At 32.5% G+C, this 144179-nt stretch overlaps 2 protein-coding genes and 4 pseudogenes across 2 annotated transcripts; all 6 read left to right on the top strand.

The window, feature by feature from the left end:
• The first annotated feature begins 7111 nt into the window (after window positions 1-7111).
• Window positions 7112-8882, top strand: LOC149558545 (seed lectin-like). Its single transcript, XM_089830905.1, has 2 exons — window positions 7112-7259; window positions 8167-8882. Exons 1-2 carry the CDS (start codon window positions 7112-7114, stop codon window positions 8880-8882), a joined length of 864 nt encoding a protein of 287 aa, XP_089687031.1.
• Window positions 8883-54051: 45169 nt separating this feature from the next.
• Window positions 54052-54564, top strand: LOC149558544 (seed lectin-like). Its single transcript, XM_089830904.1, has one exon. It carries the CDS (start codon window positions 54052-54054, stop codon window positions 54562-54564), a length of 513 nt encoding a protein of 170 aa, XP_089687030.1.
• Window positions 54565-54628: 64 nt separating this feature from the next.
• LOC149558543 (uncharacterized) lies at window positions 54629-73145 on the top strand (annotated as a pseudogene).
• An 85-nt stretch (window positions 73146-73230) lies between these two features.
• Window positions 73231-91750, top strand: LOC149558542 (receptor like protein kinase S.3-like; annotated as a pseudogene).
• A 6902-nt stretch (window positions 91751-98652) lies between these two features.
• On the top strand, window positions 98653-100342 carry LOC149558541 (L-type lectin-domain containing receptor kinase IX.1-like; annotated as a pseudogene).
• A 5038-nt stretch (window positions 100343-105380) lies between these two features.
• On the top strand, window positions 105381-119435 carry LOC149558540 (L-type lectin-domain containing receptor kinase IX.1-like; annotated as a pseudogene).
• The last annotated feature ends 24744 nt before the right edge of the window (window positions 119436-144179 follow it).

Genomic DNA, 144179 nt, shown 5'->3' with positions numbered 1-144179 from the left:
TTTTTGCAAAATGTTAGATTCTTTACAACAAAATGTGCTCCCATTGTAGAAGCCTCTTGGCTTAATTAATGCCTCTTAGAGAAAACAAACTAATGAGGCATTAAAATTCTATACGAAAAAATGGATGTCTATGATATTCGGCATTTGTGGACCATGACTATTTGCTTCAAAAAAGACTGAACTCGTGGAATGTCACAGCAAGAACCCCTGAGAGTTTCAACCTGTTCGATGTTTTTTCGTTCGTAATGGCCAAAGGCATTCCATGATAAATTTTGTAGCGGATGACATCGAAAATATTTCTCTTGCACACTCTTCATATCTCAACCAAGACCTTGATGGAACTTGTGTGTCGTCGAGGTTTCATCATGACTAACAATTTCCTAGGTCTTATCGATAACAAAACAATAATGAAATTTAACGCAACACAAAGAGGCCTATGTGTTCGTTGGTATGTCAAAATGTAATCACCTGACCAACTGCATTAAGAAATGCTCAACTTCTATGTGTTTTCTAGGGAATGCCGAATCATAAAATCAGTAAGTAAAATAGAGACAACAAACTAACGAGGAATTTAATGTTTTATAAAAATGACTCGACTTATATACTAAACACCATCTTCTGTACCATGCCTGTCTGCCTTCAAAAAGATTGAAATGTAATATCAAACAAGAAGCCCATGAATTTCAACGTCAATTTTTTACTTTGTTAGAATATCCATGAGGATTTCCACTAAGAATGCCATATCGCTTGATATCAAAAATACTTTCCCATCTGGTGTCCCAAGATTACAGTTTGGCAAGATGAGTGGAATATTAGTTGGGAGGGTATAAAGATATTTAGTCAAATGTTGCGAAGTGAGCAATATCAGGTGAAATTTTATATTATATCATATAAGGACGAGGTGCTTAGTATTATATGTGTATCATATGTGTTTTAAATGTTAAAAGAGTAAACAAGATTAGCATTAAAATATCAAGAGCACCATATTGGTCTAGAGCATTTTCTCTTCCATGCGAGATATCCAAATACAAATAACAAAGAATGATTGTCACTGTATCACACCTTTTAAGTTGTATGACGAATTCTAGATGGTGCACTCCACATTGGATGGATAATGTTAAACTCCATGATGTTCCAACTAGCTAGTGAATCCTCCATCGGTCATTGCATATACCTATGCACTTAATCAATTCTTCTAATACATTCATCCTTACTCTATCATTACAAATCTAAAATCTTTCTCTAGCTCACAAATATGATATAGTGCAATATATTTGAAAAGATGAGAAATTTTTTAATGGACAAATCACAATATATATAAACTTGCCTGCCACCAAAAAAAATACCCTATACATCACCGAACCTATAGACACTGAGACAAACAATAACAGAAAAAAGAGTTTAAATAAATGGAAAACTACAACATCGTGTAACAATTATCCTGATGGTTGATTTCCTCGTCATGCCCTCTTGACTCCACATGTCATATACAGGCTTGTTTCTCTTCGCAAGAGTGCACATATACTTATAGGTCAAGCATGTTAAATACTCCTATTGTCTGAGACTATAAAGCTTAACACATAGAAAATAATATTTATTTAGAATATGTGTAATTCTAGTTTCTATGATATTACAATTTCCATCAGAGGTCCTACCGATTCCATTTTTCCTTCCTCATTAATACAACTAAATTGGTATGCCCTTCAGCTTCCATTAACATTTACAAGAACCATGTGAACTTGAACAACACTATAGCCATGATTGTTGTCAAATCTTACCTCATTTTACATGTTATCACAAGTACCTACAAGTAAGATTTCATCCAATTTAAAGTTCAATGTTGTATGCATTATCTTCAATTCCATTCCTAGACTTCTTAAGATGTCCTATGATGCACCTGCATCATGAACTTCATTAATCATTTCTACATTCGATGTTTTTTCCATGCTTAATGTCCAATATTTGTTATAATTTGAATCATTTTGCTAAGATGGGAGATCTAATTTTGTAAAGATGTAGGCTCCATCAAGATCAACAAAAGCTTTTAAAGTAATAGCATAGAAGAAACTAAAGAAAAGAAATGAATTCTTGTAAGTAAAAGGATCCTAGCAACCTGTGCAAAGGAGAAGAAAATACATGTCAATTGAATTACAAGAACGTAATCATTGATAATGAGGAAAATTTTTCCATAGAAAGTCAAATTATGATATTGCTAAGAGGGTTTTACAATATAATCATTTTTTAATAAAGAAGGCAAATTTTAAATTCTAGAAAAACTGAGAAAGATGTAAGTTAGAAGCCTTTCCTTGTAGATGATCATATTATGATTTATGATGAATCCATAAAGGCTAGATTTCTTTTCTTCTCTTAATATATATCAATAGAGAAATCTAGAAACCCCTTGGATCCATGTATTTGGGGTCCCATTATAGGAAAAAATAGGAGATAGAATAGTAGCCCATATGGTTGCTCCATATGCTAGAAAAACCATGCTCTTTCATAGGAAACTCATGTCCAAAGGTTTCAAAAGAATGTGCAAAACATTTAATGTTCTTTTACATTAAAAAAATGCATTTTATTGTCCTAAAACAACTTAATAGGTCATTGCTGATATGTACTTATGTTCTTTTTGCTTATTTGTATGACAGTTAAACATAGTAGGCTGATTGTATGTTATCATTGGCTGGCCCATCTTGTCCATAGTTAGAGAAGCTTATTTTATTGTTGTGAATCCACTGCGTGTTGTGTAGGGGGAATGATAGCAAAACCAAGTAGAGAGAAAGATCGATTTTATATGATGCTATTAGTCAAATATCTATTTTAAAAATTGGCATAGATATGTTATTTTATAAGTTTGGACATCTTAAAGTGACAGAAAAAATTCTGAAGATGAGGTAGAAAAGACATCAATTGCTAAGAAAGATTTGGAGAATGAGCATAGAATGCTTGGATCAATGTATTGTCCAAAAGAGCATGACACAAGAGATTTCAACAGAGAATACCTAGACCAACACATTGTCCACAAAGTTATGATAGAAGAAAGTTCAATGGAAGACTCTCTAAAAGAAAATAGAATCAAACACTCATTTCACAAATAGCAAGCTTGGATTAGGAATTAAATTATGATCCAACAATTCATATTTTCTAAACTTGGAGTACAAATACATTGAAAAAAAAATAGCATGATAGCCTTCGTATGCTTAGCATAACCTATACAGTCAACTAAGAGAAACTAAAAAAGTTGACTTTAACACTCAAACCATCTAAAATCAATCCTTATTGTTTTGTAACTATATATAATTATTGATGACTATTTCTTTTGTAAATTTTTGGTTGTATTAAATCAAGCTATGGAAATTACTTCCTTGAATTTCATGCGTGTTTGAGTTTTAGCTAATATGATGGCTTTGTTTATTTGGATATCCATGTTTAAAGCTTGGTTGCAGAAAAATTCTGCAATAGCATGTTTGCACCATTTGTTGGAAGGTCAACTACTGAATTTTAAAAGCCTTACCTCTACATACTAGATAGACATCTGTATGCTAGACAATAGTCTGTCTTGGTTAGTTAAGCATGGTGAGCTTGTATTTTACTATAGATTGTAGCATTTGATCAACAAAACATTTATGCATTTTACTTATATCCCATTCACATTTCGTGTCATAATCATTATTGAAAGCAAGAATACCATATTGTTCAAGCCAATGGTAAGACAAACTCTTGACACAAAGTTTGGTCATTACTTGACTTGGCTTTAATATGTTGAGGGGAAGCACATGGTACAAGTGGTTGCAAGAAGAACCTCTTATAGAATTATCGCATGAATAAAGTATGAGACAAATCTCAAACCACATTGTGTGGTTCTTTGACCTTTTCTCTTATTTTCATAACTAGTGGTTAGTCTAAGTAAACTTTGTGTAGATCATTTACAAGGTCTAAGTAAACTTTGTGTAGATCATTTAGGGAGGACCTTGACTTGCCATCATTTTTTATGCAAATAAGTTTAAATTTTCTTTCCACTTAATTTTTTTTAAGAATATAGTAAAAACTAATGAGTCCTTAATCTTCCAACATTTGTTTCAGTGAGTCTATTCTTTTCTCATATATTTCTATTTAAATAGAGTAATTCAATTTTCACCATGGAGGTTCTCATTACATGGGAGACCATCATTCCTTAACGAGAGATGTGATAAATATTCCTCATGGCATTCCCAATCAAAGAGAAATAGCACTGACCCAAGCTTATTCTGATCTATCTAGAAAAAATAGTGTCTAAGTATCACATTCCTTCCATCACACCCCATTAACCCCGTCAACCAACTTTCAAAGTTATGTCAAGCCTTAGTGCCCAAGAATGTCTCCTCTTCTAGCTCAATAATCTATGCCCAATTTTAACTTAAATAGCTCAATGCTCTCTTGGAGCTATTTGGAATTTGGTAGATTCATGGTAGTGAGCTCTCCAATGAAAAGACTTCCATATGCTAGGGCCATAAAATATCTTCTCAAGACTACTGCTCACCCAAGCACTATATTTTTTTAGGTATAAAGTTTAAACTGCGTGAATGCTTTTAGTCATGAATCACTATCTCTATCTCAAGTGGGTATATACATTATTGAGACTTTCCTTAAATTATACAAGCCGGTTATCCCTAAAATGACCATAAATGTCTGTAGAGGCTAGGGGATATGGATGCTATTAGAACTACATATAAAATTGATAGGCAGGATCCTAGCTTAGATGTTGCTAGTGAAACAATTGTAGTTTCATCCCTAGTGTTCTGTAGCATGAACCCTTCCTATTCCAAGAGGCTCATTTATGCTTCCATCATGGTAAATTTTTATTAGCTTCATGAATGCAAGCTATATTATATTCTATTTTTTTTTGTTGAGGAGCTCATCAACCTTCCTATTCTAGATTTTTTTATTTCACTGAAAAGCATAGATGATCTTATAGTAACTCGCTTAAGTCTACAATCTCTCCGTTCTATTGCTCTTCTTATGAGTTAGAGGTAAAATTAAATAAATGTGGTATGTTTTTAGATTATACTACAACAAAAGATTAGTTGAATTGATCTTCTTGGGTGATCTCTTAGGACGAACTATTGTGGAGCTGGGTGGATATATAAAGTAATAAAAAGTGTAAACTATTTGATTTACATTCAAGAAAATGGCTAGAGTTTTTGAGCTCATGAATTAGACAATATACATGGGTGGTTCAATAAACATGTTGGAATCAGAATGATTTTATTAAGGTACACAAACTTGAAGTTGTGGGTGTTAATATATTTCAAGTTTTCATTATGGATTTTTTTTGTTCTATATTATTTAAACTAAAGCTATCTAAGTAGATGCTTTACTACAAATTGTTTTCATGGATTGACTACAATTGGGTATACATTATTTTGTGTGGGAATTCCTTAATGGGAAAGTGCAGTCTCTTTATGACCATAATTATCACATGCTAATAACTATATCTATGTACTATTCCTGGAACATCAACTTCTAGAACTAAATACACACTAGGTTGGATAAAAATTACTTTATTTGACTGAATGGATTCTACTGTTGTGATAGAAATCCAAAAACCTAAAACTAGTGTTTATAGCTTGTCAAAACTATTCAGATGCATCCTCCTTCGAATGGGAATGACAATGCTCGACTTAAACCAACAAGTATTCGGTATAAACTGCTCTTACTTTGAAGGTCTTGTGCATCCAGTGAGATTTTATGCAACTTGCAACGAAAAAATTATATTATATTGGCTATTTTCTTCCTACACCCTTACTGCACCCTTCTTCGCTATTTTCTTCCTCTTCACATCTCCCTATCATTGCTCCACAACCCCACTTCTCTTTCTTGTTCACAATAGCCTACCTAATTTCCAATGCACTCCCCTATTTTATTACACTCAATTTGGCTTGTTTTTAAGTTCTTTAAAAATTTCTTCCATCATCTTCCCTATGAAAATTCAACTTCTACTTGATGTGTATTTTTGTGTTTAGAATTTGAGTTTAATGGTCTTCTTGGGCAACAATCTAAAATTGATTCAATAAATTAGTTACTTTTAAAGGCTTTCAGTCTTGGCATATGTGGTGATGAAAAATACTTGTCATGCCTGTGTTTACTTCCACATTAGGTGTACGTGTGTACAAGGTCAATTGTAGCTAAAATCTTTCTCTGTTGTTGTATGTGCATACCCATTTCCAAAGCCTCAAGTCAGCACATGTTGAGAACATACTTGTAAAGGTATTTTAATTAGAGTTTAGTTCTTTTAAAACTATCAAAAGCTTTAGCCTTTTAAGCATTATTTGAAACCATGTATTAAAGTTTATAATTAAAACAAGTTTAAGTTCCATGTAATTTGTTTCAACATCTATGTGATGAGCATGCAATCTTGAGTGCAAGATGTAAAGCTACCAAAGCCAATCACCATCTATCCACATGCAAGTCTCAAGTCATCATCAATAATCCTACTCATTGAATCAGTCTGCCTTGCTCCCTTCTTGTATCTCTTATTTGTAAAACCTTAGAGTATTATTTTTCCTTATTTTAAAAGGTGCTAGCTCAATGGATGAGCCCCTGCATTACAAGCAAGGGATGGTGGTTCAAATCCATCATGCCTTAACATGAATTAATTAATTACATTGCAATATATATATATATATATATATATATATATATATATATATATATATATATATATAGAACTTATTATTTTCATACCATCTTTTTTCTAACTATTTTCAAGAAGAAAATAAGCGAGATTGAAGACGTTTCTATAAGGAAAAAATTAAAATCATCTCTAAGACACAATAATAGTGTTGTTCCTTATTGTCTTTCTAAGACAATAGTCTAAGACACTCACTTAAAGACAATACTTAAGACAATACACAACTTTCTTTTTGTCTCCATTTACAACAATTTACTCAAAAATTATCTCCAATATTATCTTAAAACCCCCCTTCATGTTGTAGTGATCACCCAATGTCCTAATCTTTAAAAAAAAAGATTCATCTTCCATTTTGATCAAAAGAGAGGGACCTCAGCTCCTTTAAGTGCTCTTGTTTTCTAGGAAATTCTGGATCATAATATTAGAGAAAACAAATTGACGATGTTATACGGGAAATTGGACGTTTATGATATCAGCATTTCGTGGGCCATGCCTATTCTCCTTGAAAAAACTAAACTTGCGGAACGTTGCAACACGAACCGCCGAGAATTTCAACCTATTCGATGTGTTTCTTTAGTAATGCCCAAAGGCATTCCACAACAAATTCATGATATGTCAATGTCATCGAAGACCTCGATGCGTTTCGTCGAAGTTTCATCATGACTAGCAATTTCCTAGGGCTTATCCGTCACAAATTAATAATGAACTTTAACGCAACACGGAGAGGCCTATTTGTTCATTGGTAGGACAAAATGGAATCATCCTACCAACTGCAAGAAATGCTTAACTTCTATGTGTTTTCTAGGAAATGCTGAATAATAAAATCAGTTAGTTATCTTGAGAGAACAAACTAATGAGGCTTTTAACATTTTGTAGAAACAACTCGACTTATATGCTATCCACCATCTTGTGCACCATGCCCGCCTTCCTTCATAAAGACTAAAATGGAATATCAAACGAGAAGCCCATGTTTTTCACAATTAGTTTATACTTCGTCAGAATATCCACAAGGATTTCCACCAAGAATTATACGTTTCTTGATATCAAAAAGAGTTTTCTTGGGCTCTGATCCCTATGTCCACGAAGAGCTCGATGAAACCTGCGAGCCATCGAAGGTCCATCCTGACTAACGAATCAGCAGGTCCTAATCCTGTAAGATAATAATGAAGAGAGAGGCCTATGTGTTCGTTCCTATCTTAAAATGGAATCGGTTGAACAATTGCAATAGCCTTCTTCCTATGAAAGGCACTACAATATATAATTGCTAACAAATTACCCTTAGAGACCCTCTAAATCAAATATTAGGATGGCTAAATTCACTCACCCTACATGGGCCTTCCTTTTCTTAAACTGTGTTGCTCTTTTCCTATTATCGTCGCATCTAGGAAACTTTGCTTTTACCTTCCCTCCTCTAATAGGTATAGAAAGGCAAAATGATGCCACATATCATTAGAGTAATCAAGGAGCCCTGCAGCTTACATGAAATGAAGCATCAGGGAACCTTAAGAACAGTTCCGGCTGGGCGTATTATACTGACCGTATTCTGCTATGGAATAGGTCTACTGGGGCTCTGGCCAATTTTTCAACTTACTTTCAATTCAATATTGATCTGAACAACGAAATATACGATAATCATGGAGATGGACTTGCGCTCTTCATGGCACCATTCGAACTGGAACCACCAGAGGACGCTTATGGTGGATCTCTTGGCTTGTTTAATGAGGAAAGCTTTAAACAATCATCTTATCAGATGGTTGCTGTGGAGTTTGATACATACAACAATGATTGGGATCCTGACAACAATCATCTTGGGATTGACGTCAATAGCATTTTATTGAAGTTCATTTTTCCGCTCAATACATCCAGTGTATTTAATCGCTCTACACACCAAAATCTCACAAATGCGACATGGGATGCCTGGGTGGATTATGACGGTGTAGAAAAGGTTCCGCACTTCTTTCTCTGGTATAATTCTTCTAAACCCAAAATCCCTCTATTTAACCACACAATAGATCTGAGCAACTGTCTACCAGAGTACATCAAGATTGGCTTCTCGGATGCCACTGGAGAGTACACAGAGATGCACACCGTAAAAGTTTGGAATTTTACTTTTGAATATTCGTGGGGAGTCGGACGTCCTGGTGAATTACTTAGAAATGGCAATGCAAACAGATCTGTGAAAGTTTATTTGATATGCGTGTTCTTCCACTAATAGATTTGGCACTGATTTGCGATGGCTATGTGTCACAATTACGATAGAAATGTGTCGCGATTGTGATAGACATAGATGTCGTAGTTATTTAGTCGCAATTTACGACGTCTACCCTTGCCGTCGCATTTGCGACGCCCATTTGTCGCTCTGCAACCACCTTATTGTCACACCAACCCTGTCACACTTCCTCTTCTTTCCGTTGACATTGCGATGGGGTTTCCATCACATTTGTGATGCCGATCCATCGCTATGGAGCCATATATTTTTGGTTTAACTTCCACAGCCATCGCAATTGCGACTCCAATTGCGACGGGGTTGCCGTCGCATGTACGGCAACCCCATCGCAATGTCTGGGGTTGTCGTCGCAATAGCGACAAAATCCCCAGCAATTGCGACGGGGTTGCTATACATGCAACAGCAACCCCGTCGCAATTGCGACAGATGTGGAAGTTAAACCAAAAAAAAATATTGGCTCGAAACTAATAATTTTTAAAAAATTACTTGACCTTTAAATTACTATCCATAATTTATTGCAACATAAATAAAATAATTAAATACACTTTCTAAACTTTGACATTTTGTTTCTGAAAAATAAGAAATTTTTAAACAAGCATATTACACTAAGATGTTTAAACAAAAATCTAAACCAAAACTTCTCTTTCTGCCTACCAAAGCCATTAAAAAATTGAACTCATCTAACCACAAATCCAAAAAATTGAATGTTGATAAATGATATGATCAAAGAATACATTCTTACAATATAAACAATTAATTTTTTATATTGTAAGAATGTATTCTTTGATCATATACCTTGTCTCGTACATTATCTTGTCTCGTACAATGTATTTTTTATATTGTAAGAATGTATTCTTTGATCAGAAGCATACCTTGTCTTGTACATTATCTGCATCTTCGCATAATAGTTAGAATTGATCAACAAGGCACCCATCCATCATGGAGACACTTAACCTTGATGCTATGTACAAGTGAACTTCGGATAATCACTTGTCTATATCGTCGATGCTAGTGAGCTGCATGATGGACCAATGACTTGATTACTGGTAGCAACCATTATGTGATAATCATCATGATATGCATCGAACTTCATATGTATTGCCATCCACAGATATGCATCCACTCATGATACATACATTGTCATCCACATAAATGCATCCATTTATGATGTTCCATCACATGTATACATATATTCATAACACCCACAACATATATAGACACATCCATCTAGATGTAAATGCATCATTATCATACATCATCCACATCATGTTATCATTGTCACATTATTGCATTCCAATCCACATTTCATTAAGCATCATATAAGTATGCACATATATCTAAAAAAAGGAAAATCATCAGATCTAATACAACAATAACCATATATCATAAGACTAATGAATCACCATACATCATTAGACTAAAGAAAAATATGATCGGCCATCACTTTCGATTCATATATCGGCCTTATAAGTTTACCATAGTACAATAACATACGCTGATAGTATTATCCACCTGGAAATTAGTGATTCATGATTAATAGCATAATTGGCTGGCAATTGTTAGCAATAATCACTTATGATTAGTTCACTGAATAATCATGAATGATTATTGGGTAACAATATAATTAGCAGTTGTTATGAAGGGTGGCATCTTTCCACCCACACAATTTCATAGTTTGATGCACATATATATACATGTCAATCAGCTCTCCAAGAGGAAGTGAAGAATTGACGTTTGATAACTTATATATTCCCTTGTGGAAAGTGCTCGACTTAGGAGCATAGAAGGTTACTACCACAAACACTGGTACAAGTTATTTAACTGTATATCAGAGACAACATCCATTAGAGAAGCATAAACCATATTTTCCATATCAGAGACAGCTTCACAATCTAGAGAATGAGTGCATAAGCCATTCAAAGATATACCAGAGACAGCCTATCTCCGTTCATGAACACCATACCAATGTGTATTTGCAGCATGGATTAAATAGAGAGATCAGAGACAACCCTTCGGGTTATTGAGCATATTTTTACATTGTTATATTTGGCACAGCCTTCGCTTATTTGTATGCTACATTCTATACTGTACAAAAATTCAGCATTTGCATTTGGACTTACCAGGAAGACATTTCATTCTGATCATAATTGTGTATGCCTTTGTATATTTGAATCATTTGCATTATTTACTACTTGTTAATTAAAATTTGATCAATAAAACAATTATTTAAGTAGGAATTATATATTTTTAGTAGTGTCTCATATATACCAAAAAGGGGACATACAAACACCTTGTATCTGGATGGCAGTGCCCGTGAAACAGTAGGTCTTAAGATAGCATCGTTAATTGTTTTAAAAAAAGCTTGTGAAGCTCTCAACTCAGAAATCTTTTTGAAAAAGGATTCTAACTATTCTCCAATCTTAATCAAGATATGTAGCTGATTCTGCAAATGATGTTGGCAAGTCCACCAAATTGCTTCATAGGCTTCTTCATCCTCACCACAATCTTGGCTTATAGACTCTTCCTTTTGGAGGAGATTTACTAGTTCCTCAAAACTGGGAATATGTTTCATGACATTCAATGTTGTCACAAACGCCTTGTATCTGAATGGTAGTGCCTGTAAAACAATAGGCACCAAGATAGCATCATCAACTATTTTACCCAAGGCTTCTAAGGAAGCTCTCGACTATTCTCTTGTAGAGTACAAGAGAATATAGAAACAAAAAATTAACATTTTTGATAAAAGGAGTTGAGAGATATACAAATTGTTTTCAAAACAAAATTTTACAATAATTCATTTTGAGATTTAGGAAAGAATTAAAAATAGCTCCCCACAAATTTAATCATATATGCAGGCTTCTAAGTTTTACATACATGTCTACAAGTAAACTGTTAGAGAAAATATAGGAAACCAATTGACGAAATAAGGGAGAGTAAGATAAAATGTAGCTTACTAATCACCCAGATTAATTCTAGAAGCTTGGCATTTTAGTAGTTCTTGGACTCTTGGGTTTTGTGATGTCTGTTGAGACCATGATCTGTGACTAAGGTTGTCAACCCACCTAGTTTGCTTTGCCTTGTCATCCAATGCCACTTATTCCATGATTCAACAACATAGATAAAGTGAGCCTACATCCTAGATAAGGTCCAAAAGTCCTAGATAGTATGGACCTAGTCCACCTAGTCCAAACTCATCGCCACAATTGACTCTTGCAAGTTCAAGAGGAGATGTAGCCTCTTTTGCTCCAGCAAAAACTCTCTTCAATATTTTTAAGATGTTGAGGCTTTGGTCTCATAGGAAGATGTCAATGCTATTATTTTAAAAAAAAAGAGACTACTCAAACAGAGGCAATAAGGGAGCACAGAGTCACCACTTTATCACCTAAGAAACATTCAATCAATATCACATGATAACATTCATTAACACATGAGATTCATAAACACACAACATTCATCAATATTTTGCATTAACACATAATTCATGAAAATTCATTAGCACATTATTAAACTCATTGAGACATGAAATTCAATCATTATCAATTAAGGTATGTAGATGACAATCATTTCTTCTTCTTTTTTTCTATTTCTTTGTTCTATGTAAGCTCTAAGAGGAGCATCAGTGTCATCATCAATTCCCCCCTCATCAGTTCCTTTCTATGTTCTTGATGATCTCAAATTCATATGATGTTGCAAAGGGGGGTCCTCTGCAATAACAAATAAAATAATTAAATTAAAAATAATTTATTATAATTGTTACAAGTATTTAATTATTTTAAATAACATAACTATGGCGCTCTTTACCTGATCTGACCACATCATTTTGTCTAGACTCAACGTCAACATGCTCATGAACATCGACGCCTCGATCCTCTACAGCTGCTATACAAAATGTTACATTAATCCAAACACCAATTGCAATTACATATAAAAAATTTAATAGCAAATGTATACCTCCACCACTAGGATGCACACCATGCGAACCTTCAGCATTCACAGATTGTGTAGAAGGATAGTCAAGCTGCATTCCAACATCCTACGCATTGTTATCATTGCTTGCTTAACATCAAATAGACTAATTGGTAAAGTATTCAATTTGAAATAAATTTCATTTAGCTTATTTACCTATGACTCAGATGCATCATTATTAAAACCTTCCACACTAATTTCAGGTCATAGTCGTTCAGCCACGACTCTATAGCCTTGTTGGAAGCCAATTCTCTTATCCTCTTCTGTGAGGCATCTCTTGAACTCTGAGCCCTGCATTTTTGCATGGTATGGTAAATTTTACTTGCATTTTTTCATCAACCAATGGAGGGTAGTTAAATATCAAAAGGAAATACAAAAGTTGCAAAAGTTGAGGATCAAGAATACTTACAACTCGTGCTTGAAGTTTCGAAAAACCACCAGAGCCGAGCTTGTGTATCCCGTGCTTTTCTAGTCTTGGCTTTGTTGCCTTTGATGTGTCAGGCAATCTATGAAAAGGTTGAAATATGTTAGATAATATAAATATAGAGGTTAATTAGTACATAATTACATTCTCAATAGTATCACATACCTTGGCGGTGTACTCTCTACTGGTGTAATTGTATTTTTCTTGTTAGCTTTATACTTTCCATCCAAAATCAGAGCCTGCCACTCAGCCTCAAGAACATAGGGCGGACGCTCGTAGCTAGGGTTATCCCATAAATTTTTTCTGTACTGGTCCCTAATATACTACAAACATAAACCAGCTTTTTCAAGGAGCTTGCTTCTCTCGAATGCACGAGGTCCAAAGAGTTGGGTCATGCTCTCTAGAAGATCATCCTTCAATTTTTTGTCTTGTTGATTCCACCTTTTAAGTAAAAAAAACCATGTTAAACTCATAAATGAAGTGAAGCTACCTTTAATATAGTTCAAGAAATGGATGAAAAAGAAAATTGTTCTAGCAATGATATAAAATCAAAATAGTGGTTTGGGGTTTTAGTTAGGATATGATGTTTTACCAGGTATGCATGGTGGACCCGAATATTCACAAACACTCATCACCAAGTTTTTTCCAAAAAACATCATTCCCTACAAAACAATCATGGGATCATTAGTCAATGAAGAGTGATCAAAAACTAAATTACTATTATATCACTATAGAATAATAACTTTAAAGTACCTAGAACTTTGGCTACTTTTAATGGAATACCTTCATCGTTGCTGACGATCAATATGACATCCTTCACCGTTCCCGTGCTAGGAACATAGGAAAATCTAGGGAATGATGTTGCAGCTCCTATTGCAAAAAGTTTCATAAGTTTCATAAGTTCAGATAAATTAACCTGTTTCAGATAAATTATTGCAAAGAGAAATTTGGAGATATTTATTGCAAAGAGAAATGGGTTTCTTACTTTATCTACATCTGTAAGGATCACCCTCTTTTATTATTAGTTGTTCCAACAATCAACATCAACTAACTAATCAAGTCAATTCAAAAGAGACATCAATTCAACCATCTCCTTGCTCGTTGGGCATTAAGGGTTGCCCATATCCTAAAATGCTAAAAGTATCCTTGTACATACCGATAAAGTGGATAGCGATACAAAGATAGTTTAAAGCTCTGATCCCTTTGGTTCTTCATCATTAAATGACTAAATCTATTATTTCAAATTACATCTAAACACGTTATAAATTACAAATAAATTAAAGAAAAGTATAAAAAAACCAACAATTATGCTTACCCTAATCTCAAATGAAAAGAATGGAATCAAATTTGTAAAGGTATTTCACTGTTTGTTTCTGTCTCTGTCGATTGGTGCCCACATTTGTGGCACTGCTCAATTCTGTATTTCTAGCTGTAAGTAATCAAACTCGCCATTTTGTTTTTTAATATATTTTAACAGCAAGTGTTGGACAACATTAGTGACTTTGAAAGGGACTTCATTTCATATATTTTGCGGCAAAGGTGTTGTCTCTTGCCATTGTTTAACTTTACCTCATCTTTGTACCCTTCTGCTAGAGATTGTGCTATTTTACAGCATACTTGTGAGATTGCGCACATGATAGATTGTTTAGCTAACCTATTAAAGAGGCTAAATCTTCAAAGAGAAAATAAATTCTGGGTCCCAGATTCAACTCTAATCTGTTCTGCAGATTCTGTAATACATCCTACCTTTCACCTTAGCATTTACTGCCTAATATCAACAGAACATTTTGTTTACTATTTTGTTTCTAAGTTCTAAAGCTTATTTTTATTTTAAGCTTTCAAACATATCAGTTTCTCCTTTATGATTACATTTTGCTATTTGCAAACCAGGCACAGCTTCTCATTTGTGTTTCTGTTAGGGAATGTCATTTCATTTGTGTTTCTGTTTGGGATAAGTCATTTCATTTTGTTTCTGTTTGGGATAAATCATTTCATTTGCTACATTTTGAATATTTTAAATGTAAAAATGAAAGATATTGCAAATCAATTGTTACTTTATTATACATTGACACCATGTGCATGACAAAAGAGAGAAAAAGAGGGATTTGTGTACCAGTAGATGGTGCAATAGTCGATGCCTGTAAACTGCGTGTTGTCGACTCAGTAGTCGGAAAGAGATTTGTGGTTGTCCTGGATGGAGGCGGTGTCATCATAGGATCTGAAGCTAAAGAATAAAATTGTTAGAGCATGCATAAATATAGAACGCGTGCATAAATTCAGTCTTAATTGCATGTATTGTCAATGATTATGATAATTTCTATCTATATTCAATGGAAAACACAAGTGTGGAATGGAACATGCGATCTACCTGAACCACCTGCAGCACCCTCATCGTGGGAATGGGGCTCGAAATCACACAAAAAACTCTGTAAAGACAACACATCCATATTTTAATTAATGGCATAAAAGAGCATAACATAAACAATATTATTGAACTCTTGTTATAATTAAAAATTTCATTAATACTTACTTTTAAAGTTTCAGAGGTGTGCAACAATTCAGATGCCCTATTTTTTATTTCCTGAGTAGTAGGCTTAATGGTTGCCAAACATATAATTTCTCTGCCAATTTTCTTTAGCAACTTTTTAATCGAACCGATCGGGTCATCGGTCTCTGCTAAATCAATATAAAATGGGTCCTACTCAGGGGTGGACTGCTGAGGGAGTGCAGGTTCCTTTCCCTCCCTCCGACCACTGGCCCTCTGTGACAACAATAGTATTAGTATTATCAAAATTACTCCAAAACAATGAAGAAAACAACAATAAAAAAATAACATTTTGCTTCTATCTAGTTTGCACAATTACAATGAGTTTTACCTGCTCATGTGTAGATGAGCCGGGAACATCACTAGCATCCCCTCCAGGCGGTTGCTCCATATTGTGCCCCTGTGTCAATGATCAAGTATAAAAATGTTAGCCAAAAATTTATTGACTAAATGGTATGTTGGAATCATTGATTAGAAGTTGGTTTAATAGTATGTACCACCCCCATGATAGTAGCCTCGTTTGTATCTATGCGGTTCAAATTGTAATCAATAAGAAGCTCTTCCCCTGCACGTATTTCTTTTATCGCACAGATGAATACACGATTTCCCTCGCATGCCTCAAATATGCAATTAGTTTGCTTTATAGTTGACTCGGGTCATGTACTATTTATAAAACTCGCAATATTCCTGGTTTCTTTTGGCCTTCCATCAATGTATATAGCCACACTTTTACTTTGATTATTGTCTTGCTGCTGTATATAATTTGCCGAGAGGGCATACCTACGCATACTTTTTTTATATTGAACAATATGCATCCAACTTTTGTAATCATAACATGGTCCAACATACTCCATCAATTCAGAAACTTTTTTGTAAGACACCTTTATGCCGTCCATATAAAATAGGCCCAAACCATGTAATGATGATGGTGCTATGCGATATATCCTCTCGTTAACACAAAAATCAGTGTTTATTGGAGGAAGTTCCTTGGGTACCCAATGTTTCTGTAGATGTTGGTACCTCAAGGGCACGTCGATGTCGCCTTCCGTCTCATCATCATAACAACATGACCCCCCTTGAGCAAGGAAAATTTTCATGCGTTTATTGAATTTCCTTCTAGTCCTTTGACCTCTAGTTAATCTCCCTATTCTAGATAAACTGTATGTCTCGCTTTCCTCTTCTATTCCTATATTTCCCTCACTCGAGGAAGACACTTCTGACAAATACCTATTTGCTGCTACCTGAAAATAGGAGAGATCTTAGAAGACATCAATCTTACTATTGATAAGTGTATTAAATAGACTGTCTATAAGGAGTATTGACCCATACCTGTCGATCCATGAGACTATGCGGGATGCTCCTGAAAGGGGTTCAATTTCCTGCAAATGTAATTCAATTATCATGAGTATAATCACATCATAATCATAATCACATCCATCATAAGCATCACATAAAAGTTAAAAAAATTAAAAGGTACACAATATAACACTTAAATCAGGCTCACATTATAGATATTATTCTAGTTACAACTCCCTTTTATAGATATTTAATGAATTCCCTTTTCTAAACTAAACACTTACAAATGCTTTTGACCTGAAAGAAAATAAGGCTCAATACATTCACGCATCAATATGTGTTTTAAATAGTTTTATTTAATTAATTTATATTAATAGTTAATTTAGATTAGCAGTATTCTATTCTATTTCTATTAGCATACATCTAAATTTCATCATCATCATCCTCGTCGTCGTCATCATCATCATCATCATCATCATCCTCCTCATCATCATCATCATCCTCATCGTCATCATCATCATCCTCCTCGTCATCATCATCATCCTCAACATCATCATCGTCGTCATTGTCGTCGTCATCATCAACATCATCATCATCAACATCAACATCATCTTCATCTTCATCATCATCATCAGTAGCAACATCTACATCATCTTCTACTTCTTCGATATCTTCTTCTTCCATCGCATTATACTTTATTGGCCTTCCTCTCGATTCATGTCTAACAAAAAATGACCAACCCGGTTTATGTGGAACCTCTGAGTAAAATACCTGCTCACATTGGCTTGGAAGAACATAGGGCTCATCCCCAACTGGCTCAAATGACCTTGTATTAACCATTGTAAATCCATTATCATGTTCAATAACAGTTCTATCAGGATCATTTGGATTAAGTCGTAGCCTGTAACATTTGACAATGAAAAGTACTAATTTGAAGGAACTAAAATCACAGTCTAGTATATCATCCAAAATGCCATAGTATCAATTTTTAGACTCTCGAGGATGTAAGTCGTTTCTAGATGAAATATTAGTCACTTGAAAGACTGTAGTTATTCTTGAATCACAAGTTTTCTTCATGTCATCCAACACTTTGACGTGAAATTTATGACCATTAAAAAACATAGCCTTGTGGTGTTTAACCTACAATAATATGTGAAACATGTCAAAATTATTGTATCATGAGTTGATAAACATACAGGTGATTAATAAATTTTGTACATACCTGGAAATCTCTTAAACCACATGCTAAATCTATTTCCCTTTGCGTAACATTGGAATCTCCATTACGATGAGCTTCTTTAACCAATGAAGATACAACTTCCCATGTTAATGTCCGACCAGAATGTTGACATCGTTCAATCCATACCGTCATCCAATCAAGATTGTTTGCAATATACAAATGTAGCCATAAATTGTTCAATCTCGACTTCTATTGCGTGCATGATAATCCATAAATTGAGCCAAGCTACTACACCTGAATAATTGTCGCATCCGTGGAATAATGGAGATGTAACGAAGAACCTTTTGAGGCACCTTTTTTGTTAGTCAATCTGTTCGATATCTACTCGTATGACATACAGGACATTGTGTTGCAAATTCATGTTCTTTATAATATATAATATGATCATTGGGACAAACATGTATTGCTTGATACTCCATTCCAATATCTTTCATAATAGTAGATAATTCTCGATATGAGCGAGGTAGAATATTTGATGATGGTAACAGAAACTCGCCTATCAATCTACAGGAAAAAATATAAGTTGTTAATATAAACAATATTAGTGGTACATTATTCACCCTTTGTTAACTATAAAGACATATATGACATACCTTAACATACGTGACATAGTTATGTTGGATAAACCACTCATAACCTTCAAGTTCAACAACAACAGTACAGCAGAGATAAGAGTTGTTTGGGAGTCTTTATATAGGGGCTCGTATGCCTTCTCAAGTAGAGGTACATCGAGGCTATCATCATCATCATCATCAGATATGCTTGTACTAAATGTGTCATGGATCAATGTATTTATACCATCATCTTCAATTGTGTTTTCTAGCGCATGATCGTCATCTTCCATGGGATCATTGTCTTCACCTTGGATATTTGCACCTCCATGTTCCTCCACTTCAAAAGCTATATTCTTCAAATTGTTGTGGTTCATATCATGTACTTCCCTAGGGAGATCAACCTATATAAAATTGATTAACATAAATAAACCATGATCATCAACTCATCATCAAGTGATTTCATATGTATAAAAATTGTTATAATGATATAATGACATTTAATCCAATCACCTTTTATAACATTCAATCAATTGCTCTAGGCAAATTTCTGGATAAGATTATTTGTAAAACTTTGACCAACCGCCTAAAGGTCTTATTTCAAGAGACCTTACAACATTAAGCCACTAAAAAATATGTAATTTTCATACCCAAGCACGCGGCTATATAACTTGTGCAACGGCCTTCTTGCTTGGTTGTAGAAACTCTCCAGCAATCAAATCATACAAGCTACAAGGCCTAACAGCAATTTCAAAACATATAAGCTAAAAGTCTAGTTAAAATATACATTAGATTAAAAAATATGCATTTTTCATACATGAGTGTGCGGCTATATAACTCGTGCAATGGCCTTCTTGCTTAGCTGTAGAAGCTCTCCAGCAATCAAATCATACAAGATACAAGGCCTAAAAACAATTTCAAAACATATAAGCTACAAGGAAAGACATATTATATGACATGGCAAAAGGAACAAAAATTACAAGTGTTAGCAAGACATATTAAATGACATCATAGTACTAGAGAGATCACAATTATATGAGTCTAGATTTTGATTGTAGTCTTTCAAAATTGTGTATGGACTATGGTAGTATACGCATTACATAAAGACCATTGTTATGATAGATTATAACATTTTCATTTCTGTTTTATGCATGTGAAGAGGAGGATATTGCAAATTGGAGCAGTAGGAGGTCCTCCACACTATCTGGTCAAAGATAGATCTATTTGGTGGGGGCTTTCCTATAATGGTAAACCTTTTGCTTTAACACAAAGTTGTTTAGCCAAGGCTTGGAACTTAAAGGGGATCTCGTTGATATAGGACATTATGGATGGTGGGCAGCTAAGGGAGTGGGAGGATATCAAATAACGATTTAACATTCCTGACTCGCAAAAAAAGACATATACCCTTATTAAGAAAGCAATGCTTAGTTGTAAGCCAAAAGAATTGTTAGATGCTAATGGATCCTTAAAGAAGATTAAATGGATTAATGGTAATCTGTTGTCAGAAAGTACTACCAAAAATGTTTATCTCTGTATGAAAAATGACTCCTCTCTCATAGCCAGGGTGTCTCAGTGTTGAGGGAAAATTAAGCCTTTTTCTATTTGGTCTTTTTTCTTTGAATACATGTCAAAAAGTAAAGCAGAGCCAAAAAAAACTTTTTTTCAAGTGGTTGCTCTTATTTAAGAAGTTAGCTCTTGGGAAAGTCCTTTCATCAATTGGTCTTGCTCCTGTGTGTTGTAATATTTGTAATGTTCATGAGTCTTTTGAGTACCTAATTTTTGAATGTTTATATGCACGTAAGATATGGTCTATTTTTTTGGGGTCTCCATGTAAGTAGAACTGTATTAATAGTTTTTCCTAGTCAGAGATCCTTGCTGGATATGTGGATAGATTTGATTCTAAATTCAATAGTTTTTGGTTTGTTCTGACTATTGAGGTGTTATGGATTCTATGGAAGGACAGGAATAAAGAAATCTTTCAAGCCGAGAGGAGTAAGCTTACTGAGTTTAATTTTAAACTCACCCATTTTAATATTATGTCACAAGTATGATTGGTTCTTCAAATCAAAAGATCAGACTTGATGAGGCTAATCTATGAAGGGTGCTCAATGATAAAGAAAGATCAAGTTCAAGCTGCAAACTATGTTTCAGGATTCCAATCCTTCTTGGCTCCAATAGAAATGGACGAATTGAACAAATATATTAGTGAATGTCAGTTGCAAGATGTCCCTCAAACTGAGCTTCCTCAAACAGGTTGGGAAAATATGTATAATCAAGAGGAGGATCAGGTTGATGTTGTTCAATCTGGTTGGGGAGCTAATCAGCAATCTAGTGGAGGTTTAGTCCATAATCATGAAGAGCAGGGACTAGTGTAGCATGATGGTTGGAATACAATGCCCAATCAAGATAATAGACAGAGTGAAGCTGATCAAGTGGCTCACACAGAGGTGTCCAACGCCAAGGATGGATGGGGTCAATTTCAATAGTGAATTTTCAGATTATAAATTTGCTAATATTTGTAATGAAAATGGATTGTAGTCTAAGTATAGCTAGTTAAAAAGAACTGATACTGTCACCCCCTAATTTTGTAATTGTATATATTCAAGGGGGTGTGAAAAGTCCTTTTTTTTTTCTTTTTCTTTTCGGAACTCTGAACTTGTGATGTAGATATTTATTAAACTGTCTTAATAGAAAAAATATATATTATTATTATTGATAAATAGTTAGAATAATAAAATTACTAAAAATAATAATAACTCTAAAAATAAAAATAAAAATAAAAGTGAAAATATATGAACTTCAGGATTGAAAAAATTGATTGGTGAAATTAATAAAAGAGAGATGAAAACAAAGAGGCAAACTTAGATTTTAAATGAAGGTTTTGTATTTAAGAGTAATAAAAGTTTTAAGTCTTCAAATGTCGGCCGTTATTTCTGAGCTACATTATTTCAAGACTAAGATTCGGTTGGCATTCTATTTAATGACTTTTTTGAAAGCCAATTTTTCCAATCGCTGACGAGTGATTATTTTACAGGACGAAAATCGAGCAGACTGTGAAAACCACAAATAAATTATAATATAATTATTCGCCAATAATTGTTTCTGTAAAAATGCTTAATTTTGGCTGAATATATGCTACAAAACTGTATTCCTAAAGGCCATATCACCTGTATTAGAAAAGGCAGTTCAAATTAGAAACCACAAAATTTAACAGCGGATATCTGTTGTTTGATTATTTTTTCCTGACGAAGCTTATCTAGATGAGCAATTTGCAACTAAAAAGTTCAGACCCACAGTGGAAAAGGTGCGATCTTTGTGAAATAGAAGAGGAAACTTGGAAACACACATTCATTCTACATAAAATTTAGATTTCAAACAAAGAAGAAACATTTACTGTAGCATCACATTGCACAAAGAACAAAATCAGGAAATAACTCTGTTAAGAATTTCAAAGAGGGTAATGGCAGTTGCAAAGGAGATAATGAAAAGAGTTGTCTTCTTAGAGAGTATGCACTAAAATGGTTCAACTCATATATCTCTAGGAAGCGCACTTTTAAAGAGGTTGAAGAGGAAGCAAATAACATGCAAAATGCAGAGCAAGATCGCATGAGGAAGAGGGCAAGAAGGGATATAGATGATGGTAGCTCTCACTTTAAAGAGGTTAGCAAGATCTAATGTTCTTTTCTGTAAACATCTTCTAAATGCAATCACCACTAAATGTACTGTTCATATTTATAAAAGAATGAATACTAAATATGTAAGAAATATCTCCTCCATATGAATACCTATTGTACTTCTAAAATTGCTAAAAATTTATAGTGTCCTTTATTCCATGAATATTTTTATTGTGCTTGTAAGCACTACAGAATCTAAGTGGTCGCCCATACAGTTTCCAATTACAGGTGGACGACAGGTGGGCAACACAACATTTTCCCCTCCATGATTGCCTTTGATTCTGGCTATTTGAGATAAAATATTGGTTGTTGACATGATACAATTTGCATCTCAGCTGTTAAAAAGTGGGAGACGCTCTTATATGCCGTTGAGGATGAACCAACAAAGGACAAGCTCTGACTTCCCATTGGGTAATTTTGGTGCATTTCAATCAGCTACTTAACAATTCAATCAAATAAATTATTTATTTATTATATTTAATACATTTAGGCTAAATTCATGGGTGAGAGGTCATAAATTGAAATATTATAGGAAACATGTATGCACGTCTTCTTTGTAACACAGTTAAATAGTTCTTTTGAGAAGTACCGAATATGCTTATATTGTTGTAAGTTTCTATAAATCCATGTACACATTACTTGATATCATAGATTATAAAAGAAGTGTTTTCTTTCTTTCTTTTGATTGCAGTTATCAAGAAACCAATGGAAACAGAGAAGAAGGGAGTTTTGTTGGCATATGAACTTCTAGTGTCGCAATAATCTGGAGTGGCAGCTCGTAAGATATTAGAGCATGTGGAGCAGTTCCAGTCATTTTCTGAAGGAAAATCTTCAACTCATTTAAAATCAAATGATGATTGTCAAATTTCATCAAGATCTCTAGAACCTTTGGCTTTGACAATTAAAGGTAGATCTTCCTCAATATTTTTGGGCATGTATCAAATTTTAAATCTAATTTTATGTGACAGTTTTGTAATTCATTTTTTCAATCCAATTGTAACTGTATTGTAAACTGTTAATAGCTCAATTACAAGCCTATAATCTAAAAACAAAACATCAATTCTAGTAGAGCTCTAAATCAAATACATTAATATATAATAATTCAAATATACCTTCTCACACATTGTTCGAATAGACTCCATTGTTCTCCAATCCTTCAAGACCTTGTACATAATTGTATTGTTTCAGCATTAAATACTAACTTAAAATGACATGAAATAAAAATATTGTTGATTGATGACACAAAGAAGATAGAAAAATAATACTAATCATAATAAACAGACAATGATAACATGCCGGCAATAATACTTAATGTGATTTTTTAAATATCAACACACTAAAAAACCTCCATTTTACATCTGAAAGTATATTTAACAAGCAATAAATTTTCATTTAATTTTTTCCTGCATTTGAACAGTTTATATTTTATTTATTTTCTAATAATTGCTTCTCATTTGTTCCATAGAAAACACAATACCAGTATTAAGTTCAAACAGACTCTCTACATTAAATATTGCAACACCTTCATTTTGTATTAGTCATTGCAACATCTGCCTTGGACCTATTGGAACATCATCTAGTATCACTAATGTTGTTGAAAGTATTCCAATAGTTCCAAAAGAGATGAAATGCTTTCGAATGTGTTTATCAGAGGTATGTAAGGTTAATAATGGACTATGTCCCTAATTTTCCCCCTTTCTCAAATTCAAAAACCCCGTTTTGTCAAATTTGTCCGTTGAGCAAGACCATGACTACACAGGGGTTGCAAAGATCTTGAAGAAATATGACAAGACAACGGGAGGCGTGTTACGATAGCCATTCATCCAGTAGGTTCTGCAACAACCATTCTTCACCACAGAGCTTCTCTCCAATCTCATCAAGAAATGTGAAGAAAAACCCTTGAATTTGAGCAATGTCGCATGCTAGAGAGCATTGCGCATCCATGAAGCATCCAAGGAAGCATTTTTACAAAGCGCGAGCTCACAGAAATCCTCTCAGTGATTCGCACTTTCCTGTCGAAACTGCATTTGGGATCTATATAAATTATTCTTAAGAAATACAGTTGGGTTTTGTATATTTTCTCTGTTGCCTTGTCCACCTAAATTTATCCTATTTTTTCTTGTAGGATGAGGTGTTTTAGGATCAGGAACACAGTCTGTTGTTCTTGAATTTTCATTCTGGTGACTCATTTCCACAAATACAGGTAATGCTTGATTGTACCTATCACTTATTAAAAATCAACTTCATGTCTCCCTTGTGTTTCAAAATGAGATACTTCATCAGATGTTCGTTGACGAGGAATTCTATCCCTATTTTGTAATTCCAATTCTTGTATTAGCAATCCTGCCCTTCTTCTAGCATAATTTAGTCATCGGACTTCATTTTTCCTTCTTCTTTCTTCTTCTCTTTCAGCTGTGTCATTTGTTCTTCTCGTTGTCTACGATACCCTCTCTGGTATTCTCTCTGGTATGCTCTTTGTTGCTCCATTTGGTATTGTCTTCTTTCTTGGTCTGATTGGAAATTCATACTTGATTTATTCATTTCTATGAAATAAATTTGTAACCAAACATTAAAAAAATAGTAGATTTAGTAAATTATTTTTTATAAAATTGGTTTAAAATATCACATTAATTTAATGGCATTGCACTTTAGATAAGATAGATATTTATTCATTTCTAATTAATAGTTTAACAATTCACAAATACATATAGGAGGAACTTTTTTGTGTAGATAAGATCTACAAATATACTAAATACCAAATAGTCTTGTATGTATAATACTAAATTTATTTAAGACAAAGGAAAAATAACATACGTTCATCAAAATTGATAAGTCGAACAGACAAATTAATAAAAAAAATTGATAATGTCAAATAATATGACTCCTAGATTTCATTATAGTGATGCAAAAACATGTGGAATTCAGCAGTGAGGAAAAGGTTATTTTCACGATCAATGTGCTCTTCATCATAGCAGATGTCTTTCATAAATTCAAAGAACCCAAATGATTTCTTCCATGCATCATGAATTTCCTTTGTATATTGTCCCATCTGCAAGATTTGAGAATCTTGGACACCTCGAACATGAAAGCTTGCATTATGAATTTCATTTGTAATTTTTTTACAAGACTCAGAAATGATTGTTTCCAAACTATCCAAATAATAATGAACAATTTCGCTTGATTGCACAAAGTCGTTTGGAAGAAGTGGGCTTGTGATAGTGTTCTCATAATTATTTTGTTAAGCATCCATAGCTAATTTTTTTCTGATATCTATAATGTAAGGATAAAAAATGGTCAGTATCAAAATGACAAGAATTAAGCTATGAATATATAGCAATAAATTGGTATTTGAAAGAGAAGAAGATTTGTTTGATTCTTTCTTATTGACATAATTCTATGCATTTAATTTCTTTTAACAAAAACCTTATATCTTATTAATATTATTTATATAATGTTCTAATCTTTGATTTAAAAATTTAATAGTAAAACCTAACTTCAAATATTAAGTAGAAAATAGATAACATTTCATGAAATATTGTTTTTTATTTTTTCATAGTTTGATAGACGTTAAAATTGAGATTTATAAGTAGAATAAAATTTATAAAAATTAAAAGACATTCTTAAATATAAAATTTAAATTTCCTAATCCATCATTTCATTTAAATGTGTATTAATCTTTCAGACTTAGTTGATAGATCTAATTGAACTTTTCTAATATATTTTAATATAAGGTTGAAATTTATAAATTTGAGAAAATTTGAAAAGAATATTAGAGATTATATCAAGGCCTAGGACCTACTTCTTACATATATCACAACACAAGTTAGAGACCATGTAGTTTCTATTCTAACAAAGCTTTTAAGAATTATTTTTTCATAAATTTTGTTCTTTAAAAATACATAACTAAATGATACCTATAATTTTAAACTTTCTTTTTTTATCAAGCAATCAAAAATTATTTTCCCATAAGTCTATTCTCAAACGATGCATAACAACAATACAATAATATTGATCAATCAATATAACATGAAAAATAGTATAATCTAAAATTTTATATATTAAAAATGATCTATCTATTAAAAAGATTACTACTCATTAATAAAAATTAATGTATCATGCATTATAAATATATAAATTAATTATAATTGTACATGTGTATCTATGTTTATTTACCTAAACTTGGATGTTTGATAAACTATATAATGGATTGGTTTCAAATTAATTTTCTATTTCTTAAAATAACAACTCCTATTTTTATTAAAGATTTTCCTTAAAGTATTAGATTTAAATTGCTTCATGATGTATAATGAGCTTATCTAAATTATTCTACTACTATTTAATATCATGATAGTAGTTGATAAAACCTATAATAGTATAATTAGCTAATCTCAAATCCATCTACTTTTATTTAATATTACAATAATAGTTCATAGGACCTATAGCATATAATTAGTTGATTAAAAATTATTCTACTTTTGTTGAAAATCTTAATAATAGTTTGTAGGAGCTATAATTGATATAAATCTCATCTACTTTTATTTAACATCATGATAATAGTTCACATGACCCATACTATATAATTAGTTGATCTAAAATCTATCTACTACTCTTCAACATGATGACGATAGTTCATAGAATGCAACACTTATATACAGATTTAAAATCTTACAAGATCAAATCTAAAAACAACGTTGAACCCATCTACTACTACATTTTTTATTCTTGTTAAAATATTTTGAAGATTAATTTAACTAAATCATAATTTTATACTAATATATTTGTCGAGAAAAAATTATTTATCTAAATAAATTTTAAAAATTGTAAAACATATAATTATAAAAAATTGCAAACAATTATTATTATTAATCCACATAGTAAATAAATCTAAACAAATTTATAAGGTTTTCTAATATCAATAATTTGAGAGCATGTCTAAATTATAACAATATAAAATGAAAAATAGTATAATCTAAAATTTTATATATTAAAATTGATCTATCTATTAAAAAGATTACTACTCATTAATAAAAATAAAAAATTAAAACATATAATTATAAAAATTGCAAACAATTACCATTATTAATGTTATTTTAAAATAGCTTTGTAATGTTATTTTAATAATAGATAGAGGAATATAATCATTGATTCAAATAATCTAATGAAGAAGTCAGATTAATTAATACTATAATATCTAAATTCTAAAAATCTAATGTTTTGAATGAAGAGAAAGAAATAGAAAGAAATCTGCAATTGAGTAGAATTTCTAATATAACAAAGTTTCTAAGAAAATTTAAGGAAACTATGCAGATTTCAAAATAGGAAAAAACTACACAATAAAAGTTTCTAAAATGGAAGAAATAAAAATCTACAATGTTTCTAATTGAGAAGAATATCTATTCTATCAAAGTTTCTAAGAAAAATTAAGGAAATTATAGAGCTTTGAAAATAAGAAAAAACAACACAATAAAAGTTTCAAAAATAGAAGAAATCAAAACACATAAACATACATACTCAGAATAATGATCCTGTTGCTCAATCCAATGTTGAATAGAAATCATAATATTGATCTTGTTACTTAATCCAATGTTGAATAGAAATCAGAATATCGATCCTGTTGTTCAATACAATGTTGAATAAAAAAGAAAATAGGCTCTTTCCATATATAATGTTGATGTGTGATGGTTCAACTTCAAAGAATTGAAAACATGTAATGCGTAAAAATGGAGCATAAGACAAGACATTTGTTTTTCTTGTCATAACAGATTATTGGCTTTCTTCTTGCTCGAGTGAATGACGAAGAAATATATTTAGAAACGTCTAAATGTGTCTTCACACTGTCAGCAATAAACTGTTATTTGATGATGACCCGACTGGACCTGATGTTTGCAATTACGGACTCGCAGGACGCGTGTTTAGTGTTTGGAAATATTGAAGCGTTCAAACCAAAAATATAGTATGGTTATTGAGGGAATGGGAAGCGTCAGTGTTAAGCATTGCTGGTCAAGTCCGAATGGAATTTCAATAAAGGACGTGGTATAACTGTTCAACTACCTATCATATTTTTTCAATATGTTAGATTGTTTACAACAAAATGTGCTCCCATTGTAGAAGCCTCTCAACTTAATTAACGCCACTTAGAGAAAACAAACTGACGAGGCATTAAAATACTATCCAAAAAAATGGATGTCTATGATATCCGACATTTTTTGACCATGCCTATTTGCCTCGAAAAAGATTGAACTCGTGGAACATCACAACAAGAACCCCCGAGAGTTTCAACCTGTTCGATGTTTTTTCGTTTGTAATGGCCAAAGGAATTCCATGACAAATTTCGTAGTGGATGACATCAAAAATATTTCTCTTGCACACTCTTCATATCTCAACCAAGACCTTGATGGAACCTGCGTGTCATCGAGGTTTTATCATCGGTAACATTTTCCTAGGTCTTATCGGTAAAAAAAATATAATGAAATTTAACGCAACACGAAGAGGCCTATGTGTTTGTTGGTATGTAAAAATGTAATCACCCGACTGACTACATTAAGAAATGCTCAACTTCTATGTGTTTTCTAGGGAATGCCGAATCATAAAATCAGTAAGTAAAATAGAGACAACAAACTAATGAGGAATTTAACATTTTATATAAATGACTCAACTTATATGCTAACCACCATCTTCTGCACCATGCCCGTCTGCCTTCAAAAAGACTAAAATTTAATATCGAACAAGAAGCCCATGAATTTCAACATTAGTTTTCTACTTTGCTAGAATATCCACGAGGATTTTCACTAAGAATGCCATATCGCTTGATATCAAAAAAACTTTCCCATCTGTTGTCCCAAGATTACAATTTGGCAAGATTAGTGGAATATTAGTTGGGAGGGTTTAAAGATATTTAGTCAAATGTTGCGAAGTGAGCAATATCGGGTGAAATTTTATATTATATCATACAAGGACGAGGTGCTTAGTATTATATGTGTATCATATGTGTTTTAAATGTTAAAAGAGTAAACAAGATTAGCATTAAAATATCAAGAGCACCATATTGGTCTAGAGTATTTTCTCTTCCATGCAAGATATCCAAATACAAATAACAAAGAGTGATTGTCACTATATCACACCTTTTAAGCTGTATGACGAATTCTAGATGATGCACACCACATTGGATGGTTAATGTTAAATTCCATGAGGTTCTAGCTAGGTAGTGAATCCTCCATCGGTCGTTGCATATACCTATGCACTTAATAACCTCTTCTAATACATTCATCCTTAATCTATTATTACAAATCCAAAATCTTTCTCTAGCTCACAAATATGATACAGTGCAATACATTTGAAAACATGAGAAATTTTTTAATGGAGAAATCACTATATATATAAAATTTCCTGCCACCAAAAAAAAATACCCTATACATCACCGAACCTGTAGACACTGAGACAGAAAATAATTGAAAAAAGAGTTTAAATATATGGAAAACTACAACATCATGTAACAGTTATCCTAATGGTTGAATAATTTTGGAGTGGCATGAAAGAAATAGCCACCACAAATAGAATAACAAAATCTTCATTTTTCAAATTTAAATAACAGAAACCAATGACTTAAGAATTCTAATCATAGAAAGACCAATGCAATCACCTCTCCTTTATCATAAAATCTAAAGACTGCACTACGAAATGGGGGAAATCATACCAGATTTAAGCTCTACTACAGTAGATATCCTTAACAAACCTAATATTTGTACAACTTAATACACAATCTCAATGTGGAAGTGGGAGAAAACCTTGCACAAATTTATCTACAAAATTGTATTTCAATAATCTGTCAAAAACTCACAAATTTGATGACAAGAAAAATTTACAGATAACCTTTGATAGTGATCCCAAAAGGAAAAACAAATATCAAATCAATTTTCACTTTTGTTTGCAGGGAACTTAAAAACCATCGTAGACTCTAGAATAGATCCAAAAGGTCTACAACAATTCACGAGAAATTTAGGAACAATCTAGAACCATAAATGGAAAGGCATTCACCCACGGCAGTTGTAACTATAGTATTAAATGTCATATTTAAAAATTATTAATTAATCTTACATTGTCCTTGCATTTCAGCTATCTATTTTATCGTTCCTGTCCACTCTAGCCTAGGCAATTAAAAAAAATTACAATGTTTCATGAGTAGTGATTCAACATGAATCCATCGCTCATTAGAATAAATATAATTCTTCGTTTCTGAAATTAATAACTCTGCATATTGTAGGAAAAACTCTTCTACTATCTTTTTGATTGAGGTTTTTGGTGTTTCACTTTTAATTTTTCTTAGTATCCTATTTGGTAACCATGCCACTTTCTTATAGTTTTTCAAACCCATTGAGCTAAATAAAAAATAAAAAAAAATCGATGTAAATTCTCTCAACTCATTAGATTTTTTGTATTTTTGCATGGCTCTAGTAATGATTTACTCTACAAAGAAATCCCTATACATCTTACGCCAAAACTTGCAATCCATCAAGTAGTCTCTTGAAGTGTAAATAAATGCTCATATGATGATAATATTTTTGAAAACAATGCAATATATTTTGTCGCTCATTTTAGCATTTGACAAAATATATACATTCTTAGGTCTTTTCATGGATTTCGATTTGTAATTGCTTAAGATTTGTTTTATACTTATTTTTTTCCTAGTATACAACATCAAAATATTTACAAACATGGCAAATTTTGAGTCTATTATAATTCTATTTTGTGCATTTTGTCAATAAATATTTTCCAACATCAACCGTCTATCAAAATTTTTTTCATGCATGTTGACATTTTCTCAACTCACTCAATGAGTACATTTTTGTTTGTAGATTCATAATTTCTCACATTTTGGGGCGCTATTCTTACAATGGTAAGGGATAAAAGTAGCATTGGGGACCTTAAATTACAAATGGAACAACAAACAAACTAAAAAATGGGTTTCCTCTTGTCTTATATTGCCTCAAAATAAAATAAAAAATAGATTTTCATTTGTCATTAAATGTTTAATTTTTTAAAAATTGTTTATTTGTAAATTATTTCTAATTATTGATAATTTTTGTAATTTGGATAAATAAATGTAGATAATTTTAATAATCCTTATAGGACTTAGATTAGTCTGGTTTAAATTAAATATTTATGTCCTAAGCTGAATTAGTAAAGATATAATAATTGAGCTTGTATGTTTGACAAAGATATAACTCTGTTATTAGCATGGGCTTTTGAGTGTTGTAGCTGGTAGACATCAATGGAGTTTTCCTTTTCTCAACTGATACGTTTTATGAAATCATTGCATATAGAGCATGACACTGGAACTATTATACTGCTACATCCTAAGCTAAAAGAGTAAAGATATAATAATTTAGTCTAAGACATTCAAAGTAAAGGTGTAGGTAGGAGCTTGTATGTTTGACAAAGATATAACTCTGTTATTAGCATGTGCTTCTGAGTGTTGTAGGTGGTAGACATCAATGGAGCTATCCTTTTATTAATTGATATGTTTTATGAAATCATTGCATATAGAGCATAACATTATTGGAACTATTATACTATTGCCAACCTATGAATATGTTTTTGCTACTATTCTTGATTTCCTCTTCATGCCCTCTTGACTCCACATGTCATATACATGCTTGTTTCTCTTCACAAGAGTGCACATATACTTACAAGTCAAGCATGTTAAATACAACAATTTTCTGAGACTGTAAAGCTTAACACATAGAAAATAATATTTATTTACAATATGTGTAATTCTAGTTTCTATGATATTACAATTTCCATCAGAGGTCCTACTGATTCCATTTGTCCTTCCTCATTAATACAACTAAATTGGTATGCCCCTAAGCTTCCATTAACATTTGTAAGAACCATGCGATCTCGAACAACACTATAGCCATGATTGTTGTCAAGTCTTCCCTCATTTTACATGTTATCACAAGTACCTAAAAGTAAAATTTCATCCAATTTAAAGTTCAATGTTGTATGCATTATCTTCAATTCCATTCCTAGACTTCTTAAGATGTCCCTATGATGCACATGCATCATGAACTTCATGAATCATTTCTACATTTGATGTTTTTTCGATGCTTAATGTCCAATTTTTGTTATAATCTGAATCATTGTGCTAAGATGTGAGCTCTAATTTTGTAAAAAAGTAGGCTCCATCAAGATCAACAAAAGCTTTTAAAGTAATAGCATAGAAGAAACTAAAGAAAAGAAATGAATTCTTGTAAGTAAAAGGATCCTAGAAACCTATGCAAAGGAGAAGAAAATACATGTCAATTGAATTACAAGAACTTAATCATTGATAATGAGGACAATTTTTCCATAGAAAGTCAAATTATGATATTGCTAAGAGGGTTTTACAATATAATCATTCGTTAATAAAGAAGGAAAATTTTCAATTCTAGAAAAACTGAGAAAGATTTAAGTTAGAGGCCTTTCCTTATAGATGATCATATTATGATTTATGATGAATCCATAAAGGCTAGATTTCTTTTCTTCTCTTAATATATATCGATAGAGAAATCTAGAAACCCCTTGGATCCATGTATTTGGGGTCCCATTATAGGAAAAAATAGGAGATAGAATAGTAGCGCATATGGTTGCTCCATATGCTAGAAAAACCATGCTCTTTCGTAGGAAACTCTTGTCCAAAGGTTTCAAAAGAATGTGTAAAACATTTAATGATCTTTTACATAAAAAAAAATCATTTTATGGTCCTAAAACAACTTAATAGGTCATTTCTGATATGTACTTATGTTCTTTTTGCTTATTTGTATGACAATTAAACACAGTAGGCTGATTGTATGTTATCATTGGCTAGCCCATCTTGTCCATAGTTAGAGAAGCTTATTTTATTGTTGTGAATCCACTATGTGTTGTGTACGGGAAATGATAGCAAAACCAAGTAGAAAGAAAGATCTACTTTATATTGTGCTATTAGTCAAATATCTATTTTAAAAATTGGCATAGATATGCTATTTTATAAGTTTGGACATCTAAAAGTGACACAAAAAATTTCTGAAGATGAGGTAGAAAATACATCAATTGCTAAGAAAGATTTGGAGAATGAGCATAGAATGCTTGGATCAATGTATTGCCCAAAAAAGCATGACACAAGAGATTTCAACTGAGAATACCTAGACCAACACATTGTCCACAAAGTTATGACACAAGAAAGTTCAATAGAAGACTTTCTAAAAGAAAATGGAATCAAACACTCATTTCCAAAATAGCAAGCTTGGATTAGGAATTAAATTAAGATCCAACAATTTATATTTTCTAAACTTGGAGTACAAATACATTGAAAAAAAATATAGCATGATAGCCTTGGTATGCTTAGCATAACCTATACAGTCAACTAAGAGAAACTGGAAAAATTGACTTTAACACTCAAACCATCTAAAATCAATTCTTATTGTTTTGTAACTATATATAATTATTGATGACTACTTCTTTTGCAAATTTTTGGTTGTATTGAATCAAGCTATGGCAATTACTTCCTTGAATTTCATGTTTTTTTAATTTTTAGCTACTATGATGGCTTTGTTTATTTGGATATCCAAGTTTAAAGCTTGGTTGAAGACAAATTATATAGTAGCATGTTTGCACCATTTGTTGGAAGGTCAACTACTGAATTTTGAAAGCCTTAACTCTACATACTAGATAGACATCTGTATGCTAGACAATAGTCTCCCTTGGTTAGTTAAGCATGGTGAGTTTGTATTTTACTGTAGATTGTAGCATTTGATCAACAAAACATTTATGCATTTTACTTATATCCCATTCACATTTTGTGTCATAATCATTATTGAAAGCATGAATACCATATTGTTCAAGCCAATGGTAAGACAAACTCTTGACACAAAGTTTGGTCATTACATGACTTGGCTTTAATATGTTGAGGGGAAGCACATGGTACAGGTGGTTGCAAGAAGAACCTCTTATAGAATTATCACATGAATAAAGTATGAGACAAATCTCAAACCACATTGTATGGTTCTTTGACCTTTCCTCTTATTTTCATAACTAGTGGTTCGTCAATAAAAAAAGGGGAAATTTGATTTAATGTTTAAATACTAATAGTTGCCAACTAGACTTTACAAGGTCTAAGTAAACTTTGTGTATATCATTTAGGGAGGACCTTGACTTGCCATCATTTCTTATGCAAATAAGTTTAAATTTTCTTTCCACTTAATTTTTTTTTAGAATATAGGAAAAACCAATGAGTCCTTAATCTTCCAATATTTCTTTCAGTGAGTCTATTCTTTTCTCATATATTTATATTTAAACAGAATAATTCAATTTTCACCATGGAGCTTCTCATTACATGGGAGACCATCATTCCTTAAGGAGAGATGTGATAAATATTCCTCATGGCATTCCCAATCAATGAGAAATAGCACTGACCCAAGCTTATTCTGATCTATCTAGAAAAAATAGTGTCTAAGTATCACAATCCTTCCATCACACCCCATTAACCTCGTTAACCAACTTTCAAAGTTATGTCAAGCCTTAGTGCCCAAGAATGTCTCCTCTTCTAGCTCAATAATCTATGCCCAATTTTAACTTAAATAGCTCAATGCTCTCTTGGAGCTATTTGGAATTTGGTAGATTCATGGTAGTGAGCTCTCCAATGAAAAGACTTCCATATGAAAGGGCCATAAAATATCTTCTCAAGACTACTGCTCACCTAAGCACTATATTTGTTTAGGTATAAAGTTTAAACTGTGAGAATTCTTTTAGTCATGAATCACTATCTCTATCTCAAGTGGGTATATACATTATCGAGACTTGCCTTAAATTATGCAAGCCGGTGATCCCTACAATGACCATAAATGTCTGTAGAGGCTAGGGAATATGGATTCTATTAGAACTACATATAAAATTGATAGGCAGGATCCTAGCTTAGATGTTGCTAGAGAAACAACTGTAGTTTCATCCCTAGTGTTCTGCAGCATGAACCATTCCTATTCCAAGAGGCTCATTTGTGCTTCCATCATGGTAAATTTTTAGTAGCTTCATGAATGCAAGCTATATTATATTCTATTTTTTTTGTTGAGGAGCTCATCAACCTTCCTATTCTAGATTTTTTTATTTCACTGAAAAGCGTAGATGATCTTATAGTAACTCACTTAAGTCTACAATCTGTCCATTCTATTGCTCTTCTTATGAGTTAGAGTTAAAAGTAAATAAATGTGGAATGTTTTTAGATTATACTACAACAAAACTTTAGTTGAATTTATTTTCTTGGGTGATCTCTTAGGATGAACTATTGTGGAGCTGGGTGGATATATAAAGTAATAAAAAGTGTAAACTATTTGATTTACATTCAAGAAAATGGCTAGAGTTTTCGAGCTCATGAATTAGACAATATACATGGGTGGTTCAATAAACATGTTGGAATTAGAGTGATTTTATTAAGGTACACAAACTTGAAGTTGTGGGTGTTAATATATTTCAAGGTTTCATTATGGATTTTTTTTGTTCTATATTATTTAAACTAAAGCTATCTAAGTAGATGCTTTACTACAAATTGTTTTCATGGATTGACTACAATTGGGTATACATTATTTTGTGTGGGAATTCCTTAATGGGAAAGTGCAGTCTCTTTATGACCACAATTATCACATGCTAATAACTATATCTATCTACTATGCCTAGAACATCAACTTCTAGAACTAAATACACACTAGGTTGGATAAAAATTACTTTATCCAACTGAATGGATTCTACTGTTGTGATAGAAATCCAAAAACCTAAAACTAGTGTTTATAGCTTGTCAAAAATATTTAGATGCATCCTCCTTTGAATAGGAATGACAATGCTCGACTTAAACCAACAAGTATTCGATATAAACTACTCTTACTTTGAAGGCCTTGTGCATCCAGTGAGATTTTATGCAACTCGCAACAAAAAAATTGTATTATAAGTGCTATTTTCTTCGTACACCCTTAGTGGACTCTTCTTCACTATTTTCTTACTCTTCACATCTCCCTATCATTTCCCCACAACCCCACTTCTCTTTCTTGGTCACAATAGCCTACCTAATTTCCAATGCACTCCCCTATTTTATTACACTCAATTTGGCTTGTTTATAAGTTCTTTAAAATTTTCTTCCATCATCTTCCCTATGAAAATTCAAGTTCTACTTGATGTGTATTTTTGTGTTTAGAATTTGAGTTAAATGGTCTTCTTGGACAACAATCTAAAATTGATTCAATAAATTAGTTACTTTTAAAGGCTTTCAGTCTTGGCATATGTGGTGATGAAAAATACTTGTCATGCCTGTGTTTACTTCCACATTAGGTGTATGTGTGTATGAGGTCGATTGTAGCTAAAATCTTTCTCTGTTTTTGTATGTGCATACCCATTTCCAAAGCCTCATGTTAGCACATGTAGAGAACATACTTGTAAAGGTTTTTAAATTAGAGCTTAGTTTTTTTAAAACTATCAAAAGCTTTAGCCTTTTAAGCAACATTTGAAACCATGTATTAAAGTTTACAATTAAAACAAGTTTAAGTTCCATCTAATTTGTTTCAACATCTATGTGATGAGCATGCAATCTTGAGTGCAAGATGTAAAGCTACCAAACCCTATCACCATCTATCCACATGCAAGTCTCAAGTCATCATCAATATTCCTACTCATTGAATTAGTCTGCCTTGCTCCCTTCTTGTATCTCTTATTTGTAAAACCTTAGACTATTATTTTTCCTTACTTTAAAAGGTGCTAGCTCAATGGATGAGCCCCTGCATTACAAGCAAGGGATGGTGGTTCAAATCCATCATGCCTTAACATGAATTAATTAATTACACTGCAATATATATATATATAGAACTTATTATTTTGATACCGTCTATTCGCTAACTAGTTTCAAGAAGAAAATAAGCGAGATTAAAGACGTTTCTATAAAAAAAATACTAAAATCATCTCTAAGACACAATAATAGTGTTTTTCCTTATTGTCTTTCTAAGACAATAGTCTAAGACACTCACTTAAAGACAATACCTAAGACAATACACAACTTTTTTTTTGTCTCTATTTACAACAATTTACTCAAAAATCATCTCCAATATTATCTTAAAACCCCCCTTCATGTTGTAGTGATCACCCAATGTCCTAATCTTTAAAAAAAAGATTCATCTTCTATTTTGATCAAAAGAGAGGGACCTCAGCTCCTTTAAGTGCTCTTGTTTTCTACGAAATTCTGGATCATAATATTAGAGAAAACAAACTCATGATGTTATACGGAAAATTGGACGTTTATGATATCCAGCATTTTGTGGGCCATGCCTATTCGCCTTGAAAAGACTAAACTTGAGGAACATTGCAACAAGAACAGCTGAGAATTTCAACGTATTCGATGTGTTTCTTTAGTAATGCCCAAAGGCATTCCATAAAAAATTCCATAGCTGATGACATCGAAAATATTTCTCTTGCACGCTCTTCATGATATGTCAACGTCAACGAACACCTCGATGCCTTTCGTCGAAGTTTCATCATGACTAGCAATTTCCTAGGGCTTATCCGTCACAAAACAATAATGAAATTTAACGCAACACGGAGAGGCCTATCTATTCATTGGTAGGCCAAAATGGAATCATCCGACCAACTGCAAGAAATGCTTAACTTCTATGTATTTTCTAGGAAATGCCGAATCATAAAATCAGTTAGTTATCTAGAGAGAACAAACTAACGAGGCATTTAACATTTTGTAGAAACAACTCCACTTATATGCTATCCACCGTCTTGTGCACCATGCCCGCCATCCTTCATAAAGACTAAAATGGAATATCAAATGGAACTATTATGCTGTTGCCAGCCTATGAATATGTTTTTGCTACTATTCTTGATTTCCTCTTCATGCCCTCTCGACTCCACATGTCATATACAGGCTTGTTTCTCTTCACAAGAGTGCACATATACTTACAAGTCAAGCATGTTAAATACTCCTATTGTCTGGGACTATAAAGCTTAACACATAGAAAATAATATTTATTTACAATATGTGTAATTCTAGTTTCTATGATATTACAATTTCCATCAGAGGTCCTACTGATTCCATTTGTCCTTCCTCATTAATACAACTAAATTGGTATGCCCCTAAGCTTCCATTAACATTTGCAAGAACCATGCGATCTTGAACAACACTATAGCCATGATTGTTGTCAAGTCTTCCCTCATTTTACATGTTATCACAAGTACCTACAAGTAAAATTTCATCGAATTTAAAGTTCAATGCTGTATGCATTATCTTCAATTCCATTCCTAGACTTCTTAAGATGTCCCTATGATGCACCTGCATCATGAACTTCATGAATCATTTCTACATTTGATGTTTTTTCCATGTTTAATGTCCAATTTTTGTTATAATTTGAATCATTGTGCTAAGATGGGAGCTCTAATTTTGTAAAAAAGTAGGCTCCATCAAGATCAACAAAAGCTTTTAAAGTAATAGCATAGAAGAAACTAAAGAAAAGAAATGAATTCTTGTAAGTAAAAGGATCCTAGCAACCTATGCAAAGGAGACCAAAATACATGTCAATTGAATTACAAGAACTTAATCATTCATAATGAGGACAATTTTTCCATAGAAAGTCAAAATATGATATTGCTAGGAGGGTTTTACAATATAATCATTTGTTAATAAAGAAGGCAAATTTTAAATTCTAGAAAAACTGAGAAAGATTTAAGTTAGAGGCCTTTCCTTATAGATGATCATATTATGATTTATGATGAATCCATAAAGGCTAGATTTCTTTTCTTCTCTTAATATATATCGATAGAGAAATCTAGAAACCCCTTGGATCCATGTATTTGGGGTCCCATTATAGGAAAAAATAGGAGATAGAATAGTAGCGCATATGGTTGCTCCATATGCTGGAAAAACCATGCTCTTTCGTAGGAAACTCGTGTCCAAAGGTTTCAAAAGAATGTGTAAAACATTTAATGTTCTTTTACATAAAAAAATGCATTTTATGGTCCTAAAACAACTTAAAAGGTCATTTCTGATGTGCACTTATGTTCTTCTTGCTTATTTGTATGACAATTAAACACAGTAGGCTGATTGTATGTTATCATTGGCTGGCCCATCTTGTCCATAGTTAGAGAAGCTTATTTTATTGTTGTGAATCCACTGCATGTTGTGTAGAGGGAATGATAATGTCAAAATTGTTGGTAGGTCAAAATGGAATCATCCAATCAACTGCAAGAGATGCTTAACTTCTATGTGTTTTCTAGGAAATGCCGAATCATAAAATTAGTTAGTTATCTAGAGAGAACAAACTAACGAGGCATTTAACATTTTGTAGAAACAACTCGACTTATATGCTATCCACCGTCTTGTGCACCATGCCCGCCTGCCTTCATAAAGACTGAAATGGAATATAAAACGAGAAGCCCATGTATTTTACAATTAGTTTGTACTTCGTTAGAATATCCACAAGGATTTCCACCAAGAATTATACGTTGCTTGATATCAAAAAGAGTTTTCTTAGGCTCTGATCCCTACGTCCACGAAGAGCTCGATGAAATCTGCGGGCCATCAAAGGTCCATCCCGACTAACCAATCGGCAGGTCCTAATCCTGTAAGATAATAATGAAGAGAGAGGCCTATGTGTTCGTTCCTATCTCGGAATGGAATCGGCTGAACAATTGCAATAGCCTTCTTCCTATGAAAGGCACTACAAAATATAATTGCTAACAAATTACCCTCAGAGACCCTCTAAATCACATATTAGGATGGCTAAATTCACTCACCCTACACGGGCCTTCCTTTTCTTAACCTGTGTTGCTCTTTTCCTATTATCATCGCATGCAGGAAACGTTACTTTTAGCTTCCCTCCTCTAACAGGTATAGAAAGGAAAAATGATGCTACATATCAAGACAGTAATCAAGGAGCCCTGCAGCTTACATGAAATGAAGCATCAGGGAACCTTAAGAACAGTTCCGGCTGGGCATATTATACTGACCGTATTCCGCTATGGAATAGGTCTACTGGGGCTCTGGCCAATTTTTCAACTTACTTTCAATTCATTATTGATCTGAACAACGAAATATACGATAATCATAGAGGTGGACTTGCGCTCTTCATGGCACCATTCGAACTGGAACCACCAGAGGACGCTTATGGTGGATTTCTTGGCTTGTTTAATGAGGAAAGCTTTAAACAATCATCTTATCAGATGGTTGCTGTGGAGTTTGATTTTTTCGTAGTTGATTTTTCCGCTCAATACATCTAGTCTATTCAATCGCTCTACAGACCAAAATCTCACAAACGCTACATGGGATGCCTGGGTGGATTATGACGGTGTAGAAAAGGTTCTGCACTTCTTTCTCTGGTATAATTCTTCTAAACCCAAAATCCCTCTATTTAACCACACAATAGATTTGAGCAACTGTCTGCCAGAGTACATCAAGATTGGCTTCTCGGCTGCCATTGGAGAGTACACAGAGACGCACACAGTAAAAGTTTGGAATTTTACTTCTAAATATTCGTGGGAAGTCGGACCTCCTGGTGAATTACTTAGAAATGGCAATGCAAACAGATTTTCTGTGAAAGTTTATTTGATATGCGTGTTGTTCGTTGTTGTGGTCCTATGTGGCTTCATAGTTGTTCGCTGGTGGCAGTATTTCAGAAAAAGGGGAAGAGAAGGTAAGGCTAGGGAAGAGAGCGATCCAGAGCTAGACGAATGCTGTTCTCATGGCCCCCGAAGCTTTTCCTACGTCGAGCTCAGTGCCGCGACAAGAAATTTCTGCGAGAAAGAAAAGCTTGGACAAGGCGGCTTCGACAGCGTTTACAAAGGAATCCTGCCCGGCACAGGGGACACGCTGGCTGTGAAAAGAATAGCTCAAGGATCGAGACAAGGAAGAAAGGAGTATGTCTCCGAAGTTCAAACAATCAGCAGGTTGAGACACCGTAATCTTGTGCGGCATTTAGGATGGTGCCACGAAAAGCGAGGGTTACTTCTGGTCTACGAGTACTCTCCAAATGGGAATCGGGATAAACACATTTTTGGGGAACAGGAGGATACGCTTGATTGGAGCCGAAGATATAGTATCGCCTGTGACATTGCCTCTGCTCTTGTTTATCTCCACGAAGAGTGGGACCAGCGTGTCGTTCATCGAGACGTGAAGGCAAGCAACGTAATGTTGGATTCTGATTTCAATGCCAAGTTGGGTGATTTTGGTTTGGCGAGACTGATGGAACGTGACTAGGAGGATTCCCATACGACCATTGTGGCGGGCACGCGGGGGTATGTTGCTCTAGAGTGCTACATAATAGGGAAAACCAGTCCAGAAGCTGACGTGTACAGCTTTTGGGCGGTTACACTAGAAATTGCCTGCGGAAGGCGGCTGATTGATCACAGCCTTGAAGAACACAATTGTTTCCCTTTTCTTGTCAACATCTATTGCATACTAGACCTTCTGATGTACGGACCACTTTCATTCGTAGATAGCATTCCTGACAAATATAACACATCTGTGGCATTTTCAAGCTATCCAGTTCTTGTCGAAACTTCATTTGAGATCTATAGAAATTATCCTTAAGAAATACAGTTGGGTTTTGTATATTTTCTCCGTTGCCTTATCCACCTAAATTTATCCTATTTTGGCTTGTAGGATGAGGTGTTTCAGGAACACGCTATATTGTTCTTGAATTTTCATTCTGGTGACTCATTTCCACAAATACAGGTAATGCTTGATTGTACCTCTCACTTGATTCAAAATCAACTTCATGTCTCCCTTTTGTTTCAAAATGAGATACTTCATCGGATGTTCGTTGACGAGTAATTCTATCCCTATTTTGTAATTCCAATTCTTGTATTAGCAATCCTACCCTTCTTCTAGCATAATTTAGTCGTCGGACTTCATTTTTCCTTCTTCTTTCTTCTTCTCTTTCAGCTTGTGTCATTTGTTCTTGTCCTCGTCTACGATACTCTCTCTGGTATTCTCTCTGGTATGCTCTTTGTTGCTCCATTTGGTATTGTCTTCTTTCTTGATCCGATTGGAAATTCATACTTGATTTATAAATTTGTAACCAAACATTAAAAAAATAGTAGATTTAGTAAATTATTTTTTATAAAATTGGTTTAAAATATCACATTAATTTAGTGGCATTGCACTTTAGATAAGATAGATATTTATTCATTTCTAATTAATAGTTTAACAATTCACAAATACATATAGGAGGAACTTTTTTGTGTAGATAAGATCTACAAATATACTAAATACCAAATACTCTTGTATGTATAATACTAAATTTATTTAAGACAAAGGAAAAATAACATACGTTCATGAAAATTGATAAGTCGAAGAAACAAATTAATAAAAAAAAATGATAATGTCAAATAATATGACTCCTAGACTCCATTATAGTGATGCAAAAACATGTGGAATTCATCAGTGAGGAAAAGGTTATTTTCGCCATCCATGTGCTCTTCATCATAGCAGATGTCTTTCATAAATTTAAAGAACCCAAATGATTTCTTCCATGCATCATGAATTTCCTTTGTATATTGTCCCATCTAAAAGATTTGAGAATCTTGGACGCCTCGAACATGAAAGCTCGCATTATGAATTTCATCTGTAATTTTTTTACAAGACTCAGAAATGATTGTTCCCAATCTATCCAAATAAGTTTGAACAATTTGGCTTGATTGCACCAAGTCATTTGGAAGAAGTGAGCTTGTGACAGTGTTCTCAGAATTATTTTGTTGAGCATCCATAGTTAATTTTTTTCTGATATCTATAATGTAAGGATAAAAAATGGTCAGTATCAAAATGACAAGAACTAAGCTATGCATATATAGCAATAAATTGGTATTTGAAAGAGAAGAAGATTTGTTTGATTCTTTCTTATTGACATAATTCTACGCATTTAATTTCTTTTAACAAAAAACTTATATCTTCTTAATATTACTTATATAATTTTCTAATCTTTGATTTAAAAATTTAATAGTAGAACCTAACTTCAAATATTAAGGAGAAAATAGATAACATTTCATGAAATATTGTTTTTTATTTTCTTCATATTTTGATAAATGTTAAAATTGAGATTTATAAGTAGAATAAAATTTATAAAAATTAAAAGACATTCTTAAATATAAAATTTAAATTTCCTGATGCATCATTTCATTTAAATGTGTATTAATCTTTCAAACTTAGTTAATAGATCTAATTGAACTTTTATAATCTATTTTAATATAAGGTTGAAATTTATAAATTTGAGAAAATTTGAACAAAATGTTAGAGATTATATCAAGGCCTAAGACCTACTTCTTACATACATCACAAGACAAGGTAGAGACCATGTAGTTTCTTACCTGCATCATGAACTTCATGAATCATTTCTACATTTGATGTTTTCTCCATGCTTAATGTCCAATTTTTGTTATAATTTGAATCATTGTGCTAAGATGGGAGCTCTAATTTTGTAAAAGTGTAGGCTCCATCAAGATCAACAAAAGCTTTTAAAGTAATAGAATAGAAGAAACTAAAGAAAAGAAATGAATTCTTGTAAATAAAAGGATCCTAGCAACCTGTGCAAAGGAGAAGAAAATACATGTCAATTGAATTACAAGAACGTAATCATTGATAATGAGGACAATTTTTCCATAGAAAGTCAAATTATGATATTGCTAAGAGGGTTTTACAATATAATCATTTGCTAATAAAGAAGGCAAATTTTAAATTCTAGAAAAACTAAGAAAGATGTAAGTTAGAGGCCTTTCCTTGTAGATGATCATATTATGATTTATGATGAATCCATAAAGGCTAGATTTATTTTCTTCTCTTAATATATATCGATAGAGAAATCTAGAAACCCCTTGGATCCATGTATTTGGGGTCCCATTATAGGAAAAAATAGGAAATAGAATAGTAGCCCATATGGTTGCTCCATATGCTGGAAAAACCATGCTCTTTCGTAGGAAACTCGTGTCCAAAGGTTTCGAAAGAATGTGTAAAACATTTAATGTTCTTTTAAATAAAAAAATGCATTTTATGGTCCTAAAACAACTTAAAAGTTCATTTCTAATATGCACTTATGTTCTTCTTGTTTATTTGTATGACAATTAAACACAGTAGGCTGATTGTATGTTATCATTGGCTGGCCCATCTTGTCCATAGTTAGAGAAGCTTATTTTATTGTTGTGAATCCACTGCATGTTGTGTAGGGGGGATGATAACAAAACCAAGTAGAAAGAAAGATCTACTCTATATTATGCTATTAGTCAAATATCTATTTTAAAAATTGGCATAGATATGTTATTTTATAAGTTTGGACATCTTAAAGTCACACAAAAAAATTTGAAGATGAGGTAGAAAAGACATCAATTGCTAAGAAAGATTTGGACAATCAACATAGAATTCTTGGATCAATGTATTGCCCAAAAAAGCATGACACAAGAGATTATATCAAGGCCTAGGACCTACTTCTTACATACATCACAAGACAAGGTAGAGACCATGTAGTTTCTATTCTAACAAAGTTTTTAAGAATTATTTTTTCATAAATTTTGTTCTTTAAAAATACATAGCTAAATAATACCTATAATTTTAAACTTTCTTTTATTATCAAGCAATAAAAAATTATTTTCTCATATGTCTATTCTCAAAAGATGCATAACAACAATACAATAATATTGATCAATCAATATAACATGAAAAATAGTATAATCTAAAATTTTATATATTAAAAATGATCTATCTATTAAAAAGATTACTACTCATTAATAAAAATTAATGTATCGTGCATTATAAATATATAAATTAATTATAATTGTACACGTGTATCTATGTTTATTTATCTAAACTTGGATGTTTGATAAACTATATAATGGATTGGTTTCAAATCAATTTTCTATTTCTTAAAAAAACAACTCCTATTTTTATTAAAGAGTTTCCTTAAAGTATAAGATTTAAATTGCTTGATGATGTATAATGAGCTTATCTAAATTATTCTACTACTATTTAATATCATGATATTAGTTGATAAAACCTATAATAGTACAATTAGCTAATCTCAAATCCATCTACTTTTATTTAGTAGTACAATAATAGTTCATAGGACCTATAGCATATAATTAGTTGATTCAAAATTCTTCTACTTTTGTTGAAAATCTTAATAATAGTTTGTAGGAGCTATAATTGATATAAATATCATCTACTTTTATTTAACATCATGATAATAGTTCACATGACCCATACTATATAATTAGTTGATCTAAAATCTATCTACTACTCTTCAACATGATGATGATAGTTCATAGATTGCAACACTTATATAAAGATTTAAAATCTTACAAGATCAAATCTAAAAACAACGTTGAACCCATCTACTACTACATTTTTTATTCTTGTTAAAATATTTTGAATATTAATTTTACTAAATTATAATTTTATACTAATATATTTCTCGAGAACAAATTATTTATTTAAATAAATTTTAAAAATTGTAAAACATATAATTTGTCATAGATCCTTGATTCTTGATTTTGCCTTCCAATGACTTCCATTAATCATTTTGATTAAGATAGTGTTCCATTCGCATCTTCCATAACTGAAAGTTCTACCCTTAAACCTATCAACCCTTAGCTTACCCTTGTCTTCCATCACTCCCACTCAACCGTGAGACTTTCCTACATAGGATAAGTGAAAAACAACCTAACTTTGATACCACTTGTTAGGATTAAACCTTAGATAGAAATAACAATTACATGCAAATATAACCAATAATAGAAAATAATAGATCACATAGAAAAGAACACAAGACAACAAGATTTAAAGTGGTGCACTCAATCCCTAGGCTATCTCCACCGAATAGAAAGTTTGATATTATTACAATCTAGTGATTACAACTTGATTATAATTTGTAATCCCTTACAACTCAATACTGCCACAAGAACCAATTTTGCATCACCACAATGAAATAATCCCTAACCCTAGGCCCTTTTATACAAGTATTTTTATGCCACTTTAAGGTTACAATATGTCCATCATATGTTAGCCATACATCAACCACAACTTCTGCCACAACCCAATTTGTTTTTTCTAGGTGCTACCCCAAACCCCAAAGAATTTAATAAGTATGTCTATTACTTCCTTGATCATTCACCACAAACTAACAAGATCAACCCTTACAAAGATTACAAAATTTTCCTTTATAGTTCAGGCATAACTAAGATATTTCTAATCAAGTTACTCCACAACAACTATCTTAAATGCTCAGAGAATAATCATAGAGTTCTAGAAAAAATTTGATCTTGACATAGATTCAAATATAATGAAATCTAATATTTTTTCAGAACAAAGTGTTGAGAAGATAGAAAAACACCATTAATTCACTCTAACCAAGTAGATGGATAAAACTAGAGGTGGTGGAGTGTTTTCCTTCATTCACTAGGCATGGCATTCATTGGAGAGTGGTTGGAATCGATTATGAAGATTGGATCATGCAAGAAAACATTTCTTCCTCATAGTTGGCTCGATAAACTAGAACAGTGAATAGGTCAACTGAATCTTGCGACCAAGATGGGCCACGTGGGCCAATAGTCTTATTTATTTTTGCCACCCCACAAATTCTCCACTCATTTGAGCATATCACTTTTAACTAACCGTACCACCCTCAAACTTAACCATGGTAGTCAATGAAAAGTGTCAACCCAATTGCCAATGTTAACTGCAATGGTACCTCCTCCAACCCACAAAGACATGTAACCTGCAGGCACTTCCCTGCAATGTCTAAAGTTTTAGCAATTCCATGATGCAAAAAAGCACTAATCATCGATCTATGAAAGATCAATGATCAATGAATTTTTTTTTCATTACTACGCCTACCCCATTAATACTTTTAGGCCCACAAACTACTCAACATCCACCTTAAGAAAACCTGGCATCCAATTGGCCCCGCTTTTAGTGCTAGCAGCCAACAAAGAAGGACAGAACCACCAATCCATATGTCACAATATCACTTGCTTGCATTGTCAAAAAGTCTAACAAAAGATAGAATGTGGGAAAGTGATTGCCAATAAAAACTTAGCCGTATTCCAACTCATATTAGCATATAATCATGGTAAAAAAGGTGACCTGCAAGAAATGAGACCTATATAGCACATGGTAGCGAGGTACATTCTTGGTTTATGTAAAGGTCATTCACATTGAAGAAGCAGGAAAGTGCCCGCTGTAGATCTGTGCAAGATTTGATGGTGTGCAAAATTGTAGGAGCCCCAAAAGAAAACTAAACAAGATATGAAAATATTAAAAGCCCCCAATTTAATTATTTCATATTTCCATGGTATTCAAATATTTAAAAAGAATGGAAAGTGGTCGTTTATCATTTAAATTCAAATAGGGTGATTTTGGTAGAAAGGCAAATTTGGCCAATAGTTAATTCAAAATTTGGATTCATACTGATAAAAAAGACAAACTAATAATATAGAATTAAAAATTGGGAAGTGTGTGATATCGAGAGCATTGGGGAACACATTTGGCTTGCATAAAAGATTGTTTTAGATAAAGGTAAAAATAGGTTTTGAAGGGGACCTAAAACCCTTAACAAGAAAACAAAAGATAAACCATTAAGTTCCACCAAGTTTTACAAGGACTTGAAACCTACCATTTTAAAAGATTCAAATTCAAATTTTACAAGGACCTAAAATCACAAGATAAAATCAAAAAACAAGACCAAGTTTTAAAAGGACCTAGAACCTAGTTTTAAAATAACAAAACTAGATTAAAAACCTAAAAAATTGACTAGAAACTAGAACAACTACCAAGATAGAGACCAAAAACTAGAAACATAGAAAAACTGCTATTATAGTTCTTTGATCATTTGGACCACCTCTTTTCTAGCCTCCATAGTACTTTGGATGGTATTAACTATAGATCCCACGATGCCCTCAGCTACTTTTTTCTTAGAGCTCTATCTGGTTCATTTACATGGACCACCCAGAGATATGATTTCTTCATTAGTTCTCTTCCCTAAGCTAGCAGCAACTACACAAATGCTAGAAGTAACCTACTCCATATTATTACAACTTTCTTTGATCGATAACTAGAGCTTGTTTTCATATTCCTTTAGTTTGTCTGGTATATTACCAACCTGAATTGCCAACTGGATGGTCTTTATGCAATTAGTTTCTTGGTTCTGCTCCATTGTTGTGACTTTTCTTTTCAAGTTCATTAATTTGTTATACACCTAGGAGTCAGTTTGATGGGAAGAGTCTACCTTTAAGTTTGTAGTATGTAGGAAAGAAAGCCTTGTATCTCTACCAGCATAATCATCATTATCATCCCCCATATCTTCCTTACCCATAGACTCATTCTTCTCATTCCTTATGTCTTCCTTCACATTTTCAGCATTCTTATTAAAGAGTTCCTCCTTTCCCTTCTCCATTACTTCTTCTTCATCCCTCACTCCTAGGGATTGTTCACTCTGATTGGTATCCTCTTCACTAGCATTACTTGACACAGTATTTTTATCATTGCTTTCATCTATCTCCTCCTTACCAGATTCACCCTTGCCACCAAGGTAACCTTCCAAATTCGAGCTAAAATCTCCCACATCTCTGTTCTCCTCCTCATCCACTAACCCCTTCCTCTCCTTTAATATTCCTAGAGTAGGTTTCACTCACAGAGCCCTTCTTTTTCTCAGAAGGAGGGGAAGACACAATAGCCTTGTTCTTACAATAATTCTCAATCAGTAAAATTAATCCTTCATGAAAAATCAACTGGGTTTCTTCTTTTCTATGAGCTTGGAGACTATGGAGCAAAGAAAATCTCAAATAAAAGGGAAATGAGATTCTATCTTTGTGCCTAAAATGGTTTAGAAACACAAAATGAAATTTATGAACATGTTTAGCTCTACCATCCAAGATAAAATACTCACGAATGCATGAAAGCACATCCTGCTAGATAACCTTAATTTGGCCCAGTTTCTAAAAATCACCATTCTTTTCCTCCTCATCCATTTTCAAGAACTTCTTAAATGTTGCATTTGTTTATCCATCTAAGAAGATAGAAATGCAACGTCACATGAAATATTGTATCAAAATGTTACATCTTGTATGTGTTTTGGTGGTATTTTCAAATGGAAAAATATCTGAAATAATTTTTGTTTTAATGTTTGTGCTCTTCACACATTGACGAAGACCTCGACGTGACCTAATTTCCATCAAAGGCCCTTGAAAACTAACAAATCCCACAGTCGAAGACACTGTAAAATAGGCCATCAGCCTATACCTACTCTACTTTTATTTTGCTTCGTTGTTTCATTTATTTTATTCACACATTCAACAAGTGTTAGCTTTAACTTCCCTCCTATGATAGCTATTGAAAGAGAACACGATGTTGAATACAAAGAGAATAATCAAGGAGGCATGCAACAACTATTGGAGATATGAAGCTCAACCATTTTTCATTATTCCCTCCAAGAGACTCTATCTCTTCAATTCTTCTACTGACATTCAAGAGTCTCCCTTGGAGCTCTTTTATATATTGTATTCGCTGTAACTTGTGGGTGTATTTCTAGATTAGATAATATATTCTCCTGCTTAGTGTGGACATAGGCTTTATTGTTTGAACCATAATAAATCTGTGTACTCTACTTTTACATTATCGATTATGCATTTTATTGCTTTTCTAACTTTTACAATTGGTATCAGAGCAAGGTATTGCTATTTAGAATTTAGGGTTGAAATTCTAGGATCTTGGAGGAGGTCAAAGTGTACAAATATATAGGAAAAAGTTTTGGCCTATGGAAGGTGCAGCATTTACAAAGGAATCCTGCCCGGCACCAGGGACGTGCTGGCTGTGAAAAGAATAGCTCAAGGATCGAGACAAGGAAGAAAGGAGTATGTCTCCGAAGTTCAAAAAATTAGCAGGTTGAGACACCATAATCTTGTGCGGCTTTTAGGTTGGTGCCACAAAAAGGGAGAGTTAATTCTTGTCTACGAGTACTTGCCAAATGGGAGTCTGGATAAACACAGTTTTGGGGAAGAGGAGGATAAGCTGGATTGGAGCCGAAGATATAGTATCGCCTGTGACATTGCCTCTACTCTTGTTTATCTCCACGAAGAGTGGGACCAGCGTGTCGTTCATCAAGACGTGAAGGAAAGCAACGTAATGTTGGATTCTGATTTCAATGCCAAGTTGGGTGATTTTGGTTTGGCGAGACTGATGGAACATGAACAGGAGTCTTCCCATACGACCATGGTGGCGGCCATGCGGGGTTATGTTGCTCCAGAGTGCTACATAATAGGTAAAACCAGTCCAGAAGCTGACGTGTACAACTTTGGGGTGGTTACACTAGAAATTGCCTGCGGAAGGCGGCTGATTGATCACAGCCTTAAAGAACACAATTGTTTCCCTTTTCTTGTCAACATCTATTGCATATTGGACCTTCTGATGTACAGACCACTTTCATTTGTAGATAGCATTCCTGACAAATATAACACATCTGTGGCATTTTCAAGCTATCCAGTTGTTGTCAAAATTGCATTTGGGATCTATAGAAATTATCCTTAAGAAATACAGTTGGTTTTTGTATATTTTCTTTGTTGCCTTGTCCACCTAATTTTATCCTATTTTGGCTTGTAGGATGAGGTGTTTCAGGAACACGCTCTGTTGTTCTTGAATTTTCATTCTGGTGACTCATTTCCACAAATACAGGTAATGCTTGATTGTACCTCTCACTTGATTCAAAATCAACTTCATGTCTCCCTTGTGTTTCAAAATGAGATTCTTCATCAGATCTTCGTTGACGAGTAATTCTATCCCTATTTTGTAATTCCAATTCTTGTATTAGAAATCCTACCCTTCTTCTAGCATAATTTAGTTTTCGGACTTCATTTTTCCTTCTTCTTTCTTCTTCTCTTTCAGCTTGTGTCATGTGTTCTTGTCATCGTCTACAATACTCTCTCTGGTATGCTCTTTGTTGCTCCATTTGGTATTGTCTTCTTTCTTGATCCGATTGGAAATTCATACTTGATTTATTCATTTCTATGAAATAAATTTGTAACCAAACATTAAAAAAATAGTAAATTTAGTAAATTATTTTTTATAAAATTGGTTTAAAATATCACATTAATTTAGTGGCATTGCACTTTAGATAAGATAGATATTTATTCATTTCTAATTAATAGTTTAACAATTCACAAATACATATAGGAGGAACTTTTTTGTGTAGATAAGATCTACAAATATACTAAATACCAAATAGTCTTGTATGTATAATACTGAATTTATTTAAGACAAAGGAAAAATAACATACGTTCATCAAAATTGATTAGTCGAACAGACAAATTAATTAAAAAAATTGATAATGTCAAATAATATCACTCCTAGATTTCATTATAGTGATGCAAAACCATGTGGAATTCATCAGTGAGGATAAGGTTATTTTAGCCATGCATGTGCTCTTCATCATAGCAGATGTCTTTCATAAATTCAAAGAACCCAAATGATTTCTTCCATGCGTCATGAATTTCCTTTGTATATTGTCCCATCTAAAAGATTTGAGAATCTTGGACACCTCGAACATGAAAGCTCGCATTATGAATTTCATTTGTAATTTTTTAACAAGACTCAGAAATGATTGTTCCCAATCTATCCAAATAAGTTTGAGCAATTTGTCTTGATTGCACCAAGTCATTTGGAAGAAGTGGGCTTGTGATAGTGTTCTCAGAATTATTTTGTTGAGCATCCATAGTTAATTTTTTCTGATATCTATAATGTAAGGATAAAAAATAGTCAGTATCAAAATGACAAGAATTAAGCTATCCATATATAGCAATAAATTGGTATTTGAAATAGAAGAAGATTTGTTCGATTCTTTCTTATTGACATAATTCTATGCATTTAATTTCTTTTAACAAAAAACTTATATCTTCTTAATATTATTTATATAATGTTCTAATCTTTGATTTAAAAATTTAATAGTAAAACCTAAATTCAAATATTAATGAGAAAATAGATAACATTTGATGAAATATTTTTTTTTATTTTCTTCATATTATGATAGACGTTAAAATTGAGATTTATAAGTAGAATAAAATTTATAAAAATTAAAAGACATTCTTAAATATAAAATTTAAATTTCCTGATGCATCATTTCATTTAAATGTGTGTTAATCTTTCAGACTTAGTTGATAGATCTAATTGAACTTTTCTAATCTATTTTAATATTAAGGTTGAAATTTATAAATTTGACAAAATTTAAACAAAATGTTAGAGATTATATCAAGGCCTAGGACCTACTTCTTACATACATCACAAGACAAGGTAGAGACCATGTAGTTTCTATTCTAACAAAGTTTTTAAGAATTATTTTTTCATAAATTTTGTTCTTTAAAAATACATAACTAAATGATACCTATAATTTTAAACTTTCTTTTATTATCAAGCAATAAAAAATTGTTTTCCCATAAGTCTATTCTCAAAAGATGCATAACAACAATACAATAATATTGATCAATCAATATAACATGAAAAATAGTATAATCTAAAATTTTATATATTAAAAATGATCTATCTATTAAAAAGATTACTACTCATTAATAAAAATTAATGTATCATGCATTATAAATATATAAACTAATTATAATTGTACATGTGTATCTATGTTTATTTATCTAAACTTGGATGTTTGATAAACTATATAATGGATTGGTTTCAAATCAATTTTCTATTTCTTAAAAAAACAACTCCTATTTTTATTAAAGGGTTTCCTTAAAGTATTAGATTTAAATTGCTTCATGATGTATAATGAGCTTATCTAAATTATTCTACTACTATTTAATATCATGATAGTAGTTGATAAAACCTATAATAGTATAATTAGCTAATCTCAAATCCATCTACTTTTATTTAATAGTACAATAATACTTCATAGGACCTATAGCATATAATTAGTTGATTAAAAATTATTCTACTTTTGTTGAAAATATAAATAATAGTTTGTAGGAGCTATAATTGATATAAATCTCATCTACTTTTATTTAACATCATGATAATAGTTCACATGACCCATACTATATAATTAGTTGATCTAAAATCTATCTACTACTCTTCAACATGATGATGATAGTTCATAGAATGCAACACTTATATAAATATTTAAAATCTTACAAGATCGAATCTAAAAACAATGTTGAACCCATCTTGTTAGAAATGGAAAAAGAAATATGGAAATAACCAAAAATCAGGAAAGAATCTAAGTGATTTAATGCATGAAAAGATATTACCATAAGATAGGAGAGAGAAAGCTTCAAGATCCAACACCATGAGACAAGATATTTGGAAAGGGGAAAGCAAAGAAAACCCCTCGTGACATTATGAATGAGGCATGGAAAACCTAAGAAGAGAGAGAGATTTCTTATGGTGGATTTCTTGGCTTGTTTAATGAGGAAAGCTTTAAACAATCATCTTATCAGATGGTTGCTGTGGAGTTTGATACATACAACAATGATTGGGATCTTGATGACAATCATGTTGGGATCAACGTCAATAGCATTTTTTTGAAGTTGATTTTTCTGCTCAATATATCTAGTCTATTCAATCGCTCTACAGACCAAAATCTCACAAACGTGACATGGGACGCTTGGGTGGATTATGACGGTGTAGAAAAGGTTCTGCACTTCTTTCTCTGGTATAATTCTTCTAAACCCAAAATCCCTCTATTTAACCACACAATAGATTTGAGCAACTCTCTACCAGAGTACATCAAGATTGGCTTCTTGGCTGCCATTGGAGAGTACATAGAGACGCACACCGTAAAAGTTTGGAATTTTACATCTAAATATTCGTGGGAAGTCGGACCTCCTGGTGAATTACTTAGAAATGGAAATGCAAACAGATTTTCTGTGAAAGTTTATTTGATATGCGTGTTGTTCGTTGTTGTGGTCCTATGTGGCTTCATAGTTGTTCGCTGGTGGCAGTATTTTTGAAAAAGGGGAAGAGAAGGTAAGGCTAGGGAAAAGAGCGATCCAGAGCTAGACGAATGCTGTTCTCATGGCCCTTGAAGCTTTTCCTACGCCGAGCTCAGTGCCGCGACAAGAAATTTCTGCGAGAAAGAAAAGCTTGGACAAGGCGGCTTCAACAAGCGTTTACAAAGGAATCTTGCCCGACACAGGGGACGCGCTGGCTATGAAAAGAATAGCTCAAGGATCGAGACAAGGAAGAAAGGAGTATGTCTTCGAAGTTCAAACAATTAGCAGGTTGAGACACCGTAATCTTGTGCGGCTTTTAGGTTGGTGCCACAAAAAGGGAGAGTTAATTCTTGTCTATGAGTACTTGCCAAATGGGAGTCTGGATAAACACAGTTTTGGGGAAGAGGAGGATAAGCTGGATTGGAGCTGAAGATATAGTATCGCCTGTGACATTGCCTCTGCTCTTGTTTATCTCCACGAAGAGTGGGACCAGCGTGTCGTTCATCAAGACGTGAAGGCAAGCAACGTAATGTTGGATTCTGATTTCAATGCCAAGTTGGGTGATTTTGGTTTGGCGAGACTGATGGAACGTGAATAGGAGGATTCCCATACAACCATGGTGGCGGGCACGCGGGGGTATGTTGCTCTAGAGTGCTACATAATAGGGAAAACCAGTCCAGAAGCTGATGTGTACAGCTTTTGGCGGTTACACTAGAAATGGCCTGCAGAAGGCGGTCGATTGATCACAGCCTTGAAGAACACAATTGTTTCCCTTTTCTTTCAACATCTATTGCATATTGGACCTTCTGATGTACGAACCACTTTCATTCGTAGATAGCATTCCTGACAAATATAACACATCTGTGTCATTTTCAAGCTATCCAGTTGTTGTCTGAACTTCATTTGGGATCTATTGAAATTATCCTTAAGAAATACAGTTGGGTTTTGTATATTTTCTCTATTTCCTTATCCACCTAAATTTATCCTATTTTGGCTTGTAGGATGAGGTGTTTCAGCAACACGCTCTGTTGTTCTTGAATTTTCATTCTGGTGACTCATTTCCACAAATATAGGTAATGCTTGATTGTACCTCTCACTTGATTCAAAATCAACTTCATGTCTCCCTTGTGTTTCAAAATGAGATACTTCATCAGATGTTTGTTGACGAGTAATTCTATCCCTATTTTGTAATTCCAATTCTTGTATTAGCAATCCTGCCCTTCTTCTAGCATAATTTAGTCGTCGGACTTCATTTTTCCTTCTTCTTTCTTCTTCTCTTTCAGCTTGTGTCATTTGTTCTTGTCGTCGTCTACGATAATCTCTCTGGTATACTCTTTGTTGCTCCATTTGGTATTGTCTTCTTTCTTGATCCGATTGGAAATTCATACTTGATTTATAAATTTGTAACCAAACATTAAAAAAATAGTAGATTTAGTAAATTGTTTTTATAAAATTGGTTTAAAATATCACATTAATTTAGTGGCATTGCACTTTAGATAAGATAGATATTTATTCATTTCTAATTAATAATTTAACAATTCACAAATACATATAGGAGGAACTTTTTTGTGTAGATAAGATCTACAAATATACTAAATACCAAATACTCTTGTATGTATAATACTAAATTTATTTAAGACAAAGGAAAAATAACATACGGTCATCAAAATTGATAAGTTGAAGAAACAAATTAATAAAAAAAAATGATAATGTCAAATAATATGACTCCTAGACTCCATTATAGTGATGCAAAAACATGTGGAATTCATCAGTGAGGAAAAGGTTATTTTCGCCATCCATGTGCTCTTCATCATAGCAGATGTCTTTCATAAATTTAAAGAACCCAAATGATTTCTTCCATGCATCATGAATTTCCTTTGTATATTGTCCCATCTAAAAGATTTGAGAATCTTGGATGCCTCGAACATGAAAGCTCACATTATGAATTTCATCTGTAATTTTTTTACAAGACTCAGAAATGATTGTTCCCAATCTATCCAAATAAGTTTGAACAATTTGGCTTGATTGCACCAAGTCGTTTGGAAGAAGTGAGCTTGTGATAGTGTTCTCAGAATTATTTTGTTGAGCATCCATAGTTAATTTTTTTCTGATATCTATAATGTAAGGATAAAAAATGGTCAGTATCAAAATGACAAGAGTTAAGCTATGCATATATAGCAATAAATTGGTATTTGAAAGAGAAGAAGATTTGTTTGATTCTTTCTTATTGACATAATTCTACGCATTTAATTTCTTTTAACAAAAAACTTATATCTTCTTAATATTACTTATATAATTTTCTAATCTTTGATTTAAAAATTTAATAGTAGAACCTAACTTCAAATATTAAGGAGAAAATAGATAACATTTCATGAAATATTGTTTTTTATTTTCTTCATATTTTGATAAATGTTAAAATTGAGATTTATAAGTAGAATAAAATTTATAAAAATTAAAGACATTCTTAAATATAAAATTTAAATTTCCTGATGCATCATTTCATTTAAATGTGTATTAATCTTTCAGACTTAGTTGATAGATCTAATTGAACTTTTCTAATCTATTTTAATATAAGGTTGAAATTTATAAATTTGAGAAAATTTGAACAAAATGTTAGAGATTATATCAAGGCCTAAGACCTACTTCTTACATACATCACAAGACAAGGTAGAGACCATGTAGTTTCTTACCTGCATCATGAACTTCATGAATCATTTCTACATTTGATGTTTTCTCCATGCTTAATGTCCAATTTTTGTTATAATTTGAATCATTGTGCTAAGATGGGAGCTCTAATTTTGTAAAAGTGTAGGCTCCATCAAGATCAACAAAATCTTTTAAAGTAATAGAATAGAAGAAACTAAAGAAAAGAAATGAATTCTTGTAAATAAAAGGATCCTAGCAACCTGTGCAAAGGAGAAGAAAATACATGTCAATTGAATTACAAGAACGTAATCATTGATAATGAGGAAAAATTTTCCATAGAAAGTCAAATTATGATATTGCTAAGAGGGTTTTACAATATAATCATTTGCTAATAAAGAAGGCAAATTTTAAATTCTAGAAAAACTAAGAAAGATGTAAGTTAGAGGCCTTTCCTTGTAGATGATCATATTATGATTTATGATGAATCCATAAAGGCTAGATTTATTTTCTTCTCTTAATATATATCGATAGAGAAATCTAGAAACCCCTTGGATCCATGTATTTGGGGTCCCATGATAGGAAAAAATAGGAGATAGAATAGTAGCCCATATGGTTGCTCCATATGCTGGAAAAACCATGCTCTTTCGTAGGAAACTCGTGTCCAAAGGTTTCGAAAGAATGTGTAAAACATTTAATGTTCTTTTAAATAAAAAAATGCATTTTATGGTCCTAAAACAACTTAAAAGGTCATTTCTAATATGCACTTATGTTCTTCTTGCTTATTTGTATGACAATTAAACACAGTAGGTTGATTGTATGTTATCATTGGCTGGCCCATCTTGTCCATAGTTAGAGAAGCTTATTTTATTGTTGTGAATCCATTGGATGTTGTGTAGGGGGGATGATAACAAAACCAAGTAGAAAAAAAGATCTACTTTATATTATGCTATTAGTCAAATATCTATTTTAAAAATTGGCATAGATATGTTATTTTATAAGTTTGGACATCTTAAAGTGACACAAAAAAATTTGAAGATGAGGTAGAAAAGACATCAATTGCTAAGAAAGATTTGGAGAATCAGCATTGAATTCTTGCATCAATGTATTGCCCAAAAAAGCATGACACAAGAGATTATATCAAGGCCTAGGACCTACTTCTTACATACATCACAAGATAAGGTAGAGACCATGTAGTTTCTATTCTAACAAAGTTTTTAAGAATTATTTTTTCATAAATTTTGTTTTTTAAAAATACATAGCTAAATGATACCTATAATTTTAAACTTTCTTTTATTATCAAGCAATAAAAAATTATTTTCCCATATGTCTATTCTCAAAATATGCATAACAACAATACAATAATATTGATCAATCAATATAACATGAAAAATAGTATAATCTAAAATTTTATATATTAAAAATGATCTATCTATTAAAAAGATTACTACTCATTACTAAAAATTAATGTATCATGCATTATAAATATATAAATTAATTATAATTGTACACGTGTATCTATGTTTATTTATCTAAACTTGGATGTTTGATAAACTATATAATGGATTGGTTTCAAATCAATTTTCTATTTCTTAAAAAAACAACTCCTATTTTTATTAAAGAGTTTCCTTAAAGTATAAGATTTAAATTTCTTCATGATGTATAATTAGCTTATCTAAATTATTCTACTACTATTTAATATCATGATATTAGTTGATAAAACCTATAATAGTACAATTAGCTAATCTCAAATCCATCTTCTTTTATTTAGTAGTACAATAATAGTTCATAGGACCTATAGCATATAATTAGTTGATTCAAAATTCTTCTACTTTTGTTGAAAATCTTAATATTAGTTTGTAGGAGCTATAATTGATATAAACTTCATCTACTTTTATTTAACATCATGATAATAGTTCACATGAACCATACTATATAATTAGTTGATCTAAAATCTATCTACTACTCTTCAACATGATGATGATAGTTCATAGATTGCAACACTTATATAAAGATTTAAAATCTTACAAGATCAAATCTAAAAACAATGTTGAACCCATCTACTACTACATTTTTTATTCTTGTTAAAATATTTTGAATATTAATTTTACTAAATCATAATTTTATACTAATATATTTCTCGAGAACAAATTATTTATTTAAATAAATTTTAAAAATTGTAAAACATATAATTTGTCATAGATCCTTGATTCTTGATTTTGCCTTCCAACGGCTTCCATTAATCATTTTGATTAAGATAGTCTTCCATTTGCATCTTCCATAACTTAAAGTTCTACCCTTGCACCTATGAACCCTTAGCTTACCCTTGTCTTCCATCACTCCCACTCAACCGTGAGACTTTCCTACATAGGATAAGTTAAAAACAACCTAACTTTGATACCACTTGTTACCATTAAACCTTAGATAGAAATAACAATTACGTGCAAATATAACCAATAATAGAAAACAATAGATCACATAGAAAAGAACACAAGACAACAAGATTTAAAGTGGTGCACTCAATCCCTGGGCTATGTCCACCAAATAGAAAGTTTGATATTATTACAATCTAGTGATTACAACTTGATTATAATCTGTAATCCCTTACAACTCAATACTGCCACAAGAACCAATTTTGCATCACCACAATGAAATAATCCCTAACCCTAGGACCTTTTATACAAGTATTTTTATGCCACTTTAAGGTTACAATATGTCCACCATATGTTAGCCATACATCAACCACAACGTCTGCCACAACCCAATTTTTTTTTTCTAGGTGCTACCCCAAACCCCAAAGAATTTATTAAGTATGTCTAGTACTTCCTTGATCATTCACCACAAACTAACAAGATCAACCCTTACAAAGATTACAAAATTTTCCTTTATAGTTTAGGCATAACTAAGATATTTCTAATCAAGTTACTCCATAACTACTATCTTAAATGCTCAGAGAATAATCATAGAGTTCTAGAAAAAATTTGATCTTGACATAGATTCAAATATAATGAAATCTAATATTTTTCCAAATCAAATCCTTGAGAAGATAGAACAACACCATTAATTCACTCTAACCAAGTAGATGGATAAAACTAGAAGTGGTGGAGTATTTTCCTTCATTCACTAGGCATGACATTCATTGGAGAGTGGTTGGAATCGATTATGAAGATTGGATCATGCAAGAAAACATTTCTTCCTCATAGTTGGCTCGATAAACTAGAACAGTCAATAGGTCAACTGAATCTTGCAACCACATCTCTGTTCTCCTCCTCATCTACTAACCCCTTCCTCTCCTTTACTATTCCTAGAGTAGGTTTCACTCACAGAGCCCTTCTTTTTCTCAAAAGGAGGGGAAGACACAATAGCCTTGTTCTTACAGTAATTCTCAATTAGTAAAATTAATCCTTCTTGAAAAATCAAGTGGGTTTCTTCTTTTCTATGAGCTTGGAGACTATGGAGCAAAGAAAATCTCAAATAAAAAGGAAATGAGATTCTATCTTTGTGCCTAAAATGGTTTAGAAACACAAAATGAACTTTGTGAACATGTTTAGCTCTACCATCTAAGATAAAGTACTCATGAATGCATGAAAGAACATCTCACTAGATAACCTTAATTTGGCCCAGTTTGTAAAAATCACCATTCTTTTCCTTCTCATCCATTTTCAAGAACTTCTTAAACGTTGCATTTGTTTATCCATCTAACAAGATAGAAATGCAACGTCACATGAAATATTGTATCAAAATGTTACATCTTTTATGGGTTTTGGTGGTATTTTCATATGGAAAAATATCTGAAATAATTTTTGTTTTAATGTTTGTGCTCTTCACACATTGACGAAGACCTCGATGTGACTCTATCTCTTCAATTCTTCTACTGACATTCAAGAGTCTCCCTTGGAGCTCTTTTATATATTGTATTCATTGTAACTTTTGGATGTATTTCTTGATTAGATAATATATTCTCCTGCTTAGTATGGACATAGGCTTTATTGTTTGAACAATAATAAATCTGTGTACTCTACTTTTGCATTATCGTTTATGCATTTTATTGCTTTTCTAACTTTTACAATTGGTATCAGAGCAAGGTATTGCTATTTAGAATTTAGGGTTGAAATTCTAGGATCTTGGAGGAGGTCAAAGTGTAGAAATTTATAGGAAAAAGTTTTGGCCTATGGAAGGTGGAAATGGAGTCGCTATTAATTAAACAAGATCTGGCACTTGCTTTAGAGGGGAAATGGAAGCAACTAGACATGATGTCTAATGAGGATTCGAAAAAAATGGACAAGAAGGCAAGAGCAACAATTCTTCTTTCACTATTTGAAAATGTGCTCCTTAATGTTGCAACAAAAACAACAACAAAGGTAGTTTGGGACAAGCTAAGAACTACTTATGTAATGGTGTTTGTTGCAAGGAAGGTTTTCATCATTAAGAAACTCTATAGTCTCAAAATGAAGGATGGTGGTAATATAGCAAATCATCTCAATGAGTTTAATACTCTGATCAGTTAAGAAAATTTGGTGGGCATGCCATGAAGTGATGAAAACAAAGCTATCTTATTGTTATGTTCTCTTCCATCCAGTTGGGATGGAGTTGTAACAGCCATAAGCACATCGCTTCCCAATAAGAAAAAGTTATTTTTTGATGAAGTTGCAGCTACTCTTCTCGGTGAAGACATTAGAAGAAAGAGTGATGTTCCCTCATCTGGTAAAGCCTCAACAACAGTAAGAATTGACAATAGAGGAAGGAGTCATCAAAGATGTAGAAACTCCAACAATAGAGGAAGATTGAAGTTTGCAAAAGGGACAGATTCAAAAGAAAGCAAAGGGGATTGTTGGTTTTGTGGCAAACCAGGCCACTCAAAGAAAAATTGTCTTGCTTTAAAAAGGGCACAAGATAAGGTGTGGGATAGTCAAGCTAACATTGCTTATGAGAAGTATGAACCAAGGATTTTAGTTCTTGCTGCAAGTGATACTATTTCAGAATCATGGGTACTTGATTCCAGGGAATCCTTTCATGCTTTCTTATGCACGAAGTTGTTCACAAATTATAATGAAGGTGAATTTGGGAAAGTTTATTTCGGTGACAATAATGCTTGTGACATTATTGAGAAAAGTGATATTTTATTACCATCACATGGAGGAGGGTAATGGCTTTTAAAAGATTTTCGAAATGCTCCAAAATTGAAGAGAAATCTAATTTCCATTTCTCAACTTCATACTCAAGGCTATCATACATTCTTCAATCCTAATACATGGAAGATAACAAAGGGATCTTTGATAGTTGAAAAAGGAGATAAAGTTGGGAGTTTATATATTCTAGAAAGTAATAGTGAAGTGGGAGCTACTATGACAATGGTGGACATAACTCAAAGCTTTGGCATCAAGTGCTTGGGCACATCAGTCAGAAAGGACTCAATGTAGTGAGAAGAAGGGCACACCCTTGGAGCTTGTTCACACAGATGTCTTTGGACCCATTGAGGTAACCTCTCTTGGTAGAGCTAATTATTTCATTACTTTTCTAGATGATTGTACAAGGAAATTTTGGATTTATACGCTCTCTAGGAAATTAGAAGTTTTCTCTAAATTTAAAGTTTTTAAAGGCCTTGTTGGAAAGTAAAGTAGACAGAAGATTAAGTGTCTAAAAAGTAATAATGGAGGAGAATTTTGCTCCTCATAATTTGATTCTTTTTATGCAAATAATGGTATCCATCAAATAAAGGTTGTTCCAGTTACTCCACAAGAAAATGGAGCATCAGAAAGGTTAAATAGAACAATTCTTGAGAGAGCTCAATGTATGCTCTCTAATGCCAGCTTGAGTAAGGAATTTTGGGCTAAGGCATGCAACATAGTGGTGTATCTCATTAATCAGAGTCCCTCATCATGATTGGACTTTGGAATTCCAAAGGAGGAATGGTTAGGCAAAAGAATTTCATATTCTCACATCCGAGTGTGAAGTATTTTTCCATGTGCCAAAAGAAAAAAGAACCAAGTTGGATTTTAAATCATAGCGGGGTATCTTCATGGGCTATGGTGAGGATCAATATGGGTTTCATATTTGGGATCGCAAAGAGAAGGAAATCATCAGGAGCAGAGATTTTGTCTTCAATGAGAAGACATTTCTAGGTTGGCAGCTATAATAAACATTAGAGGAAGAATTTGTGCCCACAATTATTTTGAAAAACAATGACTCAAAGACATATACTAGTGGAAGTCAATAGTTCATTTCTCCTGCGACTTTATTTTCACCAATCTCTGTTACATCTAATTCAAGTGAAAAAGACATTACAGATGGCACTGAACATCTATTTTTCCTAATAAACATGATGACTACACACCAAATGTGGTATTTCCAAGTACTTCAAACTCTTCATATGCTGGTCTAACAATAGATACTGCTGTAATAAATAATAACAGAAGTTGAGGGGGTTATGTTCCCCCCTTCACGTGTGGACTTTTCTTCCCCATGTGGAGACAATGTGCCAGTAGTTGTAGTAGCTACTTTGCCTCCCTCAACTGCTATTCAACCAGCAATTGCAAAGCCATTTGATAGCTCTTAACCCATGTTGATAAACATCTAGAACATGTGGAAAGGAGCTGTAGTTAGCAATTTAGAGGGAAATAACTCTAATTCAAGTGCACTCCATAGGAATGAGGAAAATACTAATCCTCAAAATTCTAAAATTGCTCAAGGACTCAGAAGATCATCTCGATAGAGAAAACTTTCAGCAAAGTTCTCTAATTATGAGTTGTTAGTTGCAAAGGAGGCAGAACTGTCCTTACTAGTGTTTGATCAATTAGATCCTACAAATTACAAAGTTGCTTATATAACTTCAGATTCACAAAAATGGCTAGATGCCATGAGGGAGGAAATGGATTTTTTGATAACAAATCAGAGTTGAGATTTGGTGCCTTTACCACCTAATAGGCAATCTCTAAAGAACAAATGGGTGTATAAAATAAAGGAAGAAGATGGCGGCAAGGTTTGTTATAAGGCCAGATTAGTGGTCAAAAGATATGGATAACTATAGGGCATCGACTTCAATGAGATCTTCTCCCTAGTATTCAAGATGATTACTATTAGAGCCATTCTAGGCTTGGTAGCTACATGGGATCTTGAGCTAGAGCAGTTGGATGTCAACACTACATTCCTACATGGTGATGTAGATGAAGAACTTTATATGATGCAACTAGAAGACTTTGTAAAAAAAGGAAAGGAGCATCTTTATTGCAGATTGAAGAGAAGCTTGTACAGACTGAAGTGGGCCCCAAGGCAATGGTACAAGAAATTTGATAAGTTTATGGTTGAGCACAAGTTCATATGCTTAGAGGCTGATCCATGTGTTTATTATAAACAATTGCTCATAGGTGAATTTATAATTCTTGTACTATATGTGGATGATATGCTAGTTGCCAAAACTAGTATGAAGATTGTTCATGAATTGAATAAGCATTTGGCAAGCAGATTTGTAATGAAAGATTTGGGGGCAGCTAAGAGGATACTTCAGATGACCATTTCATGGGATAGATCCACAAGGAAACTTTGGTTATCTCAAAAGAAATACATTGAGAAGGTATTGGACAAAGTTGGCATGCTAAATGCCAAACCAATTTGTGTCCCTCTAGCATCTCATTTTCATTTGACTACTAAAATGTGTCCTACAACACATGAGGATACAAAATTCATAAAGGGAATCCCTTATACTTCAGCAGTTGGTAGCATTATGTATGCTATGATTTCTACATGTCTAGATATTGCTCATGCAGTGGGAGTAGTTAGCTAGTTTATGAGTAATCTTGGCAAGCCTCATTGGGAGGTAGTTAAATGGATTCTTCGGTATCTTAAAGACACCTCTACTTTCTCTTTATGTTTTGGAACAGATAAGCCAGCATTGCAAGGGTTCGTAGATTCAGATCTTGGTGGTGATTTAGACAAGTGGAGATCTACCTCAGGTTATGCTTTCACATTTGTTGGTGCAGTGATCAATTGGGGCTCTAGATTGCAACATTCAGTCGCTCAATCATCTGCTGAAGCTGAATACATGGCTCTCTCCGAGGGGGCCAAAGAGATGGTATGGTTGCAGATTTTGTAAAAAGAATTGCGTTTGCAAGAATAAAATTTTAACCTTTTCTATGACAACAATAGTGCTATATTCATGAGCAAGCATCATACATCTTAGCGATGCTCGAAGCACATTGACTTATGTTATCATTACATTCAGCATGTGGTTAAAGAAGGAAAACTTCAAGTCATCAAGATTGACACAAAATTAAATCCAGTTGATGCCCTCATGAACGTTGTAACACGAGAGAAGTTTGAGTTTTTCCAAGCTTCTCTCAACATTTCTCACGAAGGTTGTAACACGGGAGAAGTTTGAGTTTTGCCAAGCTTCTCTCAGCATTTCTAGCATGTGATAGCAAGGCTTAGAGTAGGGGAATAGCTTGTTACAGCAGTGGTTGGATTGTTGGGGATATGAAGCTCAGCCATTTTTCATTATTCCCTCCAAGAGACTCTGTCTCTTCAATTCTTCTACTGACATTCAAGAGTCTCCCTTGAAGCTCTTTTATATATTCTATTCGCTGTAACTTGTGGATGTAGTTCTAGATTAAATAATATATTCTCCTGCTCAATGTGGATGTAGGATTTATTGGCCGAACCATGATAAATCTGTGTACTCTATTTTTGCATTCTTGTTTGCGTATTTTATTGCTTTTCTAACTTTTACAGCAGCTTACTAAAAATGAAGCATCGGGTAGGCTAGGTGGGAGCAATGACTGGGCATTTTATAATAAATCTATTCCCCTATGGGACAGATCCTCAGGTTCTGGCTAATTTTTCTACCCATTTCCAATTCGTTATTAACATGAACAACAATATTTATGACAATCATGGAGACAAGCTTGCATTTTCTTGGCACCTCTCGAGTTGGAACAACCAGAGAACGGTTCAGGCGGAGGTTTCAGCTTATTCAATGTGGAAACCTATAATGGATCTCCCCATCCCGTGGTTGCCCTGGAGTTTGACACTCACAACAACGAAATGGATCCCAATGATAATCATGTTGAGATTGATATCAATAGTATATTCTCAAAGTTGATTGTTTCTCTCAACAACCCCAGACTATTCAATACCTCTTGCAACTTGTATCTATTAAACAGTAAACCATGGGATGCCTGGGTGGATTATGATGGCGTAGAAAAGAGTTTGTGTGTCTTTCTCTCTTGTAATCCAAACAACACCAATGTTTCTTATAAATCTAAAAGGCCTCTGTTTAATTGTATAATAGGTCTGCGTGACTATCTACCAGAAAACATCAAGGTTGGCTTGTCGGCTTCCACAGGACACTTCACTGAGACACGTGGTGAGAGTTTGGAATTTTTCTTCTAACCATTCGTGGGAAGTCTGAGCTGCTGTGGATGGAACTACAAATCACGATAAAAGAAGATTTATTGTCCAAGTTTTTTTGATATGTCTGTTGTTCGTTGTCGTTGTCTTATGTGGCTATATAATAGTTAGGTGGTCGCAGTATTTTTGAAAAAACAAAAGAGGAGGCGAGGTGAGGGAAGAGAGTGATCCAGAGCTTGACGAATGCTGTCCTCGTGGCCCCCAAAGCTTTTCCTATGTCGATCTTAGTACTGCAACATGAAATTTTTGCGAGAAAGAAAAGCTTGGGCATGGAGGCTTCGGCAGCATTTACAAAGGCATCCTGCCCTGCACCGGAGAGGTGGTGGCTATCAAACGAATAGCGCAAGATTTGAGACAAGGAAGAAAGGAGTATGTTTCTGAAATTCAAACGATCAGCAGGCTGAGACACCGTAACCTTGTGTGGCTTTTAGGATGGTGCCATCAAATGGGAGAATTACTTTTTGTCTATGAATATTTGCCAAATGGGAGTCTGGATAGACACATTTTTTGGAAGGAGAAGGATACTCTGCAGTGGGACCAAAGATACAGTGTCGCCTATGATATAGCGTCTGCTCTCGTTTATCTACATGAAGAATGAGACCACCGTGTCATCCATCGAGACATAAAGGCAAGCAACATAATGTTCGATTCCTATTTTAATGCCAAGGTGGGAGATTTTGTTAATTATTGTTAGTTAGACAGCTATTATTTCTGACCCAGAAATAGCAACACTATTTATGGGTAGCTTGGATAGCTGTTCGTCCTTATCTATGAATAGCGGTTGTATTTATGGGTGGTTTGGACAGCTGTTTGTCCACTTGCCAAAAATTAGTAAATGGTTATTAGTTACTAATTTTAGTGATTCCTTTTGGACACTTTGCAACCAATTCTATTATTGGCTGTCGAGTTGTCTTAATCTCAGTCGTTCGTTAGATTTAATCTCGGTCGTTGGTTTACCAACAGGAGTAGTATAGAAAGGGGTCATTGGGTCATTTGGATGCAAAGAAGCTTTTGGAGAAGCAGTTTGCAGTGTTAGCAAACAGTCTTGCAGTGTTAGCAAGGGCGCAGTGTTAGCGCAGGGAAAGAAGCTTTTGTGAAGCAGTTTGCAGTGTTAGCAAACAGTCTTGCAGTGTTAGCAAGGGCGCAGTGTTAGCGTGGGTATAGCAGTGGGGAATATCAGCGGGAGAAATTAGGAGGTTGTCAGAGTTTTGCCAGTGAGAGGCAAGGAATTTTGTATCTCTTGATTTGCTGAAGTTTAATATAATTTGACTCATTTGTAGAACTGGTTTTCCCTTAGGGGTTTTTTTCCAGGGACAATTTGTCCGAAAATATTATGTTGATTGTGTTACGCATTTCTTTCCATATTTTAAGTGAAGTTGTAGTTGCATTATTTTTTGATATTAGCTGAGAATTTGTTTTCAGCAGTTTAATAATCATTTATGATAGGAGATTAATAATCAATGACTGCATAGTTTGATTTTTCATATGGTATCAGAGCATTGTTAAGGGTAGAAGAGTTTTTCCCTAGGAAAGAAATTTTGATCTCTTTAGATTTATTATTGCTTTAAACCCTTGAGATGGCTTCAGCTGGTTTGAGAGATCAGGATAGATTGGATGGTGCCTCAAATTTTTGTGTCTGGAAGGCCAGAATTTCTTTATTGTTGGAAGAGAATGGTATCAAGGATTATGCTACCAGTGGTGTACCTGTACCAACAGATGCAACACAGCTTGCAGCATATAGGAAGGATGATGCCAAAGCGAGGAGGATTATCCTTGATGGTGTCAAGGATCATATTATTCCACATATCTCGGAGCTAGATACAGCAAAGAAGATGTGGGACACCATTCTAAATCTGTACCAGAATGCTACCACTAACAGGAAGTTGATTCTCAGAGAGAAGCTAAAGAATACCCGGATGAATCAGGGAGAAGACATCACAAGTTACCTCACCAGGCTCAGACTTGTCAAGGATGAGTTAGCAGCTATTGGAGATAGCCCTAGTGATGATGAGCTAGTGAGAATAGCCCTAAATGGGTTTACTAAACAATGGATTGTCTTTGTTCAAGTTGTTAGTGGACGCGATACTTTACCGAGTTGGGATCGACTATGGACTGATTTCACTCAGGAGGAGTTTAGACTAAGTCTTGTCAATGGGGCCAACAAGAGTCAGAAAAATGAGGTGGAACAAGAGAACGTTGCCCTAGCGGGTAAAGGGAAAGCAAAGAAGGGATCTAGCAAAGGATCAAATTCACAAAGTGAAAAGAAGAAGAAGGACCTTTCTAAGGTCAAGTGCTTTGGATGTCACGAGTTTGGCCACTATGTTAGTGATTTCCTAGAGAGGAAAAAGGGTAAGAAGCAGGTGGCAGCTTCAGCAAGTGCAGAAGAACTCTCCAGTAGAATCGAAGATGAGTTTGCACTCATAGCTTGTATGGTTAGCTCAACCTCACAGTGTGTTTGGTATATAGATGGTGGGGAGTCATTTCATATGACAGGAGTTAGAGAGTACTTCTCCAGTTACAAGGAGGAGGACACCAACATCCAGATTTCTATGGTAAACTTGTCCAAACTCACCCCTATTGGGAAAGGGACTGTTCAGTTTCAGAGGGAGAATGGAAAGATAATTCCTCTTCATGATGTGTTATATGTGTCGGGCTTAGGTATGAATTTGATTTCTATATCTGTTCTTCAGGATAGGGGGTATAATGTACTCTTTAGAGGGACACATGTGTTGATTAAGCATAAGGATTGGAAATCACCCATAACTATTGGAGTTAGGAGTGGTCGCCTTTATAGATTGCAGTTTGATACTCCTAAGGCACTTATGAGCAACAATAATCCTAGAGATCTTGGAGAGCTATGGCATAGGAGGTTGGGCCATATTCATCATGGAGCACTTAAATTGCTTCGTGAGACCGTGACAGGTGTTCTAGAGGTGAGCACAGAGCATGACGATGTATGTAAGGGATGTGTGTTGGGGAAGTTTGTGAAAGCATCTTTTTCAAGGAGTGACACCAGATCTAAGGGTGTTCTTGATCTAGTACATTCAGATGTTTGTGGACCAATGTTAATGAAATCTCAGTACTATGTTACTTTTACTGATGACTTCTCTAGAAAGACCTGGATATACTTCTTGAAGACTAAAGATGAGGTTTTCAGTCGATTCCAAGAGTTCAAGGCTCTTGTGGAGAACTCGACAGGAAAGAAGATAAAGGTTCCTCGGTCAGACAATGGAGGCGAGTACAAAGAAAATGTCTTCCATGAGTTCTGCACCAGAGAAGGAATCAAGAGAGAATGGACTGTTCCTTACAATCCACAGCAGAATGGAGTTGCTGAGAGGAAGAACCATTCTATATCGGAGGCAGAAAGAGCTATGCTACATGACCAGGACATGCCCCATTACTTATGGGCAGAGGCGTGTAATACAACAGTCTACATTTAGAATAGAGTTCCACACAAGGTGCTAGGGAAGATGACACCAGAGGAGGCTTTCACAAGGAAGAAGCCAGATGTTAGTCACTTCAGGATATTCGGGAGTTTGGCATATTGTCATATTCCTGGAGATACACGTACAAAGTTAGATCAGACTGCAGAGAGGGGGTACTTTGTTGGGTACAGTGAGACCTCAAAGGCATATAGGATTTTCATTCCAGAGACTAAAAGAGTTATTGTCAGACGGGATGTCAAGTTCATGGAGGACAAGGCATTCAAGAGATCCAGAGATTTGCCAGCAGATGATTAGAGTGAGCAGCCAACAGAAGCTCCAAGACCAAGTCAAAGGCATCAAAGCTCAAGTACAGTTACCAATACGAGTGTAGACTCAGTTAGTGAAGATTCACAGAGTATGGAGCAACGGGTGCAACAGGAAATGCATCTAGAAGACTTAGAGGTTGACATTTCATCCTCTATAGTTGGCAGCAGGAACCATCTAGTTCCAGATACACAAAGGGATACTTAGGAGTTTGTGGGAGCTCCTAGGAAGAGTACTAGACAGCGAAGACAACCAGCCAAGTTCAATGACTATGTGGCATTAGTTAGTCAGTTGATAGATAGTGAGCCTTCTAGCTATCAGGAAGCTGCAGAACATCAGGTATGGCGAGATGCTATGGTTGAGGAATATTCTTCAATAATGCAGAATGATGTGTGGGAGGTAGTACCTAGACCAACAGATAGGGTTGTAGTTGGATCACGCTGGATCTATAAGATAAAGCACGGTGCAGATGGTAGCATCGAGAAATACAAGGCTAGGTGTGTGGCAAAGGGGTTCTCTCAGAAGGAGGGAATAGACTATGAGGAGACATTTGCTCTAGTTGCCAGGTATACTTCTATACGAGCTGTAATCTCACTTGCAGCACAGATGGGATGTCAGATCCATCAAATGGATGTCAAGACAGCATTCCTCAATGGTGAGTTGAAGGAGGAGGTATACATAGAACAACCAGAAGGCTTTGTAGCACACAACAAAGAGACCCACATGTGCAAATTGAAGAAAGCATTGTACGGACTCAAGCAGGCTCCTAGAGCGTGGTATGAGCGCATTGATACATACTTGCAGAAAATGGACTTTGTGAAGAGTGAAGCAAATGCTAACCTCTACTACTTGATGGTTAGGGGTGAGATTCTCATTCTTTTTCTTTATGTGGACAGCCTATTTCTTACAGGTTCACTAGGGCTAATAGTGGATTGCAAGAGGAACCTTGCAGAAGAGTTCGAGATGAAGGATTTAGGACTTATGCACTACTTTCTAGGCATGGAAGTGTGGCAGACAGATGGGGAGATTTTCCTTGGTCAAGGAAAATATTGCATTGAAATCTTGAAGAAATTCGGGATGGAGGATTGCAAAGCCATGTCTACACCCATGATCACGAATTGGAGGAAGGTAGATACATCTAAGGAGAAAGATGTAGATCCCACTTTATATAGATAGTTGATTGGTTCGCTTATGTATTTGGTCAACACTAGACCAGATACAGCATTTGCAATAAACTCTCTTAGTCAGTTCATGGTTGAACCAAAGAGAATGCATTGGATAGCGGCTAAGCATGTGCTACGTTACTTGTGTGGTATAGTCGAGTATGGGATCAGATATGTTCGAGGTGAAGGTATCAGGTTGATAGGCTATACTGATGTAGATTGGGCAGGAAGTACAACAGAAAAAAGGAGCACTTCAGGGTGTTGTTTTAGCTTGGGATCAGGAGTTGTATCTTGGTTCAGCAAGAAGCAGAAGTCTGTGGCTCTAAGTTCAGCAGAAGCAAAATACATAGCAGCTAGCATGGCAACATGTGAAGCTATATGGCTTCGGAAGTTGTTAGTAGCCTTGTTTGGTCAGAAGGTTAAGACTACTGTGATACATTGTGACAATCAGAGTTGCATCAAGTTATCTAAAAATCCAGTGTTTCATGATAGGTCTAAACACATAGATATCAGATATAACTTCATCAGAGATTGTGTACAAAGGGGAGTTGTTCGACTACAATACATACCTACAGATGAGCAGGTAGCAGACATTCTGACGAAGGCTTTGGGAAAGGCCAAATTTATCTTCTTCAGAGATAAGATGGGTGTCATGCAGAACAGCTTCCTCGCTAAGAGGGAGTGTTAATTATTGTTAGTTGGACAGCTATTATTTCTGACCTAGAAATAGCAGCACTATTTATGGGTAGCTTGGACAGCTGTTCGTCCTTATCTATGAATAGCGGTTGTATTTATGGGTGGTTTGGACAGCTGTTTCTCCACTTGCCAAAAATTAGTAAATGGTTATTATTTACTAATTTTAGTGATTCCTTTTGGACACTTTGCAACCAATTCTATTATTGGCTGTCGAGTTGTCTTAATCTCAGCCGTTGGTTAGATTTAATCTCGGTCATTGGTTTACCAACAGGAGTAGTATAGAAAGGGGTCATTGGGTCATTTGGATGCAAAGAAGCTTTTGGAGAAGCAGTTTGCAGTGTTAGCAAACAGTCTTGCAGTGTTAGCAAGGGTGCAGTGTTAGCACAGGGAAAGAAGCTTTTGTGAAGCAGTTTGCAGTGTTAGCAAACAGTCTTGCAGTGTTAGCAAGGGCACAGTGTTAGCGTGGGGATAGCAGTGGGGAATATCAGCGGGAGAAATTAGGAGGTTGTTGGAGTTTTCCCAGTGAGAGGCAAGGAATTTTGTATCTCTTGATTTGCTGAAGTTTAATATAATTCCTCATCTGTAGAACTGGTTTTCCCTTAGGGGTTTTTTTCCAGGGACAATTTGTCCGAAAATATTGTGTTGATTGTGTTGTGCATTTCTTTCCGTATTTTAAGTGAAGTTGTAGTTGTGTTATTTTTCGATATTAGCAGAGAATTTGTTTTCAACAGTTTAATAATCATTTACGATAGAAGATTAATAATCAATGACTGTAATAGTTTGATTTTTCACAAATTTTGGTTTGGCAAGATTAATTGAGCGTGATCAGGCAGCTTCCAATACGACCGTGGTGGCTGGCACGCAGGGTTATGTAGCTCCAGAGTGCTATATAACGGGGAAGACCAGTCTAGAGGCTGACGTGTACAGCTTTGGGGCAGTTACTTAGGAAATCGCGTGCAGTAGGTGGCAGGTTGATCACAGCCTTGAAGAATAGTACAATTGCAGACTGGTAGAGTGTGTTTGGGATTAAAATGGAACGACAAAGGCACTGGATGCAGCAGATGAGAAACTTGGTGGAAATTTCAATACGGGGTAGATGTGGAGTGGCTGATTGTTGTGGGGCTGTTGTGCACCCAAAATGAGAGAGCTGATAATGGTAATTAGAAGTGAAGTTGGACTGCCATACGTTCCTTCAGATTTGCCGTTAGCTGTGTGTAGCCAGTGTACTCCGGTTATAATGAGTTCAGGCTTGTCGAGCTCTGTGGTGCTTCTTTCCGAGGTATCGTCAATTTCACCAGTCGTCAGGTCGACGGTTTTTTTTACTCGCGACTACAACTAGTTGTGAAAATCTGTCATCGAGCCCTCTACATTTCACGACTAGCCTTGTCAATTTAGACTATATCAAATTGAAGTGGGAATCTAGAATGGAAATTTCATGTTATGAATCTGTGTTTGGAAAAAATTAAAAACATAATTAATTTTGTTTTATAATTTATATTGGCTTTCTTTCCTGTCATTTCTTCAGTATATATTGAAAAGTTTTACCTAGTTCAATTATGCAAGAGGCTCCTAAGCAGATTTCGAATATGAGATGCATGTACACCTTTTTTTGACAACACATGATCTTACAAAATTGCCACACGATCAAATGCTGAAAATTCAGCTATAACAACATATAGTTGTCACAACGATGCTTTCCCAAAAGCTATTGTTGATTTATTAGCATTACAAATAATTTAAAAATTCACATGCTAATATGCTATTATAAAGATTGAAATAAAACTTTTACATTAGAAGATAATCAAGATTAATTTTTAAAAGAGAGGAGAAGAGAGGGAAGTTGAAGAGAGATAGAGAAATATATATGTATATGTCAATGAAAAAGAGGGAGAGCGAAGAAAATAGATAGATAAAAACAAGATAATGAGGCAGAGGGAAAAATAAATTAAGAAGTAATATGTAGAAATAGATAAGTAAAATATATTCATGAACACTATCAAATATGTAATAAATAGAACTATAATAATATTGTATAGTAAAATAAATAAAAGATAAATTCTAACATTTAAAATTAAAAAAAAAAACAAATTACAAAAAAATAATATTTTGGTATTAAAATATTCTAGTTATTTGTAATAAGATTTTTTTATTTTAAATAATTATTGATTACTCAATGTATATTTTTGTTATTACTTTATTTTTTAAAATGTGCTACTAAATTCAATTATAACTAATTTATTTTTTATTAATTAAATTTTACAATTCGTAGTAGTTTGTAAAGTATTAAGTTTATTAAATTTTACAAAATTGTGTTACCAATCTCTACAATTCTTGTGACATATTTGTATAATAGAGATTGTGTTTGTGGAGACTTTTGTAGATTATAATCTCATTTTCCTCTAGTGTAAATAATAGAGAAATAGATATGGAAATGGAACAAAAGAAGTTGAGGAATGAAAAATCATGGATCTAATAAGAGTATGCACCATGTGATATCACTTCTTATAATCTGAACTAAATCAAACAATATAATTTTTTATTTCATCTCATTTTTGTTTGGTAAGGAATATATTTCTTAAACTTTTTAAATTTAAAATAATTAGTTTAAAATAATATATTCATATAAATGTAAAGAACAATTATTTATTTTTCTATTAATTTGCTTCATTTAAAATTTTTTTAAAAAAGCTAATACACAATATGCAAAAAAAAAAAACTAGTCTCGAGTTAAGAACAACAACTAACAAGTGTCATATAGTGGCTTGTATTTGTCACATTGTTTAATTAACTAGAATAGTAAAAGAATTTTTTTTAGAGTAATACAAAAATTTCAATGATACTAACAAAAATAATTGCATTTGATTGGTTGATATAGAAAATATTAATTAAAATCATTTAGGTCCATAGATAGTTTTTTCACTATTTTGGTTATAATTTTTTGAAATTTAATTTATAAATTTTAGTTTTAGAATGTGTTGGAAGTATCAAGTAGAAAGTCTAAATTGAGTTATTCTCAAATTTTGAATACGGTAAAATCTTTGTGCAAAAATGAATTCAATTAAAATAATGAGATTTCAAGGTGTAGGTTTGAAAACTTCAAACAGAAGTTAATTGTGTAGAGAGAAGTACTCAAGGATTATAGTTTTCTTGATATCTGCTACAATTGTACAAAACTTCTAGTTTTGATATACAAAGGTATAGTAGTTTACTTGGCACAACATGTGTTCTTTTGGTCAAATTGCTATTGTCATTTTAATATTCTTGTTCAAAATAATTAAATATTAAAAGAAAGTAATGAATTTTTAGTTTTCATCCTTACATAGTTTTTTCACTATTTTTATTATAATTTTTTAAATTTTAATTTATAAATTTTAATTGTAGAATGTGTTAGAAGTATCAAGTACAAAGTCTAAATTAAGTTAGTCTGAAATTTTGACTATGCTAAAATCTTTTTGCAAAAATGAATTGGATTAAAATAATGAGATTTCAAGGTATAGGTTTCAAAACTCACATGGAATTAAATTGTGTAAAGAGAAGTTCTCAAGGATTATAGCTTTCTTGATATCTACTATATGTGTACAAAACTTGTACTTTTGATATACAAAGATATAGTAGTTTACTTGCCATAACATGTCCTCTTTTCATCAAATTGTCATTGTCGATTTAATAGTCTTGTTGAAAAAAATTAAATATTAAAAGAAAGTAACAATTTTTTTTTATAGAATCAACTTTCTTACTTCAAGATTTAACCCACATAAAGATAAATGAACTAAAAATGAAAAGAAGTTATAAATAATATTAATAAAATTAAAATTATTTATCAATTTTTACATTAAAAAATACTTTTAAATATTGAATTGAAACAAACCAATCAAAAAAATTGGAAGATTTGCATTTGTCACTATTACTATCATATGAAATCATAACATTGAAATTTTAACACCTTACAACCTTAAATTCAAAATCTCAATTAAAAACCTTGAATTACTAATAATAGTAGCCAACTTGTTATATAGCTCCACTATTCAATCATTATTCTTTAAAAGATTAGAATAAAAGTCTATAGTTGGTAAGTCTTTTATAAACTGCTAAGGTGGATAAACTTAGTAGGTAACCCTCAAAATGAGGAGGAACTAGATTTGAAGTTTCTATTCTTGAAAACTAAGCATGTAGTTATAATAAGTTGAATTCATACAAATTATACATCTCAAGTCCTTTTCAAACCATTAGTTTCTATTACACTTAATTTTATTTTAGTGTATAAATCTTTTAATTAAATTGAGAATTTATTAAACATGTTTTATATGGTTGATATATATATATATATATATATATATATATATATATATATATATATATATATATATATATATATATATGACTGCAAGAATCGGTGCAACACGACCCCCTAATAAATTGTAGTGTGCTTGGTAAACTTTTTAACGTGACCGGTAGCACTGGCGCGACACGCCCACCGGTACCACGAGGATAGGGGAGACTAGAACCCGTGACCAACCCCCTGCAATAGGGAAGATTTAGCCACCAAGCTAGGGCCCCTACCCTTATATGGTTGATATTATGTGCATCCTAAAATATTTGTGTACAATATGAGTAGTGCTTCCTTCAAATTGGTTCCTATAAGATCCAATATAAATGAACCAAATAAATTAACATAAAATACTTTTAATAATTTTAAAACTTAAAATTTCACATTTAAACATTAGTCAAATGAAAAATGAAAATAAAATAAAAATAATTACATTTGATTTGCTGAAACTAGGACTAACTGATTGAATAGTGTATTGCCTAGATCAAATACAATAATAAAGACCAAACTAAATTAATCTTGTTTGTTTATGTTTATATAAATATATATCATGTGATTTAATAATTAATAAACCATGTGTAAATTCATGGGTACGAAATGAAACATTAAAGAACATAAATTTGTGATTGAAGGAACACTTACCTTACAATTATTAGTTCCTGTCGAAGCTGGGATACTAGTGTTTTTGCTTAATCCAAACTCTTGATACTAGTGTTTTTGCTTAATCCAAACTCTTTTTCAACCGGCATATGTTTGAGAAGTTTACTATATATTTATGCTATAGTGTATCTATAATGGCTTCATTGACTGCATTAAATGAAAATTAATACTAAAAGATTTAGTTGGATTTCTCTAGCTCATACATTTAGTGATTATTAAATAAATTTGTTCCAACATCATCCTTTATCCATTTTGTATCAGAATTATGAGGCGTTCTAAGACCAAATTTTCTGTCATATTCTCCACATTTATGTGTTTCTAGATTGAGGCTGATGCAATCAACGCATCAATATTGTTTCAGATTTTCCCTCTTATTTTGTAGGATGAAAAATGTTTTCATGGATAGATTTTATTGGTAATTGAGCTAATTTTGTTTCTGGTCTAACTTGAGATTCATTTCTTGCAAGCCATTTTTCCACTAAAGTCGACATTCATCACTGGATGACTTATATCAGTCAAAGTTTTCTCTACAACAGATCAATAGGAATCAGTTCACTTAATTATTTGTCAATATAATTGCTAAATTGAACCCAATGTATCTTTTATTCTAGAAACTTCACAAAATTTACTTGTGAATACAAAGTCAAAACTACACTTGAGAGCGCTTAGTGAATCTTTTTGAATTGAGTTCTCAAAGTTTTGTTTTATATTTCATGAGAGCGTTGCCCAAAGAAAAAAATTGCAGAGCTTTTTGTTCCTAAAGTGAAAAATAACATATATAGTACTCAGCTCTCATAAAAATAATTGCTCTGATCTCACATGGCCATATAGTTTATTCTTGTGTATAAATTTATGCTCTATCATGAATAATATACCTGGTTTACTTTTGGTTCTTTGGATTTCCAAATGATTTTTTTCCAGGGAATATTTCCTTCTTTCTTTGTTTTTTATTCTTTGATGATAACCGCTTTGAAACGAATAGGAGATCAATAATCAGGCATAATCATTGCATATGGTTTGAACAATTAGTTGCTAAAAATCACAATGTTGATGATATCTGAAAATAAAATCAACATTTTCAATCTCTAATACAGAATGAAAATGATCAATGTAGGTGACTCGAAGGTCCTATTTGGCCACATGAAGAGGGGCTTCGATGCGCTTGTAATGTGTTCATATCAAGTTTGAAACTATAAAAGGTATTAGGTTAATTATGGGTTTAATGTAAAGATTTATGACTTATCATAAAAAGAAAAAGCTAATAATATGTTTCAAACGTTTTTACTTTTATTTTTGTTAGGGCTTGAAAACCTAGTACTATATAGATTGCTCCCTCATAGCTCTATATAAAAAGATAATTTCTTAGATTCATAGAGATAGAAGAAATAAAAAATTTAGGAAATTGTAGGAAAGCACATGAAAAGTTACCTTACATGCCTAATTTTGACACAAAAATTGTTCCAATTTTTTTTCCTGTATTGCTTGGAATATTTCTACTGCTCAGACAAAAAATAACAAGATGTTCCATTCACCACTCAAATGGTACAAAAGACCATTGGCATGAATCCATTTTAGCAATGTAATATTTAAAGATAATGGTTGTAGATCACCTTTTACAATGGTATATCCAGTGAAATTAAAATAGATATTTCAATAATCTCACATATTCCATTGTAATACCATTTTCTGAACCCAACAAAGAGATGTTGTGGAGACCATCCAGATTCTCAGTGAAAATTTCACAATTCCTTGATGAGTTGAAGATGTTGGCAGCGAAGACAAAACTCTACTGGATTTCTTTGCAACACTTGATAAGTTTCATTTGATTTCCAAATCCTGGTGCACTTGCCTGGATTTCGAGATTCATCCCCCAGAATTGCTTGCCCAATATTTGAATTTGGATGATCATGATCCATTCAGATAATACCCTTAGGTTTGTAATGTATTTTGAGTAGTGACGTTGGATAGGTTAATATGAGAATTGAGATTTAAATCTTCCTCGAAGCTAATCCCAGTCTCTTTATCAAGGAAGAATTCTCTTTCCTGGAAGATCATTAAAAAAGAGAGAAGTAAATGCCTGAAAAGAATAAAATAACAAGCCTAAAATATGTATGTGCACCCATGACCTGTGCATGTGAATCCATGAATACTAATAGAATACTATGCTTAATTATCATCTTTTGAGACTATCATTTTGTGAATTGTCAGAACAACGGTTGATTTTATTTCATTCAACTTGAGAAATTCTGAACATGTTACCTCCATGAACCATGTCTATATAGCAACATCTAACTTTCACTTGATTTCTGTTGAGGGACTCTGTTCACTTACTAAATCCATTTGTTCCAGCTGCGATATCAAATTGCCAAGTGGCTTCCTGCCTTTGCCTAAATGACACTTAGCCATCTTTGCAAAAAAGCACGTAGTTGCATTGAAGATCTCCACATGTTAGTGTGGACTCCACGTAGGGGCTATGTGGCTTCTTGTAGAGTCTAAGAAAATCAGCAACTCATTTAAGGTATAGAATTAAAAAATATAATTAATCTTGTTTATCATATTAGGGGATTGCTTTTGGATGGTTTGGTTTCTTGTGTTTTCTTGAAGGCTCGGCTAGAAACAAATTATGAATTCAAATAATTTTATTGAATGTCATCAATACAAATTTTGTCTAAAGAACTTCACATTGACTGAAAACCAAGCTTTGGTAAACTAGGCATTATCAATTTCAATTGTCGAAAAAATAAAATATAATATCACTATTTTCAACTAAAATCTTAGCATTTATTTAGTTTTAATCATAAATAAATTAATATACATCCTCAAATTAATGTAAAGTTGTTTAATTTTATAATTTAATTTGATTAATTGATTTTATTTCAATGATATGTATTCATATGGCATACTTTGGTTATGTCATATTACTTTTTATAAAATTGATTACTAATATATATATATTTATGTGTGTGTGTGTGTATCCACATATATATATATATATATATATATATATATATATATATATATATATATATATATATATATATATATATATATATATATGTATGTATGTATGTATATATGTATATATATGTATATGTATATATATATACATATATATATTTATATATTTATATATATATGTATATATATTGTATGTATATATATATATATGTATGTATATATGTATATATATGTATGTATATATGTATATATGTATGTATACATATATGTATATATATGTATGTATACATATATGTATATATATATATATATATATATATATATACATATATATATATATACACACATATATGTATACATACATACATACATACATTTACATATACATATACATACACACACACACACACACACACACACACACACACACACACACACGCACACACACACACACACACACACACACACACATATATATATATAACATCAACAACAACATTTTAAAATAATTGAATATCAAATTTTACTTTAAATTGATTTTAATATATGTTAATATTAACTATGTTTTAAACTTTTCTATACATATCAATTTTAATAACATCAACAATTATTTTTATTTTCATTTAATTATTTATTAATTTAATAAGCTTACATTTTTGTTACCAAATTTATAAATTACTATTTAAATATTTAATTAAACCTTTGATATTAATATTTGAACTTTTAATTTTTCATGTAATTTAATTTTAATTTAAAATATTTTGATTGAAGAAAAAATAATTTATAATCATTTATAATTTATTTTTTAATATATTTCAATTATTAATAATCTAGAATAGTTACCTTGGTCTTCACAAATTGAAAACCCTCTCACATTTGACATTTTGTTTCAAGTTCACAATGAAATACATTACCCAAACCCCACCACGCTAATTTGCTTCCTTTGGTTTATAGGGAATAACGGATCATAATATTACTAGCTTATATATATATATATATATATATATATATATATATATATATATAAGCTAGTAGTAGACGCGGCGCACAATTAATAATGTTATTTATTTAAATATCTTATATTTATTTTTCTATTATTATTTTTATTTTTTAAAATATTATTTTGATATATTAAAGTTATTTAATTATTAGAATTAATAACTTTAATTATTAATAAATATTAAAATAAAATTTGGCATAATGCATTTGAATAATTAATTTTGAACGACTTGATAAAATGTTAATTTTTTAAAGGGTCAGTATCAATTTTATATTTTTATACAGTTTATTATTAGTTTTAATGATTGTGCATAGATAATATGGCATCTAACATATAAATAAGAGCATAAATTTTATACATAATATACATATCAATGTCAGCAATTCCATAAATATTATTATTAGTGTTGATGATTATGCATAGAAAATGTAACATCAAATATCGTAAGTGTACCTTTAAACATCATTTGAAGAGTGGAATTTATTTATTTATTTTATTGTTCACAAAATTCACATAGATGAAATAGTGAAAATAACTTATTCATGTTGTTGTTCATAAAAATTACATAGATGAAATAGGAAATATAAGCCCAAGTAGAAGTATTCAGATGAAGTATAGGAAATATGAGAAGAAACTAAAAAAAGAACATTTCTCCATAATGATGTAGCTGCATCACATATTGCTTAGTGATAAGGATGGTGTTGCGACCTTTATTAGAGCAATGATCGTGGTAGACTTCTTTTATCATTTCTGGAAATGCATTTGTTTTTGTAGATGTGTCACGCATAACTTTGGCAACATCTACCATTTCCATTATTTCTATTTCATCAACAGTATCAATTGACAATGCAGCATTCTCCAAAGCTTTGATTATATGTGAGCATGATTCCCAGATTATTCATTTACATTTATCTAAATCAATCTCGAAGAAATTATTTGAGGTTATGGAAGTAGCAGGACTCATAACAATGATATTTGACTCTCCAATAGAAGAATCCATAGCTCAAATGATATGCTGCAAAATATTAAACAAATATCAATAAAAAAATATATAAAACCATTATAAGATATAATCAAATACAGAACACACAAATTAAATGTAGCAGTTATACTTAAATATAGACCAAATGAAGTCAATACAAATAAAGTTTAGTTTACTAATTTTAAAATTATGAAACAAAACCAAATTAATATTGAATGATAAATAGAATAAGTAAATTATATTCATTAATTTTTTTCCTTCAAATTATATAATGAATCTTTTATTTAATAGTTTAAATAAAGAAAAGTTATCCATAATATTGTCATCAAATATTAAGAGACATTGAAGCAAAAGTAAATATAATTTGTAAACATAAAGTGATATCAATGAATGAATCAATACAATAATTACTTAAAACATAAGTAGAATTAGTTAAGATATAATTATTACTTAATACATCATTACAATTAATTAAGATCTATAAAAATAAAATATCATGAAAAAAAGATAGGATTTCTCAAAATAGAATAAATTAAAATGAAGAAAGTTATTTTTATCAATTATCATTGTATAATAGAGACATTTTTAAAACATGGAATATAGTAGGAAGTGTTACAAAAAAAATACTAATGTGTTCAAAAAGATTTTTATAGACACAACATTTAAGAATAACATATCACATCAACTATCTTCAAGGCACTTAAAGTCTATTTTCTTCATCCTTGCACTTGGAAATTTGTCTACCCTTTTTCATTTTCTCATAACGATCATATGTGAAAGGAGGCATTATTCTCAAACACTGGAGAGATTTTACATGTGAAACTGCCACAAATGCCAATCCTGCTCTTTCTCTTGGTGCTATATCAATTGTTGTTTTAGGAAGAGTCAATTCCTGATATTTGTGAATAGTTAATGCCCATGCCAACCTCAATGGCAGTTGAAGTGTTCTACCCTTCTGTATTGGTGGTATTGGAATTATCTTTGGATTATGATCTTTGAATGGTAACCCTAAATAACCATCAAACTCAACCATCACATATGTTGGAGGCTCAGGTGGAGCACTACCTTGCTTGTAGACAATTTTTCGAATGTATCCAAGAGCCCCATTTACAAGACTAGCCTCTATACATACATTTGAAGTTAGCATGACCCTTGAATCCTTACATATTAACAACTCTAGATCAAGCTCATCATTTGAGCAATCATCTATTGTATTAATAGTACCTGCTTTTGGTGCAACACAACGTGCAACGAGATGCTTCAATGAATGTAGCATTTTTTTATTATGAGCATGAAAATTTTCATTTGTTGAGAACAAATGAACATCATTATCAAATTCAAATTTTTTTGCAACATCTATGTTGATAGGGGTCCTTGACATTAGCAACCTCCAATCATCAATTTGGGGGTTTGCATCTCTTAGATTCGTCAAAAGTTGTCGAAATCTTTGTTGGTCAATATCTTCCCCATCTTGTCTAAATATCTTATCTAATGTGACAACAATCTTGAATTCTTGCCATAGCAACTTTGTGCCCCCATTTTTGTCATATGTTGCTCTATCATTGACAGGAGGCAACTAGCCCAAATCTCCCACCAATATTATAGATACACCTAAAATACAATTGACGAAAATAATTATTTTAAAAACTATGTATTAATTCATAAATTTGATTCAAATATAGTATATTTCACACATGAGTTAGCTATTCATGATGCAAAAATAGAATCTTTACCTCCAAAGCTTATATGTGCAAATTTTGGGAATGCTTGGTGCAATCGTGAATCTATATTTTCTAACATGTTTTGACCAATGAAGCTCGTTTCATCAATCAAAATATATTTTATATGCGACATTTCTTCTTGAAAACTTGTGAGTCTTACTCCTTCCAGTTGAGAAAAATCTCTAATTGGTATCTTCAATTTTGAATGAATTGTAGAAGCTCCTACATTGAATGCTGCAACTCCTATTGGTGCAAGTAATAGAAGTGTAGAATGGGATGGCATTGCCGCATTTTGAAGAGATTAACTAATGGCACCAATTAGATATGATTTTCCTGTTCATGTTATTCCTTGAATTATCAAAAACAATGGTTCTGCATTTTGATTTCTTTGGTAGTTTGTCATGATTATGTTGACTACCTTTTTTTGTTTCTCACCAAGGGTCATGTATTTTATGCATTGAGTAATTTCATCATAGATAAGGCACCCAGGATTCTTCATGTTACTTATGAAATTGATTTCTCTGGAAGTGTACTCTTCTCCTTGATAATCAATAGACCAATTTGTTTGTCTATCAACATCTCTTCTCCCCAACATGTCTATTTCTAAGAAATGTATATTTTAACCCTGGTGCAACCTAGATATAATCTCCCATTCATGTTTTGTAGTATTTCTATGGACATCTTCATTGTCTTCAATTTCATAATCATTTGGGTTTTCAACATTTTCTGCAGACATTATACATTGAACATGCCAAGGGTTGTAAGTGAATGTCTCCCAACTTTGTATGATAGAGGCATCATCATGACCAATATCCCATTCAATATCATAGAATGGCTTGTAGAGAAGTAACTCTGATAAACAAAACTCAATCCATTTACCTGATTCACTTGAAGGGATAGATACAAACCTAGGAAATACTCTAATAATTGCAGCTTTTCCCGTAGGCTCCCATTTGTTGTCTCTTTTTCTCTTAGGATTATATCCATAATCTAGCTACATTAATTAATGTAACACCTTCCATACATAATGGCCTTCTTTTATAAACATAAATGAAAGATTTTGTTTGTTCTTTATTATTCTCTTCATCATTTTCATTTTCATTATTTAGAGTTGCAGGTTTGAACATCTCAAGTGAGACATTTAGATTGACAAATTTTCTACTACAGTCCACTAATGGAAGCTCTAATAACATATGGCAAGTTTCTTGACTACCAATGTCTCTTTCTACAATTGTCTTAGTTAGAAGCCTCCTATATGCCCATGCTACTAAATCATCTGGATTTTTCATATTGGATAGACACATCAACATTTGCTAGTATGTTTTTGAGCTTTTCTCTACTTTTGTTGCATAGTTGGCGATATATTTTATCACAGCATGTTTGGAAAGAACAGGTTGCCAATCTATACTTTCTCTCCATAATTGTAGTATGTGGCGATTATGTGAATTGACTCTATCATAATTTCTCATTGGTTCAAATTTATTTTCCCCTGTTTCCATGTCTTCATATAATTTTGATCCCCCCAGGTTTAATGGCCAAGGAGCATTATACCTACACTCCATGTAAGAAATATTATATTAAGCTTTGTCATTTTGTAGTAATTATTTATATATATTTAGTAAATATTCATTGGGATGAAATAATTACCTGCAAACCATCTTTCCCTTTTTTTCATAGGCATGCACCCTCCTTACAAATCGTGTGTCGCTCCACACAATTTAATATTTCCTCATAGTCACGGTCCAAATCCACCTCTGCAAGCTGTCTTGTGTTTTTGAGACATGGATGTTGTTGAAAATTGACCAATGCCTACAATTGAAGGTAAGAAAAGATAAGTAAACTAATTAATATCACATTACATGAATATATATAAATTGATTAACATGCCTGTATATTTCATTGATGAGAATCATTTCTAGGGTTCCATGCATGAACAATGGAGTGAAAATATCTTTTAGCACTTCTTCTTTCCTCCTCATTTGACCAGTAAATTTTATCCACATCAAGTGCTCCTTCAATCCATATGAATCCATGTATGTGTGGGGACCCCGTATGTTGCCATTCATATCTACACCAAAAGTCCTTGACATTCATTCCCTTTTCTAGAAACTCTTTTCTAAACATTGAGTTTATTAATTGCATATAGTGTGCAACTATGTGAGGATAGTCAATAATATTTTGTCTTCTCCAATTCTAAGGTTCTTGTGGATCAGTTGGCATTGTTCCTAGCATAAGTGAATGCAAATCAGGCCAATACATATCTATTGCACTTAATGTGAAAAATATTGTAGGAGTACCAATTTGATGAAGCAAATCTGTCAATTCTGCACAAGATTTAGTCCAATATGACCGTGTTCCCCTTAATGATGTCCCAAATCACATCAATTTATTTTCTAGATTGGAGTGGGGTGTGTTCTCCATATGTTGTCGCAACTCATGGATGGTAATGGGCATGTCTTTAAAGTTTCTTTTCACAAACACTGACGATGAGTTTTGTGCACGATGTCTCATTGTCATATTGAATACAAAATATCTAAATCTGGGATGTTTGCCAAAACGATGATCCCTATAACGCATTAGATGTTTCACAAATTCATGAAGATAAACCTACCACAACCATGGCTCTAACTAATCACAACTTCCATCAAGAAACAATGTTGGAAATGCCATATCAAGTAATCCTAATGTCACATATTCATTAATGGGAGATACACCTATACTTGGCCAATCTATCAATGATGTTGGATTCACATCAGGGTTATTGACCCATGCACGAATAAGTTCCATTTCTTTTTGGGCATTAGGTGGTCTTGAAGCCATTGATGTTGTATGATCTATTATATTTCCTTCATCTGACTCCATGACTGGACTAACAAAAATAATCTCATTTGCATTTGAATCAAATTCCATATAGACTGTCTTTAATTTGGGAAAGATATTTTCATCTGCATTTCTAGGTAGATCATTGAGAGAATTTTCATTAATTTGGACATCTGAATAAAATTTATCATGCTCTACTTTGTATTTGAGTGCTTTGTAGACACAATCCCTATTCACAGTAAAGTTATAGTTTGTTCCACATTGATCTCTTCGTCTAACAATAATAATTGGCAAATTATCTATTGTGTGTGGCAATATATTGGAAACATGTTCTATATTTTGTGGGAAACTTATTTTATGCCCTTTATATTTATATTGACCACCTGTTGCATGTGTAACTTGAAGTATGGGGCTGACACATGCAATTAGCATTTCCTCAACTTGGGTCAAGTTCGCAAGCTCCTTAGGTTGTGGCCCTAGATCCATATTATTTAAAGCTGAAAATCTATTGTTTCCCTATTCTTTTCAACATCTATTGCATACTAGACCTTCTAATGTACGGACCACTTTCATTCATAGATAGCATTCCTGACAAATATAACACATCTGTGGCATTTTCAAGCTATCCAGTTGTTGTCGAAACTGCATTGGGATCTATAGAAATTATCCTTAAGAAATATAGTTGGGTTTTGTATATTTTCTCTGTTGCCTTGTCCACCTAAATTTATCCTATTTTGGCTTCTGGGATGAGGTGCTTCAGGAACACGCTATGTTGTTCTTGAATTTTCATTCTGGTGACTCATTTCCACAAATACAGGTAATGCTTGATTGTACCTCTCACTTGATTCAAAATCAACTTCATGTCTCCCTTGTGTTTCAAAATGAGATACTTCATCGGATGTTCGTTGACGAGTAATTCTATCCCTATTTTGTAATTCCAATTCTTGTATTAGCAATCCTTCCCTTCTTCTAGCATAATTTAATCGTCGGACTTCAGTTTTCCTTCTTCTTTCTTCTTCTCTTTCAACTTGTCCCATTTGTTCTTGTCGTCGTCTACGATACTCTCTCTGGTATTCTCTCTGGTATGCTCTTTGTTGCTCCATTCGGTATTGTCTTCTTTCTTGATCCGATTGAAAATTCATACTTGATTTATTCATTTCTATGAAATAAATTTGTAACCAAACATTAAAAAAATAGTAGATTTAGTAAATTATTTTTTATAAAATTGGTTTAAAATATCACATTAATTTAGTGGGATTGCACTTTAGATAAGATAGATATTTATTCATTTATAATTAATAGTTTAACAATTCACAAATACATATAGGAGGAACTTTTATATAGTCTTGTATGTATACTACTAAATTTATTTAAAACAAAGGAAAAATAACATACATTCATCAAAATTGATAAGTCGAATAGAAAAATTTATTAAAAAAATTGATAATGTCAAATAATATGACTCCTAGATTTCATTATAGTGATGCAAAAACATGTGGAATTCATTTTCTCGAAGTTCATTTCCTGATGACAATCATGTTGGGATCGACGTCAATAGCATTTTCTCGAAGTTCATTTTTTCGCTCAATACATCTAGTCTATTTAATCGCTCTACACACTAAAATCTCACAAACACGACATGGGATGCCTGGGTGGATTATGACGGTGTAGAAAAGGTTCTGCACTTCTTTCTCTAGTATAATTCTTCTAAACCCAAAATCCCTCTATTTAACCACACAATAGATCTGAGCAACTGTCTACCAGAGTACATCAAGATTGGCTTCTCGGTTGCCACTGGAGAGTACACAGAGACGCACACCATAAAAGTTTGGAATTTTACTTCTGAATATTCATGGGAAGTCGAACCTCCTGGTGAATTACTTAGAAATGGCAATGCAAACAGATTTTCAGTGAAAGTTTATTTGATATGCGTGTTCTTCATTGTTCTGGTCCTATGTGGCTTCATAGTTGTTCGCTGGTGGCAGTATTTCAAAAAAAGGAGAAGAAAAGGTAAGGCTAGGGAAGAGAGTGATCCAGAGCTGGACGAATGCTGTACTCATGGCCCCCGAAGCTTTTCCTACGCCGAGCTCAGTGCCGCGACAGGAAATTTCTGCGAGAAAGAAAAGCTTGGACAAGGCGCTGGCTGTGAAAAGAATAGCTCAAGGATCGAGACAAGGAAGAAAGGAGTATGTCTCCGAAGTTCAAACAATCAGCAGGTTGAGACACAGTCATCTTATGCGGCTTTTAGGATGGTGCCACGAAAAGGGAGAGTTACTTCTGGTCTATGAGTACTTGCCAAATGGGAGTCTGGATAAATATATTTTTGGGGAAGAGGAGGATACACTAGATTGGAGCTGAAGATATAGTATCACCTGTGACATTGCCTCTGCTCTTGTTTATCTCCACGAAGAGTGCGACCAGCGTGTCATTCATCGAGACGTGAAGGCAAGCAACATAATGTTGGATTCTGATTTCAATGCCAAGTTGGGTTATTTTGGTTTGGCGAGACTAATGGAACGTGACTAGGATTCTTCCCGTACGACCATGGTGGCGGGCACACGGGGGTATGTTGCTCCAGAGTGCTACATAACAGGGAAAACTAGTCCAGAAGCTGACGTGTACAACTTTTGGGCACTTACACTAGAAATTGCCTGCGAAAGGTGGCCGATTGATCACAGCCTTGAAGAACACAATTGTTTCCCTTTTCTTGTCAACATCTATTGCATACTACACCTTCTGATGTACAGACCACTTTCATTCGTAGATAGAATTCCTGACAAATATAACACATCTATGGCATTTTTAGTTGTTGTCAAAATTGCATTTGGGATCTATAGACATTATCCTTAATAAATACAGTTGGGTTTTGTATATTTTCTCTATTGCCTTGTCCACCTAAATTTATCCTATTTTGGCTTGTAGGATGAGGTGTTTCAAGAACATGGTATGTTGTTCTTGAATTTTCATTCTGGTGACTCATTTCCACAAATACAGGTAATGCTTGATTGTACCTCTCACTTGATTCAAAATCAACTTCATGTCTCCCTTGTGTTTCAAAATGAGATACTTCATCGGATGTTCATTGACGAGTAATTCTATCCCTATTTTGTAATTCCAATTCTTGTATTAGCAATCCTGCCCTTCTTCTTGCATAATTTAGTCGTCGGACTTCATTTTTCCTTCTTCTTTCTTCTTCTCTTTCAGCTTGTGTCATTTGTTCTTGTCATCGTCTACGATACTCTCTCTGGTATTCTCTCTGGTATGCTCTTTGTTGCTCCATTTGGTATTGTCTTCTTTCTTCATCCGATTGGAAATTCATACTTGATTTATTCATTTCTTCATGATGTATAATGAGCTTATCTAAATTATTCTACTACTATTTAATATCATGATAGTAGTTGATAAAACCTATAATAGTATAATTAGCTAATCTCAAATCCATCTACTTTTATTTAATAGTACAATAATAGGTCATAGGACCTATAGCATATAATTAGTTGATTAAAAATTATTCTACTTTTGTTGAAAATCTTAATAATAGTTTGTAGGAGCTATAATTGATATAAATCTCATCTACTTTTATTTAACATCATGATAATAGTTCACATGACCCATACTATATAATTAGTTGATCTAAAATCTATCTACTACTCTTCAACATGATGATGAAAGTTCATAGAATGCAACACTTATATAAAGATTTAAAATCTTACAAGATCAAATCTAAAAACAACGTTGAACCCATCTACTACTACATTTTTTATTCTTGCTAAAATATTTTGAATATTAATTCAACTAAATCATAATTTTATACTAATATATTTCTCGAGAACAAATTATTTATTTAAATAAATTTTAAAACTTGTAAAACATATAATTATAAAAAATTGCAAACAATTGTTATTAATAATCCACATAGTAAATAAATCTAAACAAATTTAAAAGGTTTTCTAATATCAATAATTTGAGAGCATATTTCAATTTTAACAATATAACGTGAAAAATAGTATAATCTAAAATTTTATATATTAAAATTGATCTATCTATTAAAAATATTACTACTCATTAATAAAAATTAAAAATTAAAACATATAATTATAAAAATTGCAAACAATTACCATTATTAATGTTATTTTTAAATAGCTTTGTAATGTTATTTTAATAATAGATAGAGGAATATAATCATTGATTCAAATAATCTGATGAAGAAGTCAGATTAATTAATACTATAATTTCTAAATTCTAAAAATCTAATGTTTTGAATGAAGAGAAAGAAATAGAAAGAAATCTGCAATTGAGTAGAATTTCTAATATAACAAAGTTTCTAAGAAAATATAAGGAAACTATGCAGATTTTAAAATAGGAAAAAACTACACAATAAAAGTTTCTAAAATGGAAGAAATACAAATCTACAATGTTTCTAATTGAGAAGAATTTCTATTCTATCAAAGTTTCTAAGAAAAATTAAGGAAATTATAGAGCTTTGAAAATAAGAAAAAATAACACAATAAAAGTTTCAAAAATAGAAGAAATCAAAACACATAAACATACATACTCAGAATAATGATACTGTTGCTCAATCCAATGTTGAATAGAAATCATAATATTGATCCTGTTACTCAATCCAATGTTGAATAGAAATCAGAATATCGATCATGTTGTTCAATACAATGTTGAATAAAAAAGAAAATAGGCTCTTTCCATATATAATGTTGATGTGTGATGGTTCAACTTCAAAGAATTGAAAACATGTAATGCGTAAAAATGGAGCATAAGGCAAGACATTTGGTTTTCTTGTGCTAACAGATTATTGGCTTTCTTCTTGCTCGAGTGAATGATGAAGAAATATATTTAGAAACGTCTAAATGTGACTTCACACTGTCAGCAATACATTTTTATTTGATGACGACCTGACCGGACCTGACGTTTGCAATTACGGACTCGCAGGATGCATGTTTATTGTTTGGAAATATCGAAGCGTTCAAACCCAAAATACAGTGTGGTTAATGAGGGAATGGGAAGCGTCAGTGTTAAGCATTGCTGGTCAAGTTCGAATGGAATTTCAATAAAGGACGTGGTATAACTGTTCAACTACCTGTCAAATTTTTTCAAAATGTTAGATTGTTTACAACAAAATGTGCTCCCATTGTAGAAGCCTCTCGGCTTAATTAATGCCTCTTAGAGAAAACAAATTGACGAGGCATTAAAATACTATACGAAAAAATGGATGTCTATGATATCCGGCATTTGTGGACCATGCCTATTTGCCTCGAAAAAGACTAAACTCGTTGAACGTCACAACAAGAACCCCTGAGAGTTTCAACCTATTCGATGTTTTTCGTTCGTAATGGCCAAAGGCATTCCACGAAAAATTTTGTAGTGGATGACATCAAAAATATTTCTCTTGCATGCTCTTCATATCTCAACCAAGACCTTGATGGAACCTGTGTGTCGTCGATGTTTCATCATCACTAACAATTTCCAAGGTCTTATTGGTAAAAAAATAATAATGAAATTTAACGCAACACAGAGAGGCCTATGTGTTCATTGGTATGTCAAAATGTAATCACCCAACCGACTGCATTAACAAATGCTCAACTTCTATGTGTTTTCTAGGGAATGCCAAATCATAAAATCATTAAGTAAAATAGAGACAACAAACTAACGAGGAATTTAACATTTTATAAAAATGACTCGACTTATATGCTAACCACCATCTTCTGCACCATGCCTGTTTGCCTTCAAAAAGACTAAAATTTAATATCAAACAAGAAGCCCATGAATTTCAACGTCAGTTTTGTACTTTGTTAGAATATCCACGAGGATTTACACTAAGAATGCCATATCGCTTGATATCGAAAACAATTTCCCATCTGGTGTTCCAAGATTAGAGTTTGGCAAGATGAGTGGAATATTAGTTGGGAGGGTTTAAAGATATTTAGTCAAATGTTGCGAAGTGAGCAATATCGGGTGAAATTTTATATTATATCATATAAGGACGAGGTGCTCAATATTATATATGTATCATAAGTGTTTTAAATGTTAAAAGAGTAAACAAGATTAGCATTAAAATATCAAGAGCACCATATTGGTCTAGAGTATTTTCTCTTCCATGCGAGATATCCAAATACAAATAACAAAGAGTGATTGTCACTGTATCACACCTTTTAAGCTGTATGACGAATTCTAGATGATGCACTCCACATTGGATGGTTAATGTTAAACTCCATGATGTTCCAACTAGGTAGTGAATCCTCCATAGTTCATTGCATATACCTATGCACTTAATCAACTCTTCTAATACATTCATCCTTACTCTATTATTACAAATCTAAAATCTTTCTCTAGCTCAAAAATATGATATAGTGCAATACTTTTGAAAAGATGAGAAATTTTTTAATGGAGAAATCACAATATATATAAACTTTCCTGCCACCAAAAAAAAATACCCTATACATCACCGAACTTGTAGACACTGAGATAGACAATAACAGAAAAAAGAGTTTAAATAAATGGAAAACTACAACATCGTGTAACAGTTATCCTAATGGTTGAATAATTTTGGATTGGCATGAAAGAAATAGCCACCACAAATAGAATAAAAAAATCTTCATTTTTCAAATTTAAATAACAGAAACCAATGACTTAAGAATTCTAATCATAGAAAAACCAATGCAATCACCTCTCCTTTATCATAAAATCTAAAGACTACACTGCGAAATGGGGGAAATCATACCAGAGTTAAGCTCTACTACCATAGATATCCTTAAGAAAACTGATATTTGTACAACTTAACACACAATCTCAATGTGGAAGTGGGAGAAAACCTTGCACAAATTTATCTACAAAATTGTATTTCAATAATCTGTCAAAAACTCACAAATTTGATGACAACAAAAAATTACAGATAACTTTTGATAGTGACCCCAAAAGGAAAAACAAATATCAAATCAATTTTCACTTTTGTTTGTAGGGAACTTAAAAATCATCGTAGACTCTAGAATAGATCGAAAAGGTCTACAACAATTCACGAGAAATTTAGGAACAATCTGGAACTATAAATGGAAAGGCATTCACCCACGACAGTTGTAACTATAGTATTAATTGTCATATTTAAAAAGTATTAAGTAATCTTACATTATTCTTGCATTTCAGTTGTCTATTTTATCGTTCCAATCCACTCTAGCCTGGGCAATAAAAAAAACATTACAATGTGTTAATAATTTTAAACTACCATTTGTTCATTGGTTGGAATAGTTTTCTTTTAAAATTCTTAATAGATAAAATATAAAACCCCTAGCAAAATGCATACGGACTAATGAGAAAATAAGAATAATTAATAAAAATGAAATTAAAAATATGTATGCACTACATAATATAGGATAAATTTTATTGATGTGTGATATTGCTATCAAGATTTAACTGTGTAGTTTTTGAGTCAAACTTATTGACCCATGTTTCATGAGTAGTGATTCAACATGAATCCATCCCTCATTAGAATAAGTAGAATTCTTGGTTTCTGAAATTAATAACTCTGCATATTGTAGGAAAAATTGTTCTACTATCTTTTTGATTGAGGTTTTTGGTGTTTCACTTTTAATTTTTCTTACTATCCTATTTGGTAACCATGCCACTTTCTTATAGTTTTTCAAACCCATTGAGCTAAATAAAAAATAAATTAAATCGATGTAAATTCTCTCAACTCATTAGATTTTTGTATTTTTGCATGGCTCTAGTAATGATTTACTCTACAAAGAAATCCCTATATATCTTACGTGAAAACTTGCAATCCATCAAGTATTCTCTTGAAGTGTAAATAAATGCTCATATGATGATAATATTTTTGAAAACAATGCAATATATTTTGTCTCTCATTTTAGCATTTGATAAAATATATACGTGCTTAGGTCTTTGCATGGATTTCAATTTGGAATTGCTTAAGATTTGTTTTTTAATTATTTTTTTCCTTGTATACAACATCAAAATATTTACAAACATGGAAAATTTTGAATCTATTATAATTCAATTTTGTGCATTTTGCCAATAAATATTTTCCAACATCAACCGTCTATCAAATTTTTTTGCATGTATGTTGACATTTTCTCGACTGACTCAATGAGTACATTTTTATTTGCAGATTCATAATTTCTCACATTTTGGGGCCCTATTCTTACAATGGTAAGGGATAAAAGTAGCATTGGGGACCTTAAATTACAAATGGAACAAAAAACAAACTGAAAAAAAGGTTTCCTCTTGTCTTATATTGCCTCAAAATAAAATAAAAAATAGATTTTCATTTGTCATTAAATGTTTAATTTTTTAAAAATTGTTTATTCATAAATTATTTCTAATTATTGATAATTTTTGTAATTTGGATAAATAAATGTAGATAATTTTAATAATCCTTATAGGACTTAGATTAGTCTAGTTTAAATTAAATATTTATGTCCTAAGCTAAATGAGTAAAGATATAATAATTGAGCTTGTATGTTTGACAAAGATATAACTATGTTATTGGCATGGGCTTTTGAGTATTGTAGCTGGTAGACATCAATGGAGTTGTCCTTTTCTCAACTGATACGTTTTATGAAATCATTGCATATAGAGCATGACACCGGAACTATTATACTGCTACATCCTAAGCTAAATGAGTAAAGATATAATAATTTAGTCTAAGACATTCAAAGTAAAGGTGTAGGTGGGAGCTTGTATGTTTGACAAAGATATAACTCTGCTATTGGCATGGGCTTCTAAGTGTTGACATTATTGGAACTATTATACTGTAGCCAGCCTATGAATATGTTTTTTCTACTATTCCTAATTTCCTCTTCATGCCCTCTTGACTCCACATGTCATATACAGGCTTGTTTCTCTTCACAAGAGTGCACATATACTTACAAGTCAAGCATGTTAAATACTCCTATTTTCTGAGACTATAAATCTTAACACATAGAAAATAATATTTATTTACAATATGTGTATATCTAGCTTCTACGATATTATAATTTCCATCAGAGGTCCTACTAATTCCATTTGTCCTTCCTCATTAATACAACTAAATTGGTATGTTTCTAAGCTTCCATTAACATTTGCAAGAACCATGCGATCTTGAACAACATTATAGCCATGATTGTTGTCAAGTCTTCCCTCATTTTACATGTTATCACAAGTACCTACAAGTAAAATTTCATCCAATTTAAAGTTCAATGCTGTATGTATTATCTTCAATTGCATTCCTAGACTTCTTAAGATGTCCCTATGATGCCCCTGCATCATGAACTTCATGAATCATTTCTACATTTGATGTTTTTTCCATGCTTAATGTCCAATTTTTGTTATAATTTGAATCATTGTGCTAAGATGGGAGCTCTAATTTTGTAAAAAAGTAGGCTCCATCAAGATCAAGAAAAGCTTTTAAAGTAATAGCATAGAAGAAACTAAAGAAAAGAAATGAAGTCTTGTAAGTAAAATGATCCTAGCAACTTATGCAAAGGAGAAGACAATACATGTCAATTGAATTACAAGAATGTAATCATTGATAATGAGGACAATTTTTCCATAGAAAGTCAAATTATGATATTGCTAAGAGGGTTTTACAATATAATCATTTGTTAATAAAGAAGGCAAATTTTAAATTCTAGAAAAACTATGAAAGATTTAAGTTAGAGGCCTTTCCTTATAGATGATCATATTATGATTTATGATGAATCCATAAAGGCTAGATTTCTTTTCTTCTCTTAATATATATCGATAGAGAAATCTAGAAACCCCTTGGATCCATGTATTTGGGGTCCCATTATAGGAAAAAATAGGAGATAGAATAGTAACCCATATGGTTGCTAGATATGCTAGAAAAACCATGCTCTTTCCTAGGAAACTCGTGTCCAAAGGTTTCAAAAGAATGTGTAAAACATTTAATGTTCTTTTACAAAAAAAAAAATGCATTTTATGGTCCTAAAACAACTTAACATGTCATTTCTGATATGTAATTATGTTCTTCTTGCTTGCTTGTATGACAATTAAACACAGTATGCTGATTGTATGTTATCATTGGATGGCCCATCTTGTTCATAGTTAGAGAAGCTTATTTTATTGTTGTGAATCCACTGCGTGTTGTGTAGGGGGAATGATAGCCAAACCAAGTAGAAAGAAAGATCTACTTTATATTATGCTATTAGTCAAATATCTATTTTAAAAATTGGCATAGATATGCTATTTTATAAGTTTGGACATCTTAAAGTGACACAAAAAATTCTGAAGATGAGGTAGAAAAGACATCAATTGCTAAGAAAGATTTGGAGAATGAGCATAGAATGCTTGGATCAATGTATTGCCCAAAAAAGCATGACACAAGAGATTTCAACGGAGAATACCTAGACCAACACATTGTCCACAAAGTTATGACACAAGAAAGTTCAATGGAAGACTTTCTAAAAGAAAATGGAATCAAACACTCATTTCCAAAATAGCAAGCTTGGATTAGGAATTAAATTAAGATGCAACAATTCATATTTTCTAAACTTGGAGTATAGATACATTGAAAAAAAATATAGCATGATAGCCTTGATATGCTTAGCATAACCTATACAGTCAACTAAGAGAAACTGAAAAAATTGACTTTAACACTCAAACCATCTAAAATCAATTTTTATTTTTTTGTAACTATATATAATTATTGATGACTACTTCTTTTGCAAATTTTTGGTTGTATTGAATCAAGCTATGGCAATTACTTCATTGAATGTCATGCTTTGTTAAGTTTTAGCTACTATGATGGCTTTGTTTATTTGGATATCCAAGTTTAAAGCTTGGTTGCAGACAAATTCTGCAGTAGCATGTTTGCACCATTTGTTGGAAGGTCAACTACGGAATTTTAAAAGCCTTACCTCTACATACTAGATAGACATTTGTATGCTAGACAATAGTCTGCCTTGGTTAGTTAAGCATGGTGAGCTTGTATTTTACTGTAGATTGTAGCATTTGATCAACAAAAAATTTATGCATTTTACTTATATCCCATTCACATTTTGTGTCATAATCTTTATTGAAAGCATGAATACCATATTGTTCAAGCCAATGGTAAGACAAACTCTTGACACAAAGTTTGGTCATTACTTGACTTGGCTTTAATATGTTGAGGGGAAGCACATGGTACAGGTGGTTGCAAGAAGAACCTCTTATAGAATTATCACATGAATGAAGTATGAGACAAATCTCAAACCACATTGTATGGTTCTTTGACCTTTCCTCTTATTTTCATAACTAGTGGTTGGTCAATAAAAAAAGTGGAAATTCGGTTTAATGTTTAAATACTAATAGTTGCCAACTAGACTTTACAAGGTCTAAGTAAATTTTGTGTAGATCATTTAGGGAGGACCTTGACTTTCCATCATTTCTTATGCAAATAAGTTTAAATTTTCTTTTCACTTAATTTTTTTTTAGAATATAGGAAAAACCAATGAGTCCTTAATCTTCCAACATTTCTTTCAGTGAGTCTATTCTTTTCTCATATATTTCTATTTAAATAGAATAATTCAATTTTCACCATGGAGCTTCTCCTTACATGGGAGACCATCATTCCTTAAGGAGAGATGGGGAACCTATAGGCCGTCGAAGTTCCATCCCGACTAACGAATCGGCAGGTCCTAATCATGTAAGATAATACTGAAGAGAGAGGCCTGTGTGTTCGTTCCTATCTCGAAATGGAATCGGCCAAACAATTGCAATAGCCTTCTTCCTATGAAAGGCACTACAAAATATAATTGCTAACAAATTACCCTCAGAGACCCTCTAAATCACATATTAGGATGGCTAAATTCACTTACCCTACACGGGCCTTCCTTTTCTTAACTTGTGTTGCTCTTTTCCTATTATCATCGCATGCAGGAAACGTTACTTTTAGCTTCCCTCCTCTAACAGGTATAGAAAGGAAAAATGATGCCACATATCAAGAGAGTAATCAAGGAGCCCTGTAGCTTACACGAAATGAAGCATCAGGGAACCTTAAGAACAGTTCCGGCTGGGCATATTATACTGACCGTATTCCGCTATGGAATAGGTCTACTAGGGCTATGGCCAATTTTTCAACTTACTTTCAATTCAATATTGATCTCAACAACAAAATATACGATAATCATGGAGATGGACTTGCGCTCTTCATGGCACCATTCGAACAGAACCACCAGAGGATGCTTATGGTGGATTTCTTGGCTTGTCTAATGAGGAAAGCTTTAAACAATCATCTTATCAGATGGTTGCTGTGGAGTTTGATACATACAACAACGATTGGGATCCTGATGACAATCATGTTGGGATCGACGTCAATAGCATTTTCTCGAAGTTCATTTTTCCCCTCAATACATCCAGTCTATTCAATCGCTCTACACACCAAAATCTCACAAACGCGGCATGGGATGCTTGGGTGGATTATGACGGTGTACAAAAGGTTCTGCACTTCTTTCTCTGGTATAATTCTTCTAAACCCAAAATCCCTCTATTTAACCACACAATAGATCTGAGCAACTGTCTACCAGAGTACATCAAGATTGGCTTCTCGGATGCCACTGGAGAGTACACAAAGACGCACACCATAAAAGTTTGGAATTTTACTTCTGAATATTTGTGGGAATTCGGACCTCCTGGTGAATTACTTAGAAATGGCAATCCAAACAAATTTTCTGTGAAAGTTTATTTGATATGCGTGTTCTTCGTTGTTGTGGTCCTCTGTGGCTTCGTAGTTGTTCGCTGTTGGCAGTATTTCAGAAAAAGGGGAAGAGAAGGTAAGGCTAGGAAAGAGAGCGATTCAAAGCTGGACGAATGCTGTTCTCATGGCCCTCGAAGCTTTTCCTATGCCGAGCTCAGTGCCGCGACAAGAAATTTCTGCGAGAAAGAAAAGCTTGGACAAGGCGGCTTCGGCAGCGTTTACAAAGGAATCCTGCCCGGCACCGGGGATGCGCTGGCTGTGAAAAGAATAGCTCAAGGATCGAGACAAGGAAGAAAGGAGTATGTCTCCGAAGTTCAAACAATCAGCAGGTTGAGACACCGTAATCTTGTGCGGCTTTTAGGATGGTGCCACGAAAAGCGAGGGTTACTTCTGGTCTACGAGTACTCTCCAAATGGGAATCGGGATAAACACATTTTTGGGGAACAGGAGGATACGCTTGATTGGACCCAAAGATATAGTATCACTTGTGACATTGCCTCTGCTCTTGTTTATCTCCACTAAGAGTGGGACCAGCGTGTCGTTCATCGAGACGTGAAGGCAAGCAACGTAATGTTGGATTCTGATTTCAATGCCAAGTTGGGTGATTTTGGTTTGGCGAGACTGATGGAACATGACCAAGAGTCTTCCCATACGACCATGGTGGCGGGCACGCGGGGGTATGTTGCTCCAGAGTGCTACATAACAGGTAAAACTAGTCCAGAAGCTGACGTGTACAGCTTTGGGGTGGTTACACTAGAAATTGTCTGCGGAAGGCGGCCGATTTATCACAGCCTTGAAGAACACAATTGTTTCCCTTTTCTTGTAAACATCTATTGCATATTGGACCTTCTGATGTACGGACCACTTTCTTTCGTAGATAGCATTCCTGAAAAATATAACACATCTGTGGCATATTTAAGCTATCCAGTTGTTGTCGAAACTGCATTTGGGATCTATAGAAATTATCCTTAAGAAATACAGTTGGGTTTTGGATATTTTCTCTGTTGCCTTGTCCACCTAAATTTATCCTATTTTGGCTTGTAGGATGAGGTGTTTCAGGAACACGCTCTGTTGTTCTTGAATTTTCATTCTGGTGACTCATTTCCACAAATACAGGTAATGCTTGATTGTACCTCTCACTTGATTCAAAATCAACTTCATGTCTCCCTTGAGTTTCAAAATGAGATACTTCATCGGATGTTCGTTCACGAGTAATTCTATCCCTATTTTGTAATTCCAATTCTTGTATTAGCAATCCTACCCTTCTTCTAGCATAATTTAGTCGTCGGACTTCATTTTTCCTTCTTCTTTCTTCTTCTCTTTCAGCTTGTGTCATTTGTTCTTGTCATCGTCTACGATACTCTCTCTGGTATTCTCTCTGGTATGCTCTTTGTTGTTCCATTTGGTATTGTCTTCTTTCTTCATCTGATTGGAAATTCATACTTGATTTATTCATTTCTATGAAATAAATTTGTAACCAAACATTGAAAAAATAGTAGATTTACTAATTTTTTTTTTTATAAAATTGGTTTAAAATATCACATTAATTTAGTGGCATTGCACTTTAGATAAGATAGATATTTATTCATTTCTAATTAATAGTTTAACAATTCACAAATACATATAGGAGGAACTTTTTTGTGTAGGTAAGATCTACAAATATACTAAATACCAAATAGTCTTGTATGTATAATACTAAATTTATTTAAGACAAAGGAAAAATAACATACGTTCATCAAAATTGATAAGTCGAACAGACAAATTAATAGTAAAAAATTGATAATGTCAAATAATATGATTCCTAGATTTCATTATAGTGATGCAAAAACATGTGGAATTCATCAATGATGAAAAGGTTATTTTCGCCATCCATGTGCTCTTCATCATAGCAGATGTCTTTCATAAATTCAAAGAACCCAAATGATTTCTTCCATGCGTTATGAATTTCCTTTGTATATTGTCCCATCTGCAAGATTTGAGAATCTTGGACACCTCGAACACGAAAGCTCGCATTATGAATTTCATCTGTAATTTTTTTACAAGACTTAGAAATGATTGTTCCCAATCTAGCCAAATAAGTTTGAACAATTTGGCTTCATTGCACCAAGTCATTTGGAAGAAGTGGGCTTGCGATAGTGTTCTCAAAATTATTTTGTTGAGCATCCATAGTTAATTTTTTTCTGATATCTATAATGTAAGGATAAAAAATGGTCAGTATCAAAATGACAAGAATTAAGCTATGCATATATAGCAATAAATTGGTATTTGAAAGAGAAGAAGATTTGTTTGATTCTTTCTTATTGACATAATTCTACGCATTTAATTTCTTTTAACAAAAAACTTATATCTTCTTAATATTATTTATATAATGTTCTAATCTTTGATTTAAAAATTTAATAGTAAAACCTAACTTCAAATATTAAGGAGAAAATAGATAACATTTCATGAATTTTTTTTTTTTTTTTTCTTCATATTTTGATAGACGTTAAAATTGAGATTTATAAGTAGAATAAAATTTATAAAAATTAAAAGACATTCTTAAATATAAAATTTAAATTTCCTGATGCATCATTTCATTTAAATGTTTATTAATCTTTCAGACTTAGTTGATAGATCTAATTGAACTTTTCTAATCTATTTTAATATAAGGTTGAAATTTATAAATTTGAGAAAATTTGAACAAAATGTTAGAGATTCAACATGAATCCATCCCTCATTAGAATAAATAGAATTCTTGGTTTCTGAAATTAATAACTCTGCATATTGTAGGAAAAACTATTCTACAATCTTTTAGATTGAGGTTTTTGGTGTTTCACTTTTAATTTTTCTTAGTATACTATTTGGTAACCATGCCACTTTCTTATAGTTTTTCAAACCCATTGAGCTAAATAAAAAATAAATTAAATCGATGTAAATTCTCTCAACTCATTAGATTTTTTGTATTTTTGCATGGCTCTAGAAATGATTTACTCTACAAAGACATCCCTATATATCTTACGCCAAAACTTGCAATCCATCAAGTAGTCTCTTGAAGTGTAAATAAATGCTCATATTATGATAATATTTTTGAAATCAATGTAATATATTTTGTCGCTCATTTTATCATTTGACAAAATATATACATGCTTAGGTCTTTGCATGGATTTTGATTTGGAATTGCTTAAGATTTGTTTTTAAATTTTTTTTTCCTAGTATACAGCATCAAAATATTTACAAACATGGCAAATTTTGAGTCTATTATAATTCGATTTTGTGCATTTTTCCAATAAATATTTTCCAACATCAATCGTCTATAAAATTTTTTTGCATGCATGTTGACATTTTCTCAACTCACTCAATGAGTACATTTTTGTTTGCAGATTCAGAATTTCTCACATTTTGGGGCCCTATTCTTTCAATGGTAAGGGATAAAAGTAGCATTGGGGACCTTAAATTACAAATGGAACAACAAAAAAACTAAAAAAAAGGTTTCCTCTTGTCTTATATTGCCTCAAAATAAAATTAAAAATAGATTTTCATTTGTCATTAAATGATTAATTTTTTTAAAAGTGTTTATTCATAAATTATTTCTAATTATTGATAATTTTTGTAATTTGGAAAAATAAATGTAGATAATTTTAATATTCCTTAGAGGACTTAGATTAGTCTGGTTTAAATTAAATATTTATGTCCTAAGCTAAATGAGTAAAGATATAATAATTGAGCTTGTATGTTTGACAAAGATATAACTTTGTTATTGGCATGGGCTTTTGAGTGTTGTAGCTGGTAGCCATCAATGGAGTTGTTCTTTTCTAAACTGATACGTTTTATGAAATCATTGCATATAGAGCATGACACTGGGACTATTATAATGCTACATCCTAAGCTAAATGAGTAAAGATATAATAATTTAGTCTAAGACATTCAAAGTAAAGGTGTAGGTGGGAGCTTGTATGTTTGACAAAGATATAACTCTGCTATTGCCATGGGCTTCTGAGTGTTGTAGGTGGTAGACATCAATGGAGCTATCCTTTTATTAATTGATATGTTTTATGAAATCATTGCATATAGAGCATGACATTATTGGAACTATTATACTGTTGCCAGCCTATGAATATGTTTTGCCTACTATTCTTGATTTCCTCTTTATGCCCTCTTGACTCCACATGACATATATAGGCTTGTTTCTCTTCACAAGAGTGCACATATACTTACAAGTCAAGCATGTTAAATACTCCTATTGTCTGAGACTGTAAAGCTTAACACATAGAAAATAATATTTATTTATAATATGTGTAATTCTAGTTTCTATGATATTACAATTTCCATCAGAGGTCCTACTGATTCCATTTGTCCTTCCTCATTAATACAACTAAATTGGTATGCCCCTAAGCTTCCATTAACATTTGCAAGAACCATGCGATCTTGAACAACACTATAGCCATGATTTTTGTCAAGTCTTCCCTCATTTTACATGTTATCACAAGTACCTACAAGTAAAATTTCATCCAATTTAAAGTTCAATGCTGTATGCATTATCTTCAATTCCATTCCTAGACTTCTTAAGATGTCCCTATGATGCACCTGCATCATGAGCTTCATGAATCATTTCTACATTTGATGTTTTTTCCATGTTTAATGTCCAATTTTTGTTATAATTTGAATCATTGTGCTAAGATGGGAGCTCTAATTTTGTAAAAAAGTAGGCTCCATCAAGATCAACAAAAGCTTTTAAAGTAATAGCATAGAAGAAACTAAAGAAAAGAAATGAATTCTTGTAAGTAAAAGGATCCTAGCAACCTGTGCAAAGGAGAAGAAAATACATGTCAATTGAATTACAAGAAGTTAATCATTGATAATGAGGACAATTTTTCCATAGAAAGTCAAATTATGGTATTGCTAAGAGTGTTTTACAATATAATCATTTGTTAATAAAGAAGGCAAATTTTAAATTCTAGAAAAACTGAGAAAGATTTAAGTTAGAGGCCTTTCCTTATAGATGATCATATTATGATTTATGATGAATCCATAAAGGCTAGATTTCTTTTCTTCTCTTAATATATATCAATAGAGAAATCTTGAAACCCCTTGGATCCATGTATTTGGGGTCCCATTATAGGAAAAAATAGGAGATAGAATAGTAGCCTATATGGTTGCTCCATATGCTGGAAACACCATGCTCTTTCCTAGGAAACTCGTGTCCAAATGTTTCAAAAGAATGTGTAAAACATTTAATGTTCTTTTACATAAAAAAATGCATTTTATGGTCCTAAAACAACTTAAAAGATCATTTCTGATATGCACTTATGTTCTTCTTGCTTATTTGTATTTGTATGACAATTAAACACAGTAGGCTGATTGTATGTTATCATTGGCTGGCCCATCTTGTCCATAGTTAGAGAAGCTTATTTTATTGTTGTGAATCCACTGCATGTTGTGTAGGGGGAATGATAATGTCAAAATCGTTGGTAGGCCAAAATGTAATCATCCAACCAACTGCAAGAAATGCTTAACTTCTATGTGTTTTCTAGGAAATGCCGAATCATAAAATTAGTTAGTTATCTAGAGAGAACAAACTAACGAGGCATTTAACATTTTGTAGAAACAACTCGACTTATATGCTATCCAGCGTCTTGTGCACCATGCCCGCCTGCCTTCATAAAGACTGAAATGGAATATCAAACGAGAAGCCCATGTATTTTACAATTAATTTTTACTTCGTTAGAATATCCACAAGGATTTCCACCAAGAATTATACGTTGCTTGATATCAAAAAGAGTTTTCTTGGGCTCTGATCCCTACCTCCACGAGAGCTCGATGAAATCTGCGGGTCATCAAAGGTCCATCCCAACTAACCAATCGGCAGGTCCTAATCCTGTAAGATAATAATGAAGAGAGAGGCCTATGTGTTCGTTCCTATCTCGAAATGGAATCGGCTGAACAATTGCAATAGCCTTCTTCCTACGAAAGGCACTACAAAATATAATTGCTAACAAATTACCCTCAGAGACCCTCTAAATCACATATTAGGATGGATAAATTCACTCACCCTACACGGGCCTTCCTTTTCTTAACCTGTGTTGCTCTTTTCCTATTATCATCGCATGCAGGAAACGTTACTTTTAGCTTCCCTCCTCTAACAGGTATAGAAAGGAAAAATGATGCCACATATCAAGAGAGTAATCAAGGAGCCCCGCAGCTTACATGAAATGAAGCATCAGGGAACCTTAAGAACAGTTCTGGCTGGGCATATTATACTGACTGTATTCCGCTATGGAATAGGTCTACTGGGGCTCTGGCCAATTTTTCAACTTACTTTCAATTCAATATTGATCTGAACAACGAAATATACGATAATCATGGAGATGGAATTGCGCTCTTCATGGCACCATTCGAACTGGAACCACCAGCGGACGCTTATGGTGGATTTCTTGGCTTGTTTAATGAGGAAAGCTTTAAACAATCATCTTATCAGATGGTTGCTGTGGAGTTTGATACATACAACAACGATTGGGATCTTGATGACAATCATGTTGGTATCAACGTCAATAGCATTTTTTCGAAGTTGATTTTTCCGCTCAATACATCTAGTCTATTCAATCACTCTACAGACCAAAATCTCACAAATGCGACATGGGATGCCTGGGTGGATTATGACGGTGTACAAAAGGTTCTGCATTTCTTTCTCTGGTATAATTCTTCTAGACCCAAAATCCCTCTATTTAACCACACAATAGATCTGAGCAACTGTCTACCAGAGTACATCAAGATTGGCTTCTCGGCTGCCATTGGAGAGTACACAGAGACACACACCGTAAAAGTTTGGAATTTTACTTCTAAATATTCGTGGGAAGTCGGACCTCCTGGTGAATTACTTAGAAATGGCAATGCAAACAGATTTTCTGTGAAAGTTTATTTGATATGCGTGTTTTTCGTTGTTGTGGTCCTATGTGGCTTCATACTTGTTCGCTGGTGGCAGTATTTCAGAAAAAGGGGAAGAGAAGGTAAGGCTAGGGAAGAGAGCGATCCAGAGCTAGACGCATGCTGTTCTCATGGCCCCCGAAGCTTTTCCTACGCCGAGCTCAGTGCCGCGACAAGAAATTTCTGCGAGAAAGAAAAGCTTGGACAAGGCGGCTTCGGCAGCGTTTACAAAGGAATCCTGCCCGGCATAGGGGACGCGCTGGCTGTGAAAAGAATAGCTCTAGGATCGAGACAAGGAAGAAAGGAGCATGTCTCCGAAGTTCAAACAATCAGCAGGTTGAGACACCGTAATCTTGTGCGGCTTTTAGGATGGTACCACGAATAGGGAGAGTTACTTCTGGTCTACGAGTACTCTCCAAATGGGAATCGGGATAAGCACATTTTTGGCGAACAAGAGGATACGCTTGATTGGAGCCGAAGATATAGTATCGCCTGTGACATTGCCTCTGCTCTTGTTTATCTCCACGAAGAGTGGGACCAGCGTGTCGTTCATCGAGACGTGAAGGCAAGCAACGTAATGTTGGATTCTGATTTCAATGCCAAGTTGGGTGATTTTGGTTTGGCGAGACTGATGGAACGTGACTAGGAGGATTCCCATACGACCATGGTGGCGGGCACACGGGGGTATGTTGCTCTAGAGTGCTACATAATAGGGAAAACCAGTCCAGAAGCTGACGTGTACAGCTTTTGGTCGGTTACACTAGAAATTGCCTGCGGAAGGCGGCCGATTGATCACAGCCTTGAAGAACACAATTGTTTCCCTTTTCTTGTCAACATCTATTGCATACTGGACCTTCTGATGTACGGACCACTTTCATTCGTAGATAGCATTCCTGACAAATATAACACATCTGTGGCATTTTCAAGCTATCCAGTTGTTGTCGAAACTTCATTTGGGATCTATAGAAATTATCCTTAAGAAATACAGTTGGGTTTTGTATATTTTCTCTGTTGCCTTATCCACCTAAACTTATTCTATTTTGGCTTGTAGGATGAGGTGTTTCAGGAACCCGCTCTGTTGTTCTTGAATTTTCATTCTGGTGACTCATTTCTTTCTTATTGACATAATTCTACGCATTTAATTTCCTTTAACAAAAAACTTATATCTTCTTAATATTACTTATATAATTTTCTAATCTTTGATTTAAAAATTTAATAGTAAAACCTAACTTCAAATATTAAGGAGAAAATAGATAACATTTCATGAAATATTGTTTTCTATTTTCTTCATATTTTTATAAACGTTAAAATTGAGATTTATAAGTAGAATAAAATTTATAAAAATTAAAAGACATTCTTAAATATAAAATTTAAATTTCCTGATGCATCATTTCATTTAAATGTGTATTAATCTTTCAGACTTAGTTGATAGATCTAATTGAACTTTTCTAATCTATTTTAATATAAGGTTGAAATTTATAAATTTGAGAAAATTTGAACAAAATGTTAGAGATTATATCAAGGCCTAAGACCTACTTCTTACATACATCACAAGCCAAGGTAGAGACCATGTAGTTTCTTACCTGCATCATGAACTTCATGAATCATTTCTACATTTGATGTTTTCTCCATGCTTAATGTCCAATTTTTTTTATAATTTGAATCATTGTGCTAAGATGGGAGCTCTAATTTTGTAAAAGTGTAGGCTCCATCAAGATCAACAAAATCTTTTAAAGTAATAGCATAGAAGAAACTAAAGAAAATAAATGAATTCTTGTAAATAAAAGGATCCTAGCAACCTGTGCAAAGGAGAAGAAAATACATGTCAATTGAATTACAAGAACGTAATCATTGATAATGAGGAAAATTTTTCCATAGAAACTCAAATCATGATATTGCTAAGAGGGTTTTACAATATAATCATTTGTTAATAAAGAAGGCAAATTTTAAATTCTAGAAAAACTGAGAAAGATTTAAGTTAGAGGTCTTTCCTTATAGATGATCATAGTATGATTTATGATGAATCCATAAAGGCTAGATTTCTTTTCTTCTCTTAATATATATCGATAGAGAAATCCAGAAACCCCTTGGATCCATGTATTTGGGGTCCCATTAGAGGAAAGAATAGGAGATAGAATAGTAGCCCATATGGTTGCTCCATATGCTAGAGAAACCATGCTCTTTCATAGGAAACTCGTGTCCAAAGATTTCAAAAGAATGTGTAACACATTTAATGTTCCTTTAAATAAAAAAATGCATTTTATGGTCCTAAAACAACTTAATAGGTCATTTTTGATATGTACTTATGTTCTTCTTGCTTATTTGTATGACAATTAAACACAGTAGGCTGATTGTATGTTATCATTGGCTGGCCCATCTTGTCCATAGTTAGAGAAGCTTATTTTATTGTTGTGAATCCACTACATGTTGTGTAGGGGGAATGATAACAAAACCAAGTAGAAAGAAAGATCTACTTTATATTATGCTATTAGTCAAATATCTATTTTAAAAATTTGCATAGCTATGCTATTTTATAAGTTTGGACATCTTAAAGTGACACAAAATTTTTTGAAGATGAGGTAGAAAAGACATCAATTGCTAAGAAAGATTTGGAGAATCAGCATAGAATGCTTGGATCAATGTATTGCCCAAAAAAGCATGACACAAGAGATTATATCAAGGCCTAGGACCTACTTCTTACATACATCACAAGACAAGGTAGAGACCATGTAGTTTCTATTCTAACAAAGTTTTTAAGAATTATTTTTTCATAAATTTTGTTCTTTAAAAATATATAGCTAAATGATACCTATAATTTTAAACTTTCTTTTATTATCAAGCAATAAAAAATTATGTTCCCATATGTCTATTCTCAAAAGATGCATAACAACAATACAATAATATTGATCAATCAATATAACATGAAAAATAGTATAATCTAAAATTTTATATATTAAAAATGATCTATCTGTTAAAAAGATTACTACTCACTAATAAAAATTAATGTATCATGCATTATAAATATATAAATTAATTATAATTGTACATGTGTATCTATGTTTATTTATCTAAACTTGGATATTTGATAAACTATATAATGGATTGGTTTCAAATCAATTTTCTATTTCTTAAAAAAACAACTCCTATTTTTATTAAAGAGTTTCCTTAAAGTATTAGATTTAAATTGCGTCATGATGTATAATGAGCTTATCTAAATTATTCTACTACTATTTAATATCATGATATTAGTTTATAAAACCTATAATAGTACAATTAGCTAATCTCAAATCCATCTACTTTTATTTAGTAGTACAATAATAGTTCATAGGACCTATAGCATATAATTAGTTGATTCAAAATTCTTCTACTTTTGTTGAAAATCTTAATAATAGTTTGTAGGAGCTATAATTGGTATAAATCTCATCTACTTTTATTTAACATCATGATAATAGTTCACATGACCCATACTATATAATTAGTTGATATAAAATCTATCTACTACTCTTCAACATGATGATGATAGTTCATAGATTGCAACACTTATATAAAGATTTAAAATCTTACAAGATCAAATCTAAAAACAATGTTGAACCCATCTACTACTACATTTTTTATTATTGTTAAAATATTTTGAATATTAATTTTACTAAATCATAATTTTATACTAATACATTTCTCGAGAACAAATTATTTATTTAAATAAATTTTAAAAATTGTAAAACATATAATTTGACATAGATCCTTGATTCTTGATTTTGCCTTCCAACGGCTTCCATTAATCATTTTGATTAAGATAGTCTTCCATTTGCATCTTCCATAACTGAAAGTTCTACCCTTAAACCTATCAACCCTTAGCTTACCCTTGTCTTCCATCACTCCCACTCAACCGTGAGACTTTCCTACATAGGATAAGTGAAAAACAACCTAACTTTGATACCACTTGTTAGGATTAAACCTTAGATATAAATAACAATTACATGCAAATATAACCAATAATAGAAAATAATAGATCACATAGAAAACAACACAAGACAACAAGATTTAAAGTGGTGCACTCAATCCCTGGGCTATGTCCACCAAATAGAAAGTTTGATATTATTACAATCTAGTGATTACAACTTGATTATAATTTGTAATCCCTTACAACTCAATACTACCACAAGAACCAATTTTACATCACCATAATGAAATAATCCCTAACCCTAAGCCCTTTTGTACAAGTATTTTTATGCCACTTTAAGGTTACAATATGTCCACCATATGTTAGCCATACATCAACCACAACGTCTGCCACAACCCAATTTGTTTTTTCTAGGTGCTACCCCAAACCCCAAAGAATTTATTAAGTATGTCTAGTACTTCCTTGATCATTCACCACAAGCTAACAAGATCAACCCTTACAAAGATTACAAAATTTTCCTTTATAGTTTAGGCATAACTAAGATATTTCTAATCAAGTTACTCCAAAACTACTATCTTAAATGCTCAGAGAATAATCATAGAGTTCTAGAGAAAATTTGATCTTGACATAGATTCAAATATAATGAAATCTAATTTTTTTCCAAATCAAAGCCTTGAGAAGATAGAACAACACCATTAATTCACTCTAACCAAGTAGATGGATAAAACTAGCGGTGGTGGAGTGTTTTCCTTCATTCACTAGGCATGACATTCATTGGAGAGTGGTTGGAATCGATTATGAAGATTGGATCATGCAAGAAAATATTTCTTCCTCATAGTTGGCTTGATAAACTAGAACAGTCAATAGGTCAACTGAATCTTGCAACCAAGATCCACGTGGGCCAATAGTCTTATTTCTTTTTGCCACCCCACAAATTCTCCACTCATTTGAGCATATCACTTTTAACTAACCTCACCACCCTCAAACTTAACCATGGTAGTCAATGAAAAGTGTCAACCCAATTGTCAATATTAACTGCAATGGTACCTCCTCCAACCCACAAAGACATGTAACCTTCAGGCACTTCCCTGTAATGTCTAAAGTTTTAGCAATTCCATGATGCAAGAAAGCACTAATCATCGATCTATGAAAGATCAATGATCGATGAAATTTTTTGTCATTACTACGCCTACCCCATTAATACTTTTAGGCCCACAAACTACTCAACATACACCTTAGGAAAACCTGGCATCCAAGTGGCCCCACTTTTAGTGCTAGCAGCCAACAAAGAAGGATAGACCCACCAATCCATATGCCACAATATCACATGCTTGCATTGTCAAAAAGTCTAACAAAAGATAGAATGTGGGAAAGTGACTGCCAATAGAAACTTAGTTGTATTCCAACTCATATTAGCATATAATCATGGTAAAAAAGGTGACCTACAAGAAATGAGACCTATATAGCACATGGTAGCGAGGTACATTCTTGCTTTATGTAAAGGTCATTCACATTGAAGAAGCAGGAAAGTGCCCATTGTAGATCTGTGCAAGATTTGATGGTGTGCAAAATTGTAGGAGCCCCGAAAGAAAACTAAACAAGATATGAAAATATTAAAAGCCCCCAATTTAATTATTTCATATTTCCATGGTATTCAAATATTTAAAAAGAATGGAAAGTGGTCGTTTATCATTTAAATTCAAATAGGGTGATTTTGGTAGAAAGGCAAATTTGGCCAATAGTTAATTCAGAATTTGGATTCATACTGATAAAAAAGACAAACTAATAATATAGAATTAAAAATTGGAAAGTGTGTGATATCAAGAGCATTGGGGAACACATTTGGCTTGCATAAAAGATTGTTTTAGATAAAGGTAAAAATAGGTTTTGAAGGGGACCTAAAACCCTTAACAAGAAAACAAAAGATAAACCATTAAGTTCCACCAAGTTTTACAAGGACTTGAAACCTACCGTTTTAAAAGATTCAAATTCAAATTTTACAAGGACCTAAAATCACAAGATAAAATCAAAAAACAAGACCAAGTTTTAAAAGGACCTAGAACCTAGTTTTAAAATAACAAAACTAGATTAAAAACCTAAAAAATTGACTAGAAACTAGAACAACTACCAAGATAGAGACCAAAAACCAGAAACATAGAAAAACTGCTATTATAGTTCTTTGATCATTTGGACCACCTCTTTTCTAGCCTCCATAGTACTTTGGATGGTATTAACTATAGATCCCATGATGCCCTCAGCTACTTTTTTCCTAGAGCTCTATATGGTTCATTTACATGGACCACCCAGAGATATGATTTCTTCATTAGTTCTCTTCCCTAAGCTAGCAGCAGCTACACAAATGCCAGAAGTAACCTACTCCATATTATTACAACTTTCTTTGATCGATAACTAGAGCTTGTTTTCATATTCCTTTAGTTTGTTTGGTATATTACCAACCTGAATTGCCAACTGGATGGTCTTTATGCAATTAGTTTCTTGGTTTTGCTCCATTGTTGTGACTTTTCTTTTCAGGTTCATTAATTTGTTATACACCTAGGAGTCAGTTTGAAGGGAAGAGTCTACCTTTAAGTTTGTAGTATGTAGGAAAGAAAGCCTTGTATCTCTACCAGCATAATCATCCTTATCATCCCCCATATCTTCCTTACCCATAGACTCATTCTTTATATCTTCCTTCACATTTTCAACATTCTTATTAAAGAGTTCCTCCTTTCCCTTCTCCATTACTTCTTCTTCATCCCTCACTCCTAGGGATTGTTCACTCTGATTGGTATCCTCCTCACTAGCATTACTCAACACAGTATTTTTATCATTGCTTTCATCTATCTCCTCCTTACCAAATTCACCCTTGCCACCAGGGTAACCTTCCAAATTCGAGCTAAAATCTCCCACATCTCTGTTCTCCTCCTCATCCACTAACCCCTTCCTCTCCTTTACTATTCCTAGAGTAGGTTTCACTCATAGAGCCCTTCTTTTTCTCAAAAGGAGGGGAAGACACAATAGCCTTGTTCTTACAATAATTCTCAATCAGTAAAATTAATCCTTCATGAAAAATCAAGTGGGTTTCTTCTTTTCTATGAGCTTGGAGACTATGGAGCAAAGAAAATCTCAAATAAAAAGGAAATGAGATTCTATCTTTTTGCCTAAAATGGTTTAGAAACACAAAATGAAATTTATGAACATGTTTAGCTCTACCATCTAAGATAAAGTACTCACGAATGCATGAAAGCACATCTCGCTAGATAACCTTAATTTGGCCCAGTTTGTAAAAATCACCATTCTTTTCCTCCCCATCCATTTTCAAGAACTTCTTAAACATTGCATTTGTTTATCCATCTAAGAAGATAGAAATGCAACGTCACATGAAATATTGTATCAAAATGTTACATCTTGTATGGGTTTTGGTGGTATCTTCAAATGGAAAAATATCTGAAATAATTTTTGTTTTAATGTTTGTGCTCTTCACACATTGAGGAAGACCTCGATGTGACCTAATTTCCATCAAAGGCCCTTCAAAACTAAAAAATCCCACAGTCGAAGATACTGTAAAATAGGCCATCAGCCTATACCTACTCTACCTTTATTTTGCTTCATTGTTTCATTAATTTTATTCACACATTCAAGAAGTGTTAGCTTTAACTTCCCTCCTATGATAGCTATTGAAAGAGAACACGATGTTGAATACAAAGAGAATAATCAAGGAGGCATGCAATAGCTATTGGAGATATGAAGATCAACCATTTTCATTATTCCCTCCAAGAGATTCTATCTCTTCAATTCTTCTACTGACATTCAAGAGTCTCCCTTGGAGCTCTTTTATATATTGTATTCACTATAACTTGTGGATGTCTTTCTGGATTAGATAATATATTCTCCTGCTTAGTGTGGACATAGGCTTTATTGTTTGAACCATAATAAATCTGTGTACTCTACTTTTGCATTATCATTTATGCATTTTATTGCTTTTCCAACTTTTACAATTGGTATTAGAGCAAGGTATTGCTATTTAGAATTTAGGGTTGAAATTCTAGGATCTTGGAGGAGGTCAAAGTGTAGAAATTTATAGGAAAAAGTTTTGGCCTATGGAAGGTGCAAATGGAGTCGCTATTAATTAAGAAAGATCTAGCACTTGCTTTAGAGGGGAAATGGAATCAACTAGACATGATGTCTAATGAGGATTTGGAAAAAATGGACAAGAAGGCAAGAGCAACAATTCTTCTTTCACTATTTGAAAATGTGCTCCTTAATGTTGCAACAAAAACAACAACAAAGGTAGTTTGGGACAAGCTAAGAACTACTTATGTAATGGTGTTTGTTGCAAAGAAGGTTTTTATCATGAAGAAACTCTATAGTCTCAAAATGAAGGATGGTGGTAATATAGCAAATCATCTCAATGAGTTTAATACTCTAATCAGTTAAGAAAATTTGGTGGGCATGCCATGAAGTGATGAAAAGAAAGCTATCTTATTGTTATGTTCTCTTCCATCCAGTTGGGATGGAGTTGTAACAGCCATAAGCACATCACTTCCCAATAAGAAAAAGTTATTTTTTGATGAAGTTGCAGCTACTCTTCTCGGTGAAGACATGAGAAGAAAGAGTGAAGTGGGATAACAAGAGCTAATTTCCATTTCTCAACTTCATACTCAAGGCTATCATACATTCTTCAATCCTAATACATGGAAGATAACAAAGGGATCTTTGATAGTTGCAAAAGGAGATAAAGTTGGGAGTTTATATATTCTAGAAAGTAATAGTGAAGTGAGAGCTACTATGACAATTGTGGACATAACTCAGAGCTTTGGCATCAAAGGCTTGGGCACATCAGTCAGAAAGGAATCAATGTAATGATAAAAAGAAATCAACTGCTAGGGCTGAAATCTATTGATATAGAATTCTATGAACATTGTCTCTATGGCAAACAGAGGTGAGTCAACTTCTTGCAGACTAGTAGTGAGAAGAAGGGAACACCCTTGGAGGTTGTTCACACAGATGTCTTTGGACCCATTGAGGTAACCTCTTTTGGTAGAGCTAATTATTTCATTACTTTTCTAGATGATTGTACAAGGAAATTTTGGATTTATACGCTCTCTAGGAAATTAGAAGTTTTCTCTAAATTTCAAGTTTTTAAAGGCCTCGTTGGAAAGTAAAGTAGACACAAGATTAAGTGTCTAAAAAGTAATAATGGAGGAGAATTTTGCTCCTCATAATTTGATTCTTTTTATGCAAATAATGGTATCCATCAAATCAAGGTTGTTCCATTTACTCCAAAAGAAAATGGAGCATCAAAAAGGTTAAATAGAACAATTCTTGAGAGAGCTCAATGTATGCTCTCTAATGCCATCTTGAGTAAGGAATTTTGGGCTAAGGCATGCAACATAGTGGTGTATCTCATTAATAAGAGTCCCTCATCATGATTGGACTTTGGAATTCCAAAGGAGGAATGGTTAGGCAAAAGAATTTCGTATTCTAACATCCGGGTGTGAAGTATTTTTCCATGTGCCAAAAGAAAAAAGAACCAAGTTGGATTTTAAATCATAGCGGGGTATCTTCATGGGCTATGGTGAGGATCAATATGGGTTTCATATTTGGGATCACAAAGAGAAGGAAATCATTAGGAGCAGAGATTTTGTCTTCAATGAGAAGACATTTCTAGGTTGGCAGCTATAATCAACATTAGAGGAAGAATTTGTGCCCACAATTATTTTGAAAAACAATGACTCAAAGAAATGTACTAGTGGAAGTCAATAGTTCATTTCTCCTGCGACTTTATTTTCACCAATCTTTGTTACATCTAATTCAAGTGAAAAAGATATTAGAGATGGCACTAAACATCTATTTTTCCTAATAAACATGATGACTACACACCAAATGTGGTGTTTCCAAGCACTTCAAACTCTTCATATGCTGGTCTAACAATAGATACTGTTGTAATAAATAATAACAGAAGTTGAGGGGGTTATGTCCCCCCCTTCACGTGTGGACTTTTCTTCCCCATGTGGAGACAATGTGCCAATAGTTGTAGTAGCTGCTTTGCCTCCCTCAACTGCTATTCAACCAGCAATTGCAAAGCCATTTGATAGCTCTTAACCCATGTTGATAAACATCTAGAACATGCGGAAAGGAGCTGTAGTTAGCAATTTAGAGGGAAATAACTCTAATTCAAGTGCACTCCATAGGAATGAGAAAAATACTAATCCTCAAAATTCTAAAATTGCTCAAGGACTCAGAAGATCATCTCGATAGAGAAAACTTTCAGCAAAGTTCTCTAATTATGAGTTGTTAGTTGCAAAGGAGGCAGAACTGTCCTTACTAGTGTTTGATCAATTAGAGCCTACAAATTACAAAGCTGCTTATATAACTTCAGATTCATGAAAATGGCTAGATGCCACGAGGGAGGAAATGGATTTGTTGATAACAAATCAAAGTTGGGATTTGGTGCCTTTACCACCTAATAGGCAATCTCTAAAGAACAAATGGGTGTATAAAATAAAGGAAGAAGATGGCGGCAAGGTTTGTTATAAGGCCAGATTAGTGGTCAAAAGATATGGATAACTATAGGGCATCAACTTCAATGAGATCTTCTCCCTGGTATTCAAGATGATTACTATTAGAGCCATTCTAGGCTTGGTTGCTACATGGGATCTTGAGCTGGAGCAGTTGGATGTCAAGACTGCATTCCTACATGGTGATGTAGATGAAGAACTTTATATGATGCAACTAGAAGACTTTGTAAAAAAAGGAAAGGAGCATCTTTATTGTAGATTGAAGAGAAGCTTGTATGGACTGAAGTGGGCCCCAAGGCAATGGTACAAGAAATTTGATAAGTTTATGGTTGAGCACAAGTTCATATGCTTAGAGGCTGATCCATGTGTTTATTATAAACAGTTGCTCATAGGTGAATTTATAATTCTTGTACTATATGTGGATGATATGCTAGTTGCCAAAACTAGTATGAAGATTGTTCATGAATTGAATAAGCATTTGGTAAGCAGATTTGTAACGAAATATTTGGAGGCAGCTAAGAGGATACTTGGGATGACCATTTCATGGGATAGATCTACAAGGAAACTTTGGTTATCTCAAAAGCAATACATTGAGAAGGTATTGGACAAATTTGGCATGCTAAATGCCAAACCAATTTGTGTCCCTCTAGCATCTCATTTTCATTTGACTACTAAAATGTGTCCCACAAAACATGAGGATACAAAATTCATGAAGGGAATCCCTTATACTTCAGCGGTTGGTAGCATTATGTATGCTATGATTTCTACACGTCTAGATATTGCTCATGCAGTGGGAGTAGTTAGCTAGTTTATGAGTAATCTTGGCAAGCCTCATTGGGAGGTAGTTAAATGGATTCTCCGGCATCATCTGCTGAAGCTGAATACATGGCTCTCTCCGAGGGGGCCAAAGAGATGGTATGGTTGCAGATTTTGTAAAAAGAATTGCGTTTGCAACAATAAAATTTTAACCTTTTCTATGACAACAATAGTGCTATATTCATGAGCAAGCATCATACATCTTAGCGATGCTCGAAGCACATTGACTTGTGTTATCATTACATTCAGCATGTGGTTAAAGAAGGAAAACTTCAAGTCGTCAAGATTGACACAAAATTAAATCCAGTTGATGCCCTCACGAAGGTTGTAACACTGGAGAAGTTTGAGTTTTGCCAAGCTTCTCTCAGCATTTCTCACGAAGGTTGTAACACGGGAGAAGTTTGAGTTTTGCCAAGCTTCTCTCAGCATTTCTAGCATGTGATAGCAAGGTTTAGAGTAGGGGAATAGCTTGTTACAGCAGTGGTTGGATTGTTGGGGATATGAAGCTCAGCCATTTTTCATTATTCCCTCCAAGAGACTCTGTCTCTTCAATTCTTCTGCTGACATTCAAGAGTCTCCCTTGAAGCTCTTTTATATATTCTATTCGCTATAACTTGTGGATGTACTTCTGGATTAAATAATATATTCTCCTGCTCAATGTGGATGTAGGATTTATTGGCCGAACCACGATAAATCTGTGTACTCTGTTTTTGCATTCTTGTTTGCGCATTTTATTGCTTTTCCAACTTTTACAGCAGCTTACCAAAAATGAAGCATCAGGTAGGCTAGGTGGCAGCAATGACTGGGCATTTTATAATAAATCTATTCCCCTATGGGACAGATCCTCAGGCTCTGGCTAATTTTTCTACCCATTTCCAATTCATTATTAACATGAACAACAATATTTATGACAATCATAGAGACGAGCTTGCATTTTCTTGGCACCTTTCGAGTTGGAACAACCAGAGAATGCATTTACAAAGGCATCCTGCCCTGCACCGGAGAGCTGGTGGCTGTCAAACGAATAGCGCAAGGTTTGAGACAAGGAAGAAAGGAGTATGTTTCTGAAATTCAAACGATCAGCAGGCTGAGACACCGTAACCTTGTGTGGCTTTTAGGATGGTGCCATCAAAAGGGAGAATTACTTCTTGTCTATGAATATTTGCCAAATGGGAGTCTGGATAGACACATTTTTTGGAAGGAGAAGGATACTCTGCAGTGGGACCAAAGATACAGTGTCGCCTGTGATATAGCGTCTGCTCTCGTTTATCTACATGAAGAATGGGACAACCGTGTCGTCCATCGAGACATAAAGGCAAGCAACGTAATGTTCGATTCCGATTTTAATGCCAAGGTGGGAGATTTTGGTTTGGCAAGATTAATTGAGCGTGATGAGGCAGCTTCCCATACGACCGTGGTGGCTGACACGCGGGGTTATGTAGCTCCAGAGTGCTATATAACGGGGAATACCAGTCTAGAGGCTGACGTGTACAGCTTTGGGGCGGTTACTCAGGAAATCGCGTGCGGAAGGTGACAGGTTGATCACAGCCTTGAAGAATAGTACAATTGCAGACTGGTAGAGTGTGTTTGGGATTTAAATGGAACGGCAAAGGCACTGGATGCAGCAGATGAGAAACTTGGTGGAAATTTCAATGCGGGGTAGATGTGGAGTGGCTGATTGTTGTGGGGTTGTTGTGCACCCAAAATGAGACAGGTGATAATGGTAATTAGAAGTGAAGTTGGACTGCCATACGTTCCTTCGGAATATAATGAGTTCAGGTTTGTCGAGCTCTGTGGTGCTTCTTTCCGGGGTGTCGTCAAGTTCACCAGTCGTCAGGTCGACGGTTTTTTTTACTCGCGACTACAACTGGTTGTGAAAATCTGTCGTCGAGCCCTCTACATTTCACGACTAGCCTTGTCAATTTAGACTATATCAAATTGAAGTGGGAATCTAGAATGGAAATTTCATGTTATAAATCTGTGTTTGGAAAAAATTAAAAACATAATTAATTTTGTTTTATAATTTATATTGGCTTTCTTTCCTGTCATTTCTTCAGTATATATGCAAAAGTTTTACCTAATTCAATTATGCAAGAGGCTCTTAAGCAGATTTCGAATATGAGATGCATGTACACCTTTTTTTGACAACACATGATCTTACAAAATTGCCACACGATCAAATGCTGAAAATTCAGCTATAACAACATATAGTTGTCACAACGATGCTTTCCCAAAAGCTATTGTTGATTTATTAGCATTACAAATAATTTAAAAATTCACATGCTAATATGCTATTATAAAGATTGAAATAAAACTTTTACATTAGAAGATAATCAAGATTAATTTTTAAAAGAGAGGAGAAGAGAGGGAAGTTGAAGAGAGATAGAGAAATACATATGTATATGTCAATGAAAAAGAGGGAGAGCGAAGAAAATAGATAGATAAAAACAAGATAATGAGGCAGAGGGAAAAATAAATTAAGAAGTAATATGTAGAAATAGATAAGTAAAATATATTCATGAAAACTATCAAATATGTAATAAATAGAACTATAATAATATTGTATAGTAAAATAAATAAAAGATAAATTCTAACATTTAAAGCTAAAAAAAAAACAAATTACAAAAAAATAATATTTTGATGTTAAAATATTCTAGTTATTTGTAATAAGATTTTTTTATTTTAAATAATTATTGATTACTCAATGTATATTTTTGTTATTACTTTATTTTTTAAAATGTGTTACTAAATTCAATTATAACTAATTTATTTTTTATTAATTAAATTTTACAATTCGTAGTAGTTTGTAAAGTATTAAGTTTATTAAATTTTACAAAATTGTGTTACCAATCTCTACAATTCTTGTGACATATTTGTATAATAGAGATTGTGTTTGTGGAGACTTTTGTAGATTATAATCTCATTTTCCTCTAGTGTAAATAATAGAGAAATAGATATGGAAATGGAACAAAAGAAGTTAAGGAATGAAAAATCATGGATCTAATAAGAGTATGCACCATGTGATATCACTTCTTATAATCTGAACTAAATCAAACAATATAATTTTTTATTTCATCTCATTTTTGTTTGGTAAGGAATATATTTCTTAAACTTTTTAAATTTAAAATAATTAGTTTAAAATAATATATTCATATAAATGTAAAGAACAATTATTTATTTTGCTATTAATTTGCTTCATTTAAATTTTTTTTTAAAAATCTAATACACAATATGCAAAAAAAAAAAAACTAGTCTCGAGTTAAGAACAACAACTAACAAGTGTCATATAGTGGCTTGTATTTTTCACATTGTTTAATTAACTAGAATAGTAAAAGAATTTTTTTTAGAGTAATACAAAAATTTGAATGATACAAACAAAAATAATTGCATTTGATTTTATTTTAAGAGGGGTAAACGCTTTGACCTGGAGCTATGAACCAATGAGGCCACAAACGGGGGACCTCATCCCCATGAGATTTGAACCTTGATGGCAAGGCTAACAACACAACAACTTAACCATCACAACATGCCACTATTGGCAATTCCATTTGATTGGTTGATATAGAAAATATTAATTAAAATCATTTAGGTCCATAGATAGTTTTTTCACTATTTTGGTTATAATTTTTTGAAATTTAATTTATAAATTTTAGTTTTAGAATGTGTTGGAAGTATCAAGTAGAAAGTCTAAATTGAGTTATTCTCAAATTTTGAATACGGTAAAATCTTTGTGCAAAAATGAATTCAATTAAAATAATGAGATTTCAAGGTGTAGGTTTGAAAACTTCAAACAGAAGTTAATTGTGTAGAGAGAAGTACTCAAGGATTATAGTTTTCTTGATATCTGCTACAATTGTACAAAACTTCTAGTTTTGATATACAAAGGTATAGTAGTTTACTTGGCACAACATGTGTTCTTTTGGTCAAATTGCTATTGTCATTTTAATATTCTTGTTGAAAATAATTAAATATTAAAAGAAAGTAATGAATTTTTAGTTTTCATCCTTACATAGTTTTTTCACTATTTTTATTATAATTTTTTAAATTTTAATTTATAAATTTTAATTGTAGAATGTGTTAGAAGTATCAAGTACAAAGTCTAAATTAAGTTAGTCTGAAATTTTGACTATGCTAAAATCTTTTTGCAAAAATGAATTGGATTAAAATAATGAGATTTCAAGGTATAGGTTTCAAAACTCACATGGAATTAAATTGTGTAGAGAGAAGGCAATGAGAAAATTAGTTCATTTAAAATGTTTAAATAAAGAAAAATTAAAATGACACTTGTGAGACAATGGCATATGTTTGAGAAGTTTACTATATATTTATGCTATAGTGTATCTATAATGGCTTCATTGACTGCATTAAATGAAAATTAATACTAAAAGATTTAGCTGGATTTCTCTAGCTCATACATTTAGTGATTATTAAATAAATTTGTTCCAACATCATCCTTTATCCATTTTGTATCAGAATTATGAGGCGTTCTAACACCAAATTTTCTGTCATATTCTCCACATTTATGTGTTTCTAGATTGAGGCTGATGCAATCAGCGCATCAATATTGTTTCAGATTTTCCCTCTTATTTTGTAGGTTGAAAAATGTTTTCATAGATAGATTTTATTGGTAATTGAGCTAATTTTGTTTCTGGTCTAACTTGAGATTCATTTCTTGCAAGCCTTTTTTCCATAAAGTCGACATTCATCACTGGATGACTTATATCAGTCAAAGTTTTCTCTGCAATAGATCAACAGGAATCAGTTCACTTAATTATTCATCAATATAATTGCTAAATTGAACCCAATGTATCTTTTATTCTAGAAACTTCACAAAATTTACTTGTGAATACAAAGTCAAAACTACACTTAAGAGCGCTCAGTGAATCTTTTTGAATTGAGTTCTCAAAGTTTTGTTTTATATTTCATGAGAGCGTTTCCCTAAGAAAAAAATTGCAGAAATTTTTGTTCCTAAAGTGAAAAATAACATATATAGTACTCAGCTCTCATAAAAATAATTGCTCTGACCTCACATGGCCATATAGTTTATTCTTGTGTATAAATTTATGCTCTATCATGAATAATATACCTGGTTTATTTTTGGTTCTTTGGATTTCCAAATGATTTTTTTCAAGGGAATATTTCCTTCTTTCTTTGTTTTTTATTCTTTGATGATAACCACTTTGAAATGAATAGGAGATCAATAATTAGGCACAATCATTGCATATGGTTTGAACAATCAGTTGCTAAAAATCACAATGTTGATGATATCTGTAAATAAAATCAACATTTTCAATCTCTAATATAGAATGAAAGCAATCAACGTAGGTGACTCGAAGGTCCTATTTGGCCACATGAAGAGGGGCTTCGATGCGCTTGTAATGTGTTCATATCAAGTTAGAAACTATAAAAGGTATTAGGTTAATGATGGGTTTAATGTAAAGATTTATGACTTATCATAAAAAGAAAAAACTAATAATATGTTTCAAACGTTTTTACTTTTATTTTTGTTAGGGCTTGAAAACCTAGTACTGTATAAATTGCTCCCTCATAGTTCTATATAAAAAGATAATTTCTTAGATTCATAGAGATAGAAGCAATAAAAAATTTAGGAAATCGTAGGAAAGCACATGAAAAGTTACCTTACATGCCTAATTTCTACACAAAAATTGTTCCAATTTTTTTTCCTGTATTGCTTGGAATATTTCTACTGCTCAGACGAAAAATAACAAGATGTTCCATTCACCACTCAAATGGTACAAAAGACCATTGACACGAATCCATTTTAGCAATGTAATATTTAAAGATAATGGTTATAGATCGCCTTTTACAATGGTATATCCAGTGAAATTAAAATAGATATTTCAATAATCTCACATATTCCATTGTAATACCATTGTTCTGAACCCAACAAAGAGATGTTGTGGAGACCATCCAGATTCTCAGTGCAAATTTCACAATTCCTTGATGAGTTGAAGACGTTGGTAGTGATGACAAAACTCTACTGGATTTCTTTGCAACACTTGATAAGTTTCATTTGATTTCCAAATCCTGGTGGACTTGCCTGGATTTCGAGATTCATCCCCCAGAATTGCTTGCCCAATATCTGAATTTGGATGATCATGATCCATTCAGATAATACCCTTAGGTTTGTAATGTATTTTGAGTAGTGACGTTGGATAGGTTAATATGAGAATTGAGATTTAAATCTTCCTCGAAGCTAATCCCAGTCTCTTTATCAAGGAAGAATTCTCTTTCCTGGAAGATCATTAAAAGAGAGAGAAGTAAATGCCTGAAAAGAATAAAATAACAAGCCTAAAATATGTATGTGCACCTATAACCTGTGCATGTGAATCCATGAATACTAATAGCATACTATGCTTAATTATCATCTTTTTAGACTATCATTTTGTGAATTGTCAGAACAACGGTTGATTTTATTTCATTCAACTTGAGAAATTTTGAACATGTTACCTCCATGAACCATGTCTATATAGGAAAATCTAACTTTCACTTGATTTCTGTTGAGGGACTCTGTTCACTTACTAAATCCATTTGCTCCAGCTACGATATCAAATTGCCAAGTGGCTTCCTGCCTTTGCCTAAATGACACTTAGCCATCTTTGCAAAAAAGCACATAGTTGCATTGAAGATCTCCACATGTTAGTGTGGACTCCACGTAGGGGCTATGTGGCTTCTTGTAGAGTCTAAAAAAATCAGCAACTCATTTAAGGTATAGAATTAAAAAATATAACTAATCTTTTTTATCATATCAGGGGATTGCTTTGGGATGGTTTGGTTTCTTGTGTTTTCTTGAAGGCTCGGCTAGAAATAAATTATGAATTCAAATAATTTTATTGAATGTCATCAATACAAATTTTGTCTAAAGAACTTCACATTGACTGAAAACCAAGCTTTGGTAAACTAGGCATTATCAATTTCAATTGTCAAAAAAATAAAATATAATATCACTATTTTCAACTAAAATCTTAGCATTTATTTAGTTTTAATCATAAATAAATTAATATGTATTCATATGGCATACTTTGGTTATGTCATATTACTTTTTATAAAATTGATTACTAATATATATATTTATATATGTGTGTGTGTGTGTGTGTGTGTGTGTGTGTGTGTGTGTGTGTGTGTGTGTGTGTGTGTGTGTGTGTGTGTGTGTGTGTGTGTGTGTATGTATGTATATATGTATGTATGTATATATGTATATATATGTATATGTATATATATACATATATATATACATACATATATACATATATATATATATTTATATATATATATGTATATATATATGTATGTATATATATATGTATATATATGTATGTATATATGTATATATGTATGTATATATGTATATATGTATGTATATATATGTATATATACATATATATACATATATAGATATATGTATACATACGTACATACATACATACATATATACAGACATATATATATATATATATATATATATATATATATAGATATATATATCTATATATATATATATATATATATATATATATATATATATATATATATATATATATATATATATATATATATATATATATATATATATATATATATATATATATATATATAACATCAAAAACAACATTTTAAAATAATTGAATATCAAATTTTACTTTAAATTGATTTTAATATATGTTAATATTAACTATGTTTTAAACTTTTCTATACATATCAATTTTAATAGCATCAACAACTATTTTTATTTTCATTTAATTATTTATTAATTTAATAAGCTTACATTTTTATTACAAAATTTATAAATTAATATTTAAATATTTAATTAACTTTTTGATATTAATATTTGAACTTTTAATTTCTCATGTAATTTAATTTTAATTTAAAATATTTTGATTGAAGAAAAATAAATTTATAATCATTTTTAATTTATTTTTTAATATATTTCAATTATTGATAATCTAGAATAGTTAACTTGGTCTTCACAAATTGAAAACTCTCTCACATTTGATATTTTGTTTCAAGTTCACAATGAAATGTACAACTTGACATTACCCAAACCCCACCACGCTAACTTGCTTCCCTTGGTTTATAGGGAATAACGGATCATAATATTACTAGCTTTTATATATATATATATATAAAAGCTGAGAGTTATCCTTCTCGAGGCGCCTATTGCACTTAGTTAGATTATGAAAATAGGTGCCTCAAGAAGGATAACTCTCAGCTTTTTTATATATATAAAAATATATATAAGCTAGTAGTAGACGCGATGCACAATTAATAATGTTATTTGTTTAAATATATTATATTTATTTTTCTATTATTATTTTTATTTTTAAAAATATTATTTTGATATATTAAAGTTATTTAATTATTAGAATTAATAACTTTAATTATTAATAAATATCAAAATAAAATTTGGCATAATGCATTTGAATAATTAATTTTGAACGACTTGATAAAATGTTAATTTTTTAAAGGGTCAGTATCAATTTTATATTTTTATACAGTTTATTATTAGTTTTAATGATTGTGCATAGATAATATGGCAGCTAACATATGAATAAGAGCATAAATTTTATACATAATATACATATCAATGTCAGAAATTCCATAAATATTATTATTAGTGTTGATGATTATGGATAGAAAATGTAACATCAAATATCGTAAGTGTACCTTTAAACATCATTTGAAGAGTGGAATTTATTTATTTATTTTGTTGTTCACAAAATTCACATAGATGAAATAGTGAAAATAACTTATTCATGTTGTTGTTCATAAAAATTACATAGATGAAATAGGAAATATAAGCCCAAGTAGAAGTATTCAGATGAAGTATAGGAAATATGAGAAGAAACTAAAAAAAGAACATTTCTCCATAATGATGTAGCTACATCACATATTGCTTAGTGATAAGGATGGTGTTGCGACCTTTATTAGAGCAATGATCGTGGTAGACTTCTTTCATCATTTTTGGAAATGCATTTGTTTTTGCAGATGTGTCACGCATAACTTTGGCAACATCTACCATTTTCATTATTTCTAGTTCATCAACAGTATCAATTGACAATGCAGCATTCTCCAAAGCTTTGATTATATGTGAGCACGATTCCCGGATTATTCGTTTACATTTATCTAAATCAATCTCAAAGAAATTATTTGAGGTTATGGAAGTAATAGGACTCATAACAATGATATTTGACTCTCCAATAGAAGAATCCATAGCTCAAATGATATGCTACAAAATTTTAAACAAATATCAATAAAAATAAATATAAAACCATTATAAGATATAATCAAATATAGAACACACAAATTAAATGTAGGAGTTATACTTAAATATACTTAAATGTAGCAGTTGAAGTGTTCTACCCTTCTGTATTGGTGGTATTGGAATTATCTTTGGATTATGATCTTTGAATGGTAACCCTGAATAACCATCAAACTCAACCATCACATATGTTGGAGGCTCAGGTGGAGCACTACCTTGCTTGTAGACAATTTTTCGAATGTATCCAAGAGCCCCATTTACAAGACTAGCCTCTATACATACATTTGAAGTTAGCATGATCCTTGAATCCTTACATATTAACAACTCTAGATCAAGCTCATCATTTGAATAGTCATCTATTGTATTAATAGTACCTACTTTTGGTGCAACACAACGTGTAAAGAGATGCTTCAATGAATGTAGCATTTTTTTATTATGAGCATGAACATTTTCATTTGTTGAGAACAAATGAACATCATTATCAAATTCAAAATTTTTTGCAACATCTATGTTGATAGGGGTCCTTGACATTAGCAACCTCCAATCATCAATTTGTGGGTTTGCATCTCTTAGATTCGTCAAAAGTTGTCAAAATCTTTGTTGGTCAATATCTTCCCCATCTTGTCTAAATATCTTATCTAATGTGACAACAATCTTGAATTCTTTCCATAGCAACTTTGTGCCCCCATTTTTGTCATATGCTACTCTATCATTGATAGGAGGCAACTAGCCCAAATCGCCCACCAATATTATAGATACACCTCAAATACAATTGACAAAAATAATTATTTTAAAAACTATGTATTAATTCATAAATTTGATTCAAATATAATATATTTCACACATGAGTTAGCTATTCATGATGCAAAAATAGAATCTTTACCTCCAAAGCTTATATGTGCAAATTGTGGGAATGCTTGGTGCAATCGTGAATCTATATTTTCCAACATGTTTTGACCAATGAAGCTCATTTCATCAATCAAAATATATTTTATATGTGACATTTCTTCTTGAAAACTTGTGAGTCTTGCTCCTTCCAGTTGAGAAAAATCTCTTATTGGTATCTTCAATTTTGAATGAATTGTAGAAGCTCCTACATTGAATGCTGCAACTCCTATTGGTGCAAGTAATAGAAGTGTATAATGGGATGGCATTACCGCATTTTGAAGAGATTGACTAATGGCGCCAATTAGATATGATTTTCTTGTTCATGTTATTCCTTGAATTATCAAAAACAATGGTTTTGCATTTTGATTTCTTTGGTAGTGCGTCATGATTATGATGACTACCTTTTTTTGTTTCTCACCAAGGGTCATGTAGTTTATGCATTGAGGAATTTCATCATAGATAAGGCACCCATGATTCTTCATGTTACTTATGAAATTGATTGCTCTAGAAGTGTACTCTTCTCCTTGATAATCAATAGACCAATTTGTTTGTCTATCAACATCTCTTCTCCCCAACATGTCTATTTCTAAGCAATGTATATTTTAACCCTGGTGCAACCTAGATATAATCTCCCATTCATGTTTTGTAGTATTTCTATGGACATCTTCATTGTCTTCAATTTCATAATCATTTGGGTTTTCAACATTTTCTGCAGACATTATACATTGAACATGCCAAGGGTTGTAAGTGAATGTCTCCCAACTTTGTATGATAGAGGCATCATCATGACCAATATCCCCTTCAATATCACAGAATGGCTTGTAGAGAAGTAACTCTGATAAACAAAACTCAATCCATTTACCTGATTCACTTGAAGGGATAGATACAAACCTAGGAAATACTCTAACACTTGCAGCTTTTCTGGTAGGCTCCCATTTGTTGTCTCTTTTTCTCTTAGGAATATATATCCATGATCTAGCTACATTAATTAATGTAACACCTTCCATACATAATGGCCTTTTTTTATAACCATCAATGAAAGATTTTGTTTGTTCTTTATTATTCTCTTCATCATTTTCATTTTCATTATTTAGAGTTGCAGGTTTGAACATCTCAAGTGAGACATTTAGATTGACAAATCTTCTACTACACTCCACTAATGGAAGCTCTAATAACATATGGCAAGTTTCTTGAGTACCAATGTCTCTTTCTACAATTGTCTTAGTTAGAAGCCTCCTATATGCCCGTGCTACTAAATCATCTGGATTTTTCATATTGGATAGACACATCAACATTTGCTGGTATGTTTCTGAGCTTTTCTCTACTTTTGTTGCATACTTGGCGATATATTTTATGATAGCATGTTTGGAAAGAACAGGTTACCTATCTATACTTGCTCTCCATAAGTTTAGTATGTGGCGATTATGTGAATTGACTCTATCATAATTTCTCATTGGTTCAAATTTCTTTTCCCCTGTTTCCATGTCTTCATATAATTTTGATCCCCCCAGGTTTAATGGCCAAGGAGCATTATACCTACACTCCATGTAAGAAATATTATATTAAGCTCTGTCATTTTGTAGTAATTATTTATATATATTTGGTAAATATTCATTGGGATGAAATAATTACCTGCAAACCATCTTTCCCTTTTTTTTGTAGGCATGCACCCTCCTTACAAATCGTGTGTCGCTCCACAGAATTTAATATTTCCTCATAGTCACGGTCCAAATCCACCTCTGCAAGCTATCTTGTGTTTTTGAGACATGGATGTTGTTGAAAATTGACCAATGCCTACAATTGAAGGTAAGAAAAGATAAGTACACTAATTAATATCACATTACATGAATATATATAAATTGATTAACATGCCTGTATATTTCATTGATGAGGATCATTTCTAGGGTTCCATGGATGAACAATGGAGTGAAAATATCTTTCAGGACTTCTTCTTTCCTCCTCATTTGACCAGTAAATTTTATCCACATCAGGTGCTCCTTCAATCCATATGAATCCATGTATGTGCGGGGACCCTGTATGTTGCCATTCATATCTACACCAAAAGTCCTTGACATTCATTCCCTTTTCTAGAATCTCTTTTCTAAACATTGAGTTTATTAATTGCATATAGTGTGCAACTATGTGAGGATAGTCAATAATATTTTGTCTTCTCCAATTCTAAGGTTCTTGTGGATCAGTTGGCATTGTTCCTAGCATAAGTGAATGTAAATCAGGCCAATACATATCTGTTGCACTTAATGTGAAAAATATTGTAGGAGTACCAATTTGATGAAGCAAATCTGTCAATTCTGCACAAGATTTAGTCCAATATGACCATGTTCTCCTTAATGATGTCCCATACCACATCAATTTATTTTCTAGATTGGAGTGGGGTGTGTTTTCCATATGTTGTCGCAAATCATGGATGGTAATGGGCATGTCTTTAAAGTTTCTTTTCACAAACACTGACGATGAGTTTTGTGCACGATGTCTCATTATCATGTTGAATACAAAATATCTAAATCTGGGATGTTTTCCAAAATGATGATCCCTATGATGCATCAGATGTTTCAAAAATTCGTGAAGATAAACCTACCACAGCCATGGCTCTAACCAATCACAACTTCCATCAAGAAACAATGTTGGAAATGCCATATCAAGTAATCCTAATGTCACATATTCATTAATGGGAGATACACCTATACTTGGCCAATCTATCAATGATGTTGGATTCACATCAGGGTTATTGACCCATGCACAAATAAGTTCCATTTCTTTTTGGGTATTAGGTGGTCTTGAAGCCATCGATGTTGTATGATCTATTATATTTCCTTCATCTGACTCCATGACTGGACCAACAAAAATAATCTCATTTGCATTTGAATCAAATTCCATATAGACTGTCTTTAATTTGGCAAAGATATTTTCATCTGCATTTCTAGGTAGATCATTGAGAGCATTTTCAGTAATTTGGACATCTGAATAAAATTTATCATGCTCTACTTTGTATTTGAGTGCTTTGTAGACATAATCCCTATTCACAGTAAAGTTATAGTTTGTTCCACATTGATCTCTTCGTGTAACAATAATAATTGGCAAATTATCTATTGTGTGTGGCAATATATTGGAAACATGTTCTATATTTTGTGGGAAACTTATTTTATGCCCTTTGCATGTGTAACTTGAAGTATGGGGCTGACACATGCAATTAGCATTTCCTCAACTTGGGTCAAGTTCACAAGCTCCTCAGGTTGTGGCCCTAGATCCATATTATTTAAAGCTGAAAATCTATTGTTTCCCTTTTCTTGTCAACATCTATTGCATACTGGACCTTCTAATGTAAGGACCACTTTCATTCGTAGATAGCATTCCTGACAAATATAACACATCTGTGGAATTTTCAAGCTATCTAGTTGTTGTTGAAACTGCATTTGGGATCTATAGAAATTATCCTTAAGAAATACAGTTGGGTTTTGTATATTTTCTCTGTTGCCTTGTCCACCTAAATTTATCCTATTTTGGCTTGTGGGATGAGTTGCTTCAAGAACACGCTCTGTTGTTCTTGAATTTTCATTCTGGTGACTCATTTCCACAAATACAAGTAATGCTTGATTGTACCTCTCACTTAATTCAAAATCAACTTCATGTCTCCCTTGTGTTTCAAAATGAGATACTTCATCGAATGTTCGTTGACGAGTAATTCTATCCCTATTTTGTAATTCCAATTCTTGTATTAGTAATCCTGCCCTTCTTCTAGCATAATTTAATCGTCGGACTTCATTTTTCCTTCTTCTTTCTTCTTCTCTTTCAGCTTGTGCCATTTGTTCTTGTCGTCGTCTACGATACTTTCTCTGGTATTCTCTCTGGTATGCTCTTTCTTGCTCCATTTGGTATTGTCTTCTTTCTTGATCCGATTGGAAATTCATACTTGATTTATTCATTTCTATGAAATAAATTTGTAACCAAACATTAAAAAAAAGTAGATTTAGTAAATTATTTTTTTATAAAATTGGTTTAAAATATCCCATTAATTTAGTGGCATTGCACTTTAGATAAGATAGATATTTATTCATTTCTAATTAATAGTTTAACAATTCACAAATACATATAGGAGGAACTTTTACATAGCCTTGTATGTATAATACTAAATTTATTTAAAACAAAGGAAAAATAACATACATTCATCAAAATTGATACGTCGAATAGACAAATTTATAAAAAAAATTGATAATGTCAAATAATATGACTCCTAGATTTCATTATAGTGATGCAAAAACATGTGGAATTCATTTTCTCGAAGTTCATTTCCTGATGACAATCATGTTGGGATCAACGTCAATAGCATTTTCTCGAAGTTCATTTTCGTGGGAAGTCAGACCTCCTGGTGAATTACTTAGAAATGGCAATGCAAACAGATTTTCTGTGAAAGTTTATTTGATATGCATGTTCTTCATTGTTGTCGTCCTATGTGGCTTCATAGTTGTTCTCTAGTGGCAGTATTTTAGAAAAAGGGGAAGTGAAGGTAAGGCTAGGGAAGAGAACAATTCAGAGCTGGACGAATGCTCTTCTCATGGCCCCCGAAGCTTTTCCTACGCCGAGCTCAGTGCCGCAACAGGAAATTTTTGCGAGAAAGAAAAGCTTAGACAAGGCAGCTTTGGTAGCGTTTACAAAGGAATCCTGCCTGGCACCGGGGAGGCGCTGGCTGTGAAAAGAATAGCTCAAGGATTGAGACAAGGAAGAAAGGAGTATATCTCTGAAGTTCAGACAATCATCAGGTTGAGATACTGTAATCTTGTGTGGCTTTTAGGATGGTGCCACGAAAAGGGAGAGTTACTTCTAGTCTACGAGTACTTGCCAAATGGGAGTCTGGATAAACACATTTTTGGGGAAGAGGAGGATACGCTGGATTGGAGCCGAAGATATAGTATCGCCTGTGACATTGCTTGTACTCTTGTTTATCTCCACAAAGAGTGCGACTAGCGTGTCGTTCATTGAGACATGAAGGCAAGCAACGTAATGTTGGATTCTGAATTCAATGCCAAGTTGGGTGATTTTGGGTTGGCAAGACTGATGGAACGTGACCAAGATTCTTCCCATACGACCATGGTGGCGGGCATGCAGGGGTATGTTGCTCCAGAGTGCTACATAACAGGGAAAACTAGTCCAGAAGCTGACGTGTATAGCTTTGGGGCGGTTACACTAGAAATTGCCTGTGGACGGCGGCCGATTGACCACAGCCTTGAAGAACACAATTGTTTCCCTTTTCTTGTCAACATCTATTGCATACTGGACCTTCTGATGTACGGACCACTTTCATTCGTAGATAGCATTCCTTACAAATATAACACATCTGTGGCATTTTCAGTTGTTTTCAAAATTGCATTTGGGATCTATAGAAATTATCCTTAAGAAATAAAGTTGGGTTTTGTATATTTTCTCTGTTTCCTTGTCCACCTAAATTTATCCTATTTTGGCTTGTAGGATGAGGTGTTTCAAGAACACGCTCTGTTGTTCTTGAATTTTCATTCTGGTGACTCATTTCCACAAATACAGGTAATGCTTGATTGTACCTCTAACTTGATTCAAAATCAACTTCATGTCTCCCTTGTGTTTCAAAATGAGATACTTCATCGGATGTTCATTCACGAGTAATTCTATCCCTATTTTGTAATTCCAATTCTTGTATTAGCAATCCTGCCCTTCTTCTAGCATAATTTAGTCGTAGGACTTCATTTTTCCTTCTTCTTTCTTCTTCTCTTTCAGCTTGTGTCATTTGTTCTTGTCATCGTCTACGATACTCTCTCTGGTATTCTCTCTGGTATGCTCTTTGTTGCTCCATTTGAAATTGTCTTCTTTCTTGATCCGATTGGAAATTCATACTTGATTTATTCATTTCTATGAAATAAATTTGTAACCAAACATTAAAAAAATAGTAGATTTATTAAATTATTTGTTATAAAATTGGTTTAAAATATCACATTAATTTAGTGGCATTGCACTTTAGATAAGATAGATATTTATTCATTTCTAATTAATAGTTTAACAATTCACAAATACATATAGGAGGAACTTTTTTGTGTAGATAAGATCTACAAATATAATAAATACCAAATAGTCTTGTATGTATAATACTAAATTTATTTAAGACAAAGGAAAAATAACATACGTTCATCAAAATTGATAAGTCAAAAAAACAAATTAATAAAAAAATTTGATAATGTCAAATAATATGACTCCTAGATTTCATTATAGTGATGCAAAAACATGTGGAATTCATCAGTGAGGAAAAGGTTATTTTCGCCATCAATGTGCTCTTCATCATAGCAGATATCTTTCATTAATTCAGAGAACCCAAATGATTTCTTCCATGCGTCATGAATTTCCTTTGTAAATTGTCCCATCTGCAAGATTTGAGAATCTTGGACACCTCAAACATGAAAGCCCGCATTATGAATTTCGTCTGGAATTTTTTTACAAGACTCAAAAATGATTGTTCCCAATCTATCCAAATAAGTTTGAACAATTTGGCTTGATAGCACCAAGTCATTCGGAAGAAGTGGGCTTGTGATAGTGTTCTCAGAATTATTTTGTTGAGCATCGATAGTTAATTTTTTTATGATATCTATAATGTAAGGATAAAAAATGGTCAGTATCAAAATGACAAGAATTAAACTATGCATATATAGCAATAAATTGGTATTTGAAAGAGAAGAAGATTTGTTTGATTCTTTCTTATTGACATAATTCTATGCATTTAATTTCTTTTAACAAAAAACTTATATCTTCTTAAAATTATTTATATAATTTTCTAATCTTTGATTTAAAAATTTAATAGTAAAACCTAACTTCAAATATTAAGGAGAAAATAGATAACATTTCATGAATTTTTTTTTTTTTCCTTCATATTTTGATAGACGTTGAAATTGAGATTTATAAGTACAATAAAATTTATAAAAATTAAAAGACATTCTTAAATATAAAATTTAAATTTCCCGATGCATCATTTCATTTAAATGTGTATTAATCTTTCAGACTTAGTTGATAGATTTAATTGAACTTTTCTAATCTATTTTAATATAAGGTTGAAATTTATAAATTTGAGAAAATTTGAACAAAATGTTAGAGATTATATCAAGGCCTAGGACCTACTTCTTACGTACATCACAAGACAAGGTAGAGACCATGTAGTTTCTATTCTAACAAAGTTTTTAAGAATTATTTTTCATAAATTTTGTTCTTTAAAAATACATAACTAAATGATACCTATAATTTTAAACTTTCTTTTATTATCAAGCAATAAAAAATTATTTTCCCATAAGTCTATTCTGAAAAGATGCATAACAACAATACAATAATATTGATCAATCAATATAACATGAAAAATAGTATAATCTAAAATTTTATATATTAAAAATGATCTATCTATTAAAAAGATTACTACTCATTAATAAAAATTAATGTATCATGCATTATAAATATATAAATTAATTATAATTGTACATGTGTATATATGTTTATTTATCTAAACTTGGATGTTTGATAAACTATATAATGGATTGGTTAATAAATTCTTATTGTTTTGTAACTATATATAATTATTGATGACTACTTCTTTTGCAAATTTTTGGTTGTATTGAATCAAGCTATGGCAATTACTTCCTTGAATGTCATGCTTTTTTAAGTTTTAGCTACTATGATGGCTTTGTTTATTTGGATATCCAAGTTTAAAGCTTGGTTGCAGACAAATTCTCCACGAAGAGTGGGACCAGCGTGTCGTTCATCGAGACATGAAGGCAAGCAACGTAATGTTGGATTATTATTTTAATGCCAAGTTGGGTGATTTTGGTTTGGCAAGACTGATGGAACATGACCAGGAGGCTTCCCATACGACCATGGTGGCGGGCACGCGGGGGTATGTTGCTCCAGAGTGCTACATAACAGGTAAAACCAGTCCAGAAGCTGACGTGTACTGGACCTTCTGATGTACGGACCACTTTCTTTCGTAGATAGCATTCCTGAAAAATATAACACATCTGTTGCATTTTCAAGCTATCCAGTTGTTTTCAAAATTGCATTTGAGATCTATAGAAATTATCCTTAAGAAATACAGTTGGGTTTTGTATATTTTCTCTATTGCCTTATCCACCTAAATTTATCCTATTTTGGCTGGTAGGATGAGGTGCTTTAGGAACACGCTCTGTTGTTCTTGAATTTTCATTCTAGTGACTCATTTCCACAAATACAGGTAATGCTTGATTGTACCTCTCACTTAATTGAAAATCAACTTCATGTCACCCTTGTGTTTCAAAATGAGATACTTCATCAGATGTTCGTTGACGAGTAATTCTATCCCTATTTTGTAATTCCAATTCTTGTATTAGCAATCCTACCTTTCTTCTAGCATAATTTATTCGTCGGACTTCATTTTTCCTTCTTCTTTCTTCTTCTCTTTCAACTTGTGTCATTTGTTCTTGTCGTCATCTATGATACTCTCTCTGGTATGCTCTTTGTTGCTCCATTTGGTATTGTCTTCTTTCTTGATCCGATTGGAAATTCATACTTGATTTATTCATTTCTATGAAATAAATTTGTAACCAAACATTAAAAAAATAGTAGATTTAGTAAATTATTTTTTATAAAATTGGTTTAAAATATCACATTAATTTTGTGGCATTGCACTTTAGATAAGATAGATATTTATTCATTTCTAGTTAATAGTTTAACAATTCACAAATACATATAGGAGGAACTTTTTTGTGTAGATAAGATCTACAAATATACTAAATACCAAATAGTCTTGTATGTATAATACTAAATTTATTTAACACAAAGAAAAAATAACATACGTTGATCAAAATTGATAAGTCGAACAAAAAAATTAATAAAAAAAATTGATAATGTCAAATAATATGACTCCTAGATTTCATTATAGTGATGCAAAAACATGTGGAATTCATCAGTGAGGAAAAGGTTATTTTTGCCATCCATGTGCTCTTCATCATAGCAGATGTCTTTCATAAATTCAAAGAACCCAAATGATTTCTTCCATGTGTCATGAATTTTCTTTGTATATTGTCCCATCTGCAAGATTTGAGAATCTTGGACACCTCGAACATGAAAGCTCGCATTATGAATTTCATCTGGAATTTTTTTACAAGACTCAGAAATGATTGTTCCCAATCTATCCAAAAAAGTTTAAACAATTTGGCTTGATTGCACCAAGTCTTTTGGAAGAAGTGGGCTTGTGATAGTGTTCTCAGAATTATTTTGTTTAGCATCCATAGTTAGTTTTTTTCTGATATCTATAATGTAAGGATTAAAAATGGTCAGTATCAAAATGACAAGAATTAAGCTATGCATATATAGCAATAAATTTGTATTTGAAAGAGAAGAAGATTTGTTTGATTCTTTCTTATTGACATAATTCTACGCATTTAATTTCTTTAAAAAAAAAACTTATATCATCTTAATATTATTTATATAATGTTCTAATCTTTGATTTAAAAATTTAATAGTAAAACCTAACTTCAAATATTAAGGAGAAAATAGATAACATTTCATGAAATATTGTTTTTCATTTTCTTCATATTTTGATAGACGTTAAAATTGAGATTTATAAGTAGAATAAAATTTATAAAAAATTAAAAGACATTCTTAAATATAAAATTTAAATTTCCTGATGCATCATTTAATTTAAATGTGTATTAATCTTTCAGACTTAGTTGATAGATCTAATTGAACTTTTCTAATCTATTTTAATATAAGGTTGAAATTTATAAATTAGAGAAAATTTGAACAAAATGTTAGAGATTATATCAAGGCCTAGGACCTACTTCTTACACACATCACAAGACAAGGTAGAGACCATGTAGTTTCTATTCTAACAAAGTTTTTAAGAATTTTTTTTCATAAATTTTGTTCTTTAAAAATATATAACTAAATGATACCTATAATTTTAAACTTTATTTTATTATCAAGCAATAAAAAATTATTTTCCCATAAGTCTATTCTCAAAAGATGTATAACAACAATACAATAATATTAATCAATCAATATAACATGAAAAATAGTATAATCGATAATTTTATATATTAAAAATGATCTATCTATTAAAAAGATTACTACTCATTAATAAAAATTAATGTATCATGCATTATAAATATATAAATTAATTATAATTGTACACGTGTATCTATGTTTATTTATCTAAACATGGATGTTTGATAAACTATATAATGGTTTGGTTTCAAATCAATTTTCTATTTCTTAAAAAAATAACTCCTATTTTTATTAATGAGTTTCCTTAAAGTATTAGATTTAAATTGCTTCATCATGTATAATGAGCTTATCTAAATTATTCTACTACTATTTAATATCATGATAGTAGTTGATAAAACCTATAATAGTATAATTAGGTAAATTCATATCCATCTACTTTTATTTAATAGTACAATAATAGTTCATAGGACCTATAGCATAGAATTAGTTGATTAAAATTTTTTCTACTTTTGTTGAAAATCTTAATAATAGTTTGTAGGAGCTATAATTGATATAAATCTCATCTACTTTTATTTAACATCATGATAATAGTTCAGATGACCCATACTATATAATTAGTTGATCTAAAATCTATCTACTACTCTTCAACATGATGATGATAGTTCATAGAATGCAACACTTATATAAAGATTTAAAATCTTACAAGATCAAATATAAAAACAGTGTTGCACCCATCTACTACTACATTTTTAATTCTTGTTAAAATATTTTGCATATTAATTTAACTAAATCATAATTTTATACTAATATATTTCTCGAGAACAAATTATTTATTTCAATAAATTTTAAAAATTGTAAAACATATAATTATAAAAAATGGCAAACAATTATTATTATTAATCCACATAGTAAATAAATCTAAACAAATTTAAAAGGTTTTCTAATATCAATAATTTGAGAGCATATCTGAATTTTAAGAATATAACATGAAAAATAGTACAATCTAAAATTTTATATATTAAAATTGATCTATCTATTAAAAAGATTACTACTCATTAATAAAAATTAAAAATTAAAACATATAATTATTAAAATTGCAAACAATTACCATTATTAATGTTATTTTAAAATAGCTTTGTAATGTTATTTTAATAATAGATAGAGGAATATAATCATTGATTCAAATAATCTAATGAAGAAGTCAGATTAATTAATACTATAATATCTAAATTCTAAAAATCTAATGTTTTGAATGAAGAGAAAGAAATAGAAAGAAATCTGCAATTGAGTACAATTTCTAATATAACAAGGTTTCTAAGAAAATTTAAGGAAAGTATGTAGATTTCAAAATAGGAAAAAAATACACAATACAAGTTTCTAAAATAGAAGAAATACAAATCTACAATTTTTCTAATTGAGAAGAATTTCTATTCTATCAAAGTTTCTAAGAAAAATTAAGGAAATTATAGAGCTTTGAAAATAAGAAAAAAAAACACAATAAAAGTTTCAAAAATAGAAGAAATCAACACACATAAACATACATAATCAGAATAATGATCCTGTTGCTCAATCCAATGTTGAATAGAAATCATAATATTGATCTTGTTACTCAATCCAATGTTGAATAGAAATCAGAATATCGATCTTGTTGTTCAATACAATGTTGAATAAAAAAGAAAATAGGCTCTTGCCATATATAATGCTGATGTGTGATGGTTCAACTTCAAAGAATTGAAAACATGGAATTCGTAAAAATGGAGCATAAGGCAAGACATTTGGTTTTCTTTTCATAACAGATTATTGTCTTTCTTCTTGCTCGAGTGAATGATGAAGAAATATATTTAGAAATGTCTAAATGTGTCTTCCCACTATCAGCAATAAACTGTTATTTGATGACAACCCAACTGGACCTGACGTTCGCAATTACGGACTCGCAAGATGCGTGTTTAGTGTTTCGAAATATCGAAGTGTTCAAACCAAAAATACTGTATGGTTAATGAGGGAATGGGAAGCGTCAGTGTTAAGCATTGCTGGTCAAGTCCGAATGGAATTTCAATAAAGGACATGGTATAACTGTTCAACTACCTGTCAATTTTTTTCAAAATGTTAGATTGTTTACAACGAAATGTGCTCCTATTGTAGAAGCCTCTCACTTTAATTAATGCCTCTTAGAGAAAACAAACTAATGAGGCATTAAAATACTATACGAAAAAATGGATGTCTATGATATCCCACATTTCTGGACCATGCCTATTTGCCTCGAAAAAGACTGAACTCGTGGAACGTCACAACAAGAACCCCTGAGAGTTTCAACCTGTTTGATGTTTTTCGTTCGTAATGGCCAGAGGCGTTCCATGACAAATTCTGTAGCGGATGACATCGAAAATATTTCTCTTGCACGCTCTTCATATCTCAACCAAGACCTTGATGGAACCTGCGTGTCGTTGAGGTTTCATCATCACTAACAATTTCCTAGGTCTTATCGGTAAAAAAATAATAATGAAATTTAACACAACACGAAGAGCCCTATGTGTTCATTGGTATGTCAAAATGTAATCACCCGACCGACTGTATTGAGAAATGCTCAACTTCTATGTGTTTTCTAGGGAATGCCAAATCATAAAATCAGTAAGTAAAATAGAGACAACAAACTAACGAGGAATTTAATGTTTTATAAAAATGATTCGACTTATATGCTAACCACCACCTTCTGCACCATGCCTGTTTGCCTTCAAAAAGACTTAAATTTAATATCAAACGAGAAGCCCATGAATTTCAACGTCAGTTTTGTACTTTGTTAGAATATCCATGAGGATTTCCACTAAGAATTCCATATCGTTTGATATCAAAAACACTTTCCCATCTGGTGTCCCAAGATTACAGTTTGGCAAGATGAGTGGAATATTAGTTCAGAGGGTTTGAAGATATTTAGTCAAATGTTGCAAAGTGAGCAATATCGGGTGAAATTTAATATTATATCATATATGGACGAGGTGCTTAGTATTATGTGTGTATCATATGTGTTTTAAATGTTAAAAGAATAAACAAGATTAGCATTAAAATATCAAGAGCACTATATTGTTCTAGAGTATTTTCTCTTCCATGCGAGATATCCAAATACAAATAACAAAGAGTGATTGTCACTATATCACACCTTTTAAGCTGTATGCCGAATTCTAGATGATGCACTCCACATTGGATGGTTAATGTTAAACTCCATGATGTTCCAACTAGGTAGTGAATCCTCCATCGGTCGTTGCATATACCTATGCACTTAATCAACTCTTCTAATACATTCATCCTTACTCTATTATTACAAATCTAAAATCTTTCTCTAGCTCACAAATATGATACAGTGCAATACATTTGAAAAGATGAGAAATTTTTTAATGGAGAAATCACAATATATATAAACTTGTCTGCCACCAAAAAAATAATACCCTATACATCACATAACCTGTAGACACTGAGACAAACAATAACAGAAAAAAGAGTTTAAATAAATGGAAAACTACAACATCGTGTAATAGTTATCGTGATGGTTGAATAATTTTGGAGTGCCATAGAAGAAATAGCCACCACAAATAGAATAAGAAAATCTTCATTTTTCAAATTTAAATAACAGAAACCAATGACTTAGGAATTCTAATCATAGAAAAACCAATTCAATCACCTCCCCTTTATCATAAAATCTAAAGACTGCACTACAAAATGGGGGAAATCATACTAGAGTTAAGCTCTGCTACAGTAGATATCCTTAAAAAACCTAATATTTGTACAACTTAACACACAATCTCAATGTGGAAGTGGGAGAAAACCTTGCACAAATTTATCTACAAAATTGTATTTAAATAATCTGTCAAAAACTCACAAATTTGATGACAACAAAAAATTACAGATAACTTTTGATAGTGATCCCAAAAGGAAAAACAAATATCAAATCAATTTTCACTTTTGTTTGCAGGGAACTTAAAAATCATCGTAGACTCTAGAATAGATCCAAAAGCTCTAAAACAATTCACAAGAAATTTAGGAACAATCTAGAGCTATAAATTGAAAGGCATTCACCCACAACAGTTGTAACTATAGTATTAAATGTCATATTTAAAAAGTATTAAGTAATCTTACATTGTCCTTGCATTTTAGTTGTCTATTTTATCTTTCCAGTCCACTCTAGCCTTGGCAATAAAAAAAACATTACAATGTGTTAATTATTTTAAACTGCCATTTGTTCATTGGATGGAATAGTTTTCTTTTAAAATTCTTAATAGATAAAATATAAAACCCCTAGTGAAATGCATACAGACTAATGAAAAAAAAAGAATAATTAATAAAAATGAAATTAAAAATATGTATGCACTACATACTATAGGATAAATTTTATTGATGTGTGATATTGCTATCAAGATTTAACTGTGTAGTTTTTGAGTCAAACTTATTGACCCATGTTTCATGAGTAGTGATTCAACATGAATCCATCACTCATTAGAATAAATAGAATTCTTGGTTTTTGAAATTAATAACTTTGCATATTGTAGGAAAAACTGTTGTACTATCTTTTTGGTTGAGGTTTTTGGTGTTTCACTTTTAATTTTTCTTAGTATCCTATTTGGTAACCATGCCACTTTCTTATAGTTTTTCAAACCCATTGAGCTAAATAAAAAATAAATTAAATCGATGTAAATTCTCTCAACTCATTAGATTTTTTGTATTTTTGCATGGCTCTAGTAATGATTTACTGTACAAAGAAATCCCTATATATCTTATGCCAAAACTTGCAATCCATCAAGTAGTCTCTTGAAGTGTAAATAAATGCTCATATGATGATAATATTTTTGGAAACAATTCAATATATTTTGTCGCTCATTTTAGCATTTGACAAAACATATACATGCTTAGGTCTTTGCATGGATTTCGATTTGGAATTGCTTAACATTTGTTTTTTAATTTTTTTTTCCTAGTATACAACATCAAAATATTTACAAACATGGCAAATTTTGAGTCTATTATAATTCGATTTTGTGCATTTTGCCAATAAATATTTTCCAACATCAACCCTCTATCAAAATTTTTTGCATGCATGTTGACAATTTCTCAACTCACTCAATGAGTACATTTTTGTTTGCAGATTCATAATTTCTCACATTTTGGGGCCCTATTCTTACAATGGTAAGGGATAAAAGTAGCATTGGGGACCTTAAATTACAAATGGAACAACAAACAAACTAAAAAATAGGTTTCCTCTTGTCTTATATTGCCTCAAAATAAAATAAAAAACAGATTTTCATTTGTCATTAAATGTTTAATTTTTTTAAAATTGTTTATTCGTAAATTATTTCTTATTATTGATAATTTTTGTAATTTGTATAAATAAATGTAGATAATTTTAATAATCCTTATAGGTCTTAGATTAGTCTGGTTTAAATTAAATATTTATGTCCTAAGCTAAATAAGTAAGGATATAATAATTGAGCTTGTATGTTTGACAAAGATATAACTCTGTTATTGTCATGGGCTTTTGAGTGTTGTAGCTGGTAGAAATCAATGGAGTTGTCCTTTTCTCAACTGATATGTTTTATGAAATAATTGCATATAGAGCATGACACTAGAACTATTATACTGCTACATCCTAAGCTAAATGAGTAAAGATATAATAATTTAGTCTAAGACATTCAAAGTAAAGGTGTAGGTGGGAGCTTGTATGTTTGATAAAGATATAAATCTGCTATTGGCATGGGCTTCTGTATGTTGTAGGTGGTAGACATCAATGGAGCTATCCTTTTATTAATTGATATGTTTTATGAAATCATTGCATATAGAGCATGACATTATTGGAACGATTATACTGTTGCCAGCCTATGAATATGTTTTTTCTACTATTCTTGATTTCCTCTTCATGCCCTCTTGACTCCACATGTCATATACAGGCTTGTTTATCTTCACAAGAGTGCACATATACTTACAAGTCAAGCATGTTAAATACTCCTATTGTCTGAGACTATAAAGCTTAACACATAGAAAATAATATTTATTTACAATATGTGTAATTCTAGTTTCTATGATATTACAATTTCCATCAGAGGTCCTACTGATTCCATTTGTCCTTCTTGATTAATACAACTAAATTGGTATGCCCCTAAGCTTCCATTAATATTTGCAAGAACCATGCAATCCTAAACAACACTATAGCCATGATTTTTGTCAAGTCTTAACTCATTTTACATGTTATCACAAGTACCTACAAGTAAAATTTCATCCAATTTAAAGTTCAATGCTGTATGCATTATCTTCAGTTCCATTCCTAGACTTCTTAAGATGTCCCTATGATGCACCTGCATCATGAACTTCATGAATCATTTCTACATTTGATGTTTTTTCCACGCTTAATGTCCAATTTTTGTTATAATTTGAATCATTGTGCTAAGATGGGAGCTCTAATTTGGTAAAAAATTAGGCTCCATCAAGATGAACAAAAGCTTTTAAAGTAATAGCATAGAAGAAACT

Source organism: Cupressus sempervirens, chromosome 5 (assembly GCF_028749045.1).
Source record: "Cupressus sempervirens isolate cs-2001-9-10 chromosome 5, ASM2874904v1, whole genome shotgun sequence".
Taxonomy (NCBI): Eukaryota; Viridiplantae; Streptophyta; class Pinopsida; order Cupressales; family Cupressaceae; genus Cupressus; species Cupressus sempervirens.
The sequence above is the reverse complement of the archived record's forward strand: the minus strand, read 5'-3'. Positions and strand labels throughout refer to the sequence as shown.

Bases quoted from the DNA above. Each gene is read 5' to 3' on its own strand.
- LOC149558545 (XM_089830905.1), top strand. From the start codon at position 7,112: ATGTTATACGGGAAATTGGACGTTTATGATATCAGCATTTCGTGGGCC. The intron at 7,260-8,166 runs GCATTCCACAAC...ATGAAGCATCAG, and splicing joins TTCTTTAGTAATGCCCAAAG to GGAACCTTAAGAACAGTTCC.
- LOC149558544 (XM_089830904.1), top strand. From the start codon at position 54,052: ATGGTTGCTGTGGAGTTTGATACATACAACAATGATTGGGATCTTGAT.